This window comes from Peromyscus californicus, unplaced genomic scaffold, assembly GCF_007827085.1.
Source record: "Peromyscus californicus insignis strain IS unplaced genomic scaffold, ASM782708v3 Scaffold_17__1_contigs__length_78620276, whole genome shotgun sequence".
In the NCBI taxonomy this organism is placed as follows: Eukaryota; Metazoa; Chordata; class Mammalia; order Rodentia; family Cricetidae; genus Peromyscus; species Peromyscus californicus.
In genome coordinates this window covers 42327421-42471599 of record NW_026294469.1, presented here as the reverse complement: position 1 = coordinate 42471599, position 144179 = coordinate 42327421, and the positions used below count along the sequence as shown (strand labels likewise).

The 144179-nt window shown below is 43.2% G+C and overlaps 1 protein-coding gene across 1 annotated transcript; it reads left to right on the top strand.

Moving 5' to 3' along the window:
* Window positions 1–66700: 66700 nt before the first annotated feature.
* Window positions 66701–136202, top strand: Cep120 (centrosomal protein 120). The gene is made up of 21 exons (XM_052742195.1): window positions 66701–66885; window positions 67040–67105; window positions 71329–71485; window positions 72253–72367; window positions 75290–75431; window positions 80883–81031; window positions 85028–85225; window positions 87706–87933; window positions 88842–89058; window positions 90278–90455; window positions 93020–93169; window positions 93760–93942; window positions 97254–97350; window positions 97435–97587; window positions 98375–98464; window positions 103046–103138; window positions 104476–104637; window positions 107634–107756; window positions 114699–114797; window positions 128620–128765; window positions 134435–136202. The coding sequence occupies exons 2-21, from the start codon at window positions 67057–67059 to the stop codon at window positions 134667–134669; spliced, it is 2964 nt and encodes a 987-aa protein (XP_052598155.1). The 5' UTR covers window positions 66701–66885; window positions 67040–67056; the 3' UTR covers window positions 134670–136202.
* Window positions 136203–144179: the final 7977 nt, after the last annotated feature.

The following is a 144179-nucleotide window of genomic DNA, read 5'->3' as shown; positions in this document are numbered from 1 at the left end:
AGTCAGCTAAACACTACCTTTTCTGTTCTGTGTCCGAAGGAAATGTCATATCTAAAAACAAATACATTATCACACGAACAATACGTCTTTGACATGCTGAAGTGGAATGGAAATGTTGTGCACAAGTAATTAGATCAAAACAAGCATGACTACTGCATTAGTCATGTGACCAAGAAAATGACCTTTTCCTGGTTTGTGGGGAGGTGTTGCTGGAGAGCAGTTGAGAGGTTAAGTACACTTTATGTCTTTCCATAGGACTCCAGTTCAGTTCCCAGCACCCACATCAGACATCTCACAATCATTTTTAATTCCGGCTCTGACACCTCTGGCCTCCAAGGGCATCTGTACTCACAGGTACATAAATAACCAACACACACACACACACACACACACACACACACACACACACACACACCACAATTAAAAATAATGAAAACAACTCTTAAAAATATACAGAAGAAATTAAAACTACTTAAGTCAATGTTGAAAGAGTTTATTTAAGCACACTATTTAGATGCTTACAAACTTGAATAGACATTATTTTTCCTGGGATCCTTAACTCAAACTTAACATTTTCATTATAAAAACTCAGAGATCCATAAACGAGGAAGATAGAACAATGGTCCTTAAACTATGAAGAAATAACTGAGGTTATTCATAGCCATTTTCACAGGCAATCGATACAGTATTGATTTTCTATTCCTGCTTCTCTTGCAGTAATGTCCTTGGCTTGAAACCCAACCTAAGCTAGGGAATCTTAGCAAATAAAACAATTCCTGCCTAAAGATTTGGGAAGAGGAATAAGACAGTAGAAGTCTAGGTCTACTTCAGAGATAAAAGAAATCCCCACTATCTATGAAATCTGCCAGTCCTGGAATCATAGCACAGAGGCTCAGGACGAGTAGGCCCTACGGGAGGTTCCAGAGTTCGCTCTGTTCTAGGCCAGAAGCCAGGTCAGACTCTCTCCTAGTCAGGAGCATCTTTAGTCACATGGAGATCTGGGTGGGGGTGTCTGGGTTGGACTGACTCATGCAACCACGACTGCAAAATCCACTCAAAGTGCAGATCCCATGCCCTGAGTCAGTAGCATTACCGAGTTTGTAAGGAGGAGCAGAAGCTCATTCAAATTTAAAAGGAATCGATCAAATTGGAAAAGGATTTAAAGCTATCATGCATTAAAATGCAGGCCATTAAAGAAGCCTTGGGGAAATTCATTCCAGAATCCGGCACGGTCATTCCTTATAAACGCAAACATGTTGAGGCCTATGTTGAGTGATTCACAGGTAAAGATCAAAGTCCAGATTTTTCCACTGGGGAAAATGGATTCTAAATAAAGGAACACCAAATTATAGTTTTATTTGATAAGTATTATTTAATGTACCTTTGAGAGATTAAAAACGACTTTCAAAGAATAAACCTAGGCCTTCTTGGTCCTAATTTTTTTTTTAGATTTATTTAGTTTATGTTTATGAGTGTTTGCTTGCATGTATTTATGCATACCATGCGCATACCTGGTGGTGAGAATATGGTGGCATCGGATCCCCTGGAACTGGAGTAGTGGGTGGTTGTGAGCCACCGTGTGGGACTCAAGTTCAGGTGCTCTGTAAGAGCAACAAGTGTTCTTACCTGCTGAGCCGCCTCCCAAAGCTCATTTCTTGATATCATAGTGCTACTGTTCATTGTCATTACTTAAGTCCAAGAGTCACGTGTCCCCCACTCAAGCAATCATAGTCGGTGATCTGTGTCTACCTGTAAGTCACGCCATGGTTGGAGGACATCTGCTTCTAAAGCTTTCTTTCCCACATCATCTTTATGAAAGTGTATTTTCTAGGGAATATTTGCTGTCTCAAAGCCATCATTATTTCATACCGAAGGTACTAAAGAGGGGTCATTTAAGCAACGGCCAAGGACATTTCATTGTAGTAATATGAAAATATTACTTAATTTTCCAGAGCATAACATGTGGGGCAAGGGTCATATTCACTCTTCACAAAGCAAAACCTCTCGAACTCACACAGGAAATGTGTAGCTTGTTGCAAACTGTAAAGTTTTCCATAGTTGGCATAGTGATCTAAAATTTAACTGGGGGTATTACAGATAGAGTCCGTATCAAGAATGAGGGAGGGGACCAGCAAGATGGCTCACTTGGTAAAGACATCTGCCTCTAAGCCTGGTAACATGAGCTCCACCCTCAGAATCCATGGTGGAAGGAAGGAACCAATTTCTGTGTGTTCTTGCACCCCCACTAAATCAATCAATCAATAACTTGAAAAATGAGTGAGCCACCAACACCTATGCTGAAATTTATAATGCATACAAGAGCGGTTCTGTGTCCCAACATACTTCGTCCAGCTGCTTTTCAGTCCTTTTGGGCTAGGCATAGTGGCTCACACCTGTGATCCCAGCACTCAAAAGGCTGAAACAGAAGGATTGACATGAGTCTGAGGCCAGCCTGGGCTACATGATGAGTTCCAGGCCAGTCTGGACTACAGAGTGAAACACAGTCTCAAAAACAAAATCAAAAAGTCTTTCTGATATAACAATAATTTCTTAATTATACCTACATGAACTTCCAACAAAAGTATGGAATAAGCCCCATAGCCCTTCTGCCTGTCAATCACCCTCTCTAACAGGAAAGCAAAAACAAAAGCAAACTCCCTTTAGACTTTATAAGCATATGGATTTCAATTAACTGTCCTTTTTGCGTGGGCGGGGGGGGTGGGGTGGGGCTGAGACACAGTCTCAAGTAGCCTAGACTAGTTTCCAACTCACTATACAGCAAAGAATGACCTTTGAACTTCTAATCTCCATTACTCCATTTCCCAAGAGCTGGAACTATGGGCGCCTGTCACTAAGTTCACTTTCTGTGGTTCTAGGGACTGAGTCCAGCACTTCCTGCATGCCAGGCAAGACCTCTATCAAATTAAGATGCATCCCCAGCTGAACTGTGCTTTTCTAACATAGGTTAGAGGTCATTATTCAGGTATTTACATGCTGGTGTTCTGTGGACTCATAGAATAACAGATCTGAATGACATTTTGTAGTCCACCTAAAGTAATTCTTCGCTTATTGATGAGACGAAATTCTATCCTAGAGCTAGCAGATTAGTCCTGTTCCCCTTTCCCTCCAAATCGTGCATTGCTATTCTTGCCACACTTGACATTTTGTTAGCACTGTTAGAGTCTTTTCACATACACCAGAATTGCCCCTTTATTCTTAGTATTTAAAAAAAAAGGGCTTATCTCTAAATTACACAGGCCATACTGCAAATTACACAAATACTTTGCCGTGACTAAAATACCTATTTAAATGACTGAGTACTATGTAGTCATAGAAAATTAATACTTAGTGTAATCTTATAGCCCAGAGTCCATTTGAGCATACAATAATAATAATACGTCAAAATATAACTGAAAGAGCCTGTTGTGTTATCTTTCTGGTTCATCTTTTATTGGTATTAAATACCACTGAATGAGGCAATTCCTGCAGTTGGTTGATTTTGTTCTTTGAGGGGAGGGCTACCACAGAGCTCTCAAATAAATCACACATGGAGGCTTATTCTTAATTATAAATGCCTGGCCTTAGCTTGGCTTGTTTCTAGCCAGCTTTTCTTAACTTAAATTATCCCATCTATCTTTGGCCTCTGAGCTTTTATCTTTCTCTATTTTTATATACCTTTTCTTTCCTTCTTACTCCATGTCTGGCTGTGTAGCTGGGTGGTTGGCCCCTTGTGCCCTCCTCCTTCTCTCGATCCTTTATCTCTCTTCTTTTTCTCTTCCCAGATTTCTCCTATGTATTCTCTCTGCCTGCCAACCCCGCCTATCCTTTCTCCTGCCTCACTATTGGCCATTAAGTTCTCTATTAGACCATCAGGAGTTTTAGACAGGCACAGTAACACAGCTTCACGGAGTTAAACAAATGTAACATAAAAGAATGCAACACATCTTTACATCCTTAAACAAATGCTTCAGAGCATAAACAAATGTAACACATCTTAAAATAATACAATAATAATTCCCCCTAGGTTTTCCTGACATTCTAGAAAACACCATCCTGTCCAGTAAATGCTTACCAATTGGGAACCCAAGTTGCCCAATACGTCATCAAGAATGAGCCAACACAAAGAACTATATGACTGTTAATACATCAGCAAGATGAATAAGGAATGGAAATTTCTGGAAACAGACTTTTAGAGTAATGTCAGAAAAAAATCAAGCTATTGTTAAAGTCAGCTACTTTGACAACATAGCCATTCAAACTGAAGTCAGTTACCATCTCTGGTCACCCACAATGAATACTGACTGAAGAAAGGACTTTGGGCAGCCGTGGTTAATGCCATGAAAGACCATAGTTTCCTGATGTTTCTTATCCCAGCATAATTTTCACAAGTACCCTCTCAAGTACTCTAGTTTTCTGGTGTGGACAATAGATCTCAGGAAGGGAAGAGCAAGAAAAAGCAAGGTGCAGTACTGCTTCATTTGTGTTAGATATCTTGAACATAGCAAATAAAAACTGACTTGCTTTAAAACAAGAAAACAAACCCAGAACATTTTATCACTTAAGTAACTCAGGCAAAATGACCGAAAACAAAATCAAGAACTTGGTGCAGTGGGGTGATAAATAACATCAGTTGAATCCTTAGCTGTCTGGGGTCTCCTGGGAGAGAGATGAAGCCATTATTTAGAAAGGATGACTCTGTAATAACTGAGACAGGGATATTTGTAAGGGTTGGATTTGAAGACCTTTCTTTCCCTATCACTAAGGTTGTTTCCCTTCCTTGAAGATCTTGTAGTGACCCAAGAAAGATATCAAACAGGGGAACTGAATCCATATGAAGACCCTACTGGCACTGATTGTCTTCAGGACTCTGGATAGAGTACCCAGAGAACCTACAACAAATGTCCTATTTCATTAACAGAACAGCAGCCCTCTGAATTGGAGAGTCTGCCTCGAATGCCTGTCCTTCACCTAACTCAGATCGAGTCTACACAGACATTCGCAGAGCACTGAGATGCGGCTTGATGTACGTGGGTCACTCCTGTAATAACAAGTGTGTCCTGTAGTTTGCTTTAGAAAGCTCCACAAAAGAAGCTTAATTATTCACCAGAGTTACTGAGCCATGGGGGATGTGAAACCCCCAGGCTGTTCAGAGATTACTCAGTTTGGCCTGTGGCTACGCTATCTAGGAGGTGAAGATGGATAGTTGGTATGGTTCAGTGGTTAGAACACAGACTTTAAAGAGATCAGTCAGTGAATAGGCTTGCCCCCACAGAGGCTCAGGAGCATTCCTAAATCCATATAATGGTATTTTCTTTGTTTTCTAATGTAGTGTCACTGTAGACAGCACCACCAAATGCTCAAATTTCCACACGTTTTGCTTACCCTTGAAGTAAGTTACCATTTCCCTGCATAATTATTGGGAAGTACAACAACCCTCACTTCATAACAAGAGCACCCTTCTTTCACAATAAAAGCACTGGAGATGGCGGTGGTAGTGGTGGTGGTGGTGGCGGTGGCGCATGCCTTTAATCCCAGCAGAGGCAGAGGCAGGCGGATCTCTGTGAGTTCGAGGCCAGCCTGATCTACAGAGCAAGATCCAGGAAAGGTGCAAAGCTACACAGAGAAACCCTGTCTCGAAAAACCAAACAGCAACAACAACAACAACAAAAAGCACCGGAGACAGCATTTGTGAAATTGAGGCCGTTTATCTTGTGAACTTGCAAGTTCCAGTGTCAGCCGAGAATGGTGGAGCACTGATTGAGAACAGTTTATAAATGGGGAACACGCAAGCCTTCCTGCTTTTTCTGAATAATCAGGAAGGTACAGTCTTATAGGTCATCTAGGTAGTTGAGGTCATATCGTTCCCTTCGTAGTCTGCATCTGTCTTTTTCTCAACAGGAACTATGAATGGTCCATGGTTTCATCTACACATTTTACATCCCACTTCTTTTTTTTTTTTTTCTGAGACAGGGTTTCTCTGTGTAGCTTTGTGCTTTTCCTGGGTCTCGCTCTGTAGACCAGGCTGGCCTCAAACTCACAAAGATCCTCCTGCCTCTGCCTCCTGAGTGCTGGGATTAAAGGTGTGGGCCACCACCACCCGGCTTTACCATTTCTTGAAGGCAGCTAGCTTTCAAGTGATCAGATTTTTTTTGAGCTGAGGATCGAACCCAGGGCCTTGTGCTTGCTAGGCAAGCGCTCTACCACTGAGCTAAATCTCCAACCCCCTACTTCTTTTAAAACTTATCAGGCACATGACCTTGCAGACAAGTTTAGCTGTTAGTCATTTTCTACTCTGAACTTCTCATTTGGGGGTGGGTGCTTATCCTGGCAGAATTTGGTGGGGATGGGGTAATAGCAAGAGTAGCAGTTGTTATGGGAATCTAGTGTTTTCTGTTCACCTGTACAGCTGGACCCTAGGTGGACACAGGCACCTTTGAAAATGATCTATCGGGTTTTATTCCTAACAATTCTTACTGGTATTCCTTTTTCCTATATAAAAAAAAATTAGCCTGGAGTGATGGTGCATGACTTTAATCCCAATACTCAAAAGGCAGTGGTAGGTGGATCTCTGTTAGAACTGAAGCCAACTTGGTCTATCCAGGACACCACGGACTACAAAGAAAGACCCTGTCTCAAACCAAATAATATTCTTGGTTTTAATGATAAATCATATGCTCGCCACACTTATTAAGGTAGAAAGGACAAAGAGAAAACCTTTGACCGCCTCCTCTGTGTAGATCAGTAAAAGAAGAGCTGTAGCATATGCTATGGTTTGAATAGAAAATGCTCCTTATCATAGGCTTATAGAAACTTGGTCCCCTGCTAGTGGCTGCTAGAGGAGGTTGTGAATTATTGGGAAAGTGGGGCTTGTGGAAGCAGGTGAATTAGAGTGGGCCTTGAACTTTGTATGAAGGTGATGCCTGTGATGTCCAGTTCTTTCTGTGCCTGATTCACTGGCATGCAAGCTTCTCCAACATCTCCTTCCTGCTGCTGTAGGCAGAGCTTCTCCATTGCCATGCTGTTCCTACAGGGATGGACTGAAATTCCTCCAAGATCATGGACCCAGATAAACCTTTCTTCGCTGAAGTTGTTTGTGCAGTGGGTAGCCATTCTAGCTTTGACCTGGAAGTGCCACCCCCATTGGGGCTTCGGTAACTGTCACGCCTAAAAGGCGGAGCTAAGAGAGGACCCTGAAGACCGGAGATCCAGATGAGCGGGTTCACTTTGTTTCTGGACCCTGGACGCTGGAGGCAGACCGAGTAGAGTTCTCCAGAGAACACCGCCGGACTGTGCCACACCTTTCCCAGACCCTGTAAACTATCCCTTCTTTTGTAAGTTACCCCACAAAATAAACCTCCCTTTTAACTACGTGGAGTTGCCTTAATATTTAAACCAATATGTTTGTGTCTGGCATTTTGTCACAACACGGCAGAGAGGAAAGAATATGTCATGGACTGAGGAGGGGACCAAGAAGTAAGGCACCGAGGGAAAGGTGATGCCACCGTGGGAGACGAAAGGATACAGAAGAACCTTGTTTAACCAGTGTGGATTTCACCGAATGCTCGGAAAATGCTCCATAGACGTTCCTGTCCAGTTGGTTATCACAAAGTTAATCTGTTCCCAAATCATCACGGCCAATCCAGATCAACTTTCTTTATTGGAGCAGGTAAGAACAATTTGGGGTTTATATTTCTCCGGCCTGGCAAATGTTATTTCAAAAATTAGAGAATCAGGGCTGGAGAGATCACTCCGTGGCTGAGACCATGTATCACTCTTGCAGAGGACAGAGGTTGGTTCCCAGCATAACCATTTTAACTCCATCTCCTGGGATCTGACAGCCTCTTCTGGGCTTCTTTGGGCATCTGCATTCATGAATGCACATGTGTGCATGCGCACATGTTCACAGACACACACTTCATTTTTTTTAAAGTAGGAAATCTCAGAAGCAGTCCCCTTGCACTTGGCAGGAACATCAACATAGTTATTTCTCACGATTACAAAGCTTACATTCTGACCACAACTTAGTCCATAGGGTGCTTAATTGTCTCACTATTCTATAGGGATTTCTGCTAGTCAACTACATTATTTGACCAAGCTGGTAATATCCAGAAACAGAAACTAGCAATGACTTTGTATGGGCTTTGTGTCTGTCTGAAGCAGATTAACTTCTTAATATGAAGGGCAAGCCTCTATACCTTACATACAAAATAATTAAAGAAAAATACACAGTGCTTGATATACCTCGTTGGATTTTGAAATCAACAGATGATATGTGTACTTCCTTGATTTCTTTCCAAGGTGACATGAATGGCCTCAAGCTTGGAATGCTGCCTAAGATTTAAAAAAATAAAAAACAAAAAAACAAAAATTGGCCATGTTTGCTTGCTTTCTGTTGCTGACCAAAACTAACTTAAGGGGAAAGGGGTTTAATTGCCATGTCCTGCGGGCATGTCTGTGCCGGCATTTTCTTGATTTCTGATTGATGTAGGAGAGCTCAACCCAATTGGTGGTACCATCCCTTAGTAAGTGGGTCTGACCTGTATAAGAAAGGCAGCTGCATGTGAGAGGGAGCAAGCTAGTAAGCAGCATTTTTTTCCCATGGTCTCTGCTTCACTTCCTATCTCCAGATTCCTGCCTTGAGTTCCTGTCCTGGCTTTTCCTAGAGACATGCCCGCAGGACAATCTGATGAGAGCAACTCTTCAGGTTCCCTCTTCTTAGTGTGTCAAATTATAAATAAGATTAGCTATCACAGTAGTGTAGCCTTTCCTGCAGGCAGCTTCTGCTACTAGGTGTACAATAGGACCCAACATTTCTGCAGCCTGTTGGAACGTACCCTAAACCCTGTGAAAATTCCAATACAGGAATCACAGCAGAGGCCACCAGGGTATTCGAGCATAAGCATATCCTCTTTGCCAAGTAATAATTCTTCTGACAACTAGATTTTAGTTGCTATTGGCTCCTGATAAAGAATGAATGAGCGAGATCTGCACTGAAACAAAATATTCTTGGAAACACTCTTGTGCGTGCTCGATAAGCTCGTGAAAATAATGGCCACACTGAGATAAATATAGCTGTGCAGGGTCTCCAAATGTGGATATTTCCTGACTAAAGCTGGCCCAGTAATGCCATTGATGAGTATCTAATTGAACATCTGCAATAATTAGACCTGAGGTTCCAATGTGGTACCCAATATGAGTGGAAACAAGAGTTACATAGGATTACTGTGATTACCAGCCATCACGCATAGGCAGTTTTTGTCTTTATTGGAACAGACATTTCATTTAAATTTGAATTTACTTGTCTCACCATATAGCGGCAAGCATCACCATCTGTGGACTTAATGAACATTTTATTCACTGGAAATCTCTTTAAAATATTTCTTGATCCATTTTCTTTTTAGTAAAATTAGGCAGCATGTTAATGTTCGTGAAACCACAGACATCACACTCTCTGATCACTTGAAAGCTAGCTGCCTTCAAGAAATGGTAAAGCCGGGTAGTGGTGGCGCACACCTTTAATCCCAGCACTTGGGAGGCAGAGGCAGGCGGATCTCTGTAAGTTCGAGGCCAGCCTGGGCTACAGAGTGAGTTCCAGGACAGGCTCCAAAGCTACACAGAGAAACCCTGTCTCGGGGAAAAAAAAAAAAAAAGAAATGGTAGAATACTGAGTGTTGTTATGTTACTTTTCCTGGGAAGACATGAACAAACATCTATTCCTCACAGACAGAGCATTGAAAGAGCAAAGAAACAATTCTACCCAAGTGTAGTTAGGGAACCATTTCCTTTTCTTGCTGGGGTTACTTGCTTACAGGATCATGGATGACTCAAAGGCAGCTATATCAAAAGCCTGTCCCAGGGTGAGTGATGATCCACAAAGCTGCATCCCTGGAACTCCTTACACAGCCTGCAGATAGCCAGGCAGGTTAGAGAGTCTCCTTTCCAAAGCAACTGTTACTGCTTCTTGGAGAAGGGCCTTGTAAATCATGTAAGTTTTAGAGACTTTCTGAGACTTGTGAAGGTTGTTTACACAAGGAGCTTCCCTAACAGAGGAAATGTTTTATTTTGGAAAAAATAGCTATACAAGTATTCAGTTCTATAGCTTAAGAAATATCTGGACTATTTGGGGTGCTATTTTATAGATGCAGTCTTGGCAATCTGGGATGCAATTCTATAGATGCAGTATTTGTCTCTAAATTCTTGCCACTGTAACAAAATGACTGAGACAAGCTAACCTCATAAAGAAAAGAAGTTTATTAAGTCAAAATTCTAGACATTTAAGGTGAAAGCAAACAGAATTAGCTTGACTCTGGTGAGGAGAGGATCTCATTACTGACTCATTACAATGGTAGGTCTCAGGTAGGAGGAAGAAATCATATTACAAAACATAAAACCATAGCAAGGAGAAGGTCAAGCAATGACCCTCCCCTTCTGTGTCCTCCCTCCCAAAAATTTCACAGTAATGACAAACTTTTCATTCAGACCATAGCCAAAAATCATGGCACTGTATCCACAAGTTCCAAAGTTCATGCACACCTCACAATGGAAAAAAAAAAAAAACAACTTATCTCTGGTAGTTGATTTGTTTCACTGTCTCTCAAAAGTTCAAGTTGAAAGTCTCCGCTGATCTGAAGAAGAACTCTTTCAGCTGCTAGTCCCTGTAAAATAAAAACACAACAAGTTGCATGATTTCAAGACAGAGTGGGGTACGCGTAGGATAAAATTCTGTTTCAAAAGGGAGAAATCAGGAAGTAGATTGGAGAGAGCAGTACAAAGCCAAACCAAAACCCGGGAGAGATAATAAATTCTTATTTCATCAGCTTCCTGTTGCTGTCACAGAATATGCCTGAGATAATTACCTTACACAGAGGAAGGATTTATGTTGGCTGACAGCTCCGCAAGTTCTGGTCTAGGATCAATTTGTGCTGTTAGTGTAAGCCTGTGTTGAGGCAGCCCATCACGGCATAAGCATTGTGGCGATCAGGGAGAAAATGGACAGAGTAAGGGGCCGGGGTCCACATGCCTTCCAGGGCTGTCTTAGTTTCTTTTCTTGTTGGTCTGACCAAAGATCATGACACGAACCGCTCAAGGGAGAAAGGGGTTATCTGACTGAGTGTCAGGGGGAACGTCCATCATCATTCTAGGAACTCGAAGCAGCAGTCACACGACACCCACAGCTAGAAAATAATGAGCTAATTAATGTGTGCTTGCTAATGCTCGGGCTTGCCTTTTCACTCTTAGGCAGCCCAGAGCTTCCTGGCATGAAATAATGCCGCAGGTTGGGAGTGCGGGGATCTTTGCCTCAATTGACATAATCAAGATAACCCTTCACAGACATTTCCAGAAGCCCCTTTCCAGGTGATGCTAGATGTGTCAAGGTGATAACGCTGTCACAGGGCCATGTCTCCAGTGAACCACCGGCTCCCACCCGGCTCTGGCCCTTATTGGCCTTACTAACACAGTGAAGAACCAGATTCAACACCTAATCTCTGGGATACAAACTTAATTATAACCAAAGAGCCTGGCAGCTTTGAACCAGAAACAAATATTTTCTGTTCTTCCACCCAAAATGTCTTGGTTGAGACAACTGTGTAACAAAATAACTTAGAATGGTTACTCATAAACAACCCAAGGCTTTTCTTTCCCTCCCAGTTTTGGAGGCTGGAGCAGTCCAATGTCAGGGTGCGAGCAGATTTAGTGCCCAGTGGGTCCATCTATCTATGTCCTCACAGAGGACAGAGGAGTGTCCAGTACGTCCCCAAGAGCCCCATCTCTTAATACCATTATTCTGGGGGCTAGGTTTGAACACGTGAATTTGGGAGAGACACAACACTGAGACCCTTTAATATGGAGTCTAAGGGCCAAATGTTTAGAATTGGATGTAGCACCTCTTCCTATTAGTACTAATGATCCAGCTGTGTGATGGTGGATGTCTGCACGCTCACCATGTGGGAGTCAGACGTAAGATCTCTGCAAGTTCAAGGATAACCATGTCCACATAGTGTGTTCCAAGCCAGTTAAGGCTACACAGTGAGAGCCTGTCTTTAAAGAAAGAAAGAGCAGGGAGGGAGGAAGGAAGGAAGGGAGGGAGGGAGGGAGGGAGGGAAAGAAAATAAGCCTAATGATCCTCTTGTCCTTTTTTTCTAAAGATTTTAAAAATTACACTTTGTGTATGTGTGTGTGTGTGTGTGTGTGTGTGTGTGTGAGAGAGAGAGAGAGAGAGAGAGAGAGAGAGAGAGAGAGAAAGCATAAATTCACACATAGAGTTTAGAGGACAAATTCGTTCTCTCCTTCCACCACGGAGATTCCAGAGATTGAACTCAGGACATCAGGCTCGGCAGCAAAATGCCTTTACTCACTGAGCCAACAAAGGCCTCACTTGTCCATCTTGATGCTCTACAGCATTGGAATTCTTGATAGTCTAAGATGTCCTCCACCCCATAGAATAACTGTGGCTCCACTGAATTGGAAGCAGCAACCTCGAGCTAGCAGTTCATTGCCCAGGCCTTTGGAAAGCAGGCTAAGAAGAGGGCTATGTTCTTCTCCGGCACAATAAGATAATGCTGCTTACTTTGGGAACTCTTACGTCAAGATACTGTGGTGAATTTTTTAGTGACGTGTCTTGTGATTGGCATATTACAGCCATTTTTCTGACAGATACCTGAAGAGATTCTTGAGGAGCATCATCCATTTCTGGTTTACGTGAAGACATAGACCAGAGGAATCCCTGGCTGTGCAAGGGCTACGCACTGGCAGGCAGTGACAATGTAGGTGTGACATTAGGATGCCTCCTTGTCACACCAATCTGTGGAGATGCTGGATGTCTTCTTCCATAGCATGCACCCTTACAGTCTCCCTCATAGCATTCTGGGATGCAATTCTCCAGACACTCTAGATCAGTGGTTCTCAACCTTCCTAATGCTGCGATCCTTTAATACAGTTCCTCATGCTGCGGTGACCCCCAACCAGACAATTATTTTTATTGCTTTCATAACTAGAATTTTGCTACTGTTAAGAATCATAATGTGGGGCTGGAGAGATGGCTCAGAGGTTAAGAGCACTAACTGTTCTTCCAGAGGTCCTGAGTTCAATTCCCAGCACCCACATGGTGGCTCACAACCATCCGTAATGAGATCTGGTGCCCTCTTCTGTGTACATAATAAATAAATAAGTATTTTTTTTAAAAAGAATCATAATGTAAATATCTATATTTTCTGATGGTCTTAGACTTCTATGAAAGGGTCATTTGACCCCCAAAGTGGTCTTGACCCACAAATTGAGAACTGCTGGTCCAATGGATGACACTTGGAAGGAATTTTCTTCCTCTCTGAAGTTAAATTTCTAAAGTAAAGCATCATGAACGATTCTTCAGTGTCTGTTTCTTAGAGACAATTCTGATGCATGAAGATTTGATCACACATCTGAGTGAGAGTGTCTATGAGTGTGAAGGTGAGACATTCAGCCCCTGTGGCTTCTGTTACAGGATGGATTATGCAATTGGGAGTTCTACTCCACCCTCTGACTGACATACTGGAAGTCTTCTTCCACCTACAGCACAGCAATGCAAAGCAAAACAAAACAAAAACAACAACTAAGATTGAATCAATTCTCCAATGTCAGTAAAACTAGCATGTGGTCTGGTTCATAAACTGCACACGTATGAAATGTAAAATGAAAAGAATCTTTTTTTTTTTGGTTTTTCTAGACAGGGTTTCTTTCCTGGAACTCGCTTTGTAGCCCAGGCTGGCCTCGAACTCACAGAGATTCACCTGCCTCTGCCTCCGAGTGCTGGGATTAAAGGCGTGCGCCACCAATGCCCAGCTGAAAAGAATAATCTTTTAAAAATATCTATGACCCATGGAAGTTGTGTGTACTTAAAGCAACCTTGTTCCAACACAACAGAATTACAGCATTATGAACATATTTGACAAACCCTTGCAGTATATTAAAATTCGGATTAGCTTGCCTGCCTTCCCCCTTCTCTTCCATCCCCTCCCCTCCCCTCCCCTCCCCTCCCCTCCCCTCCCCTCCCCTCCCCTTCTCTCTTCTCTTCTCTTCTCTTCTCTTCTCTTCTCTTCTCTTCTCTTCTCTTCTTCTCTTCTCTTCTCTTCTCTTTGGGACAGGTTCTCATCTAGCCCAGGCAGGCCTTAAACTCACTTTGCAGTCCAACTTGACACTGAACTTCCTGCCTCTGCTCCCTGAGTGTTGGGATTACAGGTATGCATCACTGTAGTCTTATTTTTCATGTTGTTGGATGTGGTAACACACCCTGACAAAAGCAACTTATGGGTTTATTTTGTCTTTCAGTTCCAGATGGATACAGTCCTTCATGGCAGGGGAGACATGGTATCAGGCAGAGAAGGCATTGTGGCAGGAAACCAGTGTGTAAACAGGAAGTGAGGTCTGGCTATAAAGCCTCAAGGATCTGTCCCCAGTGACCAACTTCTTCCACAAGGCTCCACTTCCTAAAGGGTCCACTACCTTCCTACACAGCATCACCTGCTGAGGACCACATGTTAAATACATGAACTCATGGGGGACATTTCACACCAAAGCACGGCATGCCTGGTTTTGAGTGTGGGTGTTGAGGATCAAACTCAGATCCTCATATTTGCCAGCAAGGGCTTTGTGGACCATAGTATCCCCCTGACCCCAAGATTGGGGTTTGGAGGGCAGAATTTCATACAATACAGACAACTTCAATAACGAGTCATCATCCTTCCTTACCGTATTGCTGATGACTACTAATTCTATAACTTCCTAGGTAGGTTCGTCCTCTCTAAACGACCCCCTTATTCCCTTGTTTAGATTCCCCCCAAGAATGAGATGTCCTGCAAGATGTTCCTGTGGAATATTGGAAAGTACCATGACCAAAGGATGAGTATCTGTTATGATGGGAGAGGGATAGCAAAAGCTAAGAACAAGCTGTGAATGATGTTGTATACTCGGGAAGCAGGATTAAGTAAGTAAGTGCAAGTTCGGGAGAGAAGCTTTTTAGCATAGAATCTAGAAAGGATGCCAATGTGCAACAGTCTAGAAAAATGATGAGAGCATACAGGACCAGAAAAAAAAAGTCAGAAGTCATCCGGATTGAAGAGGGAAGGCTGAGTTACAGTCATCAGCTTGGAGGGTTAAAGCCTTTGTATTAAAGGGTTAAAGGTTTTACAGTAACAAGCCTAATCATCTGTAAGTCAGTTCTGCTTTGCCTGTGTCTATTTGCATAGTATAGTTACTGGGAAGCAAAGCTCTGGGACTGGAGGAGTCCTCCCATCTCTTTCTGGGTCACTGGGCTACTTTTGCCTGTGAGAAAGAAAGGTGATTCCCTCCATCTCTTCAGGTTACCTGTGTACTCTCCACACCTCTTCAACTTTCATTTACAGGTAGAACTTGGCTCCTTTGGTTTTAAGTCCCCCGCACCTCAGCGTACACCCCAACCAGTCTGCTCTCTTCCCTGTTTGGGAAATTGGAAGTCATTCAATGACACACAGGAGAATTAGTACCATTGGTTTACATGGTTGAAAAGTCTTTCTCTTTGGTATTCTCAAGGGGAAAGATGGATGGCATTCCTGTGAGGAATGCTGTTTATATCAGTGCAAAATTCCAACATACCAAGAGAGAAGAGGAAGGGTCAAAGCAGATGCTGGGAAGATACATGGTATGGAATAAATGAGTACTATTACCTGGATGCTTCAGAACTGTGGTGGCTTGAATGAGAATGCCCTCCCCCACCTGAGGCTCATATTCTTGACGATTGGTTCCCAGTCTGAGGACTGTCTAAGAATGATTAGGAGGTGTGGTCTTGTTGGAGGAAGTATGTCACTAGGGGTGGCGTTTGCTTTCAAAAGCCCATGCTGGTCTTTGTCCTCTCTGCCTCTATCTTGCAGATACGATGCAAGCTGTCAGCAACTGCTCCAGCACCATCCCTGCCTGTCTGCCGCCATGCTTCCTGTCGTGTTGATCACGGACTAACCCTCTGAAACTGTAAGCCAGCCCCTAACTAAATGCTTTTTTCTATAAGTTGCCTTGGTCATGATGTCTCATCACAGTAACAGAACAGCAACTAAGACACGGACATAATACTCTAAACAAAGTTCAAGAATCATGTTATGTAAGTGCTATCGTAACAATGCCAAAATTATTTCCAATAAGGGGATTTTGAAAAAAAAAACATTTATTATTGTGTGTATATGAGTGTGAGTGTGGATGCAGCTGTGTTATAGCACATGACAGGAAGCCAGAGGACAACTTCATGGAGTAAATTCTGTCCTTCTAGTTTTCATGGGTTCTGGGTATTGAACTTGCATCATTAGGCTTGAACAACAGGCACCTTTACCCTCTGATCCATCTCACCTACCCAGATCACATTATTACCAATACATAAAGACATTTAATTTCCAATCTATTATTCCTGGTAGATTCCAAATCATTAGGTTTCACTCAATATTTCTATGATCTGATTTTACCTTAAAAAAAAAAACTCATTTCATTATTGCCTTAAGAGAGTACTCTCATTTGAAAAATCTAACCTTAAACTCATGAGCCCCTGCATTCCAGCTGCTGGGAATACAGGCAAGTACCACCATATCAGGCTTTCATTATCACTTTTAAGTTTATATATTCATTCCTTCATTTTCATATAGCTCATGCACGTAATTGGGGGTGGAGAGAAAACAGTGGAAAAGGCCTCAGACCCACATCTTTCAGAACTCCAGAATGGCCACTCCTACCAGAGTTCTGTGCATCTGGATGCATATTCAATGCATGGGTATTTAATTGTGTTTTACACAAATGATAACATGCTATCCACCATATTCTGCACCTTACTCTTCGGAGGATTTTTCTAACTCGGCTTCATTCATGTTAGTAGAAGTACGTTTAATGACTATGTGTCAGCCAACAGCTTACTTAACTATTTCACTATTATGCTAGTAAGGATGGGCTAGATTATATCACGGAAACAACTCCACGAATCTTAGCTGTTTACTTCTTGCTTTGTATTTCTTGCAAAATATCAGTTGAAGTTCTGGGCATCTCTCCAGGGCAAATGCCTTCCATGTGTCTGCTTTGTGACCATTTGTTAGCAGTTCAGTCATCCTCCAGATGTGCCATCTGGAGCAAGGGGCCTCCTTAGTTGATGCGCAGAAGAAGAGAGAGCTTTGACAGAGAAATAAACTAACATCACTTCAGCCTCAAAGAGGTGCATATGTTCTTTTTCTTGCAATCCACCCATCAGAACTAGCCTCATAGACTCTTCTAACTGCAGGGATCATAGAAAAGTAAAGTTCTATTATGCGTGTGAAGGTGGGGGAGAGTTTAAAATTTTTTCAGAATTCATTATCTGAGGGGATGGTGAGATTCATTGGGTAAGGTCTATGCTGTGCAGGCATGAAAACCTGAGTTCAGATCCCACATCACAAGATCTATATCTGTATCTATATCTAAATGTAGATATGGATAAAGAGAGAGAGATAGGGAAAGAGAGATAGAAATAGATAGGTAGATAGATAGACAGACAGACAGATAGATAGATAGATAGATAGACAGACAGATAGATAGCCTAGTGCCATTGCACATTTGTATTACTATATTACTAGCTCTGGAGAAACAGAAACAGGTAGATCCCTGGAACTCACACCAGAGTTAGTGAGAGAGATGATATCAAAAACAGGGCAGAGAGTAACTGAGGCAGATGCTTATCCTGGCTAGTTTTATGTCAACAAGCCAAAATCATCTGAGAGGAAGGAACCTCAATTAAAAAAAAAAATGCCTCCATAAGTTTGAGCTGTAAGCAAGCCAGCAAGGCATTCTCTTAATTAGTGATTGATGGATGAGGGCCCAGCCTGTTATGGTGGTCCTAGGTTCCATAAGAAAGCAGGTTGAGCAAGCCATGTTGAGGAAGCCAGTAAGCAGCACCCCTCTGTGGCCTCTGCCTCAGTTCTTGCTTCCAGGTTCCAACCCTGTTTAAGTTTCTGTCCCGACTTTCTTTGATGATGAACAGTGATATGGAAGCATAAGCCAAATAAAGTCTTTCCTCTCTAACTTGTTTTTGGTCATTGTGTTTCAACATAGCAATAATAACCCTAACTAGGACAATGCTTAATGCTAACTTCTGGTCTCAACCTGTACACACATGTACATGTACACACACACACACACACACACACACACACACACACACACACACACACACTATATTTGAAAGCCATATTTAGTCTGAATCTTCTTTAGGTACTACATCACACATCTTTGGGAATTCAATGAAATCAGGCTAGCTAGCCAGCTATAATAGAATACTTATACCTATGGAAAGTATACTCAGTCAGCAAACACTACTTTATAACTATAAAATAACTTGGTTGAAAAGCACCTCTGGGGCTAGAGGTCTAGTTCCCTTGCTAGAGTGTATCTATCGTGCACAAAAACTTGGGTTCAATTCCCAGAAGTACATTAAACTTGTTTTGTGGTACATGCCTATAAATCCAATGTCAAGGAGGTGGAGACAGAAAAATCTGAAACTCAAGGTTATCCGCTGAGTCCTCAAAGGACTGCCTGGCATACATGAGACCCTGGATCAAAAAATAAAATAAAATAAATTAGTACATCTATGTTCATAGCAGCATTGTCCACAATAACCAAAAGGGAAAACGCCCTGTGACAATTTGTGACAATTTGAATGAGAATGGCTCCCATAGGCTCATACATGTGAAAACGTGATGCCCTGTTGGTGGAACTGTTTGGGAAAGACTAGGAGGTGTGGTCTTGTTGGAGGGGGTATGTCACCGGGCCAGGCTTTAAGGCTTCAAAAGCCTCCCATTATTGCCAACATGATCCCTCTCTCCCTCTTATTTGTGGATCAAGATGTGAGCTCTCAGCTGGTCCTGCTGCCACACTTTAGCTCTGCCATCATGGACTCTGACTATCTGAAACTGTCAGATCAATTAAGTGCTTTCTTTCTTTCTTTTTTTTTTTTTTTTTTTTTTTTTTGGTTTTTCAAGACAGGGTTTCTCTGTGTAGTTTTATGCCTTTCCTGGATTTCATTCTGCAGCCCAGGTTGGTTTCAAACTCACAGAGATCCACCTGGCTCTGCCTCCCGAGTGCTGAGATTAAAGGTATGTACCACCACCACCCGGCTGGGCTTTCTTTTATAAGTTTCCCCAGTCATGGTGTTTTGTCACAGCAATAGAAAAGTAACTAAGACACATCCTAAATGTCCATCAAGGGTTCAGAAAATTATATACAAAATAGGACATCTACATGCAGAGGAATATGCTCATGGAGGCACGAAGATCATGGAAATACTAACACACACTACAACATGGCTAAACCCTGAGGGCACTGTGCCAAATGAAATAAGTCAGTCGCAAAAGGACAGATACGATGTGGTCCCGTCCCACTTACATGAGGTACCAAAAGTATTAAAGTTCACAGAAACAGAAGGGAGAGTGTGGTTGCCACGGGGTGTGGAGAGGGAGGAAACTGAGGTATTGTTTAATGGATATGGCGCTTAAGTTTGGGACATGAAGAAAGGTCTGTAGATAGATGATTGCACGTTGCAAATACACTCAATGCTACTGAAAAATGGCACTTTATGTTTTGAAAAGGGGACTGGAGAGATGGTTCAGTGATAAAGAGCATTTGTTGTTCTTGCTAAGGACCTCGGTCTGATTCCTAGCACCCACATCAGGTAGTTCACAAAAGCCTCTAGAGACAAGCAGGCACACACACACAGACACACACACACACACAGACACACACACAAATAAGATTTTTATTTTGATATGAAAATAGTAAATATTGTGTTAGCACATTTTAACACCAAAAAAACAATGAATAAGTGAAAGTCTTCAGTAAAGGACATTTAAAATCACATAGAAGAACTCTGCATTGTTCTGATTCCTTAAACTTATGAAGTACTTGACAGGCAAGAAATGAGCTAGCCCTAGAAAGAGACAGGTTGTACTCATAAAAGGTAACCAAGCTAATGATTTGCAGGGCCAAGCAGTTTTAGATGGTACCAATGTGCAAGATATGATTGCAGGAGCAGGTAACTGAGGTGAAGAGAAGAGAAAGCCAAGAGAAGGCTCACTTGTCAAACAGCCAAGAGGCTGGAATGCAGGGCGGGGCAGACCCCTGCGTGTTTAAACCACTGGGGGTCGGAGATTGCGAGGAAGAATGCTGAGAAAGGAGTGAAATTCTGTGAATGAGTGAAAAAGAGAATTCTACGCTCTTTGGTTAGCATCCCTAGACTAGATTTAGCTTCTGGATATCCAGCATATGCCAGGCGAGCTCAGAAAGAGATGGCTTATATAAATGGAAATGACAGATCGCCAGCTAAGAAAAGAAATGCAGCGATCCCGTGGACTGTCCAAGCTGCAAGTGCAGCACATTCTTTCCCTGTGGGAAATGTGCGTGGGAAAGCACATTACAATCAGAATCTGTTTAGTGAAGAATGTAGAACGAGAGAGAGAGAGAGAGAGAGAGAGAGAGAGAGAGAGAGAGAGAGAGAGAGAGGGTGGTGATGGCTTACAGGGGGAGTGAGAGGGGGAAATACAGTCTTTAAATACCTAATGACACCATCCTATAATAATTGGATGTTTTGACCTCCAAAGTAAGGTCGTGCGCTCCAGGGACCCAAAGTGCAGTCTTGGGGTTCAAGCATCTTCTATTTTCCTTTCCCTACCTCTCACATTCTCTCTCTCTCTCTCTCTCTCTCTCTCTCTCTCCTTCCCTCCCTCCGTCCCTCCTCCCTCCTTCCCATGCCTCTACTCCCCCCACTTCCCAGACAGGATGAACTCTCTTAGTAACTCAGGTAGGCCTTGACCTTGAAATGTTCCTGCCTCAGCCTCCCAAGCAGCTGGGATTACAGGTATGTGCTACCATGCCTGGCTGGTGTCTCTTTCTCAACACTCATGATTCCAACTCCCTTTTAGTTGTCCCATTTATTTCTTTATGAAAAGCGACATCACCTAGCTGTGGGCCTTTATAATGTAACTAAGGGGTCTCTGGCTTTGTAAACTATGCTGTCGTTTGCTATGGAGTAAATGTGCCTTGATTCCCTCCTCCCAAATTTCCGGGCTGAAGCTCTAGCTCCCAGAACAATGCCATTCTCAGATGAGGTCTTAGGGAAGCTGGTAGATTCAGATTAAGTCATGAAAATAGAGCCTCTGAGATGGGATGAATGTCCTCATGAAAAGAAGAAATAGAAAATCTCTCTGAAGACACACGTCAAGAAAACCCTTTGAGGACGTAATCAAGAAGATACACACCCCTCTCCAAGAACCTAACTCTCTTGGTATCTTGACTTTCAGACTCAGAAACTTGGAAGAGTTCTCCATCGTTTCAACTCCTCAGTCTGCAGCATGTATTATATAGCAGCCCACACTAAGACAGTATTTTTAGCTTGCTTTTGTTAACACAGGGTCTCCGGTAACCCAGGACAGCTTCTGGGTTTCTGGTCTCTACCTCTGAAAATCCAGCTTTTTCTTTTTCCTGATATTATTCCTTCTGTTAATTTTAGTAGCTCGTGAAGAGCTATGTATTTGGTTTACTCTGGGACAGCTGTCATTTTCCTTTTCCAGCTGTTTTTGCTATTGTTACTTCATCATGTCCACCTTTTGAACGTGTCTTTAGGAGTTGCTGTAACAAAATGCCTGAGGAAAGTAACTTAGAGAGGAAAGGTGGTGTTGGTTATTTTTCTGCTCTTTTACTCTTTGGTCTTTGGCCTTTTGGGGGGGCCTACCACCAAGCTCCCAAATAAACCAAACATGGAGGCTTTTTCTTAATTATAAATGCTGAGCCTTAGCTTGGCTTGTTTCTTGCTGGCTTTTCTTAACTTTAAATTATCCCAACTACCTTTTGCCTCTGGGCTTTTCTTTTTCTACTTCATTAATCTTACTTTCACTCTTACACCATGGCTGGCTGTGTGGCTGGTTGGATGGTTGGATGGTTGGCTGGTTGGCTGGGTGGCTGGGTGGCTGGGTGGCTGGGTGGCTGGCCCCTAGCAGCCTCCTCTCCCTGTTATCTTGCTCTTTCTTCCTTCTTCTCAGATTTCTCCTTCTATTTATTCTCTCTGCCTGCCAGCCCTGCTTATCCTTTCTCCTGCCTCGCTATTGGCCATTCAACTCTTTATTAGACCATCAGGTGTTTTAGACAGGCAAAGTAACACAGCTTTGCAGAGTTAAACAAATGCAACATAAAAGAATGCAATGCATCTTTGCACCATTAAACCAATATTCCACAGCACAAACAAATATAACACATCTTAAAAATAATTTCTATAACAGAAAGGTTTGATTTGGATCCCAGTTTCAGTTCAGGGTCAGTTGGCTCTGTTGGGGCTGTGGTGAGGCAGGTCATCATGGTGGGAGCCCTTGGTTGAGCAAGCCTTTCACTTTGTGCTTACTTGGGAGCTGAATGTTGGAGGGGGCAGGGGGAAGAGAAAGAGAGATGCGTGTGTGTGTGTGTGTGTGTGTGTGTGTGTGTGTGTGTGTGTGTGTGGTTTTTTGAGACAGGGTTTCTCCGTGTTGTTTTGGTGCCTATCCTGGATCTTGCTCTGTAGACCAGGCTGGCCTTGAGCTCACAGAGATCCACCTGGCTCTGCCTCCTGAGTGCTGGGATTAAAGGCATGCGCCACCGCCACCCGGGTGAGAGATGCTTTTGAGGGATGTCTACAGTTACCTACTTCCTCCAAGTAGATCTTAAGTCCTAAAGTTTCTACCACTTCAAATGATGCCATCAAACTATGACTTCATGAATGTTAGAACCTTTGTGATCCAATCAGCTTCCCGAAGCCAAACCTCTGAGCCCTGATGCATTGTGGTGAAGCCCTTAACACATGAGCCTTGGTGGTGGGAGGTGGGGGTGAGGGGTGAGGGTTAGGATGTAGTATTGTATTTCAGGTCCAAATCATAGCAATGTCTGCTGTTCAGACATTCATCGAAAGGTGCTTTATTATGCACAGACATCCCAGAAGCCCTAAACTAAGCTGAGTCCATTGTAGAGTCCCTGCACCTTCTCCAGCACTGAGTGTTACTACTCTCTTGTCTTTCTGTGAACTCAGACAGATATGGGCAACTTTCAGTTTACACTTCAAAGTGCATGTACGTGATAATCTGAGAAACAAAGTAAGCCACAAAATGGAGGTGGCAGCTTGTGTATCTGGGCCTTGGTGAGCCTCCCCTTTGCAGCCTTCCATTGCCCTGTGTCTCCTCAGCTTTGTTTCCGGCTTTACTGAACAAGACAGAGTTCATCTCTGAGACTGAACCAGAGCCAGGGCACCAGCCCTTCCCTTTCCAAATACAGTGGCATCGACTCACACACACCTAGATTTGAAACCAGGAATTAACCCCCAGTTTAGTTTCCTATGTTGGCTTAATCACACAGTATAATCATTTTTTTTTCCAAGACAAGGTCTTGTTATATAGCCCTGGTCCCTGGTATTACGTAGCAACTTCCTCTGAGATGAAACTTACCATTTTAGAGGGAAACTCTTGAAGAAACAGGATGTTCTAAAGCAATAGTTCTCAACCAGTGGGTCACGACCCCAACAGGGGTCACATATCATATCCTACATACTAGATATTTACATTACTATTCATAACAGTAGTGAAATTGCAGTTATGAAGTAGCAATGAAATGATTTTTGGTTGGGGGTCACAACAACATGAGGAACTGTGTGAAAAGGTCACAGCATTAGGAAGGTGCAGAACCACCACAGGGAGGTGAAACATTCCCTCCTTCAGGCAAGTGCCTTAAGGTCAGGTTGGAAAGAACTCAAAGTCCTGGATACCTAGCAGGTACTCTAACCCCCTCTCTCCCCGAGCATCCACATATAGTAAGGACTACTGGGAGACATTTTCAGACAAGCCGAGCTGCCTTGAAACAGTTCAAACTATCTTTGCTCCATGGAAAAGACAGTCTTCAACCATTTGGGCTGCTTGCAGGCTGTGTAGTGAGTTCCAGGTTCCCAGCTTTTTCGATCCATCACCCATGCTGGAGTGAACTCTGATGAAGTACCTGTCTTTGCGTCATCTCTGCTCCTGTAAGTTACCCCTCACTCAGATTCCTGTAAGAGCCCAGGAAAACTCATTTGTTCACCAAGCTGGACTTCCTTTGATCTGTCCTTTGTTCTCTTGAGTGAACAACAGATGCTTGCTCACATATTTCCCTAGGAATAATGTCATAGAACACTGGGTTGGTTTGGAATTCACTATGTAGACCAGGCTAGCCTCATATTAACGGGCCACTGTTCTGTCTGCATCCTGAATGTCAGGATTGCAGGGATTCGCCGTCACACTTGGCTTAAAATCTTCGATCAACAAAGCTCAGGACATTGTCATCAACTCAGTTGTCTGGTTTGTATAGACTACATCCTCCCCATCCCCCACTCAGCCTCTTCCTCAAGGTAAACCCTATGACGTTTGTGTCACTCTTGTGACAGGTCTCAGACTGGTCTAGGGAGGGATCTTCCATCAGCTTTATAACATAACAAATGCGTTCTTTATCTCTCTCTTTTGTAGTTTACTTGTTTATTTTTCTTTTAGTACTTCCACATTAAAGCACCCGGGCCTATTATAATTATGAATTGATTTTAAATTTTCTTAGGATACACCTTCTTCTCTGGACAGACTGGCAATTTGTTTTGTCCTAGTTTCTAAACGCCTTTAAAAATGGAGAAGCGGACAGAACATGAGAAGGGGGAGGAGGAAGAGTTGGTGGGAGGACAGGGAGGATGAGGGTGAATGGGGGGAGGAGGAAAGGGAGGGAGGAAGGGGTGTTCTCTGTTCTTGTAGAAGCATTGCAGTTCTACCATGTTCCTAGTGAGAAACTATCACACATTCGAAAGATGTTTTACCCCCTAGGGAAACACATTTCTGCCAATTCATTTGATGTGGGGTTTTTTTTTCCAGATTCTGAAATGACTATGTCCAAACACAAAAATTCCATTTAAATGAGAAAGAAGTAAATGCCTAGGGTAGAACGAGAGCTTTGCACACAGGATAATCCACCCAGGAAAAGATTGATAATAATGAGCAGCTACCATAGAACCCTGAACAGTAACACGGCACAGGCGTTGCAATTTGAAAAGCTTAGCCATCATGGTTCTAAGTCTACAGGAACTAGAGCAATGGTTCTCAACCTGTGGGTCATGACCCCCTGAGGGGTCAATGACCTTTTCCCAGGGGTTGCATATCAGATATTCTGCATGTCAGATATTTACATTATGATTCATACCAGTAGCAAAGTTACAGTTATGAAGTAGCAATGAAGGTAACTTTATGGTTGGGGGTCACCACAACACAAGGAATTGTATTAAAGGGTCGCAGCATGAGGAAGGTTATGAACCATTGGACTAGAGTAATAGGAATAGTAGTTAGCAATATAGACTATTATTACTACAATCTTCAGGATTTTGTGGCCTCCTCGAGTTTATCATCAAGAATATCATTTACCGCAGATGCTTGAAGTTGTCAGAGGATAAAATATTAGGCACCATACTCTTGTCACATATGCACTCTAAACATAAGGTACAAATTACAGATTATGTGGCCCTTCATTTTCCAAGGGCCAGTCAGTTATGACTAAAGCCTAGAAAATTCTGTACTTTGCAAACTAGTGTATTTTTAAAGCTTTGAAAGGAATGTCTAAAGCTACGTGCATGAGAATACACAGCGTATTTGGGATTCCTTGAAGCCAGCCACACTTCAGGCTTTTCATACGCTGAGTCAAAGTGGCACTGTGAATCGAGCACAGTGGAGAGTCCTGCAGGCCATTTGCTCTTTAGAAGGCCAGGGATGAATGAAGGGTGGGCCAAATAGCAAGTGTCTAAGTGGGAAGCAGCCTGACGGAGATCATGGCAAGGGTCCAGCACTGGCAATTAGCTAATGTCAATGATACACTTAAGAAACACTGTGCAAGACAGATAATAAATCACAGCCAGCCGTCATTAATAATCCATGACAAAAAGGCAAAGAAGGAGAGAGCAGTCAGTAACAAGATCCACAGTGAAGCAGAAGTGTCCTATAATTAGAATTATTTCTAATACTGTAGGACTTGGGAAAGGCTTTGGAGTGAACAGCACGATAAATGGCTATGGGGTAAACAGGCACATTGTCCGGTTCTAAGTTTCTCGCCTATTCTACTCCACTCTAATCATATACAGGGATGCTCTTAAAGGTATATGGTGCTGTATTGGGCAAGTATAATGGGGTTATACACTCCTAAGAACAAAGTAGTTCCAAATAAAAAAATGTATTGACAGTCTAGCCCCTGTTGGAAGCTTTTAACTAGACAATTTCCCCCACGACAGCCGGTAATGCCAGGCACCATTTCCAGATTTCTCCTCATACAGAGAACTGAACACCCTCCCAATATCCAGCTGACGTTTCTGTCCAGTGTTACTAACCTTATCTTATCGACGGTGCCAAAGTTCATCATAGTAAGTGCACTGTGCTAATTTTTAAGCGTGGATTGGGTCATTAAACTGGGAGTATGATATGGAGTAAAATATGTAAAACATTAGAGAAAGGAAGAGGCGGCGTTGCCAAGGTGACAAGACTTGGAAGGCCGAGGAGAACTTCCCGCAGAAAATGTCACGTAGGAGACCTACAGGATTTGTAAGAGACACCCAGGCAAAGAGACCGGAGGAGTGAGGATGACTTAAAGGGAGACACACATAAACCCTGAAAGCAGGGAGCAGCATGGCAATGTAGAAAACAAGAAGCGATCGACTCTCTGCTGCGCAGGTTCTGAGGTCTGGGCTGTGATACGGGTCTAATTAGCCAGAGAGATCTAAGCTGGTGTGCCGAGCCTGGAGCAATAACAACAATCCAGGTGAGACCTGATACAGAGTCTAGGCAAGAGTCACAGTGGTACTAAATGACAATTACCAATGGTTTTTGAAGGAACTTGGAAAGAAGTTGGAGGTAGAATAACAATATTTAGTGTTGATTACTGAATTATAAATTCCTAACTATTCTTTTATTACTACTTCATGGAACACAGATTATTCAATGGATATTTGATGAATGAATAAAGATACAAACCAAAATCAGCCCAATTTGCTTTTCTTTGCAACCTAACTTGGGTGGGGAGTTCTTGCCTCCGTTTTACTATATTGGATTTTAACAATGTTTCTAGGATTGTTTCTCATTGCGGTCTATAACATGGGGAAAGGGAGACTATTTTCCCAAATTTTCATTTTAGGAATTCCCAAAAATAAAAAAAGAGAATATCCAATCTCTCTCTCTCTCTCTCTCTCTCTCTCTCTCTCTCTCTCTCTCTGTATCTGTCTGCCTGCCTGCTTGCCTGTCTGTCTGTCTGTCTGTCTGTGTCTGGGCTGAACATGGTGACTCACCTATACTCCCAGCACTGAAGAGGTAGAAAGATCGTAATTTTTGTGGCCAGCCTGGGACTAAAACTGTGTTGGAGGCCTGAGCTGTGTGGCCAGATCCTGTCTCACAAAACAGAACAAAGGCCTCTGCATTCATCCTACTGTGCTCGTGGCTTCTGAGAATATTTGCATTTAGGCTGTGTGTTATGACGAATTCCTGTAATACCAGAACTCAGGAAGCTGGGGCAGGAGGGCTGTCAAGAGATCGAGGCCAGCCTTGGCCGCATAGTGACACTCCCGCAAAATACCAAATAAAAATTCATGCATAACTATAATAGCATTATTGTCCCTAAAAGAATAACAGTCGAATATGGTTTTGAACTCTTCCAGTTAACCCCAAAATATCTTCCCAAGGTTCACAGTTCCATTTGGTTGCTTACTCCGTAGAAGTCGAGCTTTCTGAATAATGGATAGAAGTAATAGAATGATTGAATCTGGGACAAAGGTGCTGAGGATGATTTAATATTCCGCAGGCCGTGTTGAGAAAGCCTGCTTGTTTTCTGACTGAACATGCCGGCTTTCTCTTTGGCCAATTAGTTCAGTTGGCAGGGACCTTGTAATTTATGAGTCTTAGGTCAAGGGCTCACTCTCCATATGGGTCCCCTCTCAGTCCTAGGAGGATAATCCCTGTTAGCGTGATCAGACAGTGTACTCCGTGGCCTGGGTATTGATAGAAGATTGACCTTTGTTACTGGCAGGAACTGAATGAGCATATATAAATGGCTATGTAAAATTATAACTATTCATCTGGAGTGATGTCTTCATTTTCAAAGTGTTCCTACATATAAGCCCAGGCTTACATCATGGTGTGCTGTTTTTCTCTTTGAGATAGGGTCTCACTGTGTAGTCCTGGCTGCCCTTGAACTTGCTATGTAGGTCAGGCTGGCCTCAAACTCACAGACACCTGCCTCCTGAGTACTAGGATTAAAGGTATGCATCATCATGAAAGGCATGGTATGATTTTTGTGTGGTGTTTCCACAGGGATCTGGCTGGCAACAAAGAATAAGCTGAAAGAAATACCAAAGGTGGGTGGACACCAATCACTCCCATTGTACCTGTCAAGCCATCATAGCACAGAAAATATTAAGTGCAAATATCAGGGGCTAATATTTTATCTTTTAAAATATATTTATTATTATTTTTAGTCAGGGTCTCATATAGCTTAATCTGGCCTCAAACTCAGTATGTAACTGAGGCTGGCCTCGAACTCCTGACTTGCCTGCCTCAGGCTCTCAAGTGTTGGGCTCCAGGAGTGTAGCATACTGGCCTGCTGTCTGCTCTTTTCACTCTCTTTTCTCCCTCTGTCTTTGTGAATACACAAAGGGTGCGTTTGATTAGGTTTTGTTGCTGTAACAAAATGTGAAAGGCTAGGTACTTATAAAGAAGAGGGCACTGGCAAGAGGCTGAAGGGATAATGGTGCTTGCTGCCAAGCTGCAGGCCCTCTGTTTGTTCTCTGGGTGCTACATGGTGGGAAGGAAAGAACTGGCTCCTGAAAGCTGTCGTCTACCTTCACATGAGTACTCTGGCACATTCATACCCTCACCACACACACACACACACACACACACACACACACACACACACACACACACAGGTACATTCATAGCCCTCCCCCCACACGCATACTAAATAAATAAACAAAATGTTAAAACAAACCCCAAGAGGTTTATGTAGCTCTCAGTCTCAGAGGCTGCAAATCCCAACAGTATGATATTAACTCTGGCGAGGACCCCTTTAGCTCCATCACCCTGTGATAGGCACTTGCTGGGGCAGGTGTGATCACAGGGGGAGGCCAGAAGCCGGAGCAAGGGGGAGGTCATCTTGAAACTTTCCTCAAGGCCCTACCTACCCTGAAAAGGTCCCGGCACCTCCTACATTGTCACACTGGGAACCAACACTTAAACATTTGAGTGACAAAATGCATCTAACCATAACAACAGACAGTTGCTGCTTTTTTCCCCTTCCTTTCAAAATGTGGGTATAATCTACCTTCCTCTACCACACAGCCTACTTTTATGTGAACACAAGTGTCCCGTTTTCTTCCATGCAATATTTTTTATATATATATAAATGCTTGTATGGACCAGGATGATTGTGTGCACACAGTGGTTGTGAGGTTCAGGTATGAACCATAGTCCTCTCGGCCTGTATGTTCCCTTTTGGGGTTCAGGGGCTGCTGCTATTATGCCACAGAGCCTGATTTGGATGAGGAGGCATTTTCTTTCCCAAGGTCTCCACTCAGTGTTTGTTTTAAGCAGCTACCTCGTTTTGAATTGTTGTACACCAGGCTGTGCCATCTCTTCGGACAATGCGTGGTCTTGAGGCTGCTGTCGTGCAAACCTAGGGAATCCCTATTTAAAGTCATCTATCCGTGCTCCCTGCTCATGCAGCAGAATAAATGTATGCATTGTTGAAATGCAGAGGTCGAGCATTCCAGAACCGAGCTGTTAACCGACGCTTTCAAGCGTTTTCCTGGTCTATTAATGCCGACTCAGAGGTAAAACTCCCAATGGGGCGTAAGTGGAATCAGATTATACTTTAGGATATGCTAGTGATGCCAAACACGAATAGTATAGCTGTCCTCTCATTGTAGAAAAGATTAGTGAACGAGGGATTCCCAGTCAGGTAAATTAACAGGAAATCTGAAGTAAGATTCACAGATGGCCTTCAGATCATCATGTACGGCCATAGCCAGCCGCAGTCCTGATGAAGCTGTGGTGATGCAGATATGTGGTGATGGAGGCATGCTGGCCTGCGTGCATGCTCATCAAGAAAGCCCTGCAGAAAAACGCTTTGCCTGTCCCCTCACCCCAGTATTTGAAAGGTTCTCCAAATAGCCTCATACATATTCATTTCCATTTCTACTTGTCATCGTGTATCTCAAAGAAAATATTGCCTCCTAGGTAATATTAAATCAGTCCGTGGCCCAAGCTGGTATAACTTTGAATTAAGCATTTGATTTTTAAAAGTTAATTTAAAATCTTGTTAATAAGGTGCTATCATGGGGAAAAAATATGATGGGAACTGCCTTCAAGGAAGTATACACACTTGAAGCTATTTAACAAGACTGTACACACTTCAGGCTTTTCCTGCGCTCCCTTAGTGGCATGCCAAAAATATCACAAAAACATATGGAATTCTTACTTTGTTTAGGATATATATACATGGAAAATAGTACAGGAATGTTCCACAGCCCAAAATGGAACACGACACAGACATTCACCCCACTGCTTGCTCAAATGCGGTTTCAGCATTTCCTGACATCTCCGTGCAGCCAAGAAGGAGGGCATCAGAAACCGGGCCATCCAAGGTCTCCCATGAACTTCTGTTCAGGATTTTCCTGAGCACGTTTGCAAGGCATTTTCTCACTGAAGAGCAGGAAGGAGACAGAGAAGACAAGGAAATCTCTGCCTCACACATACCGTTGTTGGGGAGGTAGCGCCCCAAGCCTGGTGCTTAAAGACGAAGAGGGTGTGGTCATGGTGTTTAACAGTGAACGCTCTTAATACGCGGTAGCCAGAAGAAGGGAGAAGGGTGTTTCTCTCCTCTCTGCCTGGAAAGGTCTGTGGCTTCGGCGCAGTGAGACTCCTGGAGATCCAATTTTGGAAGCATCTGGGTATTGTAGGGCCAGCAGCAGGGGAGCCAAAGTACCTTGAGGCAGCATAGGCCCAAAGTGAGAGGACATGGGGGGGTGGATTGTGTAACTCACGAAAACCATAGTTGGAATCCCCGAAACAAACCGCTGCCGTTTTAAACAGAGCTAGAATCCCTGCAACAGCCATCGGGGAGCCAGCCAGTGTCGCCCCGTGACTGTTAGCCCACGTGCATTAATATTAAACCGTAAATAGCTTGATGGTCTTACTGTCCCGTGTCATCAGCCCGTGACATTTACTTTTTATGAGAAAACTGAGGCAGAGGGGAAGCGAATGATTTGCCTAAGGCCGTGGAATAAATAAACATAGACCTTCAAATCCCACCCACCTGGGGCGATTTGAGTCCAGACCCCGCTCCCGACTCCTCTACTGCACTGTCATCAATAGTGTGACATCAATAAACCTGGCTGAGATTTTTTTTCTATTTCACTTGAGTAACATCATCCAGCCCTCATAAATCTCGGTGAAAGACTATATAGTACCATATATTAATCATCATTGAAAGATTTCTAGATATAGCTTGATTCACAAGATATATAACTTTTTATGTGGTTATATATGTATTTATATTATGTATTTTATGTGGTTATATGTACATATATAAATAAAATGTGATATATATATTTATTTATCTGGTGTGTGTGTACGCGCGTGTGTATGCACGTGCACATGCTACAGCATGGATGTAGAGGACAGCTTGTAGGAGTCAGCTCTTTCCTTCCACCACATGAAATCCAGGCAGCACAATCAGGTCATCAGGCTTGGCAGCAAGCCCCTTTATGCCCTGAGCCATCTCAGTAGCTCAGAAATGTGGTTTTGCATTAATAGCCGTGATTATGATTATCGTGTATAAACGGTTTCTATACAAGTTGCAATAGAAGTAATTTCATAACATATGTTCTTAGGTCTCTTCAGGCTTTTGTTCTCTTTGCTTCTATTCCAGGCCAAGGTCTTTCTGTTTCTAGATTTTATTCTTTCCTCGCTTTAGAGTAACTTGATTTCAGGGAGTGTCGGGTTTCTCTTATTCGTTTATTTACTTATTTATTTAGGCGCTGAGGACTGAGCCCAGGACCCCAAACATGCCAGGCAAGCACTCCACCATGGATTTAAATAGTATTGTTAAGTTGTCCAGACTGGCCTTGAACTCACTCTGCAGGCCAGGCAGGCCTTAAACTTCCCATTCTCCTTCCTCGGCTTCGCTGGTAGCTGGGATTCCAGGCCTCTGACAGCAAGTATTGATGGACTTCTCATTATTCTTTTTTTTCCCCTTTGGTTTTTCGAGACAGGGTTTCTCTATGTAGCTTTGTGCCTGTCCTGAAACTCGCTCTGTAGACCAGGCTGGCCTCGAACTCATGAAGATCCGCCTGCCTCTGCCTCCCCAGTGCTAGGATTAAAGGTGTGCGCCACCACCATGCCTGGCTAGGACTTGTCATTGTTCTTAAGCCCCTGCCAGTGGATAAAAGGAAGGGATACAGAAGAATAAATATTCATTAATAGTCATCAAGGTGACTCTATGAAGAAAATATGAATTTTCAACAAGTGAAAAATGTAGATTCTTAAATAATTCTTAAATGGAAAACTAAGTTGTGGATTTTTTTTTTTTTTTTTTTTGGTTTTTCAAGACGGGGTTTCTCTGTGTAGCTTTGCGCCTTTCCTGGAATTCACTTGGTAGCCCAGGCTGGCCTCGAACTCACAGAGATCTGCCTGGCTTTCCCTCCCAAGTGCTGGGATTAAAGGCGTGCGCCACCACCGCCTGGCTGGATTTTTAATTACTATACCATATGTTCTCAGTTCTGGTTTAAGTTTACTTATTTATATTTTTATTCATTCATTCATTCATTCATTTAGTGTGTGTGTGTGTGTGTGTGTGTGTGTGTGTGTGTGTGTGTGTGTGTGTGGTTTTCAAACTCAGGTTGTCAGCCTTGGTGGCAAGCTTCTTTGCCTGATGAGTCATTTCCCTGGACCCTCAGTCCTAGTTAACATGCTTAAAGATATGTAAATTCCTTTGGGCTAGCAGAAGCCTTTTTAAGTTAAAATAAAAACTCTTACTAAATGGTACTCTGGTGACCTTTAAACATTAATAAAAGTGGTTCGACATATTCCTGAGGCTAGCTCATTTTTCCAGTGAGGTTCCACCCAGAACACAGACATAAATAGAAACAGGGTTTAGGTCATCCAAGGGGAAATGAGGCCTCTGCTCAGCCTGCCAGAGGACGATGCTGAAGAGTGTGGCTTAGTGAAGAGGTGTGCCCCAGAGTCCTGTCTACTGCCAGTTAGCTCCGTCACTTTAGCCAGTCCAGGTTGAAGCTAGCAGCCACCCTCAACCACAGCTCACCAGAAGCACTGGTCTAGCATAGGTGGTGTGCTAGAGTCCTCTGAACAAATTCTAAGACATCATATGGAAGGAAGCGCAAACCTCAGAGAAAATGTTGTGTTTGAGATTTTTGTTTTGTTTTGTTTTGTTTTGTTTTTTCAAGACAGGGTTTCTCTGTGTAGCTTTGCACCTTTCCTGGAACTCACTTGGTAGCCCAGGCTGGCCTCAAACTCACAGAGATCCGCCTGGCTCTGCCTCTCGAGTGCTGGGATTAAAGGCATGCACCACTACCGCCTGGCATGTTTGAGGTTTTAACGCTGTTATTGTCTACTGGTTTTCCAGTTATGGGGACCCCAGGAACCTGGGGGATCAGGACCACTTAAGAGATTTAAAATCAATGGAATGGCTAGGGATGTGGCTCAGTTGGTGTGTTAGTTTTTGTTACTGTGATAAACTACCATGAGCAGGTATCTTTTTCTTCCTGTGGTAGAAAGGTTTATTTGGCTTATAGTTCCAGGAGTGTCCGTTGTGGTAGATGTGGTATGGCAGTAGGTGGCGGTCCAAGAAACTGAGAGAAATCACACCTTCAGCTGCAAGCAAGAGGGAGAGAGAGAAGCGCAAGTGGGACAAGGCTATAAGATCTTAGAGCCCACCTGGCGGTGGTGGCGCAGGCCTTTAATCCCAGCACTTGGGAGGCAGAGGCAGGTGGATCTCTGTGAGTTCGAGGCTAGCCTGGTCTACAGAGCGAGATCCAGGACAGGCTCCAAAGCTACAGAGAAACCCTATCTTGAAAAACAAAAAAATCTTAGAGCCCACCCCTAGTGATGGAATTCCTCCAGCAAGGATCTGCCTCCTAAAGGTTCTACACACAGCGCCACCAACTGGGGACCAAGTGTTCAGATATATTCACCTATGGGAGACACAGGCTCATTAGGAGCATCATAGCTGTAGTTGTAAAGTGTTTGCCTAGTATTCGTGATGTTCTGGGTCTGACTCCCAGTACCACATACAATGGGTGTTGTGATTCACACCTAGAATACTAGCATTCTGGAGGTAGAGGCAGGAGGATCGAGAGTTCAAGGTCGTCATCCAATACACAGTGAGTTTAATGCCAAGTTGGGCTACAACCTTGAAGAGGGGGCAGGGAAGGAGAGAGAGAGAGAGAGAGAGAGAGAGAGAGAGAGAGAGAGAGAGAGATGGAGAGACAGAGACACAGAGAGAGTGACAGCCAATGAAACTGGATGATTCCTAACACATCTTTTTTTCTTTCTTCCTTTCTCCCTTCCTTCCTTCCTTCCTTCCTTCCTTCCTTCCTTCCTTCCTTCCTTCCTTCCTTCCTTCCTCTTTCTCTTTCTCTCTCTCTTTCTTTCTTTCCTTCTTTCCTTCTTTCTTTCTTTCTTTCTATCTTTCTTTCTTTCTTTCTTTCTTCCTTCCTTCCTTCCTTCCTTTCTTTCTTTCTTTCTTTTGGGGTTTTTCGAGACAGGGTTTCTCTGTGTCGCCCTGGCTGTCCGGGAACTCACTCTGTAGACCAGGCTGGCCTCAAACTCACAGAGATCCGCCTGCCTCTGCCTCCCAAGTGCTGGGATTAAAGGCGTCTGCCACCACCGCCCGGCTTCACATCTGCCATACTGAAGCTTTGGGCCTCCTCTGTCACCAACTATTTGTGTGGAAGGAGACAAAGCTGTCCATGAGCCAGAATTTGTTCTAGCTATGGAGCCAACACCAACCCCTCAAAATAATGAGCTTCTGAAGAGGCTAAGCAGTTTTTACATCTACAGTGAGCAGTCTGCCTGGAATAAAATGTTAGCTGACTCCAAGAAGCATGTTTCCAGTCTCTACAAATCTAATTTTCACATCAAATCAATCTGCCATAAACAATCACAGTTGCAAAAAAAAAAAATAGAAACGAAGTTTATACTTTCTCCTTATAGTCTAACTTGATGAGACATGGATTTTTTTCAATATTTTTAAAAAGATAACCATTTTTCTTATTCTGTATAAAATGCCAAGTCTTTTTTTTTTTTTAAATTGAACACAATACAATTATCGTGTCTGCATCTCATTGACAAAGGGTAACAACACAGTATGTTCCAATTAGCATAAGCAGACAATAGAGATTCCCTTTTCCCACTGCTGTCTTAGATCGCATAGGAGACATTGTGTCTGGTACACTTGATCAAGATAGGATCGGGAGTCTTTTGTAGCACGACATAAACAAAGTTACAGAAAGCAGAAGGACGCAGAAATTGTAACCACTGGAGAGCAAATGAAACAACAGCATCTTATTACTCTTTCGAAATGCTCACGTTCTGAGAGTGAGTCGAAATTGGGAACTGGCTGTGTTGTGGAAATAAAATCAGAATTTAATAAGACGGGAGAGGAGAAAATGGAAAGCATTATGATCAAAAGATCATTATGAAATTTGACAGTGGAAAAAATAGAACCTTGGGGAGGAGCAAGAGTCAGGATTGGCAAGGTTGGGGTCCCGGCACTGCGCCGGAAGTGAGGAGTCATGGGGGTGGGGGACTGCACCTGGAGCTCCCAGGGCCGCTGGCTGGTCACGGAGGTGACAGACACTGGAGAGGCTCCAGCTCGCAGTCACACAGCGTGGGTGGGGTGGGCACCAATACGATGAACAAGCACATGGCGGAGAGATGAGAAAGACAAGCAGAACAAGGTTTGTGCACTATGAACAGAGGTGGAACTGGGGATGCATGGGCGGAGAGAAACAGCTCAAGGTGAGGTAGCCTACACCCGAGGCCGTGGAAATGTCCCTGCCTTGCTGCTGAGGGCCCTGTCTGGGTCTGTGGCCCTACAACAGCAGGGGGTCAGGGTCAATATCGATGGCCCATGTCACCACCAAAGTCCATGCAATATCCCTAGTCTGGGCTGCCACCTAGCGCTATGTTGATGTCCGAGGGATGTGCAGAACTGGACCTCCCCATCACTGGCTGCAACACGTGGGAGAGCAGACCCCACACCTCCTCACGGCAGCACACTAGAGCTGGCTCTGGTGCCACTGTTGTGGGTGAGCTGGCCTGAGGGCGTGAGTACAGGACAGCTGGCCTCTGCAACACTCAAGAGAGTGGGCTCCTCACCTTGCCTGGACAAAGCTGGAGAGCTGGCCCCAAAGGAGTGAGTGAGGGTGAGCTTCCCCTGCACCTCCATCCACACAGTAGAGCTGGCCCTGGTGGCATGGGTGCAGGGGAGCCAGAGGGCGTGAGTTCGGGAGAGCTGGTCCTGCCCAATGACAGCTGCAACCCTTGGGAGAGTGGGCCCTGCACCTTGCCTGGGCAAAGCAGGAGAGCTGGCCCTGGTGACACCGGCGTATTAGATTGGGTGGACTGACCAACTCAGCTACCACCCAGGCCGGGATCCCAGATCGAGGGCTTTGAGTTGGACCACCCCAACACTTATCCCATCTAAAAACTGCTGGAGAGCATGAAGGCACCAACCCTGCAGAACCAAAGCTGCAGGATCTCCAAGACACAGGACAATAGGATATCCCAGAGGAGTCCCAGTGAGGACCCAGTATTGATAGCATAACAGAAGCCAGAGGCCTCGAACCAGACCAAAGACTCATTGCAAGGAAGATTTACAAGCAAAGCTATTTGGGCAAAAGGGTAGACTGGGTGACATACCATGACACACCACAACTTCCACTTGGAGATTTTTTTCCTTTGCTTTTCATTTTAATTTTTTTTTATTTGTTATTGTTTTAATTTTTTTTGTTTTCTTTTGGCGGGAGGTTGCAAGGGTGGAAGGCAGATAAGGAGAGATGAGGAGATGAGGGGGATTGGGGTGCATGATATGAAATTCACAAAGGTTCAATTAAAAAAAATTAAAAAATATTTGCAAGGGCATGAATTAAAACACATGTGCATACGTACATCCATGATGAATATGTATACACACATTCTTTTTTATGGACTGGACAGGGTCTCATATAGAGCAAGCTGGCTTTGAACTCCATATGTGGCTGAGAGTGTCCTTGAACTTCTGATCCTCCTGACTCCAATTTGGGAGTGCTGGGATTGCTGGGCTGGACCATAACTTCTGTGTTTTTTGTGGGAGTAGGAGTGGAACCCAGGATTTAGGATTGGGGCTGTAGCTCAGTGGTAGAGCACTTGCCTGGCATGCACAAGGCTCTAGGGTCACTCCCCAGAACTGTCAAGAATGCACAAAACAATAAACCCAGGGCTTCCTGCGTGCAAGGCAAGCTCTATACCAACTGAGCTACATCTTCAACTCCTGATTCACATACATGAACAAACCCGACTCTACCTCAAAGTGCACAAGTCTAGGCAATGGGCTTTTATGTAGCTCTAATTTATATGCACGAGACCATAAAGGAACGTAATTTCTAGATGCAAGCTTCTAACCCAGTGCTGATTTTATGACTGGGAGCTGTTGCAATACGCACAAAGCAGAGGCAACACTTCCTCCTTGATCTTTCACATTTCTACACTTGGTGCCACTTCTCTTTGTCCTGCACCTTTTGAAGGACATTTGTGGAAACATATGTGGAAAAGGAGAGAAAGGGTCCTCCGGAACAAAGGACGGTTTGGCTTATTGCTTTCGATGCTACAGTATTAGCCTCTGGAGCAATGAACAGGCATGCACACGAAACAACCAAGATAGAACCAACTGTTCCCCAGTGCAAAGGACAGCCATGCTCCCACTGTCCATTATAAAATAGTCTGGCTTGCCCAGTGGTGGTGGTGTACCAGAAACCAGAGGCCTTGAACCAGACCAATGACTCATTTTGTGGGTGGGGCAGATTGGACAAAAGGGGTGCTCTGTGTGACACAGGGCAGCTCCTGATGCTGCTGGGGTGAATGAAGAACTGGTGGGAAGACGGAGGAGCAAGGTGCGGGTTTTTTGGTTATTTCGTTTTTAATTAATTTTAGGGGTGCATACTGTAGGGGTGAGGAGTGGATATGGAGGGACTGGGATGTGAGCAGGATTAGGGTGCATGATGTAAAATTTCCAAAGACTCCATAAAGAATTATGTTTAAAATTAAAAAAAAAAAGATATTCTGGCTTGTTAGGTTCCGGTTCTTCTCCAGTAACAGATCATCAGCCTATTACAGCTACCTTCTGATGGCACTCGTGTTGTCCTGGGGCAGTCGACACTGGGAAAGCCGAAGGCAATACTTCACGCTCTGGCTATGGCTATTGGTGGCGTTCACTCCAAGGCCCGGGTCTGCCTTTCCAGCATCCGTTGTCCTTGTGAAGCATAGTTTGTGAACTAGAAAAGTCTCAGAAGCTCAGAGTTCTTGAGACTAGTGGGAACAGCACGGCCTCTTCTCTGAAGTTCTGGGAAATGATGATGGACTCCATAGCTCATCTGACGAATGAAGAGAAGAGACAGGGTTGCTCTGTTTGACCATGATGATAAACCCGCAGACCCATAGGCACGACATCTCCTGAGTCTCAGTGTGGACGCAGCTCGGGGGACTAACCAAACTCATATGAAATGGGTACAGAGTCCATATGTTCATTATGTTCATTTACATAAAAAAAAACTTCCAAGTCAATGAGAAGTTTGCCTAGAAAGACAGGTAGGCACCATGTCATTTATGCAAAGCCACGAGAACAAGTGAAGAGGTGATTATGTGATTAATATCATCAAGTCTGATGCCTGTGCAATGGTTTGAATGTAAAATGTCCCCCTTAGGTGTATGTTTGAACACTTGGTCCCCAGCTGGTGGCACTGTTTGGGAGGGTTGTAGGATTTTTAGGAAGTTGAGCCTCAACACAGGAAGTGAGTCATTGGATGTGGGCCTTGAGGTTTATAGTCTGTCCCCATTCCTGCTCACGTGATGCTTCCTCAAAGCAGATCCAAGGTCCGTCTAGTGCCTCCCTCTCCCGCCACCAGGCTTTCCCCTGGGTGGACTGTTTCCTCAAACTGTGCTGTGAGACAGAATGAGACTTGCCGCCTTCAGGTGCTTTTTGTGTTTCATCACAGCAATAAGAAGGGTGAGTCATCTGAGGTGCGTGGCAGACCACTTTCTGGTATATTCCAGGTTGACTGTTCACATTCATCTGTAAAGAAGTTCTTCCGGATAACGAAGACTAACCACACACTTCGCACTGGAGGGGTTTCTTGTCCAGAATCTCTACAGACGTATACAGAATGCTTTTATTTTCAGACAGGGTGCCGTTCGCCTGATGATGGTTTGCCTGTCTTAGTCATGACTGCTTTCCAGTGATTTAACTTCATTCTAGACATAATCTGGTTTTACCTTAGATGGAGTTGGCTCGGCCCAGGTCTTTCCTGTCACATGTTCAGAGATAATAAAATGATTAGTTTCACCAGCTGTGTTTCTGATTTCAAATGAGTTCAGAGTTATTTTTCCCTTGCATGCTAAATACATGAAAAGAGCCACAGGCCATGTGATTTTCATCTTTTGGTTCTTAAGGCATGTCTCCAGGCCCCATAATTAACATCACTCAGTCACTCCTAAGGCTCCAACTAAGTCCATTAAGTCTAAAATTCAAGGCGTGAAATCTACTAAGTGTTTTTGACATGCTCTGCATCCTAAAGATGTTGCATTAGATGAATCTCATTAGATGAATAAAACAAATTCCAAAGGACCATTAAATTATTAGAAAATTAGACTTGCTTAACTGGGAATAAATCCAGCACAGGCTAATGCCTAAAGCTTGAATACTTTGCTTTATATAAAAATCTATGTTAGTCTTTGTTGATATTGCTAGAAAGCTGAATGGAGCATACAAGGTGCCTCTGTACTATCTTTATAACTTCTTGTGAAGCTATAAATATTTCAAGATAAATGTTTTCTTTAAAAACAAACACAAAAACAAAAAACCTTTGGGCATGCCAGTCAACACCTCTGATGAGCACGGAAGTGTGGGACAGCAGCATGAGGATTATGATTTGGGGCCAGACTGAGAACACACAGAATTCCAGGCCAGCCAGGGCTCCACAATGAGACCCTGTCTTAACACACACACACACACACACACACACACACACACACACACACACACACACACACACCAACCCCCTTACCCAAATCCTACCTTTTTAAATGAGTTTGCTTTTTCATAATTAAATGTATTGACTTTTGTATGGAAGACTAATATGTTCTCAAGGTACTTAAAAGAGAAACCAGAGAGGTTTACTGGGAGCTGGTGTTACACTGAGACGTCTGTAGGGTGTCTGTTCTTCATACCGTGGAGAGGGAAACTGAGCCGTCTCTCTTATAAAGAGCCAATGTCCATTTGGGAACGATAATGACAAGACACAAACAATTAAGCCATTATTTCCAAAATGAAAATTTGCACAGGGTATATGACTACCGTCACAGAAGAGTTTTGCGACTCATGAAAATCAGGGTCTCATTCACAAAAGCACAGGTGTAACTCTGTAAATATTCATTGACACAATCACACCTCCAAGGATAAAAATGGCTATTCAATAAAAGGTGGGGAGCTGGAGATGAAATTTTTTTACTTCGTCCCCAGGTAAAAGTGGGACTACAACTTTCATGCATCTAATAACTCATGAGTCTGCCACTCATGTTCTGATTATTTCAAGACAGGAAAGGAAAAGAAAGAAAAGGCCATGAGTCTGCCAGTGCTTTTAAAAAATTTTTATTAGCATATATTAATTATACATAACAGTGGGTTTCCGTACGATATTTTCATACTTGTACGTAATGCATTTTGATGCTACTCACTGATCCTGGCTACCCTCTCATGTTCCCTAACACTTCCTTTCCTCCTGACAACTGTCTGAGCTTCCACTCTCATGTCATCAGCATCATTATTGTCGTCTTCTTCTTCTCCTTCTCCTCCTCTTCCCCCTCCTCCCCTTCTCCTTCTCCTCCTCCCCCTCCCCCTCCTCCCCTTCTCCTCCTCCTTTTCCTGTTTCTCCTCCTCCTCCCCCTTCTCCTCCTTCTCCCTCCTCCTCCTCCTCTTCTCTCCTTCTCCTCCTCCCCCTCCCCTCTTCCTCCTCCTTTTTCTTCTTCTTTTAACATGGCCCAATGAGTAGGGTTGTTTACAGGAGCATGGGTGCCTTTGCTAGCGGCTACGCCACTGAAGAAAATGTCTCTTCTTCTTCCATCAACCCTTAACTATCTATAAGTCCTCGGGAAGGTGGGGCCCCATGAGCCCCACTCTTTCCTTTAGCAGGATGCTGATGGGCCCAGTCCTTTGCTGGTCTTGTCTTGTATAGGAAATCACAGCTGCTGCATATCCTATAGCAGCTGCTAATGATTTTGTTTGTTTTCAACTGCTGGACTTGGGACTGGAGAGATAGCTCAAAGATTGAGGGCAGATGACCTGGGTTAGATTCCCAGCACCCATATGATGGCCCACAACTGTTATAGAGGATCCAGCACCCACTTCTGGCCTTCCTGTACACCAGGCATGCATGTACTGCACAGACATATGTGTAGGCAGAACACCCATATACATAAAATACAAATAATTTATCAGCTCAAAAGTATAGGATAGTTTGGGGGTTTATACAGAATATGAGCAAAAAAAATACCAAATTTCCATACACTCCCTTGCTCCTGCTCTCTCCTTCCACCTCCTGGAGTTTCTCCTATTTTTAAATGTCTGGCTTAGCCTGGTGTGTTTGATGAGTCAGTTCCAACGCATTGTTAGCTAAAAATCAGAGTTTCTATTCAGAAGTACAATTTGTGTGGTACATTCTATAGGTTTTGACAACTTCCTAATAACATGTGCCCACCATTACAGTCTCACACAGAACAGTTTCAAAGCCTGAAATATTTGGTGTGCCATTGTGCCCTTCCTCCCTTATCTGTGTTGTTCTGTCTATTGTTGCCATGACAGCATACCCAACAAAAACAGCTTACAGAGGGATGCTGTCCATCATGACAGGGAAGGCATGACGCCAGAAGTGGGAGGCAGATGGTCACATTGGGTCCCCAATCAGGACACAGAGGTGAAGTCTACTGCTCAGCTAGCTTTCTACTTTTTGGGGGTCGGGAGTCCCTGGCCCTGGGATGGTGCTGGTGACATGCAGAGTAAGTCTTTCCATCCTCTTAATCAACCCTTTCTAGAAATTTAGGCATACCCAGAGACGTAGTTCCACAGGGATTCTCGATCCAGGGAAGCTGACAATGAAGATCGAACCCTGGTAGCTACTGGCATTCTTACTGTAGTTGTTGCGGTCTGCAGAATCTCACGCAGTTGATATCATCCAGTCTGGAGCCTTCTCGAATGTGCAGTGAAGATACAAATTTAAGTGATAAGATTTCAAGTTCCCTCAAGTGTTTGCAAACTTGAGATCTCGTTTCCTGATCTCACTGGATGGCTACACCATAGTCGGCTTATGTATACACCTGCTGAGGGACCCTTTAGTGCCTCCAAATTTTAACAATTCTGAATAAAGCTGCTATCGCCATCATATGAAAGGTTTTGTCTGCATGTAAGTTTTCAATGCATCTTTTTTTTGGGGGGGGGGGTTTTCAAGACAGGGTTTCTCTGTGTAGCTTTGAGCCTTTCTTGGAACTCACTTGGTAGCCCAGGCTGGCCTCGAACTCACAGAGATCCGCCTGTCTCTGCCTCCCGAGTGCTGGTATTAAAGGCGTGCGCCACCACTGCCCGGCTCAATGCATCTTTTTAAGACCAAGCAGTATGGTAGATTCCAGCATCATAAACTAACTGTATTCAGCTTTGTAAGACAGTGCCAAGGTACCTTCAAAAGTGGATAGACCACACAAATGACCTTCCTTCCTTCATCTCCTTCCTCCCTTCCTTTTTTCCTTCCTCCCTTTCTTCCATCCTTCCTTCCTTCCTCCCTTCCTTCTCCCCTCCCTTCCTTCCTTTCTTTCTTTTGAGCTATTCTGACTTTAAAGAACAAAAATAATAGTTTTGGAAAATCTTATCAACTTAGAGACTCAAATATAAATTTCTCTTCATGCAGAAGTGAATAACAAATCACATAGTGCTGTGTGTGGTGGCCCAGGCCAATAATCCTAGCACTCAGAAGGTAGATGCAGGAATTCAAGGTCAGCTTGAGCTACAGGAGACCAGTAGCAAACAGATAAAGTAGGAAGAAACAAGAATGGTTTTTTTTTTTTTGACTCCAGACTCAAAAGAGTCCTAAAATTTTCTTCCACAAAACAAAGCTAAAATCAAAGTCAGAATTTCTGAACAGAATGCTTACAGCTGTTTCCACCTTAACCTCAAATACTAATTAACTTCCTTTGCAAAAGGATACTTCACACTTTGAAACTAGTCTGAGTCATGGCCTGGAATCCCAATGCTTTAGGCATAGTTGTCGGTAGTTTCTAAGGAGGCCACCGAAAATAACAACAGAAGGTGGTGCTAGATTGTAGGGCAGGTATTAATTTTCTTCTCCTGCTTTTCAGTCAGTGAGGGTAGGATTTTTAAATCCTTTGCCAGTCCCTTAAAAAACATCTCCAGAAAGAGAAACAGATGGTCCGCCCCACCCAGCACACCTGTTCATCTGGTGACTCTCCAGCCAAGCTTCAAACACAAACACTCATGCCAATTTGCTAAAAATACTTCATAATTATAATACATATGTTTTCTTTAGACTGTGAAGGAGCTCAGGTGTTCCCCGGTCTTTAAAGAGTTCCATTGTCAAGAAGAAAAAGGAGATTTACTTTAACACTGAGGGCTGATCAACAGCCTTCCATCCTTGCTGGAAGACATGCTCATTATCACTCTAAATAAGGAAAAAGAAATACTACAAATATTATCTTTAAACTACCCTCAAATTTTACCACAAAGAGAAAGTTTTATAAATAACTTGGTAACATATTTCCAGGCATCTCTTAATTCATAGATTTGGAGAATTATAATATTACGTGTGTTTTAGCATAAGCTGTGTTTTAAAACCTGTGTTATATTCTACACACACTCCTATGTCAAATACTAACTTTGAATATAACTTTTAATGGCAACATAGTATTCTATTGCATGGTTACATCCTACGCTATTTGTAAATCTTATAATGAGCAGCAATTAGATTATTCTAATTTCTTGGTTTGATGTACAAAGTCTATATACCTATAAAATATTATGGAGAATTTATTCTGCCAATTGTCCTCCAAAAGTTTGTACGAATCTACACTTCCCCTGGTGTTACAAACGAGTTTGCACTTTGTAGATAAACACAATACCAAACATACTTAGCTGTGTGGGGCAGGTAAGTGTCATGCCTGAAACTCCAGCATGTGGGTAGCTAAGGAAGGAGGATCACCCTGAATTCAAGGCCAGTCTAAGCCACATAGACCCCCCCACCCCCACCCCCCATTTCAAACAAATAAATGTTGGGTGAAAAATAGTATATGAGCTGTGTGTCTTTATAATTCTTTAAGTATGAAACATATTTTCATTGGCTTATTAACCGTTTTGTTCACGTTTCTATTAGACAACACTTTTCTTTCTATTTTTGTTTTAATTTTTTTTAAGACAGGGTCTCACTATGCAGCCCTAGGTGATCTGAAATTACCTATGTAGACGTTGATTCCTAAATGTTCTAGAAAGTTACAAAAGTTCTGTTGAGGAAAAAGATACATATTTCTAGGACAGAATGACTTTGCTTTTTAGTCCCAAAACATTTGGGATGAAAGTTATTTAAAAAAATGAATGAACAATTCATTTAGTTCTTATTTTATTTTTTTTTAGATAGGCTCTCACTATGCAGCCCCGACTGGCCTTGAACTCATCATGTTGACCAGGCTGGGCATGAACTTACAGAGACACCCTGCTCCCAATGCCCGGCAGACCTCTGTCACCTGAGGGTACCAGGCTCTGTTTAGTGATAATTTCTAATAGTCACTCTCTGATAGATGGAGTTATTACTGGTGGTGAGAATGAAGGCCGAGGACCACAGAACTGACTCATATGTGCACACATGTCATGATGGTCCTTGTGAACTTTTCTTCCCACAGTCTTTTCTTCTCTAGGATGGTAGAATACAGCTTCTTCTTTTTTTTTTTTTTTTTTTTTTTTGGTTTTTCGAGACAGGGTTTCTCTGTGTAGCTTTGCGCCTTTCCTGGAACTCACTTGGTAGCCCAGGCTGGCCTCAAACTCACAGAGATCCGCCTGCCTCTGCCTCCCGAGTGCTGGGATTAAAGGCGTGCGCCACCACCGCCTGGCGGATACAGCTTCTTGTCTGTTCCCCTTACAGAAAAGACCTGAAACTCAGAAGTAAATCAGCACAGCTTTACAGGTCTTCATGGAAACCACGGAGCTACCTGTATCCCACTTATACCTTAATTGGGTTCTCCCGGTTGTTCCGGGAGAGCCAGCCTCCCTAAAAGAACGCTTTCCCACTGTTTCCTGCAGAACTCGGTGGATTTAGATGCAGACTCACCTGGGTTTTGCTTTATCACTCCAGCTTGAAAGTATTTGGCAGACACGCAGAGGAAAACTCTACCAGTTGTCTCAGAACCTGGAAAACGAGTGGGTTCCTTTCTCCATATTTGGCTGAGAAGAATAAAAACATAGAAGATGAGACTCTGTGACAGATGCAGATTTATCATATATATGCATATATTTTTAGCTAGCTTTTATGTTATTTATTTCCAATACATAGAATTTTTTTAATCCTCCAAAGATGGACTAAATAAATGCGCATGACTTCCTTAAGGCGGGATTTGGGATTGAACCTATGGTCTCATTTGTAAAAAGCAAGTACTCTACCATCAAGTCACAGCCTCAGCCATAAATGCACAATTCTTGTTAGGAGAAACAATCACTAGAAACTCAGGCTTCCATTCTGAATCACCAAAAGCAGACCTGAAGCAGACACTTTTGGCCTTTATGAACTGTAGGAAAGAAACAAGCACCATGTTATTTCGTCTGGCTCTCCTCTGACTTCCTTTGTGACTTGGTGTGTTTATTGGTGAGCTAGCATTGTGTTCCTTTATTTATATTGCAACACTGGGAACTGAACCCAGAGCCCTGCGCATGCTAGGCAAGTGCTCAGCTGCTGAGCTAGAGTCCTAGTAAGTCCTGAAAGGCATGGGGTCATTAACCCAGATCAAGCTATCAGAAATGCATAATGAAAAAGAAAATTAAGAATTTCTTATTCTTTTAGCTCTTACAGAAAGATAGGAAGGTGTAAAACCTTTGCATAAGAACAGAATTATAATGTCATTTTTTTCTTTAGTGTATAAAACACTATTCTGCTCATACATTTACTACTTGTTTATGAAGATGTTTTATTTTCTAATTATAGTCACCTCCTTTGGGGCAGAGTCTTTGGTCATTTTCTTGTATTCCCTCAATGAAGACCTATTGCAAGGCTTCAGAAAAATGAGCTCACAATATCTACAAGCATGTGACATATTTTGTTAATAAAACAGATAGTACCTTGAAGAAATTTTACAAACTCTCTTAAATTCTGAAAGACATCACTTAATTGAAAAGAAAGATTCATTTGCTCATTTTCACAGACCATGGGGAATCTGCAGTCATAGAGTCCTGTTTATATGTACTGGGTACACATACATGAATGTGTGTATCCCCCTATATGACTGAATAAAACTTTTTACCCTAAACCTGATAAGGAACCTAAACTAGAAGCCACTCATGGAGACATATGCCTATAATTCTAGCAACCAGGAGGTTGAGGCAGGAGGGTGACAAGTTTGAGGTTAGTTGGGCCACCGAGTTAGAGTTTGCCTCAAATATTAAAATAAAATAAAAAATTAAAAAATGGCTCAATTCCTAGGTAATAGTGCATTATTTTTTAAAAAATCTTTATTTCTATAAAATAGCACTTATCATAGAAACATGGTTGCTATTACATATGTACAGAGCTGAACTCATGCCTCAGGTTTCATCAGTCCTGGTTTTTAATCACAACCTTGGACAGTGATTAAAAGGCACCTAGGTTTCTCTGCACTTACACAGATGCTTGCTTCCAGGTGACAGGTGACTAAAAGATTTACAACATGGCTGTTATAGTGGCCCACGCCTTTAATCCCAGCACCTGGAAGGCAAAGGAAGACAGAATACTGTGAGTTTGAGGCCAGCCTGCTCTAGACAGGGAGTTCCAGGTCAGCTAGTGCTATCTAGTGAGAGATCCTGTCTAGAACAACAACAAACAAGATTTACAGCATACACCTTCTTAATATTTTACATTTATTATTTTAATTTGTGGATATGTGTATATGAATAAAAGTGCCACAGCAACCCCAAGGTGTTGAATCTCTGGGTCAGAAGAGGGCATTGGATTCCCTGGATCTGGACTTACAGGAAGTTGTGAACCACCATATGGGTGCTGGAACCAAACCCCAGAGTCCTTTTAAAATTAAAATAAAACAAAACAAAAAAACTATTTTGTATTTTATATGTATCAGTCTTTTGCCTGCATGCATGTCTATGCACCAAGTGCATGCCTGGTGTCCATGAAATCCAAAAGAGCACATTGGATCCCCTGGAATTGGAGTTTCAGGTGGTTGTGAGCTGCCATGTGGATGCTGGGAATTGAATGCAGCCCCTCTGGAAGAGCAGCCAGTGCTCTTTACCACTGAGCCATGTCTCCAGCCCTGCATCATTTTTGAATAAGTTCCAAATGTCTCTTGTGACAAGGGCTCCCGCTGTGAGAACACTGTCTATGAGATCTGTGGTTCCATTTTTAACCTAGGGCTGTTTCTCACTGAGGGGCACACCTCACTACATCATTGATACAGAGGACAGGTAGCTTGTATCACTGAACCAGAGCACCTGCCTTTAATGTATCCAGGACATGTCTTTTCATTCATAATCTCCACTAGGAACCTGACCAATGTCCATCACCATGGAACCACACATGAACTATGTCTGCATGGGCTCTGGATTCCAGTTTCTCTGTAATATTTCAAGAATCAAGCTAAAGCGATTGGGGGAAAAAACAACAAAAACAAAACAAAACAAAACACCAAAAACAAACAAACAAACACACGCATCTTCTGAATTTGTTCCGTTCAGGAAATACCTTGGTTTGCCAGAGAGGCATTGACTGAGCAGTTTAAACAGAAATGTGTTTTCTCACAGTTCTCGAGGCTGGAGACCCAGGTGAAACTGTGAACTGGGCTGACCTGGTTTCTTCTTAGTCTATAGGTTGTATTTGTCTTCCCACGGCTTCACAGAGACTTCCTTCTCTCTGTGTGTCTGCAGCCTAATTTCAGACACCAGTCACACTGCGTTCGGGCTCACCCAAACACGTATGCCTCCTCTTCAAAGTCCCTTTCAATAGTTACCATCTCGGCTACTGGAGATCAGGACTGCAGGAGAAGCGATTTGTCTGGGCGTGGTGACTCATGTTTGAAATCACATGGGAAGTGGAGACAGGAAGATCAGGAATTCAAGTTCATCCTCCTCCGCCATGAAAAGACAAGACCACACAAGGCTGTCTCGATGCCCTTTCACCCCCCTGAGAAAACAAAACAAAATGAAACAAAAACAGTTTTGAACTACATGATCCAGCCCGTAGCAGGAGAGTTCATAAACGTGGGAGCATGCCCTGACCTACATGGCGTGCAGTTACAGAATATAACGTGTTGCCTCCGCTCCCCGATACTCTTAAGGCTGGCTTGGGGCCACACCAGAGGCGACTCTCTTACCGAGGACAGCTTCCTCTAGTACAGTGTTTGCTGGAGAGGGAGGTGGGCCGCTGGGCAGGACATTAGGTGATATAAATAACTTTGACTCACATAGAGAAAGCGATTGAATTTCCTTGCTGCTCTGGGGAAGTCCGTGGACCGACAGTCTGGGTTTATCAGTAATGATTTTTACTCCTGTTAATTCCTCCCTACCCGGTTAAGACCATTCTTTGCCTTTCTTAAACAAACAGAAATCTGTCTTCAGGCTCAGGAGTCACACAGCATCTAGATCTGGCGAAAACCTTTTAAAATTTATTTTCATTACTTTATATGTATAACGGTTTCACCGGCGTTTATGACTGTGCACCATGTACATGCAGTGCTCACAGAGGCCAGAAGAGGGCGTTGGGTCCCTAGAAACTGGAGTTACAGTGGCCTGTGAGCTGCCTTGTGAGTGCTGGGAGTTGAACCCAGTTCCTCTGCAAGAGCCGCTGGTGCTCTTAACTCTTCAGCCCCTAGTGTGTTTTCTGTTGTGTGCTTACTGTCACTGAATTCACAAGGTTCCCTTGCATTTCCATTTGTGGCACATGATACTGCTTTCCAATTGAAGCAGTGTAACAAAGCGATGATCTTTAAAAATAAAATCCGTTGGGCGATAGGGCAAAATCATGACCTGTGAGGATCTGCAGTCTTGCGAAGCTGCCCTCCTGTGTGGTATTAACAGGCAATCTCATCTCACTTAGATGAGCTTCTCTCTAAGGGACGCTCCTTAAAGTGATGACACTTGTGTGTCCCCCACCCCCACCCCCAGCCCAGTATTAAGTTCCTCACTCATCTCCAGGGGCCTCGGTCTCCATTAGGGCTAAGAGGAGCAGAGCGGGGAGGGGCCACCTTCTGCCTGAATGCTTCTAAATACTGCCACATGCACTACCTCATCAAGTAGTTCCCTGTGTACCTCCAGTTCTGATTTCAGTGTCAACCCTCACATTAGGAAGGCCCTTGTCTAGTAAAGGAGCATTGAACGCAGTTTGATACAACCTCTACACACAAGCAACATTTTTGTACTTGTACACCCCCTCCCCCCCCAAAAAAAACCCCAAAATCCGCTATCTTATTCATAATTTTTTACCATGTTTGTTTTCTTTTGTTTTACAAGTGGGTGTTTCCTTCCTTCCTTCTCTGGATTTCTGATTTGAGGCTGTGTGTAGAGCCCAGGCAGCGCCATTAGGATGCTAGGATTTATTTGTGCTGGAGAGTTTGGCTCATCCTTAAAATTGATGAGATGACCTATTTGTGTAGCTGTGAAGGTTCTAGCAGAATTATTAGTGCATGAAAAACTGCTCATGGTAATTTTGAAAAAGAAAACATCATTTCTGGAAAGAGCATTAAACTTTAAAAACATACCCAGAGTGGATTCATACATGATTTGAAAGCTATGCTGCCTGTATTAAATATTAGTTAACAGAAGTTGTTCAGTGGAAGAATGAGGGATTTAATCTTATATTCTTTTAAAAAGAGCTTTTAAGTGTAAAGTAGTGTTAGCACATTTAGTATATGATTGCATTCTTTTAGATATTTAAATGAACATCACAGTAAACAAAGTGCTTGGATTACAGGATTGCACCATCACAGGTAATTTATGGGGTCTGGGGATTGAACCCATAGCCTCAATGATGCTCGGCAAGCACTCCACTAACAGAGCAGTGTTCACAGTCACAAATGCATAGTACTACCCAAAATGCACAGTGCTACTCAGTCTGTATTCCTGCTTCTCCCTTCCTGATTATCCCCTAATTCTTCATTCTATAAGTTTCCATTAAATACAGCACACTATGGTTGGGTCAAGAATGAGGCTCTTAACCATCACAAAATGCCTATGACCTTAAAGCAAATCTCAGTGAGAGGATTTGTGCTTAGCATTTGTTTTACCTGTAATGTCCTTGGCACTGATATCAGTGCTGATAAGAAGTGATTAAAATACATCTCTCGGTGAATAATTCATGTATTGCATCATCAAGTTGAAGAATTACATTGAAGATAAAACTGCAGGAGCTCCTCAGAGGGGACCAGAAAAAAAAAAATTCCGTCTGCTTCTGAAGGCAGTCTGGTGTCAAATCGTTTGTTCTCTTACATGGATTGAGATAGTTAAACTGATGTTAATGCTATTTAAAAAAAACACACACACACACATTCAAGCAAGGGGATAAAGCTTTGAAATTAAAGATAACACATTGGGCCGCACCCAATTCCGACTCTCCCCCTACCAAAGAAAGGAAGAAAAACAAAAATGAGTTCCTGTCCTAGTTAGGGTTTCTATTGCTGTGAGGAGACACCATGATCATGACCAATCTTATAAAGGAAAACATTTAATTGGGGGTGGCTCACTTGCAGTTTCAGAGGCTCAGTCCACTGTTATCATGGCAGGGAGCATGGCAGCGTGCAGACAGACATGGTGCTGGAGAAGCAGCTGAGAGTCTCACATCTTGCAGGCAACAGGACGTTGACTGAAACACTAGGTTTCCTGAGCACAGGAAAAGTCAAAGCCTGCCCCCACGGTGATGCATTTCCTTCAACAAGACGATGTTTCCTATTAGTGCTACTCCCTATGAGCTTATGGGTCCAAATACATTCAAACTACCATAGTTCCTTCTAAAGAAGGTGTGAAACTATCCCTTTCTGAGGTGAAATTATTACATTATCTGTTTTGTGTCTAGATCAGTACTTTAAAGGAGGGGGAAGGATTTTTTTTTAAGTTACATCTAAATAGCTTAGTATCAAAGTAACCGTGGAAAAGCTTAGTGTCAAAATAACCCTGGAACACCTGAGCTATGGTTGTTAGAAAAATCTTGTGACTTTCACACACTCTTATGTGGAGTTCATACTTTTTGTTTGTTTTTTTTTTTTTTTCAAGACAGGGTTTCTCTGTGTAGCTGTCTACAGAACTGCCTCCATCTGCTTCTGCCTCCCAAGTGCTGGGATTAAAGGCATGCACCACCGCCGCCCGGTGCACTTGCTTTCCAAAAACAGGACAGTGTTTATTTTGTACCCTACAAAGCCTTATCCACTTGGCCCCCCATCTTCCATCACTTGTATTTAATTTTCCAGGCTTATCCATCTTTATACATTATGATAGTGTGTAAAGGCATAGGAAAGAGCACATTTAAGCTAGCTGAGTGACGATTGGCAAGAATTAAATTGATTTCTATGTTGTTAACACAGAACATGGGAAAAAGAAACAGCTACACCAAAAGAGAAAGCTCTTGAGTTAAGGAAAACTTCATTAAGTTAACTCCCTTCTTTTAAAGTAGACATTCACTGCGGAGGTTTCAGAACGAAAGGTAGCCATCTCATCAGGTCTACACAAACCATATGAGCCAATCCATTGAGAATGAAAATGTGCATTAAAATATCTCCATGAGTGAAATTTTGACTGAAATAAATAATGTATCTAGATGCTATTTTCTTTGAAAATAGCCACGGTTGACTTATTTAGGAATGGGGGGGGGGGAACACTGTGCTGAACGTCGTTACCTCATTACCAGGTATCAAATTAAACTATGCTTGTCTCAAATGGCTTTGAAGTTAATGAAAGAACAGACTCCTCAGCAGTTCTACCCTTTCATATCAAAACGATAGCGTTAGGGACCATCCTCCTGAGAAAAGGCTGGACAGGGGTAGAGTTAATTGATCTGCACAGAAACACTTCAAGAGAAAGGGCAAGGAAAGAAACCACGTGTGTAAAATGAGCGTCCCCTAAGCTCGACTCCCAGAAGTGGTAAATTATCGGGTGAGGCGATAACAGGGTCCACTGAGAGGCATTTGTTAAAGCATTTAATACTCTTAAATGGGAGCAGACTGGGGCCCTGAAAAATCTGCTCAGCTTTCCTAAAACTTAGAAGCTTATTTTAATTAAAAACAGAAATTACCGGCGAACACTACTGGAAATAGATATATGGCAAGTTGATTCAATTCCCTTGTGTTGGCTCAGAGGTTGATTTATCAAGATAGACAACTATGTGGATCTTAATATTTGAAATTTAAGAAACTGTTGGGAACATTACAGTGCCTGGTGCTTTAGAGAAGATGGAGAAAGTTCAAGAAAATTTTCTCCTTTCTAAATTGAAAACATTGAAATGAAAAAGCTAATAATAATAATAACGATAACCATAAACCTGCTACTCACCTGTAACAAACTGTTATCATGATCTTCTAGCTTGAAGAAATGAAAAGGCTACGACGTGGTTTATGATTTTGATAACTGTACACTAGAGGATAGCATTCAATACATTGCGTCAGGTTAGATTGGAATCCGTTTGTAGTCTCAAGTATAGTATTTTTATTTGTTAAATAAATATACTAAACATCTACTGCATTCCAAGAACTTTTCTAAGTCTTGGGGATAGAGAGGAAAGCAAACAAGATCACCATATCACAGAACCTATTGATGTTACATTTCATCTTCACCTGTGTTAACAGCACAATGACTTGTTAGTTTTCAACAAAAATGCACACGCAAACAGTGCTAAAATGTCTACAGCAAAATAACAAGCCATAAAATAGCCTCTTAACTTTGGCCCATTGATAAGACCTCATTCTGTTGTGTTCACATTTCTTCATCAAGTTAATAGAAAGCAGCTTGTTACCAAGCACTGTCTATGTGATGGAGAAACATCTCACACCCAAGATCTTTATTCAAAGCTACTGTTACATAGATACTAGACAAGAATTCATAAGAATGGCTGACAGACATGTGCTTAAAAATGAATTTATAAAGTTCTTCTTGTTGTAGCCACAGGTATTGGTTGAAGTTTTATAGATGCCTAGATCAGGGTTGTTTTTTTTTCTGTCTCTAATGCTTTTTTCTTTTTCTTTCTTTTTTCTTTTTTTTTAAATGTAAAACACAGTACTGAGGATTGAATCTAGGATTTAATATATTTTAGGCAAATGCTGTTCCACTTGTATCTGTATCTCCACTCCTTTTTACTGATACAACTTTCAAAATACTATTGATGTCTACATTGTTTTTTGAGAATTTCATACAACATATTTTGATCATATTCTTTCCTCTCCCCCAACTCCCCCCAGATCCTCCCCTCTCCCTCCACTCAACTTTGTTGTTTCTCTTAAAAAAGAAAAAGGACAAAAAGAAAAGGACACACACACACACACACACACACACACACACACACACACACACACACACACACCAAAACAAAAGAAAAACGCGTGCAGTCTGATTTGTATTGGCCGACCGCTCCTGAGCGCCTGGGACCTGTTCTGGAGAGTGTTTGACATGTCCAGTGTTACTTCATTGAAAAACAAAAACAAACCAACTGATTTCCCCTTTCCCAGCAGGTATCATTTCCAAATAGTGTCTTGGTTAGAGGTGGGATTTACCATCAACTTAATTTGGTTCTGTTTGAACCCGTGCACGTCTTGTGCATGCTGTCTCTGTTCAAGTGTGCATCAGTCTTCTTGTGTCTGGAAAATGCTGTTTCCTTGGAGTCTTCCATCCCCTCTGGCTTTTACGGCCTTTCCTTCCCCTCTTCCACACAGATCCCTGAGTCTTGACAGAGGGGTTTGATGGTGACCTCCCATTTAGGACTGGGTGCTCCAAAGCCTCTCACTCTGTACACTGTCTCTAATTTAATTACCAATCTAGCACCTTCCTTTGGCTTTTGACTTAAGGTCAGGGTCTTACTATGGTGCCTAGTCTGGCCTTGAATGTGCTCTGTAGCCCAGGCAGGCTTTGAACTCCTGACACCCCCCCCCAACTGTTAGAATCACACTGTGTCCCCACTATATGTTGTTGTTTCAATTCAGGCCTGGGTTTGTTGCTTCTATTCTTGCAGCCTCTCAATGAAGTCATCCTCTTGGTGGTCAGGGTCACATGACACTAGCATTGATATTAATGTAACTGGAGCTTAGCAGTATCTCTCCTCTTCAGTTTTTCCTTTCTCAACATAAAACAGACATACCATACGGTCTAAAGTCAACCTATTTGCTCTCCTTTCTGACATCCCTGCAAAATCATCTCTCTCTTTTTTTTATTTTGATGTTTTATGAGACAGGGTTTCTCTGTGTAGTCCTGGCTGTCCTGGAACTCACTCTGTAGACCAGGCTGGCCTTGAACTCACAGAGATCCCCCTGCCTCTGTCTCCTGAGTTTTGGGATTAAAGGCATTCGTCACCACCACCCGGCTCCAAATCATCTCTTTGCAGCCAGCTTTTGCGGGTTTTAATTTATTGCAACTTCATACACATATATAATGTACTTCGATCATAGTCTCATTATTCTTCCCCTCCCTCCAAGTTTCCTCTTCCCCAAAAGTGCCCCTCTGCCTTTCACATCTCCTTTGTGCATATGCTCTACTGCATTTAATTAGGCTTTGCGGCTTGGTGGGTGGTGTTTGCTTGAGGAAGGGCAGCTGACTCCTACCTATACCACTGAGACTCCCTCTATCCCAGGGAACGATAGGTCCCTATCTGTGCTGGAATACTGCTTGGCCAGGCCATGTGCAGGTCTACTGCAGGTGCCCATCACTGCTGCAAGTTCATGGGCACTATAGCCATGTCCAGAAGACAGCATTTTACAGGGCTCCTCCATCTGCTGGCTGTTCCATTCTTTCTTCTCCCTCTTCTATGGTCTGAGTCCTGAAGGAGTTGATGTAGATGCTTCATTTAGGTCTGAGCATTCAACCACTATTTAGTCTCAGCATTTGACCGGTTACGAGTCTCCCCGTTAAGGAGAGGAACATCCTTACTGCAAACAGGAGCTTCTCTGACCACCAATCAGGAGGTATAAGCATCAGTACTTAGGAGGTCTTGGGGCACCATGTCCATGTAGCAAAACAGCAGTGCTAGGCTCCCCCCAAGACCTATGTCTCCACCAGCAATAGGCTTTTCACCAGGTTTTCAGTGACTCAACTATTAAGTGTTTTCTAGAGCATCATCACAGGCCATTCTCCTCTAGTCCAGTAAATGACTTCTTTTCACATTATTTAAAAACAGTTCTGAAATCAAATAGATATAGCATTTTTTTCCTCAATGTATCAGAGATTGGATCGTGATTTTCTCACATGTAGACAATTTTATCTACAATGTTTCTTAGTCATGTATTCTTTTATATATGTACGGATTATGTAGCTAGCTGCATATGACAGTGCATATTTGTGATCCCAATACTTGGGAGGAATGCCTGGAGTCCCCAGCCTGAGCTACATAGCAAAAATCCCTGTCTCATTAAAAAACCAAGAAAAAAAATATGTTTACTACTGTGCATCACTGGTATAGATATGATTCTAGCATTGTAAGTTTAGCTTTTGAAAACCTTCTGAACAAGACTTTATTGGGTATTCCTTTTCTTCTTTATTCTTTTGGGGTGGGGCTGGGGCAAGGACTTGCCGTGTGCCCAACCTGGTCTCAAACAGTGACCCTCCTGGTTCAACTTCCTGAATATCCCAATTATAGGTGTGCACCATTATATCCAGCTTTACTGAGTCTTTAACTACAAATATTCTCAAGGTACTTTTATGCACTAGGTCGACAAGAGTAAGGAAAATAGGCAAATTTATAACCTACTCCAAATCATGTGCATCACTTTTTAGAGTATTATACGTTTGGCTAATATTAGAATCAGCAAGTCAGGGTTGACATTAAAAATTCTCAGCCAAAATCTTTTTTTAAAAAAACACTCTTTTTGCCTTAGTTTTCATTCTTACCTGGAATATTATTTTATGATTGAAAAAGCAATTCTTTTTTTTATTCCCGAGACAGGGTTTCTCTGTGTAATTTTGGTGCCTGTCCTGGATCTCGCTCTGCAGACCAAGCTGGCCTCGAACTCACAGAGATCCACCTGCCTTTGCCTCCCGAGTACTGGGATTAAAGGCGTGCACCACCACTGCCTGGTTAAAAAAGCAAATCTTAACTATAACAATTTAAGACATATACTAACATTTTATTACCACACTCAACAATTATAAGGGGAACTTTCAGGTTAATCCAAGTTGCTAAAATTCCTTCCCTTGGGGCTGGAGAGGCTTACTGGCTAAGAACACTGGCTGCTCTTCAAGAAGACCTAGGTTTAAGTCCCAACATTCCCATAACAACATACATTAACACCACTTTACTCCTGGGGAAAGATGTAAATAATGTCTACCCCTCTTCCTTCAGACAAGTCAAGGTATTCCTCCAAAGTTCACTCTGAGGAACCAGTTGATTTATTGGACTAACTTACAAAGCCATTGTTGAGGGTTATAGGCAGAACTCTGAATGACCTTAAAGTAGCCACCTTGGAAGTCTTGACCCAGCATAAACAATGACTCCCTCGTGGCTGTGTAAGTGGGGCCTCCTCCCTTAATTCTTTCTGACCTAGATCTTCTAGTTCTTCCCAGAGACCCTGGGGCCATGTGCAAAGAGGCAAGAACTGCATCCAGCTGGTTGGGGGAGAGGCTGGATGCTCAGGGGAGGTCCCATGAGCCAGCCTCCTTGTCCCTCCTTCCAAGAGGAAGGCAAACAGTCAACAAGCCTGCCTGTGATGATCTTCGGTGAGCAGGCCCGGCTAACTCCTGAAGATGGTGGCAGGTTCGCTTAAATGATAATTTTATGCAACAACCTCCAACTTCCGCACACCTGGAAAACCTGTGATTATCCAAGTGAACTCTCCTAAGGACTTCATTTACATGATGCATAAAACAATGGCTTCATCATATAATTAGAACAATAACTTTAATCTTAACCAGCCTCATGAGCGTTATGCAGAAGTAGGACACTACTTCCCCTTAGGTATAATCTTTTTCGCTTTCTCTATTGCAAAGAGCTTTTAGTGAGATCTTGGCTCTAGGGTGTAGGTGCTGAGCTTCCCAAAGGTCCACCACGTGGTTAATGTGGACAGTGCTGGAGTAGAATAAAGGCTGAAGATGAGGTCCAAACAAATTTTCTTAGCATAGTTTATGTTGCCTTTAAAACCATGCAAATGTTTATTGTATTCACATAGCTTTGCGTTTCTTTGAAGACAGCGTTTTGACTTCCTAGCTTTCATGAACTGTCTTTCTCCATTGTATGCTGTGCCAGATTTCTACTCCAGCATCTTGACCCAGCTCCATGCTCTCAGGGGCATATGTTGACTCCAGACTGAGACTCACTAGGTTAGTTCACAGCAGTGTTCAGAATCCCTGCACTCTGATTGTTACCAGGTGACCCAAGTCACCCACCTTCAGTGGTGTGTGCAAAGGTGGAGAGGTCCCTCTTCCCTGCCTAGGGTGTGGTTGCAAAGACAGGAAGCGGATCAATGTGTGCACTGGGTTTATTCATCTGAACTTGGGTCGGGCACAGACAGGAAACAGCTCCCTTCCTCCACTCCTGCTTGCTTTCAAGTGTGCACCTCTGTTTCTCACTCTGTCATCCGCGAAGGACAGCTGGCTAATGCCTGAGCTTTCTGCTCACTGTCCGCTAGTCACATGTCAGTTTAGCCCAACACAGGCCAACGCCAAATTCTAACTCATAATTTGGAATAGCATCTCCTCCCATCCCCCAGTGCTGGCCAAGTTTCCATCTAAGGGCTCAGATCGGGGGAAGGAATGGAACCCACTTCCTCTTCTCTTCTTTTTCGTAGCCTTTTCTTCCGAGAACTGGCATTAGATATGGAGGAAGACTAAGCATCCTTGACTTAGCAGCCTCCCCTGTTTGTTAATATTTCCCTGTTCAAGATCCATTCGTCTCTCATGCCTTCTGAGAGGCTAAATGCTGTCCCCCCCCCCCCCCCAGGACTCCTGAGTCAGTTACTCAAGGGATGACTTTAGGGGAGGGGCTTCCAAAACTATATATTCTGTCCTGGGAGACCCACCTCACTCACAGCAGACTCCTCCCACTAAACTGCTTCTGAAACTCTACCAGTTCCCATCTTGGGGTTCAGTCCTCAGCATCTTGCTTCTGCCGTCTCCCCGCCCTTGGCCCATCCCCTTGGACACCAAGATGGCTCAGTCGAGGTGGCCAGCCACTGTATTCTTTCGCAGGACTCTCACATATTTTTTTGCCAAAATAAAATGTAGATACAAGCTGTGAATCAATCCATCAGTTTTCTTTCTCCTTTCCCTCCCTTCCTCCTTCCCTCTTCCTTCTCTCCCTCTACACACACACACATGCACACGCACACGCACACGCACGCACGCACGCACGCACATGCACACACGCATGCTTATTTTTCTCTGTCCTTTCTACTCAAGTATGCAAGGTGATGGTCACCAAGTCCACTGATCTTCATGAGGCAGTCCCCTAAACCTACTCCTTTTGTTTGGTTAAGAGTAAGGAGGGGATGCCGGGCGGTGGTGGCGCACGCCTTTAATCCCAGCACTCGGGAGGCAGAGCCAGGCGGATCTCTGTGAGTTCGAGGCCAGCCTGGACTACCAAGTGAGTTCCAGGAAAGGCGCAAAGCTACACAGAGAAACCCTGTCTCGAAAAACCAAAAAAAAAAAAAGAGTAAGGAGGGGAAATCCTTTCATCTTATTGATTTCTTTTCTTTAGAAGGTGGGGCATGGCATTCTTGGCATCCTTTGGGTCATAGGTGGCAATACCAGCAAGGCCAGCAGTCCTGTTTCTACTCAACGTGCTGCAGGCTCTTAGCACCTGCTAAAATCTGTTTTGGAACTTTTGACAACATTTTGGGAGTCCAGCTCCTTCCTGTCAAGGGTTCTTGGTGGGGGGGAGAGGAATGAGGAAGTATTAGACAGAAAAATAGAAGGAGATGATAAGAAAGAGACACAGGATGGCTTCAGGAGGTCTCTGGGTCAATACCAAAGGGCTTTCTATACAATGGCAAGGGGCGAGGCAGAAGACTTCCTCCTTTCAAGATCAAAGTATAGCCAAGTGTAGACCCTTCCAAACACCTGGTAAATATGCCCATGGCCAAATCATCCATTATGCAGCCCTGCTGGGTAAAGCAAGCTCAGATTCTCTGATCCTAAGTAATTTGGGCCTCCACAATTGTGTGTGTTGGAAAGTGTAAGAGCACTGTATGTAGGAGGTGGCACATTAGCTGTGGCATGCGTCTGGAGGTCAGAGGTCAACTTCCCGTGTTGATTCTCTGCATCCACCTTTATGTGGGTTCTGAGGATGGGGCTCAGGTCATCAGGCTTGTATGACAACTGCCTTTGTGTAATGAGATGTCCTAAAGCAGAGGTTCTCAACCTGTGGGTCTTGACCCCCACAGAGGGTCGTATATCAGATCTCCTGCATATCAGATATTTGTATTATGATTCATAATAGTAGCAAAATTATAGTTATGAAGTAGCAATGAAAATAATTTTATGGTTGGGGGGTCACCACAACATGAAGAACTGTGTTAAAGGGTTGGAGCATTAGGAAGATTGAGAACCACTGCTCAAAGGCAAAACTAAGCAGTAGTTTTTCCCCACCTTCTTTCTTTCTTCCTTTCTTTCTTTTTTTCTTTCTTTCATTTTCTTTCCTTTTTGTCCTCTCTCTCTCTCTCTCTCTCTCTCTCTCTCTCTCTCTCTCTCTCTCTCTCTTTTTCTTTCTTTCTATAAGAGTCTCATGCTTCTCAGGCTGGCTCAAACTCACTCCATAACCAGGTTGGCCTTGAAACTTCTGGTCTTCCTGCCTCTGCCTCCTGAGTGTTGTGATTACGGGTGTTAACCACAGTGCCCATTTTTTTGCATGGCTAAGGATAGAACCTAGAGCTTCTTGCATGCTAGGGAAGTGTCTTAATTAGGGTTTCTATTGCACAGCAACTCATATATAGGAAAACATTTAATTGTGGTGGCTTACTTACAGTTCAGAGGTTCAGTCCATTATCATCATGGTGGGACATGGTGACGTGGAAGCTGACATGGTGTTGGAGAAGTAACTGAGAGCCCTACATCTTGCAAGCAACAGGAAGTGGTCTGTCTCATGGGGAGTGGCTTGAGCATATGAGACCTCAAAGCCCGCCTCCACAGTGACACACTTCCTCCAACAAGGCCACACCGACTTTAACAAAGCCACACCTTCCAATAGTGCCACTCCCTTTGGAGGGCCATTTTCTTTCAAACCACTACAGCAAGCATTCTACCAACTGAGCTGCATCCCTAACCCCGGAGGCTGCATTTTCTATCCCTTTGCCACAATTCCAGAAGTTTCCCTAGATCCGCCTTCCTCTGCAGAGTTAGAGACCTCTCACCCTCCACTCTATACCTGCCCTTGAAAGAGCCACTGTGACAAACAGGAGTTTTCAGAGCCCATTCACGCCTAACATCACCCATAAAGCTGACACCACAAGGACAAACATACAAAAACGTTGCTTTTATTTATGCCCTGAGGCTCAATCTAAGCTCCACATAAGCCAAAAGTTGGTCCCTGTCATCACTGACTCTCTGCGCTGGAAACAGCATATACCACTGATGTGCTGTGTTCTCATCGAGAGCCAAGCGCTGGGGGAAACTCTAGCCAGGTTTTGCCTACATGATCACTAATGAGATGTGAAACGTCTGAACCCACTTGGTTCCTAGAAGTCTAGGGAGTTTGTTGATTCTGTCTCACAGAGGTTTGGGAAACTGAGGCAAAAAATCTGTGTCTGTCTCCTTTTCTGTTCTGCCCTCGGGGGATCCACCAGGAAGTCGAATGTTAATCTCCACCACATCCACTCAGCCCTTTCCTTCCCAGTTTTAGGCAAGGATGACACTTTCCTTTGCCCACTGGAGACACTAGTTACAATAAGCCCTTCGGAAAATTTGGGCTAGCGGTAATGAGCCCGTGTGTAGCACATGTTGTTGTTGTTGTTGCTGCTGCTGTTTTACACTGAAGCTCATCCCTAGCATTTAAAAATTGGATGATTTCACAGCAGAATCTATAATTCTGGCTCCTCGTGAAAACTGGAAGATCTCGGTAAACAACTATGTGCCAACACTCAGCTGGAGTAGAGCCACCTCCCACACAGCTGTGGTGTTTGCCTGCACTCAGGCCCTGCCGCCTCCCACACAGCTGTGGGTGTCCTGCCTGAGCTCAGGCTCTGCCTGGCCGCCACTCATGTCCAGCTTCGACCTACCAAGATGTTCTGGCTTCGTAAAAGCCAGAGAGAAAGATTGTTTGGGGGGACATTACCCCGAGAACATAGGGCTAAGCCATTGTGAGAAAATATAAAGAATTAGGTTATCTCTGCAGTAATAGAAAAAAGGATCAATCTGACGATAACGCTGTAATGAATGATCTTTTAATAGTAAAACAGAAGCCCGCCACATTCAGAGATTTTGATTATGTCTGGGCCCCTCCCAGAAGGGATGCTGTCATGTGAGGCTTAGGGGGATGGTGCTGTGTGTGGATAAAGCACTTGCTTCAAAGATAAGACTGATGTTCAGATCCCCAGAGCACACATAAAAGCCAGGCAAGCTAGACTAGCCAAAACTGGTAAGCTCAGGTTCAGTGAGAGACCCTAGCTCAACAAATAAAGTGGCCAGCAATTAATTGAGCAATATGCCTTTTCCTGGAGCCCGATCACAGTCTAACATAAACCATGCACATATGCATTTGCACTTGTGTACATGTACCCTCACACATGTGACTATGCACACACTGGCACACACCACCCACTCATACAAAAGCCAAACAGTTAAGAACAGTAAACTTTGCTTTACTGGTAGAAGAGCTGAGCCTCAGAGCAAAATTCCTTGATAGAGTCGCGAAGATAGTAAGTCATGGAACTCGGAGCTCAGTATGCCTGATTCTCCAGTGTTTTGCTATACAGTCTCAGATGGGTATGAGTGACCCTTTCTCAAGGGACTAAAGACCTTCTAATCAATTATGGCATTTAGTTATAGAGGCTCTTGCTTTAAAGGACCATTTACCTTGGCACTAAATGAGATGTGTTTTCGTCCTTCCTCTCCTCCTCTCCCTACTCTTCGTCTTCTTGCCCGTTTCCTTTTTTTCTTTTTTCCTTTGGTTTTTTGAGACGGGGTTTCTCTGTGTAGCTTTGGAGCCTGTCCTGGATCTCGCTCTGTAGACCAGGCTGGTCTCGAACTCACAGAGATCCGCCTGCCTCTGCCTCCCGAGTGCTGGGATTAGAGGCGTGTGCCACCGCCACCTGTCCTTTTTTTTTTTTTCTTGAATATCCATCATTTATTCTTGGACAATTTCATACACGTAAATGATGTATTTGATTGCATGCCGAACTCTTTTCTCTCACCCCTCCCAACATCCTCCAATATGTTTGCCTCCCTCCCTTCATGCCCGTTGTCTGTCTGTCTATCTGTAGTCTTTTACCTGTAACCACTGAGTTCAGTTAGTGTTGCCTGCCAGAATGCTGGCTAATCTTGTCTCCTTGACCCTGTGCTGGTCCCCTGCAGGTAGCTAGAACTGCAGTAAGTTCATGGGTACAATGGCCACACCAGCGTGTCACAGCACTGTCCACCTGATTCTCCAGCTCTCTTCTCTTCAGTGACATTCCCTGAGCCTTAGAAAGGCTGTCTTTCTGTTTCCGAGTCAGGGTCTCACTCTGTGGCCCAGGTTGGCCTAGAATTTCTAGAAATCCTCCTGCCTCAGCCTCTTGAGTACTAGGATTAAAAAGGTATATGCCTCCATACCCCTGTTCATTCCTTTTAAACGGAGGCTGCTTTTCTAAGCAGTTCTTGAAGGTCAAGTCTTGGTACCATGTTTTTACAAATAGCAGCTATTCAATAGGTGTGCTGATTTTAATAGTCCTAGGAGCTTGTTTTAATTTTATTAAATATATATCTGGGCGTGTCGATATACAGGGGGATAGGCTGACTAAGGGAAATATTAATAAAATTTGCAATCTCTTCTTAAGTGGGCCATTGAAATTGTTGAAAATGAAACATAAAAATACTACAAAGTAGGGTTTCTCCAAAATGTGAAACAGATATAGAAAAAGAAAGGTTTGATGTGAGCCAAGATGCCCTTTTGCTTGCAGGAATTTATAGAAATCGAAAGCTACATAATATGATTAGCAAACTAATGAATCCAGTACCTGTCAGTTTGAATTTGCATACTTACATGTTCATAGTGTGATGAATCTTCCATTGTCTAATAGATATGATTTACATATGCTATAAACATTTTCTTATATATTTGGAGACAGTAATTGGTACTTCATAAACATATAATAAAATTTCCTCTCATGAGTTTAAACTAACACGTGATGCTTTATGCTGGAACTGAAGCTGCTGCCGTCTAATAGAGCACAAGAAGGGAATTCGATTACGGAATCATGGGTTTAGATGATGATTAAATTACAGTCCATTTCTAGATGGCAACTTTCATATCATCAATTTTATACAGACTGTGAAAATAAAGGCACCATGCAAATGATACTGATGACTCTTCAGCAACTCCAGTGAGGTGATTTTACAAATGATAGTGTTGTTCAGGGAAGAAATCCAGATGCAGAGAGCCAAAGCAGGGGCAGGGATGTCTCAGTGAGTAAAAGCACCTGCCTCACGACCCGGGTTTGGTCCCCAGGACCCACATAGTGGAAGGAGAGAAATGACTTTTGTCCTCTGACCTCTAAGTATGACCCCACAACTCTCTCTCTCTCTCTCTCTCTCTCTCTCTCTCTCTCTCTCTCTCTCTCTCTCTCTCTCTCTCACATACACACACAAATAAATAAATGTAATAAAATAGTTTTTGAAAACAGAGCTATATCAAAAATTTTACTATAAGAAATAAGTTTTAAGTGTGTGTGTGTGTGTGTGTGTGTGTGTGTGTGTGTGTGTGTGTGTGTGTATTCCACACGTGTTCAGGTGCCTGAGGAGGTCACTGGATCCCCATGCTGCTGGAATTACAGATACTGCGAGTTGCCGGCTTGGGTGCCAAGAACTGAACTCAGGTCCTCTGAAGAGCAGCAAATACTTTTAACTGCTGAGCCATCTGTAGTTGGTTGTTTTTATTATTTTACTCTTTGGGGTCTTTGCTCTTTTTTTGGGGGGGGTACCACCCAACTCCCAAATAAATAGACACAAAGATTTATTATTACTTATAAGAGCCTGGCCTTAGCTTGGCTTGTTTTTTAGCCAGCTTTTCTTAACAAATCATCTCATTTATCTTTTCCCTCTGGACTTTTACCTTTTTCTATTTCTGTACATCTTTCTTTCTCTTACTCCATTGCTGGCCAGCTGGGTAGCTGGCCCCTGACGTCCTCCTCTCCTTGTTCTTGCTCCCTCATCCTCCAAGATTTCTCCTATTTATTCTTTCTGCCTGCCAGCCCCGCCGATCCTTTCTCCTGCCTCGCTATTGTCTGTTCAGCTCTTTATTAGACCATCAGGTGTTTTAGATAGACACAGTCACACAGCTTCACAGAGTTAAACAAATGCAACATAAAAGAATGCAACACATCTTTTTGCATCATTAAACAAATGTTCCACAGCTTAAACAAATGTAATACATCTTAAAATTATATTCTACCACAGCCATCTCTCCATCCCCTTATTTTAGTTCATTTGATTAATTTTACAGATTTTTTTTAGATGAGACTATTCTGGCATGTAGTGATAACCTAATCTGGGTTTTCAGTTTTGTTGGATAGCCTAAAGGAACATAAGTGTATTTTAAAATAAAAACAAATTATAAAAACAGTTTTTATAGCTATTAAGTTATGAGATTATTCATGTGAAAAGATAACTATATAGTGTTTAACATCACACCTTTACTAGATAAAAACTATCACATGGCCACCATATGATTCTGCCTATTTTTAATACTACTTTTTGAAATCCTCAAAAGAATACAGTGCTTAACAATGCACATGAAGTTTAGTTTTATATGAATACCACATTTCAGGAAAACCTCTCAAGAGTCCTAAAGGGGCTCTAGAGATAATCTAGCCTAGCCTCCCCATCCTTTTCTTTTGGGGACAAAGAAGAGAAAGACCACAGTGTAGAAGAGAGCAACAGGGCTTAGAGGTTCTAGCATACTGGTTCTCAAAACGTCTTCTAGGTTTACAGCAAGAAATCAGCAGGAGCCCGCACACTGAGACCCGCTGCTTTGTGACATTTCCCTCACTTCAGCCGTTTTACTTTTTACCCTATCATCCGTTTCGTGTTTTACTTCTGATTTTCCAAGAGAAAGTCTTAACAGATTTTAACGCTGAAAGTGTCCACGAAGGCTCCAACCGATTCAGTTTTCTAGGTTTTAAGCTAGATAATCTTCAAAATATCTAATCTTTCCTTTAAAAAAAAAAAGTTTGAAATTGGAAGGGAAAACGTGGGTTCACATTTCCACACCTTAACTTTCAGCTTTGATTTTGCTATTTACGAATTTACCTACACCTTTAAATAGTCTCGCCCCACGTGACTTTTTTTTTTTTTTTTTTTTAAGAGGTATTTCTAAGGTACAGCTATTCTGGGAGAGGTTACGTCAGCGCCAGCAGTTACAGTAACTACCGTATTGACACTGCTTGTTTTCACAGGACAAATATTTTGAAGTGATGCGCAAGCACCGTTCACACCCAGGTCATGAGTCTTCTGTGACTTAATACATTCCGTGCGGTCGATGCCAGGTGCCTGAGAACTAGCATTTAAAAAAAAAAAAAACTATCGTTTTATTTCTCAGATAAAAACAGAGCCTAACGCTTAAAATACGCGACCTTCCCACTCCTTAAAGAGCCTATGATGCAGGACCAGGAAGCGTCTAGGGTAGTAGTGCGGCTGCGCAGCCTGCGCGGGGGTGGTGGTGGTGGGGGGGTTCAAATCGCCTGCCTTCCCGCGGGCGACCAGCAGGCGGCGCTGCGGGCTAATGCAGTCGCGTCTCCCTAGGGCTCTGGGAAAGAGCGTCCAAGGGCGGGAGGTGAAGCGGGCTGGTGGACGTTCTAGCCCCGACTGCCCTGGTCTCTATCGCCCTTTGTCCTCCAGCCTCCCCCGGGCTCTGGGCCTGCGGGCCTGGTTGCTAGGCGGAAGCGGGGCGCGGCGGCGTCCGCTGCGGCTGCCCGGGCGTTTGAAAAGCAGCTTAGCAGGCGGCCAAAGGTGCCGGGGGCTGCGGGTTGGTGGGGCGCGTTCGTCGAGCCGGGGTAGGGTTAGGGCCTGGTCGGCGGCCCCGGGGAGAGGGGCCGGGCGCTGGGGAGCCTTCTAGGCCTGCGGGGGTCCGGCCTGCGAGCTTCACGGCGTCTCTTCCCTGCAGACCCCGCCGCCGCGACCATGGTCTCCAAGTCCGACCAGCTGCTCATCGTCGTATCCATCCTAGAAGGTGAGCGGCCTCCGTTGTTTCTTTCTTTTCTTTTTTCTTTCTTTGCAACTGCTGTTTCCCCAACCTCAGCCGAGTAATGTGTGACCGCGGCTTTGTTAACCTTACGAACCCTGTCATCTCTGCTTTTGTGGTCCCCGAAGACTTGTTCAGTTGCATGGAGCGAGGGCTGTTAGGCAATTGATTTAAACATCTCTCCGGGGAACGTGAGTGCTATTAGGGATAAGTGATATTTAGCGTGACTAGCCGTAGCCCCAGAGAATGTAGAAAAAAAAACGATTTCCATCAGAAGCAGCCTGTCGATGGCTTTTATATATGAGCTAAAAGTGTCTGCAGAGCACGTTCTGTGCAGCAATTCCCGCTAATGCCATTTGTAAGAACTTTGCCATTGACTTTAATACACGCTTCGTACCATTTCAGATGTCTTGCCGAGGCTATTCCCTTTACGTGCCTTGATGGAGTACCTAGGGGACTGCGGTCGTTAAGGTGTATTAAATGATCCTTACATGTGTGTTGAGTGAGTGACATTTGTTTATCGGGGACTTCCTGAATGTCAGGTGCTGTGCTGGTAATGCAGGTGGCTCTAGGTCTAGAAGCTGAGAGAGTAAAGTGAGGAGTGTGTCGAGCTGGCATGACCTCCTCTGGGGAACGTTTTCCTGAGATGACATTTATTTGGTTCTGAAAGCTAGTGAGGAATGGGTCACATGACAGAAAGCTGGACAGATAGCTGGTCTGGCTGCAAAGAGCACTTGAGGTGTGGGGAAAGGCAGCATGCTCTGCTCTCAAACTCTTTCCACAAATGTTTCTTCTAGTCAGCGTAGTTAGCAAAGTGGAGGACCCAGGAGTTGTTTGGTAAATGGGAACAGGTTATCAGTATGCGGAGTCATCTTGAGAGCTTAGCCACCCGTGGTATTGGTTAGACCCCTGTCCCCCCAGGAGAGAGGTCTGGTACGATTTGAGAAGGAGGAAGAAAAGCAGGGTAAAAATAGTTTCTGAGTTTTGGAATAAGAAATTGAACAGAAGCTATTAAATAGGAGGGACAGTATTAACTGTTGTTCCCTTTACTGCTTAAAACCACAAGATCGGGCAAGGTGTGGTGGCGCATGCCTTTAGTCCCAGCACTCGGTAGCTGAGGCAGGCAGATCTCTGTGAGATTGAGGTCAACCTGGTCTACTGGTGAGTTCCTGTCACAAAACTAACCAACCAACCAAACAAACAAACAAAAAAACAAAACCCCAAAATCCTCTTACAAATAAACCCTTCACAAGACTGAAATACTTTTCTAATTGGTTGAAAGAGGCTTTTAAATTTAGAACTGGGCCTTCCCTATGGGGAAAAAAAAATGTAGTGATTTCCTGCCTTCCATGATATAGGGGTCTGTTTATTTGGAATGGACACATTGGTGTGCAAGACACCGTATGTTGGACTGCACTATAATAAAAACCTGATGCAGACCGTAAATGTGGTTTTGGCAGTAGAATAAGAGTAGTGATTGACGTGCCTTCCATCCCAAGCTTCAGACAGACAGACATAGAAGAAGGTCACGTCTGGTGACCGGATAAGCCGGGGTAACAGGAACGAACGTGGTGGGTGGAGCACGGCTGAAAGATGACCGTGGTATTGAAAGGTGGAGAGTTAGGAATGTTGTGCTGGGTCGGAAATAACTAGAAAGAGTCGGCCTTGGAGGACCTTGAAAGCCAAGGAGTTGAGAGCTATTCTAAGAAAAGGGTTAGTGGCTGTAGTCCTAACTAGAAGATGAACTTAACTCACGTTCAGCTTAGGAGTTGTATTCAGGAGAGCGAACCTGGAGTCAGGGATGTCGGTTAGCTTGCTACCACAAACATCCCTAAAACTGGCATGTGGTCCTCTCCCCAGCTCTGGTGGTGTTTACACTTAAGCTGGGAACCTGGGATTCATCACCCTCCTTGATTCCCTTTCCATCACCATCTTCTAAAGGATCACCAAGAGTTGGTGATTTATTGTAGGTGCTGCATATGCTCAGATGAGTCTCCACTCACCTCACCTGCAGTGATGATCTCAGTCTGTTTTCCAAGCATTTGCTTCCCTTCCAGAATCAACTGCTGTCCTGAGCTACTTTGCGATAATCTTTCTGATATGTAGATCTTTCAGAGTTCCCATAACGTCTGCACTCTTAGAGCAGCAAGCATGGCCCCTGTGGTAATTCTGCCCACCCTTTAGGTTTCATAGGTCCCCAGAACTCCAGTTATATCAAGCTACTTATAATTTCTTAGCTGCGTTTCTAGAAATGCCTCTTATTACAAGGAACTGAATTTCTCCATCAGGCCATATCCTGGTGTGCTCGGTTCCAGGATAAAAAAACAGTACTTCTGTTGTCTGCCTCTTACTGTGAGAAAGACTGGCCAAGGGCAGCTGGGAGGTAGGAAAGGCTTATCTCATCTTACATGTTCTAGTCCCAGTTCCTCATTGAGGGAATCAGAGCAGGAACTCAAGCAGAGTCCCTGGAGAAAGATGTTTACTCCCCATGGCTTCTTCAGCCTGCTTTTATACCATCCAGGACCACCTGCTCAGGGGTGGCACAGTCCACATCACAACTGTCATTAGGCAAGAAAATGTCCCATGGATTTAGCTATAGGCCAGTCTGACAGAGGCATTTTCTCAGTTGAGGGTCCCTCTTCCCAGATTCTGTCAAGTTGGCAAAAAACTAGCCAGCACATAGTTTAAAGTAAGTGCCTCTGACTGACATGTTTTTTTGTTTGTTTGTTTTTTGGTTTTGGTTTTGGTTTTTTGAGACAGGGTTTCTCTGTGTAGCTTTGCGCCCTAGCTTTGCACCTTTCCTGGAACTCACTTTGTAGACCAGACTGGCCTCGAACTTACAGAGATCCTCCTGGCTCTGCCTCCCCAGTGCTGGGATTAAAGGCATGAGCCACCAACGCCCGACTGGCTGACGTTTTTTAAAGGTCAGTTTCAGATTCTTTATTTACGTTTGTTTCTGTGTGAGTGTGTGTGCACATGTCCACACCTGTTTGTGCCTCTAGAGACTAGAAGCCAGCTTTGGGTCACCTCAACTGCTCTACCTGTTCTCTAGGAAGCTGGGGGCCGGCAAGCCTCAGTGATCCTGTTGTCTTGGAGCTGATGTTATAGGAGCTGTGATGACCCCAAACTCCAGACCTCACGACTGAGCAGCAAATATATGATCTCTCTGTCCTTCAGCTGACAATCTTAAGACTGCAGTCAGGTCTTTGTTTTTTAAACCAGAGCTTTTATTTTGTGACTGACTGTTGAAATTCTCAAGATGAACTGGGTGCTGCAGCAGTTTCCCCTCTTGGTTTGGGTGGTGGTCTTCGTGGAATCCGTCCTTGGGCAGTCTTTCAGGCGGCTCATTGGTGCAGTCCTGGTAATATTTTGTCTCTTAGCCTGGGCACTCCAGTTTTACTTTCTCTTGCGTGGGTAGCCCATGTTGGTCACAGGTTGACTTCTGAAGACCTTTGGGTCACAGCGTGGCACAGTGTGTGTCTTGCTGAAGTGCTTTCTAAACAATGCAGTTCCTTTTCAGCAGCTGCTGCTGGGGCCAGAGAGCCCCTGGTTTGGGTTTTGGGGTCTCATGTCATCCGGGCTTTTTGCTTCCACTTCCCAAGTGGTGGGGTTATCTATATGTGCCACCATCTCGTCAAATCCAGGTCTTTCCTGCCCATTTAACTCCTAACCAAGTAGCTTTAATTTATTTATTGGGGTGAATAGCATGGGGAGGGAATTATTTCTTTAGTAGTGGTAAAAATTCCCCTCCCTATGATCCCCCTCACCAGACTGAAAAACCAAAATAATTGCCTCAGTGCAGGATTGTTAGGAATACTTATTTGCTGTTTACTTTCTTCCAGTTTTGAAATTTTTCTTTCCATTAGACCCTTGGTTTTCTTTTTAGGGCACGTACCTATTTTATTCTTTTTGAAGCCATTTATTTTACCATTTGTTTTTCTTTTTTAAATGCACTTACTTGTGAGGCTTTCAGGCCCACCTAGACCTACCGATTGTAGGTTTGTACATTTGTGTAGGGTCCCCAGGTGACTCATATGCACATTTACTGTTGGAGAAGCAATAATGGCTAAATCACAGCTTTCAGGTTATGAAAGTAGGTGCAGGTGCATTTGTGAGGCAGTTTATGCAGTGTGCAAACCAGCTACCTGACATACACCAGTATTTAAAATGATCCTGTTCGATTTCCGTATGTACGTGTATTCTTTCTTCAGGTCGCCATTTCCCCAAACGTCCGAAGCATATGCTTGTGGTGGAAGCCAAGTTTGATGGAGAGCAGCTGGCTACTGATCCTGTCGACCACACTGACCAGCCTGAGTTTGCTACCGAGTTAGCCTGGGAAATCGACAGGAAAGTGCTTCATCAACACAGGTGAGGCCGCTCTCCATTTGTGTCAACATCTTTGTCGTTTTCTAACGAACTGAGTGTGGTGATGATCACGTCTGTGGAGTGTTTAGTGTGGGTGTTTGTGGTTTTGCTTTTGAGACAGGGTCTCTCTTCGTTTCGTTTCTGGTTGCTGTGATAAAGCACCCTGATGAAAGCAACTGAGGGAAAAAGGGTAATTTAGCCCCTTTAACACCCCCCCCACCCCCCCCCACCCCCCACCCCCACCCCCCCCCCCACCCCCTCAGTCCCATGCTACAGCAGGACAGTCAGGTGGCAGGAACTCGAAGCAGCAGCTAGTCACATTACAACAGCAGTTAAGAGCAGACAGCAGTGCAGCAGTGCTTGCAGGCATCAGTGCATCAATGCTTGCATGCTTGTGCTCAGCTCACCCGCTCCACCTTTAAACAGTTCAGGATAGATGCCCTGTCTGAGGAATGGTGCTACCCACAGTGGACGAGTCTTCCCATCTCAAGTGGACTTCAAGTCTAACATTGGGTTTTCTTTTATGAATTTCATGACTAGAAATCGTCAAGAACAGCAGTACTTTTATTTATTAAATGACTGAAATGTATTTCTTTTTTTTAATGAGTTTTTGTTTTCATTTGGTTTGGTTTGGTGTGGTCTAGTTTTTCAAGACAGGAATTCTTTATGCAGCTCTAGCTGTCCTGGAACTAGCTCTGTAGACCAGGCTGGCCTTGACTTAGCACAATATAAGAAAGACTCACTCATTGCTCACGCACGTCCTTGTGCAGGTTACAGCGCACGCCTATCAAACTCCAGTGCTTCGCCTTGGATCCTCTGTCTTCTGCCAAGGAAACCATAGGCTACATTGTGTTGGACTTAAGAACCGCTCAGGAAACAAAGCAGGTATTGTCCTTTCGGTTTCGTTCATTATTATGATGGATAGTTGATTAAGTAAATACCAGCTGAAAGGGAAGAACGGAATACTGGGCCAGTTGCAGATCGTGGCCTCAGGGTGATACAGAGATGCGAATGCTTTAGTTTTCGAGTTGGATTTGAGAATTCCAGCCTTTCACTTGTTCCTGTGAGTTCTTTCTCAAAGAAGCTTGTCCGGAAGCGCAAACCCGCGTGGAAGTGACTGCCCCTGTGGCGGCGGCGTGCTGAGCTTCTCTTTTGAGGCTGTCCTCCTCGGGTACCTCAGTTCAGCGAACATTCGTCTGGCTCTGTTCTTGCAAGTTCTAAATCCAGAAGTCCTCTGGACACTTCTGCTCCCTCCTTCATAGCCATCCAGTCCAGAGGATTTGGTCCCCGTGGGATCTAGTCTGCATTTTTACAGCTGCTGCCCTAATTTAAGCTCCCATTGTTTCGTACCTTGGCTATCAGAACTTCCCACTAGGCCTCCTTGCTTCCTAGCTCTATACCCTTGGAGTCGCATTACTCAGCGTGTCTAGTAAATCCCAGCTCAGGACACTCTGCTCTTCCTAACCTTCCTCAGGAAACTGGATACTTTCCAGAACTTTCGAGACTCAGGCAGGAGAATTACAAGTTTGAGGTCAGCTGGACTACATACTAAGACCTCACCTTCTCCAAAATAGTCCTAAACTCTGATGATTAAAAGTTTGGGTCAAGCCAAACAAAGTAAATGGTTTTTAGAGACCGTTTGAAGTAGCAATACCTGACCACAGTGCTCTCACCGAGGGCACTGAGATGTGCATGGGCTCACACTTAGGACTGCATCCTAACTCCTCAAAACAGCAACAGCAGCCACCTGTAATCCCAGTTCTGGGAGGCAGAGGCAGGCAGATATCTGTGAATTTGAGGACAGCCTGGTCTACAGAGCCAGTTCCAGGACAGCTGGGCTATACAGAGAAACCCTGTCTTGAAAAAACAAAAAAAAAAAACCCAGCAATAACAAAAATTGTACCAAAATAGACATTTGTTGTTGTTGTTCTAATAAAAACATTTACTTATGTTTCACTTGACATTGCTTCCAGCTCTGCCCTAGGTCTCGGGATTGAACCCAGGGTCTCTTTCACGCTAGACTTGCATCCTCCCACTGGGCTGTGTCGTTAGCTCCTCATTTTGAGACCAGTCACACCGTTAACCCCTGCTGGCCTCAGACTCCTTCCCAAGTGGCTGAGATCCAGGCTGTGCCGCCAGGCACATCTTGTTCTCCTTTTTCCTGACTCTCTCTTTCAGGCCTGTATACGTCTTATGTTTCTTCTGTTATTATAATAATCATCACAGTACTTTTCAACAGTAACTCACTTGAAGATAGGCATGTGGGTCAAGGCTGGCCTTGGACTCCTAGTAGTCCTTTCTCTGCTTCTCGGAGTACTGCAATCATACGAATGCTCCACAGTGCCCGGCTACATTAAAAACATTTTTTGAACTGTAAAATTACTACTTTTTTTTTCAGTCTCCATCATTTTTGTTTTTCCTTTTCCATTGTTTTTTGAATTATTTGTTTGTGTCTGTGTGCTCACATGTGTGCACCTGTGTGAATGGCACCCCTGCTGACTACAGTGCCTGCACCTGGGTGCACTTGGTTGTGGCTTGAGCCACGTCTTCTGGCTGGTGTGGTCACTGGGGTAGTTTTGACCTACTGCATCCTCTGAGAAGGTCTTTGTTGTCAGTATCTGCCAAGTAAGTGGCTCATGATGCAAACCTCACTGGGCCTTTTCCTTAACATTTTATGCTGTTTCTTAGTAGTGTCTTAGTCACTGATCTGTTGCTGTGAAGAGACACTGTGACAACTCTTACAAAGGAAGGTGTTTAATTTGAGGGCGTGCTGTCGGTTTCAGAGGTTCAGTCCATTGTTGCCGTGGTGGGGAGCTTGGCACCAGCCAAGGGGTGCCGGAGAAGTAATCGAGAGCTACTTCCTGATCTACAGGCTGAGAGAAAGACTGGGCCTGGTGTGAGCTTTCCAAACCTCAAAGGCCACTCCCAGTGACACGCTTCCTCCAACAAGGCCATACCTCCTCCAATAGTGTCACCTCCTAATCCTTCTAATCCCCTCAAACAGCTCAACTCCCTGGTGATGAAGCATTCAAATAGATGAGCCTATGGGGGCCATTCTTGTTCAAACCACAATTAGTAATATTTTCTTTTTCTTTTTTTTTTTTTTTTTTTTGGTTTTTCGAGACAGGGTTTCTCTGTGTAGTTTTGCACCTTTCCTGGAACTCGCTTTGGAGACCAGGCTGGCCTCGAACTCACTGAGATCCGCCTGCCTCTGCCTCCCGAGTGCTGGGATTAAAGGCGTGCGCCACCACCGCCCGGTCTATTTTCTTTTTTTAATTGAGATGAACAAGAAGAAGACATCTAATAGCAGCGCTGAGCAGTGGAGTTAAGGGGACAGATGATTAAGTTAGGCTTTTGTTTCTGAAGGATGTCGTGAGATTGGAGACAGAAGATAGACGTGTGTTGTTTTCTCCCCTGTGAAAGTGTTGGAATGGAGGCCAAGAAGACAGTCTGAGTGCTTGGGGTATTTCTCAGAGGGAAGTTTAGTTGCTGGCTTCCTAATTAGGATTACTTTCCTTTGAAGACAATGTGGAAAGAAATTTTGTTGTGTTTTGAGACAGGATGTCACTGTGCAGCCTTGGCCGGCCTGGGACTCACTGTATAGTCCAGGTTGACATGGAACTCAGAGATGGGCTTGCCTCGGTCCCCTGAGTGCTGGCATTAAAAGCTGCACCTCCCTATGCCTGGCCTGTGTTTTTTAAGAGGTGAAAGCTACTGAAGAGGCTGTAGGGAAAGAGTGGAAACCGTAATAAACGTTCTGACCCTTGTCCCTGTAAGTTTCACCCTGTTTTCTGTTTTGTTATCTAGGCACCTAAGTGGTACCAGTTGCTGAGTAACAAATACACCAAGTTCAAGTCTGAGATACAGATCAGTATCACTTTGGAAACAGATGCAAAGGCACAGGTGGATAGTTTTAAAGCCAAAGGAGCCCCTCCTCGGGATGGAAAAGGTTTGTCATCCTCTGTCTCTTGTGGGCTTTGGTTGGTTGGTTTTTGTTTTGTTTTGAGACAGGGTCTCAGTTAGACCAGGCAGGTCTGGACCTCACATGTAGCCGAGGCTGGCCTTGTACTCCTCTTCCTCCTACCTCCGCCTCTCGGTTGTTTGGGTTATGGGTGTGTGTGCACTGGCACATTAGGAAGGGTGATGTCATGGAGCTGTGCGCAGGAATAGAAGCTGGTTTACCCCGTGCATCAGCAAACATGATCTTATGAACACATGTAACGTGTGCAGACTTGTTTACAGAGCTCTTGTTTACAAATCTTAGAATCTGGAAAGGCTTTTGTTTCTTAAGCTGATAAATACTTGAACTGAGAATTTTATATTTTAAAAAATATTACTAAGAAAATTTTCTTTCCAGGATGAGCATAGAAAAGCTCTCAAATGTAATGTTTATTATTTGACTGTAGTTTAACAAAGTACATCTTCTAAATTAAATTTTATTTGCCTATGTATTATGTATGTATGTATGTATGTGCCTATCTATCTCTCTATCTATCTATCTATCTATCTATCTATCTATCTATCTATCTATCTATCATCAGAATCTCACTGTGTAGCCCTGGCTGGATGGAACTTGCTATGTAGACCAGGCTGGCCTCAAAGCCACTGAGATCTGCCTGTCTTTGCCTCTGCCCTTGCCTCCTGGGGGCTGAGATTAGAGACATGCACCAGCACACCGGCCACACTTACAGAGCACTTTTAACATCTTAGTGAAATTGGAGAGTGCGGAACGTTCCCTATACCCTCTGTGTGTACTGACAGGGTAACTCGTCCATTGCAGCTCAGTACCCCAGTGTGGGTGCAACTGTTGAAATGTCATTGATGACATTCTCACCAGAAGTCCAGTTTGATTAGATTCTGTGTGTGTGTGTGTGTGTGTGTGTGTTTGCATATTCCGTGTGCCCCTGGTGCTAGTGGAGGTTAGAAGGTGTTAGGTCCCCTGGAACTGGAGTTAGAGATAGTCGTGAGTGGCCATGTGGGTGCTGGGCACTGAACCCTGTCCTCTTCAGGAGCAGCCAGTGCTCTTAACTGCTGAGCCATCTCTCCGGTCTGGATTTCACTTTTGGCGCTGTCTATTCTTTAGGTTTTAGTAACTGCATGCTGAGTCAGTGGGTTTGAGTCGGGTGATGCCACATACATACCCCATGTCATTGCACTCAGAAGAGATTCACTGTTATTGGTATCCTTTGTGCTCTGCCTGGTCAACGTTCCCTGCCCTCGGGTCCCTGGTTGTAGTTGAGTTACGTCCAGAGAACTCATGTGATGGACACTTCATCTCCAAAGTCCCGATGGAATTTGGAGTTGGGACCTCTGAAGACTGACTGGGCTGCGGGGCTCCACCTTTATAAACGGACTAATTCTGTTCATGGACTAATGGATTCCTGTGTTACCAGGGGAGTGGGTTGGTGAGAATTAACGTGGGGCTGTCTCTGAAATCCCTTTTGCTGTCATGAACTTCCTCCCAGTGCCATGCCCTGCACACCTTAGGAATCCCCATTAATAAAGATCTTACTGAAAAAAGGCTCCTCAGCTGGGCAGTGGTGGCACACGCCTTTAATCCCAGCACTCAGGAGGCAGAGACAGGTGGATCTCTGTGAGTTCAAGGCCAGCCTGGTCTACAGAGCAAGTTCCAGGACAGGCACCAGAACTACACAGAGAAACCCTGTCTCGAATAAAAGGGCTCCTCATGGCTTCCCTGCTGTGAGAACTGTAAGAAATTTTCTTTATGACTTAACTAGTCTCAACTATTGTGATACAGTACAGAAGATGTGTGAAGACAGCTACTGATCTTTCTTGCTGTCTGTGTGGCTCTGCCTCTCATGTCATACTGTTGGAATCATCTTTTCTGGCACAGGAAGATATTCTGGTTTTATCTTATATTGTCTGTTTCAGCTCTCAGTTCAGTCATTTCTCTAAGGCTCGCCACTTCCTTTTACTAAAAATTGTTCAAAGGTAAAAGCCCAGGGGTTAGGCATGCTGATTCCTATTTTGTTGTTATTTTGTGTACCAAGTTATGTAATATGTGTACATGTATTTACATACACATACATGCATATGTTTAAATACATAAATAGTCTTAGTCTGTGCTGCTGTAACAGAATATGGACTGGGTAATTTCTCACAGTTCTGGAGGCTTGGAAGCCTGAGGACACCAGCATCTGATGGGGGTCTTATTGATGTTCTTCATATGACAGAAAGCCACAGGCAAGAAATGCGTGCCCTCTGTCAAGCCCCTTTATGAGCACAGCTAGTCCCGTTCTTGAAGGAGCTGTATGACTTCTCCATCTCATCTGCTTTTTTCCCTCTGTGTGTGTTTGCCTGCATGTATGTGTGTGAGTGCTTGCCTGCATGCATGTGTGTGAGTGTTTGCCTGCATGCATGTGTGTGAGTGTTTGCCTGCATGCATGTGTGTGAGTGCTTGCCTGCATGCATGTGTGTGAGTGTTTGCCTGCATGCATGTGTGAGTGTTTGCCTGCATGCATGTGTGTGAGTGTTTGCCTGCATGCATGTGTGTGAGCGCTTGCCTGCATGTGAGCGTTTGCCTGCATGCATGTGTGTGAGTGTTTGCCTGTATGCATGTGTGTGTGTTTGCCTGTATGCATGTGTGTGAGTGTTTGCCTGCATGCATGTGTGTGAGTGTTTGCCTGTATGAATGTGTGAGTGTTTGCCTGCATGCATGTGTGTGAGTGTTTGCCTGTATGAATGTGTGAGTGTTTGCCTGCATGCATGTGTGTGAGCGTTTGCCTGTATGAATGTGTGAGTGTTTGCCTGCATGCATGTGTGTGTTTGCATGCATGTGTGTGTGTTTGCATGCATGTGTGTGTTTGCATGAATGAATGTGTGTGTTTGCATGCATGCGTGCGTGTGTTTGCCTGTATGCATGTGTGTGAGCATTTGCCTGCGTGCATGTGTGTGAGCGTTTGCCTGCGTGCATGTGTGTGAGTGTTTGCCCGCATGCATGTGTGTGAGTGTTTGCCTGTATGCATGTGTGTGAGTGTTTGCCTGTATGCATGTGTGTGAGTGTTTGCCTGTATGCATGTGTGTGAGTGTTTGCCTGTATGCATGCGTGTGAGTGTTTGCCTGCATGCATGTGTGTGAGTGTTTGCCTGCATGCATGTGTGGGAGCGTTTGCCTACATGCATGTGTGTGAATGCTTGCCTGTATGTGTGTGTAGTGTCCTCAGTTTTCAGAAGAGGGCATTGGATCCCCGGAAGTAGAGTTACAGACAGTCATGATGTGGCTGCTAGGAGCTGAACCCAGGTCCTCTGCAAGAACAGCCAGTGTTCTTTTTTTTTTATTTTTGTTTTTGTTTTTTTCGAGACAGGGTTTCTCTGTGTTGTTTTGGTGCCTGTCCTGGATCTCGCTCTGTAGACCAGGCTGGCCTCGAACTCACAGAAATCTACCTGGCTTTGCCTCCCAAGTGCTGGGATTAAAGGTGTGTGCCACCACCGCCCGGCTCAGCCAGTGTTCTTAACCAACGAGCTGTTTCTTCAGCCTGATACTCTGATCTTAATATATCATCACAGTCGCCATTAAGTTTCAGCTCCTGAATTTTGGAAGAGACACACATGAACTATAGCATATATACACCTACTTGTTTATATTTATCCATGTTTTTAATATTGCATACTATGTATTCATATCGACACTTTTAATTCCTTTCTGTGTCACAAGATTTATCCTTATTTTTCTTTATTTCCAAACTTAGAGCTTGTCTCCTTGGTCGTAAGAAACCTTGTGCTTTCTGTTTATTTTTCTTTTGTTGTTTTGAGATAGTCTTGCCGTGTAGTACTCACCATGTAGATCATGTTGGCCACAAATTTATAGCAATTCTTCTGCTTCAATGTCTGACTGTTGGGGTTATAGCATCAGCCACAGTGCCCAGCTGGAGGAGCCTGTGATAGATACTATTTTTAACTCCTGAGCTCTGTTGACCTTACCTCACAGTGGCTACCTGGGTAAAGTGAGTCATGTGTCCAGTACCGTGCTCAGTGCTCTGCTTTCCGAGTTTCATCTGGTCTTCAACAACCACATAGAAGCTCTGTGGAAGGGAAATGGAGACCGAGGAACATACAGTTTTCTGATACAACTGTGTGACCCTGGGATTGGGGCTTCAGCCTTTGGTTATGTGTCCATGCTCTTCACTGTAGACTGTTCTCAGCCAGTGCTACAGTAAATATTCCTTTGGGGTGGACCCCTAGAGGAGAGGGCCTGCTTGCTGATGGCCTGAGTCCGTAGATTTTCATAAGCCCTGAGACATCCCCACCTGTAGTTTATGCTAGTGAGCCACTAAGAGTGCCCACTTCCTGCATTCCCCCAGCACTGTTAATCTAGTTTTCGTTGTGTATGTCCTGTTCTTTTCCTTTGTTAACCACTTTGAAAACTCTCAGCCCTATCTGATCTTTTCACACTGACGTTCATTTGACTGTGTGGTCTCTTCTCACAAGTTTTTGATGGTTTTCCCATACTCTTAGAAAACAAAACCATAAAAATCATGGGAGAAAACTCATTGTGCTGAGGCCTGTCCTTGTGTCTCCAGGCTCAGCTCTTCCTGTAGCCCTCACTCATGATCTGTCACTCCTCTCTCAGTTCTCTGTCCTTGTATTTACTAGTGGACACTGAACACCGGTCTCAGACATGCTCGGCAGGTGTCCCGGTGAGCTGGGTCGCCAGCCCTCGTTTTGTGGTCTTGGTTTTGAAACAGTGTCTAGGTTGTCCAGGCTGACTTTAAACTAGCTCTGGCTCAGGCAGGAGGACCTTTTGCTCCCTCTGTTTCTAGGATTATAAGACTGCTTCATGAGGCTTCCTCAGTCTTCATTCCTCTGGTTCTGTTAGCTGGCCCTTGCTCCTGGCTCTGTTGCATACTGCCCTCTGTCTGGAACATGTCTTATAGTCCCCTGGTCTCTGTTTGTCTACCTCTCTCTCAGCCAAGTCTAGCATATTCCAGAGCACAGTCACGCCAGAGTACATAGGTTCATAAAGAAACGTGTATTACATTCCTTTTCTGTGTGGCCTGTTAAGTGATTTTAAAAATACTTCACTTCAGAATATTGTTTTTATGTACAGAAAAATAAAGTTAAAGCTACCTAGAAGAAATTAGAAGAAGCCTTTTGAGATACTGTGTCCATGAAAATGGCTAATTTCTTAATTAAATAAATGTAACAAGCTTTTAAATGTTTATGATGGGCCAGGCATTGTGAGATGAACCTGTAGTCCTAGCACACAAGAGGTTGAAACAGAATGATTGTGAATTCAAGGCCACCATGATAAGTTCCAGGCCAGATTGGATAACAGTAAAATTTCAACCAAACTGGACTATATAGCAAGATCCTATCTAAAAATAATAAAATCATTTATGGGAAATTACAGTCTAATGCGATTTTGTTTTTCGTCTGTGAAGTTCCTGCTAGCCTGTCTGGAGTTGACCCGAAGGACATTGTTGCAGTGTTGAATGAGGAGGGAGGCTACCATCAGATTGGTCCGGCAGAGCATTGTACTGACCCCTTTATTCTGTCAGTCACCATAGCATTTGCCACCCAGTTGGAACAGGTAAGGTATTCCCTCAGATAAATGACTTCATCAAGAGTTTGAAATCATGTGAGCAGTTGTGAAATCTGAGCAGTTGTAGTCACATGCACATACCCACACAGACTCACACTTCCCATACACGTTTAAAAATAAGTACAAAAACCTTTAAAATGTTTTCATGCTAGTAAACATTTTTTACTGTAATTTCTATATCTTGGCAACAACAGAAGAAGTTAATTTCAGGATTACAGAGACGGACCATCAGTAAACAGTGTTTGTGCACGTGGTATTGTAAGGATGAATGAAAGGGACTACATTTGCTTTTTTGAACAATAACTTTTTGAAGAAATTAGCAATGTCAAGAACATATAGGGCGGGGACTATATTTGACTTTGTTTATATGTTTACAGACATTAACCTATTGTTGAGGGTGCTAGCAGAAGATAGAATGTTCTGTGTCAGTCCGAGGACTTCGTTACACTCAGCATAGTGAACAGCATAAAAACTGGTCTATTTTCTTCAGCTTCTCCTACCCTATCCTTAGTTATTTTCTATTCTGTATAAAACTGTGAGCAAGGCACCTCACAGAAGAGAAGGTTTATTTGGGATAAATAAGTATTTGAGTTCCAGACGGGTAAGAGGCGATCGTGGCAGGGAGCCATGAGAGCGGATGGCAGGTATGGTGGTAGGAAGCAGATTGGTGATTTTTCTGTACCTGGGACAGGAAAAAGGTGGTTGTGACTGCTCCCTGCTTACATTTTGCATCTAGACAAACAAGCATCTCTTTGCAGAGGCCAGACAATGCTGAGCAGGGTTCCTACAAGAGTCCACGGGCCAGAGAGGGTCCTTCAGTGCTGGATGGCTAATCTTCCTTTTTAAAGTCTTGAAAGCTTTGAACAAACCTCAGTGTCTGTAAATTCTAGGATGCTAATGAATTTCTAAAAAATTCTCTGCCCGTAGTAGGAATCACTTGGAAATTAAATGTGCTATGAAATATATAAAAGCCGCCGTAATACATTTTTATCATCCTTTTTCGTCTTTACCTAACTAAACTCCTTTGAGGTGGTCATTGTTAAGAGCAGTCCCTGTTGTCCATTCTTACTGTCGGCCAGCTCCCATAGGCACTGGCATGGCATGTTAGCCTCTCCACATTACTAGTCATTTTCTCAAGGTTTCAGAGCTAGACTGAGATGTGGGTATTAGAGTCTGCCTCCAGAATTTGTGTTCTTTATAGTTATATATCTCAGTTCATGTGACTAAAATCTTCTCAATTAAACATAACTTATAAGGCATACATGTAGGCAGAACACTATATACATCAAAAAAAATAAAATTCCTAAACATAAATTATATTAAAATATAGGCTAAAATAATCAGTGTACATTTATAGGATGTTCTATGTCCAATGCTGTGTTGTTATAAGTGACTGTCATTTTTAGATTTTTTTTAAAGTATGAACTATATTATAACCTTGAAAAATTTTTATTAGGTTTATTTATTTTATACAAAAGGGTGTTTTTCCTGCATGCATGTCTGTGTACCGTTTATGTGCTTGCTACCTACAGAGGCCAGAATAGGGCTTCAGATTCCCTGGAATTGGAGTTATGGATAATGGTGAGCCATCATGTGGGTGCTGGGAATTGAACCCAGGTCCTCTGAAAAGCAACAAGTGCTCTAAATTAGTGAGCCATCTCTCTAGCCCTATATTATAACTTTTTTAGCCTAATACATTTTACTTAAATTTCATTTCATGGCAGTGTGTAATTATCCTCTGTGATCCGTATCTGACTGTATTTAAGACATTTCCTGTTGAGACTTGAATGTTCATAGCTTAATGCTTAGTAGTGTCTTAGTGAACTTCAGAATCTGTTAGAAAGTGTTTCATAGCTTGCTCAGTGTGCTGGCTCATTCCTGTGATCCCAGCACTTGAGAGGCTGAGGCAGAAGAATCCGTTTGAGGCCAGCCTTGGCTATAGCTAAGTTGAGACCAGCCTGGGCTACATGAGAACCTTGAAGGGACTCTAGGCAGCTGAAGCATGGCAAACATGACCCCAGCAAGCCTTGCTCTTCTCCCCCATTCCCTCTGCCTTGCTAAAAACCATTAGATTACATTCCTAAAGCTAGTCTCCAAGGTCCATTTCCTTATTTGGCCACTTCCTCCTCCTGAGGCTGATAACCAAGGTCCAGCTACCAAAGTATTGAATCAAAAGTCCCCCTTGGCTCACCTAATTAACATGCCAGGTTAAAATTCAACCCCTCATCCTAACACAGGGTTTCCCCCTTTACTTTTATAAACTGCCATCTGCCTCTGTGCTGTGTCTGTCTCCTCTCTATGCAGAGGCAGCCCTTTGTCCGTCCCTCAAGGACAAATACCGCTGCCCCCTCCCTTGTCCCCTTCCCCTTCTCCCTCATCCTCTCTCTCCTTTGTCTCTTATTCCCTGCCCTTTGTCTCTCTGGGGCAAATAAATCTCCTTTGTGCTGAGAACTTGGTTTTGGGTATCTGGAGCTGATACTGATCCCTTCAACCTTGACCCAGAAAATTAAAATAAAACACAAAAAAAGATGATGTTTTCACTTATAAACAAAAATAACCATCTTTTAGGCATAGATTCTCACAAAGCTAGCAGCTGAGAAGTGACATTCCTAGTATATTATTTAGCCACTAATGCTGTGGTCTTAAAGCTGATTTTTGTTTGTTAGCTTGTTTTGTTTTTAGATAAAAGGTGTGAACTAAGATGCTAATCTGTTAAGTAGCTTGGATTAAGACTTTTAACATTTTCTTATTTATAAAGTGGAGCCTTTTGGTAGAATAAGGATCAGATAAAAAGTATATAAGAGAAGCTTAATTTAAAATACTTGGTTCCTTCCAAAAAAAACTTTCACAAATTCATGTTGAATGAAGTGAGAGCCTCCAAACAACAAAGTCTTTGGTCTCTTTGGACTTTTCTTTTGTTAAATTAGTTAATCGATTATTTAGTGTCTCTTGTAGCCCAGGATGGCCTCAAACTCAGTGTACAGTTGAGCATGTCCTTGAACTCTTGATCCTCCTGCCTTCACCACCTAAGGACTGGAATTATAGGCTTGCATCACAACTTCTTTGTGCATTTAAAAAATTTAACTGAGTTAGGTAACTGGGTGTGGTGGCACTTGTCTTTAATCCTAACAGTAGGGAGGCAGGGCCAGGCACATCTCTAGAGTTTAAGGCCAGCCTGGTCTACATAGCAAGTTTCAGACCAGCCAGCACTGCATAGTGAGACTCTGCTTGCCCGTCTTCCCAAAATATTAGGGGCTGGAGAAGTGGGTCAGTTGTTAAGGAGGCTCACAACTGCCTATAATTCCAGTCCAGGGAATCCATTGCCTCCCTGGGCATTGACTACAAATGGTACGTTACATACATGCAGGTAAAACACTCACATAAAGTGAAAATAAAGAAATCGTTTAAAAATTAACGAAATTAGTTATTTAGGAGCAAGTAGAGAAGTAAGCCGTATGGACATGCCTAAATCCCACCACTCAGGAAGCTAAGGCAGGAGGATTATGAGTTTTAGACTAGCACTACATAATGAGACCATATCTCACAAAGTACCAAACCTGGGGATGTAGCTCAACTGTAGAGCATTTGCCTAGCATTTGTAAGACTTTCAGTTTGGCTCCTAGCAGCACCACCAAAAGAAACCGCTAACCAGATAGAAAGAAGGAAAAAAGGTAACTTGGCAGAGATTTAAAAATTCTGTGTGGGGCCGGGCGGTAGTGGCACATGCCTTTAATCCCAGCACTTGGGAGGCAGAGGCAGGAAGATCTCTGTGAGTTCGAGGCCAGCCTGGGCTACAGAGCGAGTTCCAGGACAGGCACCAAAACTACACAGAGAAACCCTGTCTCGAAAAAAAAAAAAAAAAAAAAATTCTGTATGGTTAATTTTAAGACTTGAAAGTAATGAATGTTCTAGGAAGATTTTAACTTGCAACAGACACATGTGGAGTGCCTTAGATTCTAATTTTTTTTTTCTTTACATGTTTAGTTAATTCCCTGTACCATGAAGCTTCCAGAAAGGCAGCCCGAGTTTTTCTTTTACTATTCTCTACTGGGAAATGATGTTACAAATGAGCCTTTCAATGATTTGATCAACCCAAACTTTGAGCCCGAGAGAGCGTCTGTTCGCATACGTAGCAGTGTGGAGGTTCTGCGTGTGTACCTGGCTTTCCATTCTAAACTGCAGGTAAGTAATACCAGCACATTGTTCTCTACTGGAGACATAAAGTTGAGTTTAGCTGCAACCTGTATTGTGTTTCAGTACTAGAGATGGTCTTGCCTTTTTAATTTTTTAGGTATTTAAGTCGTGAAGTCATTGGAATCACAGTTGCTTCAGAATTTTTGGAGTTAACACATTACCACCCAGTCACTAAGAAAAGAGATAGATTGGTTATTGGCGTTACATAGTAAGAGGTAGTCCTTAAAGCTAGTTGATCCTGTGTCTACAGGCAAGGTGTTGTATTACTAGTGTAGGTGGTAGCTGCCAGTACACGGATTGATTCTTGGTGGCAGAATTTACATTCTATAAAATCTGCCCACAAGTATTTTTTTGTAAATACATTTCAGTTGGATTCTGTGTAAATACAGAGCTTGAGACCAGTAGAAGTCATTCTGCTATATTTTATGGATCTAACAGGTAAGTAGGGTAATGAGACATGATAGTTATATAGCATTCATAAAGCAGTCTCAGTTGTTAGACTGCATTTTGAGTGGCTCATGAGAAGAGGCATTAAATGTGAGAGGTACTAACCCTTAAAGGTGGTTCTGCTAAACCCAAGATTTTAGAAAACTAGAGACTATCAAATATTAACTTTTGAGAAGAAGCACTTTCAGTTTTATTCTGAGTCATATTCTTACCAAGAGTATTGACTTACCAGCTTCTCATGCACATTAAAGTTAGGGAGATACTTTAGGAGCTGGAGACAGCTCAGTGGTTAAGAGTGTATACTGCCCTCACCAAGGACTAGAGTTCTCTGATGTCAGGCGGCTCACGGCTGCCTGTAACTCCAACTCCAGGAGATCCCATGTCTTCTTCTAGATGCTGGGCTCACGTGCGTGCATAACCACACACATATACACACACTCGTATACACATAATTTAGAATATAAAATTAAATTTAAAAGTGAATGTTTTGTTCTAGCCTGAAAAACGTTGTGCATAAGAGCTGGTGAGATTGCTCGGTGGGAAAGGCATCGCCTCTAAAGCCTGGCAGCCAGTTCAATCTCCAGAACCACATGACGGTAGAAGGGGGGAAGTGACTCCACAGAACTGCCCCCTGACTTCAACACTCAGTCCCACATAGGTATTGCACATGGGTGTGCGGACACACCCACGATAAATAAAAGTTTAAAAAATACTTCACTCAGCACCATTAAGGCTCCATAGTAGTTTAGTAGTGACTTTACTTCTAGTCTTCTGAAGACGCTAGCCTAGGGCTGGAGACATGGCTTGTGGTAAGAAGCATTTGCTTTGCCACACAACCATGAGGACCCACATTTGGGTCTCAGCTCCCATATAATACGTGGCAGGTGGTTTCACACCCTGTAATCTTGCACCTTGGGGGCGGAGACAGACTGATCACCAGGGCCTGCTGGCTGCTAGCCTCACCAAAAACATGAGCTCCAGGTTCAAGGAGAGACCTTGTTTCAAAAGAATATGGTGGGAAGTGATGAAAGTGGATACTTGATGCTCTCTTCTGACTGTTGGACTTGTGTACCCACACAAAGGTATGCTTCTACCCCCTTGTGTACACACACACACACACACACACACACACACACACACACTAAAAACTAGAAGTTTCACAAAAGAAGTTACACCCACTAACATTAAGCCTGAGCTATAGGCCAGTTCTGGTTGCATACATCTGTAGTACCGGCACTCAGGAGCCAGAAGCAAGAGGAGTATAGTTCAAGGCCAGCTTTGTATGTATAGAGAGACACTGCCTCAAAGAGTTATCATACGTCTCTTCATTCTGTCACTATTAATATAGAAGGAAAGTAAGATAGCGATTGTTCTCCAGTGTGCAATCTCCAAGGCTTGAACATCGTAAACAATAGTTAGAGGTGTGGGTGTGGTGTCTGTAAGGGGTGGGGACGTCGAACTCTCGCTTGGTTGTCATTGGCTAGCGTAGTCTTCCGTCCCGTGGTTTTCTGTCACCTTTTACTGTTTAACATTCTGTTTCATAAACAAATGCGAAAGCAAGATGAAAAGAAAAAGGAACCCTCAATATGTTTGATGAGTTTTATTTGTGGTTTAAAATGCCCAAACTTGTTGAACCACTGACACTTTTTTAAGAACTCTGCTTAATTAAGGTGACGATGGAAGAAAATGCTTGAGGTATTTGATTCCTATTAAGTTTATACCCATTTATTACATAATTTGTATATTCAAAGTATATAGTAAAATTAGAGTAAGCACAGCTCACTAATGAGCATAAACATGGCTGATAACACCTGACTATTCCTTGGTGATTGAAGAAGTGAAAAGGCTACTGAGTGACTGAGTTACCAGTACCCAGTGTTAACAGTCACTTGAGAAGGCATTTGGTGAAGGTCAGTGAGTTAGCCCACTTCGTCCCTGCATTCTGTGGCCTGTTTTCAAGTTGATGGTATTAAGGGAAAAGGGGGATGTAAAGCCCTGTTTTGATTTTTCCTTCACATTAGATCCATCTCTGCTGTGGAGACCAGTCACTTGGCAGCACAGAAATCCCTTTAAATGGATTGCTGAAGAAGGGCAGTACAGAAATTAACCAGCATCCGGTCACAGTTGAGGGTGCTTTCACCCTTGATCCTCCCAACCGAGCCAAGCAGAAGCTGGCCCCTGTCCCTCTGGAGCTGGCCCCCACCGTGGGAGTGTCAGTGGCTCTGCAGAGAGAAGGCATCGATTCCCAGGCAGGTGGTGACTCTGCGTTCATTTATCATTTTCCCCAATGTCACTCAGGGTTACAGAAGTTGAACCTTGGTAGAATTCCTTGGCATACATGTATTTTATTCTTCTTCACTGGGGCCCTGCATTTTACGTACCTTATTTCTGAATAAACTTTTCAGTTAGTGACTGTACCTAGGGCCTTGGCCTTAGGGACAGACTTCTGTAGTGGAAACCATGTCTTCCTGTTCCCAGCTTGTAGCTCTTTACTGTGCCACAAGGCAGCTGGCGAGGGAGGAGGTGTGGGTTGGAGTCTGCAGTAGTGCTTTTTTGCTGGACACAGCCTCAGCTAAAGCATGGTCCTTGATGCATTAGTTCTGTTCTCTCCTTGGCCATTCCTTTCTTTATTGTTTTTAATTTACCCGAATGCACTTTACTGTGTCTATCTGTACAAACAACCTAACTATCTTGTTCTTTCAGATAATTGATATGTAGGTTACAAACTAAAGCTAAGAAAATTGAAATGAGGGTTTAAAAAGTGTGCACCTGTAGAGAGAAGGGCAGAGGGGGAATGGACAAAGGAGTGGAAGACGTCACACCCGACATCTGGGTTTCTACCATTGCACTGTCTTGGTGGGAATAACTGTTCTCAGGGTCACATGGCAGGCCTCTTTTCTCAAGTAACCCTTCTTAGCCATTAGGATGCATTTTGGTACTCAGCTCTGGATATTATGTTTCCTTCCTGTTCATCTTCCTTTTTCTGGTCCTAGATGCTTTAAGGAAATTTGCAAATTATGAAGAAAAATAGACTAGGAATGTCCAGACTGGGAAAGGAAGCATGTACTTGCTAAAAAGCAACGCCAAGTTTTTTTTTGCTTAATTATGAAGGAAAGTATTTTGCAAATTACACTTTATTTTTAAAAATTGTTTTTAGTCTTTAATTGAATTAAAGACCCAGAATGGACATGAGCCTGAGCATTCAAAGAAGAGAGTTTTAACCCCCATAAAGGAGAAGACACTCACTGGAGCAAAGTCACCAAGTGTGTCCCCTGTCCAACCTCAAAACCAGACACCGCCAACCAAAGATGATGCAACAGAAAGTGAAGTGGAGAGCCTACAGTACGACAAGGATCCAAAACAAAATGTGAAGGGTGAGATGTTCTGTTCATACGTACTGACGCTGTTGGGATGCAGTGATTTCATAGACATCTGAGAAAATTCAGGGACAGCTTAATGAAAACTGCAGAACTTTATTTGGGAGTCAAAAGTGTGTGGGGTTATAAAATTTCCAATTTAATGTCACTTCAGCCTACTAAACTTTTAAATAAGGGTTTGCTAAATCTCTACTTTTATATTGTTAATAGTCTGTTCAAAAGAAATGAAAGAATATATATCTTTCAAACAGACTTTTTATACTGAAATTTTAGCGAATAGAGCCATTAATGGCTTCTTATAGTAGATTTTCTAGTAAGAGTTTGAGAATGTATCTAGTTTTCTTTGTTTAGATTTATTTTATTTCTAATTATGTGTAGTTGTTTTGTGTATGTGTCTGTACATGAGTGCAGGTGCTCATAGAGGTCAGAGGTATCACATCCTCCAAGAGTTGCAGGCACTTGTCAGTGGGTACTGGGAATCGAACTTTGATCTGCAAAAGCACTATGTGCTCTTAATCACTGAGCTGTCTCTCCAGCCCCATCACAAAGATGTTCCATCTACTGCTGAGGCTCTACAGCTGTTACCAGTGGTGTACGTAGGCAGTGTGGACTAGGAGTTAAAGGACTGGAGAGCAAGTTCACCTCCATCACTGAGTGAGTGTATGACTTGGTCACTCATTAAGCATCTCTGGTCCACAATAGGGTTGGCCTACATACCTCTTGTCTTTCTAAGATGTAACTTTTGTTGACCTATTTTATATATGCAAATATCCAATTAGTTTATAAAAAGTGTTAATTTATATCGACAGTAATCTTAAGTCTAGCTCTTCAAGTGATCGTCCGTGCACAGGTGCCTCTTAGAATCAAGTCACTGCCTGACAGGTTTTGGTTAGACATTGTTGCCTCAGGTCTGTTGGTTTTGAGGTTTTGCAGTGTGTGGTGAGAGTAACTTTGCTCCCACTGTGTAGCCCAAGTTAACTTTAAACTTGTGATCCTCCTGCCTCAGCTCTTAAGGTTGGAATTCCAGGAGTGTCCTACCATGCCTCACCAAATTTTTCATGTAGTTCTAGAATAGGAATTAGGCAGTGTAGAACAAACCACTTTTTAAAATGCTCATGATAGACTCATTTCATATGTTCACTAAGCAGACCTGTCAACTTCTTGATTGAAGGTATGTAAGATGACAGCTTTAATTTTTTTTCAATGTTTACTTTAGGTATTAGTTCCATACCTGCTTCACTGGTGCAGCCAGTGGCCCCCTCCAATGCGTCAGAAGTGGTGACCTCAGGACAGAAGATCGCCGTTCCAGCAACATCACATCACTTTTGCTTTTCAATAGACTTAAGAAGCATCCATGGCTTGGAAATTAGTTTTCCAGTCAATTGCATATTGAGGTGTGGTTTGATTTTATTCTGGAAAAATGCCTTTGTCTGTAAGGTGGTGCAGAGAAATGTTACCAAAGAAAATGTAACTGTTGTGAAACCATTGGCCTAAAAGGCAGTAAAGTATCCTAATGACTAGATTTGAACCAGAGTGGCTCTGGGAATGGGGGACTAACAGACTTACCTATTCTGGTGTAATAGTTATAGGCATTTATAATCATTTATTGATGCTGCCATTTAAGATGTAATTTTGGTTGCTTGTTTTCTGGAACGAGAGGCACTACAGGTCAAAATCATGGTTTTGTATCTGATTTTTTGTAAGACTGTATTGCAATGGATGCTGTATTCCTAACACCTACATCTTATAGCTGTGAGTATAAAAGCCATACTTAATGAACTTGAAATGAGATGTGTCCCATTCAGTAGAAAGAATTACTTCGTATAATCAGTTAAATGGCTTTATACAACAGTCTATTTTAAGGCTGCGTGTTTGTAGACATTGCAGATTGTGATATAGGTTAAATGCATACAGGAGGCATGCCTGAGTTCAACTGCAGAAATCAAGTTCTACTTGAGTGTGATTTTTCATTTGACTCTTCAGAATTATTTCTGCATCTCCCATCCTTGGGTATGAATGATGCACAGAAGCAGACCTAGGACAGGGTATGTTCATGAGCTCATTGAATGAAAGTCTTCCCACCTCTGCTCAGTTCTACAGTTGACATACAGAATGCTTGGGATTATTACTAAGATAAGCATGCTGAGACACAGAAGACTGGCAGAAGATTGTCTCACGAATGCAGCTTTTCTCAAAGGGTTTGTTTCCTCTATTTGAGAAATAGAATTACTATTTGCAGGTTTTCTTTACTGGTTTTTGTCTTTTTATCCCCTTTGTTGCCTTAGGATCTTTGCTGCTGCAGCAGAGTATGTCTTAGTACACCCAGAGAGGGTGCTGGCCAGGAGTGTGGAGATAGGTACAGCCTCAGGTTAGATGCTGTGAGAGGGAGCCTTTAACAGTCCCATTTAGAAAGCACTAATAGTAATTTTTCTGTTTTGCATTTTGCTATCAGGTCCATTTGTTTAATGGTTAACTGCCCACTGGCATTAGGGTACATAACAGAAATTAATCAATTTAGAAGGATGACAAATTTAGAAATGAGCCAATACATGAAGGAGAATACTAATTCATTTGGCAAAGAGAGAGAAATAATATTCTAAACAGGAAACACTTGGTCATGATGTATATGGTACTCGACATGGAGTTACCGGATGCTAGATTGGTGGTTGATTCATTGAAAGCACTTTTTAGAGTTGTGACCATTTAATTTGTTCAGTTTGACAAGTTTATATCATTATGCTCCACATATGCAGCTGTGTAATAGAATTTGTGAGGTAAGACTCGCATTTGAAAATAAGTGGAACCTGCAGGTCTGTTTGGATATTTTTCTTGTAATTACTAAATACTGTAGTGGGATGATAGGAGTTGAAATAGTAGGCCATGAACTTTCAGATAACTTGCTTCAGTGGCTCAGTAATTATATAGGATTGGGGTGATAATACAGGATATAGTTTTTGTAGGAAAAGCAGTTTTTACTAGTCGAGTTTAAATTTGATTATAGTTTCATATATGAATAACAAGATGAAATAAAGAATAGCAGGATGAAATTTAAGCAAGCATTACAATATCTGTAATTTTTTTTTGGGGGGGGGGGCCGGTTTCGAGACAGGGTTTCTCTGTGTAGTTTTGATGCCTGTCCTGGATCTCACTTTGTAAACCAGGCTGGCCTTGAACTCACAGAGATCCACCTGGCTCTGCCTCCTGAGTGCTGGGATTAAAGGCGTGCGCCACCACCACCCGGCTGATACCTGTAAAGTTGTGGTTAAGTTCAGAGTCAGTTCTGAAGCAGTTGGGCTTCTTATATTTAATCCCATATGGTATCTATGATGAAAAGAAGAGACTGTGTGTTTTATTCAAGTGGTGTCTATATTGTAGATTTGATCTGTCTTGATTCTCTGTTCAAAGACAGAGTACTATGACTGTGTCTTTTTGGCATTGCCTAAGGGCAGCAGTTTTCAACCTGTAGGTCACAACCCCGCTGTGGGTTGAAGGCCTCTTTCATGGGAGTCGCATATCAGATATCCTGCATATCAGATATTTGCATTGGAGTTCATAACAGTAGCAAAATTACAGTTATGAAGTCGCAATGGAAATAATTTTATGGTTGAGGGGTCACCACAACATGACGAACTGTGTTAAAAGGGTCACAGCATTAGGAAGGTTGAGAACCAATGGCCTAAGGGCTTTTTAGCCCATAAATAACAGGACATTATTATATAAAGGAAAGTAGGCCTATAATTCAGTATATTAGGCATTTCTTGAGTGCCTACTGTATGGCAGAACTTGCTTGTTCCTGTGAATGCCAAGATAAAAAGGAAATGCTTGAAACAAGTCACAGTCCAGTATTCCTGTTTTATCTTAAAACTTGTATTTGCTCATAATGTATACTTTTAAAAACACCTGGCCTTCTATGTCATCTGTAGCCTGTACCATAAGACTTGTGTTCCCTATGTTTTAGGTACTCCTACCCATTCTTTGGTAGTGCGGCTCCTATTATGACTAACCCTCCTGTAGAAGTTCGGAAAAACATGGAAGTTTTTCTTCCCCAGTCTTACTGTGCATTTGATTTTGCAACCATGCCTCACCAGCTGCAAGACACTTTCCTAAGGTAACGTACAGACTCTTGCAAATGAGATGCCTTCAGGGTGTGAATTTATACAGACCAAAACCTACAGTAGCGCCTGCACTTGAGAATCACGAAATTAGTTTTCTGATGTCTGCAACATCTGTCCTGTTGCAAGGCTTAACCTGGTTTATTGTAAATCCCAGCCTAGGTGTTGGAGTGTTAAGGTAATCTGAGGAACGAGAGCGCCTCAAAGGGAGTAAGAATATTTAGGTTTGCTCATGAGCCACCAAACATAGTACATTTTCTTGATTTTCATTTTAGTTATGGGAAATAGATTTTTCAAGGAAAATTAGGCCTATGAAATCTGCTTTCCTCAGAGTATCATAGCCCAGATTTACATGTTCTTATAGAATGAAGGTTCCCTCCAGATTCTATAATGACTTATGAGACTTAACAATGTTCGAAGAGTTTTCTTTATTGCTTAGAGGTACAAAGACAAATATTTGTTCTCTGGGGAGCTGAGCTTTTAACCATTGTGTTAAATAACTTCCCAGGTAGCAAACATCTAACTATATGTCGTTTGGAAAGCAGTGCTTCAGAGGAATAATTGTGGACGTGGTTTCTCTTTTTAGGATCCCACTGCTGGTTGAATTATGGCACAAGGATAAAATGAGTAAAGACTTACTCCTTGGGATTGCAAGAATCCAGCTTTCTAACATCTTGTCTGCAGAAAAGACCCGGTTTTTGGGTGCTAATGGTGAACAGTGTTGGCGGCAGACTTACAGTGAGAGCGTGCCTGTCATGGCAGCACAGGGGTGAGTCTCCCACAGCAGTGGCTCACGTTATCTCTCCTCCTTGTGAGGAGTCTGCTGAGAACCACACCCTCAGGCCCTCGTGACCTCTTTCTGGCTGTTTTTCTTTGACGTGCGGGTGACTTTATTGTGGTTTGCGTGTTAGCTTTTTGATGCCCATTTACTTAGAAGAGTATAAGAATTTTTGTGGCTATAATACCATGATTCGTATTCAGACTGCTAAGTGTTTATCCTTTCTGCCTTAGCCTGATCATTGCAAATTTTATGTGTTTATTTATATTTTTGTGAGAGAAAGGGAGCGTGTGTGTGTGTGTGTGTGTGTGTGTGTGTGTGTGTGTGTGTGTGTGTGTGTGAGAGAGAGAGAGAGAGAGAGAGAGAGAGAGAGAGAGAGAGAGAGAGAGAGATGGGGTTGGGGTGCCTGTTCTTTCCTGCCACCTGAGAGATACAGAGATTGAGCTCAGGTTGTCAGGCCTATGTATAGAGCCTCTCTGAACCATCTCAGTGCCCCTAACCTGACAGTTTTTTCTGTGTATGTGTGTGGGCCTGATTATACATGTATGTGTACCACATGTGGAGACCAGAGAGGGCATCAGATTCCTTGGCTCTGGAGTTACAGGCCCTTGTGAGCTACCTGATCTGGGTGCTAGGAACCAAACTTGGGTCTTGCAGGAGTAGCAAGTTCTGACAGTTGGGCCGTCTCTCCAGCCCCTTAATTGGATAATTTCAAAGGAGCTGTTTGCTGTCTGTCGGTTTTCCTTGTATTTGTGATGCTGGGGTCTTGTCCAGGGCTTTGTGCACACTGAGCAGGTGCTCTGCTGCTGGTCTCAGTTAGGAAGCTCTGCTGTTTGATCTCATTATCTGGAGTTTCTGTTTTGTGTTCTTTTCATTAGGAATGCTGTCATGTTTTTGTTGTTGCTATATAACCAGGTTTATTGCACTTTGAGGAAATTAACTGTAAAAAACAACAACAGAAAAGGTCCAAATTCACATAAGGTTTTTAATATCCTCTAGATAAAAACAATGCAGCAAGTCTACTCCTCAGCTGTGATTTTTTTTTTCCACTTGAAAAATATTTTGAAATTTGCCTGAAATTTAAAGACTGAGAATGATATAAATGCTAGCGCTCAGTGACAGTTTTTAAATTATATTATCACCAAGGGCTTGGGATATAGCAGTGATAAAACACTTGTCTGGCATGTGCCAATCCCTGGGTTCAGTCACCAGCACCTACAAAAGAGTAACAATAATGCTCTGGTTAGTTTTTGTCAACATAACGAGAGTCATCTTGGAAGAAGGACTCTGAAATGAAGAATTGTCTTGACCAGATAGGTCTGGGGCATATCTGTGTGGCATTGTCATAATTGCTAACTAATATGAGGGCCCAGCCCACTGTGAGTGGTACCATCTCTTAAGATGATGGGCCTAGAGTATATAAGAAAGCTAGCTGAGCATGAGACAGAAAGGTCCAGGAAGCAGCATTCCACCATGGTATTTTCTTCAGTTCCTGCCCTGACTTCCATGATAGACTATGATCTGTCAGCCAGTAAACCTTTCCCTCCTCAAGTATCTCCGGGTTATTGTTTTATCATAGAAACAGAAAGCAAATGAGAATAATGTTTCTTTTACTTGAACTTTATTGCTGCAGTGAAAACATGTTTTCATATTTTCATCATTGGAATTTGTCAAATTACCTTTTTTGAATTAACAATAGAAGTTGAGGTTCAAATTAATATTATTTACCACATTTCCTTTAAATAAAAACCTAGTGAGAATGTAGAGAGAAAAAGTAAGATTCAGCAAAAATTTGAGATCTAAAAGTACCACTAAAAATTTCCCCTTTACTCTTACTTCCTGGAGTCACATCCAGAGCCTGGAAGGTTTGTGAGATGCCTTCTCCCTCTGTGGGGATGGACCAGTGCCTGGAGAATTAGTTATCTGGCTAAGAACGTTCATTTTACTTTCGTTCTTGTTACAGAAAAATTCTCGAGACTCAGCATTCTCCTCTGTTGTCACAGAAGAATTTTAACAAGTCATTAGTAGTTGGAGCTGTTTTAATGCTGCTCTAGCCATTTTTTATTGCTCTGCCTTGGACACAGAGCGTTTTAGATTCACCTGAGAACTTCAGTTGTGTTCAGGCTTTTTTTCTCCAACATAGTAGGGCTTTGCTTGAACATTTTTCTTTTACTTTGTGTATGCTGTGGCATACACGTGGGAGTCAGAAGACCACTTTGTGGAGTTGGTTTTCTTCTGGATTCCAGGGATTCAGTTCAGGTCATCAGACTGGGTAGCAAGTGCCTGTACCTGCTGGGCCATCTTGCTGGCCCAAGTACTTCATTTTACTTCATTCATTTAAAAAAAAAGTAAAACTGGAAAAAAAAATGGGGATTTGGTTAACTAAAGAGCCATTCATTATATGAGATCTGTTTATTAAAGTTTTGTTTTTAGACAATATTATATTTTTTAGTTGCTAAAATTTTCCTTTCCTTGAATGTTTTTTTGGTTATTTAATAAATAATACAGTTCTGTGATACAGAAGATGCTAATTATGACTAAAATAATACATAATTGTCTTACTTTCATGGATTATCTCAAAGCACTGCTTACATTCAGAAAAAGAGTAACGTGTGTGTATTCATTCTGGAAAGGAGGCAAGTTTTGAATAACTTCCATAACCAAGAGTAGGGGGCTGCTGAGGGTATCCACTGTGTAAATTCATTAAGTATGCTTTAGAGGCAGTAAAAAGCACATCATCGTGCTGGGTGTAGTTCAGTGGAAGAGGTGTTGCCTAGCGTGCATAAAGTCCTAGCTCCCCCAAGAAAACAAAAGAAAAACATTTAAATGAATGTGGGACATGAGAACTCCAATCCCAATTCAAACAAGGAGAGGTGGAGCCGTCACTGTGCATCCTTGTACATCTGCAGAGGGACAGAATAGGAAAGAGTGCCGCATGGCTGCTCACTCCTTTAATCCCGGGACTCAGCAGGCAGAGGCAGGTGGATCTCTGGGAGTTCGAGGCCAGCCCGGGCTAGTAAATATTTAGGAATTAACTATGTGGGGGCTGTTCTACTTGTTGCTGCGCCTTTTCATGTTTAGAACAAGTACACAGCTGTAGGTAGGTTTTGGTAAATGCAGGTATTAAGATGTCCTGTTGGTCAGGTAAAAGCACACACTTGGGAGGTCAAAGGCCATGGAGGCTGCCCAGTTAGAGCAGCAAGAGTGGGGTGCAAGACATGTTCCTCCTGCGTACTGCAGACTAGGGGAGTGGAAAGAAAAAGGTTTCTGTGAACTTGCAGGTAATTCTGTTTCATTTGTAGGTCGAATAACCGGATAGTAGATCTTTCTTACACGATGACTCTGGAAGACTATGGACTAGTGAAAATGCGTGAGATCTTTGTGTCTGACTCATCTCAGGTAAACACGGTGCTTCAGATTCCCTCACCAGGATCCGAGGTGGTATAGATGGACATGTCACTGTGCTTTTCTTTCCCACTGTAGGGTCTGTCTGCTGTGCAGCAAAAGCCATCTTCTCCTCCTCCGGCTCCTTGTCCATCTGAGGTCCAGATGGAGCCTCGTGAGACCTTAGAGTACAAGGCTGCGCTTGAGCTGGAGATGTGGAAAGAGATGCAGGAAGACATATTTGAAAGTCAGGTGGATTAAAATCATATAGAATCTCTATTTCATCTACCTTCTTGTTTTTTCCTTCTCTACAACTGGGTTTTCTCTCCATACTCTTGTCTAGCTTTCCTTGACTATCAACAAAATCTCTTTAAGATTTATTTTTAGTTTTTAGCCACATGTATGCATGTGTGTTGGTGTGAGTATGTGCACACAAGTACAGTTGCTGACAGATGAGAAGAGGGCATTGGATCCCCTGGAGCTGCAGTTGTGGGTAGTTGTGAGCTGCCTGCTGTGGCTGCTCGGAACCAAAGTTGGGTCCATTATAAGAGCAGTCTGAGCTCTTAATGGCAGGCCCTCTCCAGCCCCACAGAGAGATGCTGCTTACTGGCTTGCTCCACACGGCATGCTCAGCTTGCTTTTTTTTTATAGAACCTGAGACCACCAGCCCAGGGATGACATCTTCCAGATCATTCACTAATTAAGAAAATGTTCTACAGGTTCGTGTACAGCCCGATCTTCTGGAGGCATTTTCTTAACTGAGGTTTCTTCCTCTCAGATGACTTCAGCTTATGTCAAGTTGACATCAAACTGTCCAGCCCAGAGGCCCTGATGCCCTCTCTGGCTTCGTTAGGCACCAGGCGTGCATGTGGTGGTGCTCAGGCAGACATGCAGGCAGAACATGCAAACACATAAAAGATAAATAAATAAAACAGCAGGTTTAAGTGACATTGGTGATCAGTATTAGTTCTGAAATGAAGCTTCTTTTGCTCATTTGAATATTTGTCGTTTTCAAGTGACTGTTGTCTTCCTTTTGCAGCTGAAGCAGAAAGAATTGGCTCACATGCAAGCTCTTGCAGAAGAATGGAAAAAAAGGGACCGGGAAAGAGAGTCACTAGTGAAGAAAAAGGTAAAGAAAGCGTGTGTGAAAACAGAGAGGAAAGGGAGAGCGTGTGTGATAGTCACTTTAGTTCCCAGCACGAGACAGACAGACAGACAGTAACTAACGAGCCCTGAGCAAAGCCAAAGGATACTTTAAAGTCTCTATTCCTAAGAAATGCTCTTTAACTGGGCCTGCACATGTCTTAAATATTGTCCTTGTTTACTTTTGAGCTTTATATAACAAGAATGGTGGATAGAGCTCATGTATTACATATTCTTGAATTTAAGAGAGCTGGACGGTAGGTTAATGTTTTGAAGTTTTTACTTTAAGACAAGCTAAGTTACTCCTTGGACCATTTCCTTTTATGCAAATGAGTTTTTAAATATTAAAGTTTGCAGAATTCAAAAGATGAACTAATTTGAGAAGTTAATTAATACTGTAGTACTTTTGTGTACAGAATGTCTGAGCCCTTTCTGTCCATTTGTTGTTTTTTTATGTGGAACTCTTTTTAACAATATGTAACTTCTTTAATACTTTTATAGTTTATCTGAATGAATGATGTACACCCAGTTGCTGTCTGCATTCCGGAATAGCTGATAAAATTTTCATCTGCCTTACACATGATTGTCCATCATGTAGCCATCTTGTCTCCCCAAAGCAGGCTGCATCAGCCATACACAGGGAGTTTGAGGAAGCTCTTCACAGGTCAAGTCATGTCTGCATTTCTGGAATTTAGTAGACACTGTCCGGTGTGTCCTGAAGGCATTCCAAACAAAGAAAGCTTGGAGACCCTCGAAAATAGGCTCCACAATAAGATCTGGATGCTATGGAGGAGGAGACATCTCAGCACATTCTAGTTTACAGCATCCTTTCAACCACAGGGCACTTGAAGACAAAATGCTTAGTTAACAAAAGTCCTTAGGATGAAAGGAAGGTACCTCAGAACTGAAGTGACAGGTGGAGGGGGATGGTCTAAAAGAGCTGGTAGATGTAGGAGGTCACAGTGGAGTGAGGGCTCTTTTCTATCTGTGTAGCTTAAGAGCATGGCATCCTCATGGCCAGAGCTGCCACTGTTAACTTCTTCTGCACATCCAGACTGTAACACACCATTTTAAGAGAAGACAGTAACTGCGTTTTCTGTGTTCTGACATTTGGGTAATGACTTCGATTGAGAAAAAGGGGTTTTAGAGGACCTTTTTATTTTGTTTTTTTTCAAGACAGGGTTTCCTGTGTAGTTTTGGTGCCTGTCCTGGATCTCACTCTGTAGACCAGGCTGGCCTTGAACTCACAAAGATCCGCCTGCCTTGCCTCCCAAGTGCTGGGATTAAAGGTGTACACCACCGCTGCCTGGCGGGTTTTAGAAGACCTTTAAGTGAAGATTTTTAAAAATATGTATAAGGATATAGGTGATACAATATTTTATTTAAGGAAATAGTCATTCTGATAGATGTCTAGTAGAGGGAATAAAGGAATGTAAAAGTCACAGAGATCAGGAAAGCTATATTTACACATGAAGATGAATGTGGTATACCACATCCTACATGGCTGGGTCCTGGAAACCTGACTGGGACAATGTGGGAAAGAGGAAATGACAGAGACAGACGTCCAAACAAAAACTGGGGTTGGGTGGGCTGTGCTTGTTCTGATGAAGGACACCGGCTACTTAGTGCTTTTGTGTGCAGCACGGGAAGAAGGGTGAGCTTGTCTGGGTGAGAGGTCTCTGTAGGGGAGCAGCCTCAGGCTGTAGTCTCCAGCAGGAGGAGGCTGGGGTTGCTGGTTTCTGTGTACACTGGCCAATCATTAGTAAACGGGGCATTGGAGTCCTTGACATGGCTGTGCCCATGTCAGCGATACACATCCCAGGGCTTCCTCCACTCCTTACACGTTCACCCAGGGCGTCCTCTGCCCCCAGAGCAGTAAACGAAGAGGATTATGGAGAAGGGAAGAGGGAATGGGCTTTTTAAGAGCTGCTGGGGTCCTCAGTGCTGCCCTCCAGACCCAGTGCTTCCTCCATTCAGTCCACTCTCTGACTCCCACAATAGCTGTGGTCACGGCTCTTCTCTTCCTAGACAATGCCTGTCCGTCCTTTCCCTTCTGTGGAGACACCCGGCCTCCTTCTCTTGTCTTGTTCCCGGTTTTTGTGCTAGATTCAACATCCCAGTACTGAGTTGACTGTCTTGTTTCGGGGCCTGTCCTTGCGTGTGTCCTTTGTTCTGTCCACCCTCACCTGTTTGGTGAGCTCATCCACTTTCTTGGCATTGGATGTATCAGAATACATACATTATACACACATGTGTGAGCTCCACCTTTTCTGCTTTCACCCCGACCCCTGCCCCCTGCCCTGGATGCTTGGCCACTCAGCTGCCGTGCTGCACTGCAGGCTGAGTGTCTAAGGTGCATCTCAGGTCCAGCCTACCTAAAGCCACAGTTCCCATCAGCCTTCTCTGTGGAGTTGTCCACTTGATTCCCATGTAAATAAAGACATGACCTTTTCCTTAGTTGTTGAGACTTCAAGCAAGTCAGTCATCTTTAGTTCTCTTTTGAGCCTAGTCCATTAGCATGTACTTAGGCTTCACATTCAGAAAATGTTTTAGAAAGCAACCACTTTGCATCACATCCAACATCCATCACTATATCCTTGGGTAAAGCTTTTTTTTTTTTTCTTTTTTTTTTTTTTTTGGTTTTTTGGGACAGGGTTTCTCTGTGTAGTGCTGGCTGGCCTGAAACTCAATCCATAGACCAGGCTGGCCTCGAACTCACAGAGATCCGCCTGGCTCTGCCTCCTGAGTGCTGGGATTAAAGGCGTGCAGCACAACCACCCAGCTGCATTTTACCGTTTACTTAGTGTCCATCTTTCCTTCCTGACCTCTTTACCTTGTTCTATCCTTGTCAACCCAAGACCACACCTTCTCGATGTAGGACAGAAGTAAGTACTCTCCTCTGGTGAAAACTCAGCATAGGATAAAGTGGAGTTCTTAGCAGAACATAGAGGGTGTTAGGTGATCTGTGCCCTGGCTTCCTCTTCTACCTCATGCCCTTTCTGTCTGTTCCCACCACACTGGCTTCCTGTAACTCCACACATGCTGAGCCTCCCTCTTTTAGGGATATGTGGGACACTTTCCCCTGGAAATGCTCAGAATCACGTCAATGAGGCTTCTCTGACTGCCATACCCCAAATAGTGCCCCTTCCTGCCCCTGGCACCAAGTCTCCTGACACTGACTGACATTAGAGCTGCACTGGCTTATTGTATTCTTTCTCCCCCAGAATACAGGTTCCACTTGCCCAGAATATGCTAGGTATATAATAAATATTCATTAAAATAAAAGATTGTGATTTGAAGTTTTTATACATTTTTGAATTTGATATGTTTAAGGTAGATCTGTCTGTCTGAAACTACAGGGAAGTTTAACCTCATGATGCAGTTGGGGAGTCCTTGGTGTATGGGTCGGTAGAGGCTAAGTTCCTTGAGGGGTTATTGCCCGAGAGGGACAAGCATCCCGAGATGCTGCTGGTACAAACAGAGATGTTTGGGTACTTTTCCATTATGGTTTGGTTAAATTGTGCTTACCATAGATTTCATAGATCAAGGTAAACGTTGAGTTGGGAGATTGGTTGGTGTGCTGAGCCTGAGAAATCAAAATGGGGTTATCAGATTTTGCAACCAAATTAACATGGATGGTTGGCATAGTCATGCTGGGTTTACAAACAGACTGTGGGAATTGTTTTTGCCACCAGTGTGGTGACCAGCGTTTCAAGTAGCAAAGGAGATCATATTCGCTTGCCTGCCCTAGGCTTTGGCAGTGCTGTTATTGGTGTCTGAGCCAGTGAGGCTGCATCTGGATATCATTGTTGTGAACCTAGATGTCTGTCTCCACTAAATTCAAGGCATTCGAGAATGTAGAAATCACAGTATGTGAAGTAGTTGCATTGTGTTGACCTTGGAGAAGAGCAGCCAAGAAGGGATGGTGAGGCTGTCATGGCATCAGATAGGTGGAGACACAGTGTTCTTTTCTCTGTCCAAGTGTGGAGTCCTTCTAACTTCTAGAACCCCACAGCAGGCTCTCACCAGCCTTAGGGAAGAGAAGGTCTGGGGTAGGGGCTGGGTCCTAGATGCTGGGTGATGCCGAAAGCTTTGGAAAGTCCCAGGGACAGATGGTCACCTGAGGGAATAGTAAGTCCTCCACCCTGAGCAAGCTGAGCTGGTGGCTTCTTATCCCGAATAATATCCATTCTTAAAAACAGACCTTGGGATGGGTGTGGTGGTGTATGCCTTTAATCCCAGCACTTGGGGAACTGGAACCCAGAGTTCATGGCCATCCTGGTGTACATAGCGAGTTCCAAGACAGTCAAAGAGATCTGTCTCAGCAAAACAAACAGGTCTTGGGTGTAATGAACTTGGGCCCTAGTGTCGTCGGTGACTTCTCAGTAGGAGAATGCCTGGTGCAGATGTCCATGCAGAAGATTGCTTCTTTGGAAGATGGAAGAATTTCCGCTTTGAATTGGTCCATGTCATACGTCTCTTTCTCATTCTCAGATACTATTTTACCGGAAGGACCTGCTGTCTTGAAATGAGGAAGATCATTTTTCTTTGTGTGTGTGTGTTTTAGGTAGCTGAATACAGTATTCTAGAAGGCAGACTTCAGAAAGCCCTAACTGAACTCGAGACCCGAGAGCAGCAGCTTGCCAGTGCGGAAGTGGAGGTATCACATCTCTCTGACCTTGGTTCCTGGGCTGTGGAGTCCATACCCTTCTCCCACTTGTTCTCTGTATAATGTGACAGGCACTGCATGGATATTGCGTTTCAGACATGGGACACCCGCTGTTGAGCTGGGTAAAGCGTGTTAGGATGCCAGGATGCAGCAGAAGAGCCACCGTCACTGACTCCCTTCTGCTCACCTCTGCAGTAGTGGTTCTGTGTTAACGTTCCCATTCTGTGTAGGAATTAGTATTTCACTCCTTGGAGGAGAGAAGTTGGGCATGCTCAGAGGTATATAAACCTGAATGGGTCTCAGAGAGAAAAGAATATCCCTCTTACTCATTAAAGGTTTGACCCCATGTTCTCAAGAGGTAGAGGCAGAAGTACAGCCTGGGATGCACATTAAAAAAAAATGGATCCCAAGACACATGGAAATTTGTTGTAGCATGATACATAGTCAACTGTACATTAGGTCTTAACTAAGTTATACCCTAGGACTTTTCTATAAACTATAAATGTGTAATATACATAAATTATATTAAATTTATAAGCATATAAAACATATAAGTAGCTACAATTTTCCCATATTGTATATATGTCCCTTCTCTAACTAATGTTTAAGGTTTCATCAGTAAATACTCTGACTTTGTTGTTTACATTTCTGGAGTTTTTAGGTGTATTGGCCTAACTAAATTCATCTTCTAAATGGTTAGGCAGAAATTAGAAACTTCTAGTTGAAGAAAGAAACTCAGTCACATTTTTATATAATAAAAATGAGAGTTTTAAGTGGTTAGGACCTTTTCAACTGGATTTATATAAGTTGTGTGTGGCTTGTATATTATTAGCATCAAGTGATTGAAAATCAGTATATATAAACATTTAAGTCCAATAACTATAACTAAAGAGGACATGAAGTAAGTATTCTTTGTTATGTATGCATCTGCACATGCATTTTGGCATGCATATGCTCTTGTGTGTGCATGCACATTTGTGTGTGCATGCTGGCAGAGGCCAGAGGACAGCCTTGAGTTGTTCTTAGGGATGAATTCCACAGACTGTTTGAGACCCGGAGCTCACTAGGCAGGCTGGGCTTGCTGGAGAGCTCCAGGATCTGCCAGTCTCCTCCCCAGCTGGGACACACTGTTCACCACTGTGCTTTCATATGTGGGTTCTGGGGGTCATGCTCAGGTCATTGTACTCATGAGGCAACTACTTGTGGACTGAGCCATCTCCCCAGCTTAGTTTTTAAGTGTTTTGAACATTGACTAACCTAAGGCCAGTGGACAAGAGCGTCATGCAGGTAGTGGGGAGCTAGCCTCCTAACGGTGCTTTTCTCTTCAGCTTCAAAGAGAGAGAAAGGAACTGCAGTCAGAACGGGAGCGGAACCTGCAGGAACTTCAGGACTCTGTCCGCAGGGCCAGAGACGACTGTGTTCACCAGGTGGAGCTGGAGAGGCTGAAGTTGAAGCAGCTGGAAGAGGACAAGCACCGGATCCAGCAGCAGGTGCTGAGTTCGCTGGTTCTAGAACCGCTGCGCCGCAGGGGTGACTGCGCCGCAGGGGTGACGCCACTGTGATGTGGACTGTTGTATTCACTGCGGAGATTCCGGTTGAAGGGGTTTTTTCTTTCTAAGTTAAAGCTAAGGACTGTATTAGTATAATTTTCGTGCTCTTAGAACCATTTGTGTGAAACTGGAGGATTCCAGGTAACTTACAGTGTAAAAGCTTTCTGTAAATCTTTTTAGCAACATAGATATTCATTAGGACCTTAATGTTAGAAGTATACTAAAATAATCCAGTGCTTTCTAGACCCTACATTTTGGAAGACAAGTGTCTACCTTCTTGCAGCCTCAGTTTACAGTCCCTCCGTGTGCCCATCCCTGCAGGCAATTGCTGGACTCCCCCACCCCCCAGCCAGGTCACTTAGGTGGAATGAGTATCCTCATGTCCACATCATTTGCTGAACTGTACCCACGTCAACACTGTTGTTCTTAGTTTTGAATATCTTCTTCTTCCCTCCACGCGTGCGCAGACGCACGCACACAACTTCCTCCACCCCCGCCTCCTCCTGTGCTGCCTGCAGCCTCTCTTTTCCCTTGTCTAGCCATTAAGCTTCCAACTTGCTCCAAGCTCAGGGCTTACTTCTACTCTTCCACGTTTGCAGTCAAGACCTTTTCTCTGCACTCTAGACCGCTTCACACTGCTTTTTTGATATCCTTAATGTGGACATTTTAAAGACATTGAAACCAACATCTTCCCATTACATTCCCCTTGCTCCTCGAGTGTCGTGTGTGTTGACGATGGCCGTCTGAGCTTATGTTGCAGCTGGGTGGTTCTGAACATTGGGAAGCATGGCACTCTGGAACCTTCCACTGCCTCCTCACCGTTCATAGGGTGGGGATCAGTACCACTAGCCCATAGCCTGCACAGTTTCCCCCATGCCCCTGTCTGACGTCACCCCCGACCCTTCACCTCTGCTGTGGACTTTGTCGCCACACTGGTCTCCTGTGAGCACCCTGCTTGCTTCCCCCACAAGATCTCATAGCGTTCTGTTTTCCATGGGTCCTTCCTTTACTTTCAGCAAAATGTCACTTACCCCAACTATGTCCAAATCCACGTCAAGCTTATGTTAAATGTACTTCTGTAATATTGCTTTCTTTTTCTTTACAATGTACCAGTTTTTATTTTCATTTAATGATCATTTAATCAGTTTCAGATTGTTGCTCCATAAAAACTGTTTGGTTTATAGCTCTGTCCTGGAGCCCAGCCCCGTGTCGGCAGTGATAGGGACTCAATAAATATTTGTAGAAAAGGGAGGGAAAGATCAGGCTGTTAAAAATCCAGCTTATCTTTCTTGAAAAATGTCAGTGTAGATTAGATGTGTATGATGAATGCTTTGGGGCCTTCTGTCATGAATAGTTTCCATAGTGGCTCAGGGTTCTCTCAGCCACATTGTTTACATGGTTGTAAATGGGAATTTGGTTGTTACTGTGGGTCTCACTTAATTCAAAAGTAGGTATTTGTCATGGGTTCACCGGTAGTAGTGCTTTCCTTCTAGCTCAAGAAGGTTTAGTCATCTAGAACAAAGGCATCACAGAGTCAGGGGAGTGCTTGGAACACACACCTCCATCCCCTGTCACCTCCATCCCCTGTCACCTCCATCCCCTGTCAGATCCACACCATCCCAACTCACAGTTCTGTAGCAAGAGCCTTGGTGAGAATTGGTATTTTGGAAAAATTATCCAAGGCACATCTTTATTCTTGATGCACAGTTTTCATCAGGAGAGAGACAGGTGAATTTTCCAATTTGCTCAAGGAGCAAAGTCCTTGACCTGTGCATGTCACATTTTATGCATAAGAGAAATTTGAGGCCATTACACTGACATGGTTTTGTATATTAAATATGCCACTCTAATTAGACTGGTAGAAGAGACAGTTAAACACAAAGAGAGCTGATGAAGACAAAAGTATCTGTATTCAAATAGGTAAAAGCGATAGATGACTTCCCAAGGACAGAGTCCACCATGCCCTAACAGCTTTTACCTTCACAACTGGATTGTAACAGCAATAACTGCTTATGACAGTGTCCCTGAGTGGTGAAGAACCAAATATACTATTAGTATATTTCTCGCTTAAAATATAAAAGTGGGGGCTAGGAGGATGGCTTGGAGAGAAGGTGCATGCCGAGCAAACATCTGGACTTGAGTTGGGGTCCCAAGCACCGGTGTCGAAGCTGGGAATGGTGGTGTGCGCCTGTAATCCCAGCACTGGGCAGAGGCAGAGACAGGAGGCTTCCTGGGGCTTGCCGCCCCGCCATCTAGTCAGTCTGTGAGAGCTCCGGGTTCAGTGAGACACAGAGACCTCCTTTCAGAGTCTAAGGTGGAGAGTGGCAGTGAGAGATACTGATGTTGACTTCTGCATCCACACACGTGTGTGTATGGACACATACATCCAGAACACAAAGCACAAGCATTTTTAAAAGCATGATACTTCAGAGTGGTTTCTGCTGATTTTGGAAAACTGAATTATATGGAAACTTGTAGAGAGCAGCAGTTTCTTCTAAAGATGACAAGTGTCCAAAGCTTATGGAGCTGCCATGCTCAGCCAAACGAGCATCTGTCCGCCCTTAGTTAATTAAGCCCCACCCCCAACTTACCAAGTGTTGGGAGCGTGCGTAGGCGCCAGTTCTGCAGCATGAGAAGTCTCTGCTGGAGCCCGTGGGTCTCTGCATTCCTTCAGGTGTTTAGCCTTTTGGTCCTTAATTTTCTTTACCTAGTTGAAAACAGAAAAGGCTTTTCTGCTAATTAGTTAATTTGTTGAATTCTTACATACTGACCATTTTCTTTTTCCTCCTTCTATGTGTTTTCCAAATGTTCTACCGTAACATGTTTTAGAATATTAATGACACTGTTAATCAGGTTGTACAGTGTCAAGACTTGCAGATGATTGCTTTCAAACAGCTACGTAGAACAGCTCTAAGATGCTTTCTTTTTACATACAGCTTAATGATGCTGAGAACAAGTATAAGGTGTTAGAAAAAGAGTTCCACCAGTTCAAGGATCAACAAAGCAACAAACCGGAAATACGGCTGCAGTCGGAAATAAGTCTCCTCACCTTGGAAAAGGTACCTGTGTCAACGCCTGTCAGGGTAACTGGCTCCGGTGACCAACTTAAAAAGTCACTAATACGTGTGTATGCATTGCTGTGCTGCACTGGTCTAGTACTAACACATCAGAGAGTGCGAGGTGTGTGTGACGTCGGCTGATGCTTGCGTAAATAGAATGTTGAGTTGTGAACAGAACTGACTACTATAGGAATAAAGGAATTAAAAAAAAAAACTGTCAGGGCTGGGCAGTGGTGGCACATGCCTTTAATCCCAGCCCTTGGGAGGCAGAGACAGGTGATCTCTCTGAGTTCGAGGCCAGCCTGGTCTACAGAGCAAGTTGCAGGACAGCCAGAGCGACACAGAGAAACTCTCAAAAAACCAAACAAACAGAAGGTTAAAGGAACCAGATTTAAAATTGGAGTAGGTGTGTTTAGAAGCAAGGTACAGCCAGTGTCCTGTCTCAGTTCACTCAAGTGCCCCTGCAGCTTCCATATCTGGGACCTCAGGTCCTCAGGTTCTAGTGCTAAGCTTTCAGTGTGGTGCTCTCCGTGACAGTTCTGTTTGTCTGCATTCTGGATTCGATGTCCTGCACAGGAGCACTCACTTAGAGCAGAGACCCCCATTCCCTAGCCCTTAGCTTAGAAGGAGAAATATTCATTCTGCTTTGTTTTCTGTGGTTCAGATGCAGTCATGCCTGCCATCTATGTTGGAATTCCCCCATGAACAGAATGTGCAGTGGTCAGGCATTACAAAGAATGAATTCAGGACACCAAGATGAGCAGTGGGAGAAAGTGCCTGTTACCCAGCTTAATGAGCAGAGTACAAGCTCTAGGGAGGACAGGAATGACTACTGCAAGCTTTCCTTTGGCTTCCACATGTGGGTTCTGGTACACACACACACACACATGAGTGAATGCCATGAAGGTGCAGGTACCCACAGAAGTCATAGAGGGCATTTGATCCCTTAGAGCTGGAGTCACAGGTGCTAGGAACTGAATTTAAGTCCTCTGGAAGAGCCTCAAGTGCTCTTAACTACCGAGCCATTGCTCCAGCCCCATAAAATATTTTTTAAAAATGTGTGAATATCAAACAGCCATCCAAAGGTGGGCATATGCATTGAGATCTGAGAAGAGGAGGAAGCAGCAATGTAGAGCTGTGAGAAGTTGTCCAGGGAGCTCCTTCAGAGGCCCTGAGACGAGAGCTAGAACTCAGAAAGATGGCCAGCCTAGAGTAGAGCGTGTACCAGGTAGGTTTAAAACACTGGCTTCTAAAGCCGTGGCAAGGGAGTTAGGTTTTGTTCTGAGCCGTGCATAGTGGCAGTTACCATCGTAGACACACAACCACGTGACTGTCTCCCATTCTGACTCAGCCACTTATGTCACAGTAGATAGCTGCTTCTGTTTCATGTTTTTTAAACAGGGTTAATAAAATGAACAAAATGCTTAGCGTAGAACCTGGGGCATTTTCTACTTTTATTTTAAATATTTGTCTTTTAACATTGTTGTTACTTTTTAATGTTATATCTTATGTTTATAAGTAAAATTGACAAGTTCAAATTTGATGAGGGATGGAATGCAAGCAGAAGGATGCGTGGGCCATGAAATGGGTAGAAAGCTAATTTTTTCTTCTAGTTTGCGTGTCCTCATCGTTTTTTTTCCTTTTTCTTTCTTTGTGGCTGATAAGTGAATAAAACTTTAATTGATGGTGAAGGAGTAAACCCCCCAGTGAAGCTCCATTGCTTTAGAATAGCCGTTTAACTGCAGAGCAGTTCACTGAGAATTTGTGACTAGGCGGGTGTTTGAGTGGCTTCCTGAAACTAGCTTTGTGTTTTTGTGAGTTAAGTAGAATAAATGATTTTATTTAAAATGAAAAAAAGTTAAATAATTTTTTTAAAACAACAAACATAAAAGTAAATGATAGGATACTATTCAAGGGTTTTAAATAGAAGAGCAACGGATCTTCACATTTTGAAAAGAAATCCAACTAGTGTTTAAGAGGCTATGAACAGGCCTGACATGATGGCACATGCCTTTAATCCTAGTCTTCGGAGGCAGAGGCAGGGGGATCTCTGTGAGTTCAAGGCCAGCTTGGTCGACAGAGTGAGTTCCAGGACAGCCAGAGTTACGTAGCTGAGCCAGAGTTACATTTTCTTTATTTTAAAAAAAGGAAAGATATGACCTGCCTCTTTAGAGAAAGACCCAAGTATAATGACCTACTAAAAGTTTTGTGCTGATTGCCTTTGAGTAGTGGTTCTAAACTGTTCACTCTCATAGCCCTTCATACATCCCAGGAAAAAGATACATTTCTTATCTATAGATAAAGTGTTATTAAGTAGATAACTGTAGGCTTAAATTATAAACTGGAAGTGTTTAAAATATAAACCTGAGGCAGGCAAGATGGTTCAGGAGGTTAGAGTGCATGCTCTCCAGCTCTCCAGCCTGAGCTGGGTCCTTGGACATGTGCAAGGAGAGAACCAAGTCCCAAAAGTTGCCTTCTGACCTTCACGTGTACATCCCCCCCTCCCCTCCCCTCCCCTCCCCAAAACACACTCATCAAGGAGTGAAGCAGAGACAGCGATGTCTTAGCAGAATTGTGAAAGTAATCTTGACCTCCTGAAACCTGAGTCCAAACTCTCATTTTGAAGATTCTCATACCTCAGTTATCTCAAAAAACAAAACTCAGTTACTTCCAGTGACAGCTACTTTCATGCAGTGTTTCTCTTTTTCTCTTTAAAAATAATTTTGTACTTACTTATTTTTATGTGTATGGATGTTACAAGATCCACCATAGAAATAAAACTCAAGTCACTTTTAAACTTCATTTTGCCGGTTTTGCTTAATGGAAAGAATGAGACTCATTAACCACTAAGTCTTAAGAATACCAGGAATGAAGGTGTTGCGAGAAATGGCGCCGTGAACCGTCTCTAGTAGAACCAAGGCATGCTTCCTGCATGTTTTCAGTGTACAGGAGAACAACTTTTTAGCTTTTCTGGAAATTCCTTGTAAGTCTTTTGAGAACCAGAAGAGGGCACAGTCTATTCTGAAATCGTAGGGGATAAGAGCATAGAAATGCCAGCCTGTGAACCAGGGTCTGAACTGGCTCAACCGTCCTCACCAGAGTCTGAGGAAGAGCTTCACTTCTTTTCTTTCTTTTTTTTTTTCCTTCTTCTTCTTTTTTTCTTTTTTAAGACAGAGTCACTGTTGTAGCTGTGGCTGGCCTTGAACTCAGAGCTCTGCCTGCCTTTGCCCTGTTAGTGCTGGGTTTAAAGGTGTGTGACATCATGCCTGCCTACCTATTCTTAATATAACATATCCATTTTCATCAAAAGAGTCCAAAATGAACACAAAGGTAGAGTCTTACCAAATAACTCATGCTTTCTTTTATTATGACAAACGTAAATAGTTTGTCGTTTTTTTCAATTGAATTTTGCCATTGTACATGTACCTGTGTGAGTGCAGGCCACTTGAATGCCACGGGGCACGTGTGCACATCAGAGGACAGCTTTGGGAGTCGGTTCTCTCCTCCACTGGGGGTTCCAAGGGGTTGCTCTCAACTTTCTCCCTCTGAGCCCTCTCGCCGCACCCCACCCCAGCCACCCTTTCCATTGTTTGGAAATCGGGTCTTATACTTTATCTCAAGATGGTCTAGCACCCACTTCGTAGCCTCAGCTGGCCCAAAATTGGTGTGATCATCCTGGCTGCTAAAATTACAGATGTGAACCATTGCACCCGAGTTTGTGAGTTTTCCTTCACCTGGAAAGAAAATATTCTTTACATAGTTTGTAAATTATTGGGACTTTGAAAACTAAAATATAGAAAGCATATATTTTAGTAGGGCATATAGAGTTTGAAAAATGAACATATTTAGAGAATGCCAGCCTTTTTAGTCATGCTAAAATTTGGGTAGTATTTAAGAACATCGTGGTATCTAGTGTGTCACCACTCTTAGACCAAATAGGAAAGACGCAAGAGAGTGAAAGCATATTATCCTTTGGGTGCTTTACTTTCAAACCCTGTTGCGTGCTTACAGAGATGACTCAGTAGTAAGTGACCGTGACTAACCTAATCCAAAGGAAACCGTTTGTGTTTCCTATGTAACAGATTGAAGACAGCCTCACCCAGAGGTGAAATCTGAGGTGAACTTTAAGATTTAGGCAAGCAGAAGAGACAAAAGAGAAGAAGAATTGGTAGGCCAGGCAGTGGGGGGAGGAGGGTTGCAGGACACAGGGACACAAACATGTGGGGCAGTGGGGTTTCCTGTTGAAGAAGCCTGAAGAAGTAGGTTGAGCAAAAAGTACAGAAATTATATTTTGGATCTAGGCAAATAGCTGTAGTGAATTTTTCAGCAGAGAGTGAACTGATAATCGCAGTTTGCAGGACTTGCAGACATGTTTAAAACTGGGATGAGACGAGACACTTTCATAGTCCAAGTGAGACTAGAAGAGCTTGGGCCGCTCAGGCGGCATTAGAAATGGAAAGGGAAGTCTGGAAGTGTCTCAAGGGACAAATGGTAGCTCCTTGTGGAGGTTAGACCTGGGAATGGACTAAAGACAAAAAAGAATGCTGTGCCTTTGATAGGGGATTCAGGGCATTTGTCTCCTGCAGTCTGGGTTGACTTAGGTCCTGAGCTGTCTCGTCTCAGGGGTATTTAACTTAGCTCGTGGTGTGTCACTTCAGTCATGAAACCGCAAAACCCTGAATAAAATTACCACCAGTGCAAACCAGGGGTGGTGGTGCACTCCTGTAGTGCCAGCGCTGTTAGTGCAAGAGGGCAAGAAGTCAAGGTCAGTTGATACACATGGCGAAATCCTGCCTCAAAAAAAGAGGCTCCAGAAATCACTAACACTGAGGGCTTTTAAGTTGGCTTTTGAATACCCTGAAATTATATTAACAATTTGGAAATCTTCTAAGAATGTATTCTAGAAATGAGATAGATGCTCCCCCAACCACACACACACACACACACACCCCTCAACACTATGGCTGCCTAACAAAGACCTGAACAAAGGCAGCATAAATAGACATGTTAACTTGGAAGGGGACTCTCACTGGGTCCCACCCCTAAGCAAAGAACTATCGGCACAAAGACTGATGAGAAATGGAGAGACAGCTTTTCCCATGGATGATCCCCCAAATTGATATCCAAGTAGTCAGCCATAGAACATATACATACAAGCAACATTAAATGGATTCAGCTGATTGTTTTATATATTTATGTATACATACCTATATATATATATATATATATATATATATAAACAATAATAGAAAAAGAGGTCATGAATTTGAGAGTGAGTAGAGGGGACATGGGAACAGTTAGAGGGAGGAAAGGGAAGAGAGAAGTATTGTGATTATAGTTTAGTTTTAGTAAATAATAAAATAAAAACCACAAATATTTGGCTATATGTACTATTCTAGGAATCTGGTCCATATAATTCTTTAGAATCACAGGCACCATATCCTTAAAAAAAAAAAAAAGTTAGGAATTTTCCAGTAAGTTTTTAGGAATAAAAATACTATATGCAGAATGACACATGTGTTTTAAATTAGTGTATATAACTATAAAAGTATGAATTATTTTTGTATTTATGCAAAACTGATAGAACTGCCTAGTTTTTACTGTTGGAGCAGGTCCATTAGGCCTCATCCTTAGTCTGGTCCAGGATACAGACCTTGTCCAGGACCCATATGCATGCTCTCAAAGACTGTCTCTACTCCTCTGAGGTACAGCTTGTTGTTAAATTACCAAGTGAAGTATATGAATCACTGGACATAAGTGGAGGGATTATCTTCAGTAATCTCAGCAATATCATTCAGCTCAAGATGCTTGAGTCTAGTTGGGAAATGTCAACACATCTGAATCCAAGCACTAGGGATTTGTAAAGCAGAGAGACCTCCACTCCAAGGAGTCATATATAACTGCAGAGAATGTTCTGGTCTTTTGTGACAGGGACTTGGCAGTCTGCTTTTCCTGTCATTTTACTTTGCTCTGAATTTTCTAACATTAGAATTTTTATAGTATCTTCATTTTTGTTTTCTCCTAAAACATTAGGAGTTATATGTATGGGAAAAACTAAACTTGAGTTTAAAAAAATGAGCTAGTTCAAAGTAACAGTGTTTTCCTGTAATTCAAGCAGATTATTACATTATCACTTAATAGTAAAACTGTCTGCTGGCTGCATGAATTTGTTTGGTACATGGTTTTAAGCACTGAGTGAGTACATTCCAGAACATAGCCAAGTTGGCTTTAGTTCATGCACAACAGATTGCCTGCTGCAAGCATAAATAACCAGATTTTTAATTGAATCACTTTAGTGTTTTTCTTTATATATTTCAGGAAAGATAGAAAATAAAAGTGAGATGTGTGTTATTAAGGAACATTATTTTTCCTTCTCGGGTTTATTTTAACATTCTTAAAATATTTTTACATTTTTGACTTTGCATCTCTTAGTAATTTGCTTTCTGATAAAACACTGCACTGTTTCCAGTGTTCTGTGGTTTTGCCAAAAGTTAAGAAAGTATCTCCCCAGCTCTCCTTCTTACAAGACAGAATCCCACCTAATCATAGGCCTTCATAAGGAAAATCAGCCTACTGAGATTAGAGTGCCAGCTGAAGCGGAATGTTAACAGTTAGAGCTGTCTTTTGTTAAAAAAATGAATGTATTTTTCACTCTGTTTAATATACACATTTAAATACATTTATAGTAACTGTCTGGAGGTTAAGACTAATTCAGTTCTTTTTAGTCTAGCCTGCAAGGCAATAAAAATAATACTATATTTTAAACAAGAAAATGTTCATGTGCCATAATATTTATAGTAAATTATATAACAGCTTTAGACTGTGTCATATGTCACGCTGTATAAACTCTTTTCTTAAGCCCGACTCTTTGTATATATTATCTTTCAGTGATTGCACACAGTGGTATAGTGTTTCACTTGATATGATTTTAATCACTGTTAGGTTGAACTTGAAAGAAAGTTGGAATCTGCAACCAAGTCTAAACTACATTACAAGCAACAGTGGGGACGAGCTTTGAAAGAACTTGCCAGACTCAAGCAGGTATGTGGTTGGGAGCGGACTCTGTCTCTGTAAGTTTCCTGTGTGACATGGCCTGTGTTAGAAGTCTGCAGTGGGATCGCTGGTGCTGTGGGATTGCTGGTGCTGTGGTCTAAGAGCACGGCTGTTTGGGTTTGTTTGTTAATGTGTTATATGCAGAATCCTCTTCATAATTAAAAGCTGAAACTTTGATATTTTTTATTTTTAGTTGTCAGCTACCTTGTTGGAAATAATCAACTTAATTTCACTTTTAAACAACTGCTTCTTCCCTTAGAACTCATTTTTTATTAGGACTTCACTGAAGGGGACAATTTTGGGAGAAACTAAATTTACCATTTAACATTTCAGAGCATATTTTAAAATGATTTTCGTAGGAAGACACAATTACTCAACCATGAAAGTTGTCACAGGGAGTTTTACATCATTTTAGGTGTAAAAGACTTGATACTTTTCTGAAAATCCTTGTTGACATTTTCCCTTCCTGGACAAGAAAGTTATTTTCATGAGAAATTTATCTTAAAGTGGGCCATAGTTTTTTCAAATTCTTAAGATCCAAGAAAATATGAATGGAGACTTACTTGAATATAATTTATTGGGCCTATTAAAAGATCATGAATGGTTAATTTACTCTTAACTTAAAAGAAATCAGCTTCATTTCTGAATGAAATTGTTATATAATGTCTTTCAGATTTATATATGTTTTTAGTACGTTTCCATAGCATTATATCAAATACTATTCAATATCTTTGTGGTATTATGCTAATACTTAGGATCTTTTTAGAGTACTACCAGACTGTATGGGAATTAAAAGTAATAGACCATGTATGCCAGTGTAGCTCATAGCTGTTTTCAGATTATATGCATTACAGGTAGATATCAAAGTACTAGATAGTACACAGAGTGGATATACTCAAGTTGTGTATCCTTTATTTGAAATTGTTTGGACCAGAAATATTTTGGATTTCAGTATTTTTTCATATTTTATAATATTCGTATATGTGTAATGAGATATCTTGAATGTTATACTCAAATATAAACACAAAATCTACTTGTGTTTCAGTTGTACATTAATTATATAGCCAGAAGGTAATTTTTTTCTTTTTACAGTGTTTTTAAGTATGCCTGTCTCCTGACCACGGTAGTCCCATCATGCATGCTTTAGCGTAAAAAGTTTTGAATTTTAGAGCCTTTTACATTTTGCATTTTCAAATTAGCAGTGTATTATTTTAATGCTGGTGGGACTAGCATGGGCATGTTGCACAGTAATAAGATCCTCCTAAACTCAAGACACTATGTTCAGTGTCTATACATAGGTAAGACATGGGCCTCGCCCTCAGGGAGCTGAGAATTCGGTAATAAGGAAGAAACAGTTGTAACCGTTGCCTGAGCACCATACAGAAAAAAAAAAAAAATTACCTGTTATGACTTAGGGATGGTGTCTGGCGTCAGAAGGGCAGGGTTTCCGATGGACCTCTGGAGAAGAGTCATTAGGATATTAATAGTAAAACTGGTTGTGACACAGCAAAGTAGTAGTTGCTATAGTGACTACAGTGGTTATTGCAAAGATATAAAGAGAGCCTTTTAAAAAGGAGAGGAGGGCCGATTTAAAGGGCATTTCTAATAACAAAGCTTGGAACTTCAATTGTAGTGATAGAGATGTACCAAGAAGATTCTGTGGAAGATGATGCTCAGCCATAGATTCTGGAAAGGTTTTCCAATTTGGGAAATATAACTCAAGAAGCTAATTGGAGCCAAGTATGCAGTGCATACCTGTAATCCCAGCCTTCTGGGGGTTGAGGCTGGAGGACTGCTGAGTAGAAGGCTGGTCTGGATTACACAGTGAGTTCCAGGCCAGCCAGGGTGTCACAACATGACTCTTTCCTAATTGGAGCAGAGGAAGGACATGAGGTTTGTAAACGTGAGTGGGCACTTTAGTTTTTTGATTTAGAAATATGCAAGCAGCCAGAAATATACATCTTTTTGAAATCTGACTGAACTCAAGCGAGGGGGTCCTTGGCAAGGGAGCGATCTGATGATGATATGTTGGGGTTTTCTGAGGGCCTAGTACTGCCCTGTGCTAACTAAATCTCAGATTGTTCTCATTTTCAATTCTAAACTCCCTGCATAGCAGATCATATTCCCGTTTTACAGATGAAGAAATGAGAGTTAGTGTTGTCATGGATGCTCACAGAGACAATACGTGGAAAACTAAGACTGAAGTCCAGGCTCTTTCCTGTTACATTTCAGTGCGTAGATGACAAGCGTTTCCCACAAAAGCCCTGGAGCAGAAGTGATGAGTTGGCACATCTGGTTGAGGAAGAAGCAGTTAGGCTTCAGAAAGTCATGATGCCGGTACTCACTTAGAAGTGTGGGGAGGAGACCTTGTGGGACAGGGGACAGGGGACAGGGGACAGGGGACAGGGAGGGTGATGAGAGAAGTAGTTAAAGTAACCACTACTTCTGAAAGGGCCTCTCCCTACATTGCCCCAGGCTGGCCTTGAATTTACAATGCTCCTGCCTCAGCCTCCCAAACCAAGTAGTTGGAATTATGGGCAGAAGCCAGCACATCAGGCTGAAGTAGTTTTTTTGTTTGTTTTGTTTTTGTTTTGTAACCTTGGCTGTCCTGGAACTCCCTCTGTAGACCAGGCTGGCCTCGAACTCTGAGATCTCCCTGCCTACTAAGTGCTGGGATTAAAGGTGTGCACCACCACCACCCAGCTAACTGAAGTAGTTTTTAAAAATGTGAGTTATGCTTTAACATCTAAATTCCTGGTTCTTCGTTCCTTTTACACTGGGATGTTGAGGTAGCTCCGTTGAAAAGGATGTTGAGTATGTGAGCAGTGTGGCGGCCCTTGCCATCTTCCCAGCACTAGAGAGGTAAAGGCAAGAATTCAGGCTTTTTCCTTGACTCTATAGCAAGTCCAAGGTCAGCCCGGACGATGAGAAACCCTGTCTCAAAAGGAGAAGGTTGGGGAGGGGGGCCTGAGGAGCTGAGCCTGGACACCAGCACCCATCTGAAAAGGGCCAGGTGCTGCAAGCGCCTGTTACCCCGGCCCTGGAGAAGCTCCTATGAGAGTCACAGAGCTCTGGCCAGCTAGTCTAGCCAAATTGGCAAGCTCCAGGTTCATTCTGAGAGACTGTCCCAAAGAAGTAAGACAGAGAATGATTGAGGAAGACGCTGGTGTCCACCTCTGGCCTCCACAGAATGCATGCATGGAAACACACTCTAAAACAGGAACAAGAACAAAGCCAAGGATTATGAAATCTTCCCACTCCCCAAATTCCTCATTGCTAATCCTACATCCTCACATTTGTGTCTTCTAGATCTCCCATTTACTCTGTTTTCTAGTTATTTCTCCCTGGGCATTTTCACTCTCTGGCTTAAAATAAATTGGCAAAATAATTTTTATTATTTGTTCCTAATAAGAGAGGATATCACATTCAGTTTCTTTTTTTTTTTTTTCTTTTTACTTTTTTCTGTTTTTTCCGGGACTGAACCAAAGTGCTAGGCGAGCACTCTACCACAGAGCTAAATCCCCAACCCCACATTCAGTTTCTTTCTCTTGTGTTGTTGTAAATTTATTAAGGAAAGAAAACTGTTGAATTATTATTTCTCCAAAACTTAGTCCATTAAACTGAAAGCAACCGTCTCGGGGCTGGGGAGAGGACACACTGGGTAAGCACACTCGCTCTGCATGTGAGAACCTGAGTTTACATCCTCAGCACCATATAAAAAGCTGGGCATGGCCGTGTGTACCAGGAACCCTAGCTTTAGTGGGAGCAGACAAGCCCATCCTGGGAGCTTGCTGTCCAGCAAGCCTTAACCAAAACAGTGAATTCTGCTGGTTGAGCGAGATACCCTGTCTCATCGATCGCATAAGGCAGAGAGCACCAGAGGAAGACAGCCAGTGCTCTGCTCTGCCTTCCCCATGTGAGTGCATAGGCGTGGGTATCTACGCCCATGTATGCATCTCACACACACAGCAAATACATACATAATAAGTACTAATTTAAAAATAGCAGTCTCTGAGTGAGTGCAGTGTGTTTAGTACTTTCTCATTTTAGACTAATTTTATCCCTTATCCTGTAAACTTTCTGCTTTAGAAACAACATTATAAACAACTTTTGAGGTCACTAGGAACCTTTGATGTTTTGCAGACCATACTGAGATGCAATAATTTAAGAAAAGCAATAGCCCTTGGGGTCTTCATAGTGAATTATGCTGTGCCGCTAACTGTTTTTGCAAGATTAAAATTAATAACTTCATTAAATTGGCACATTTCACATGTGTGAAAATTCTAATTTTTTCCCCTAAAACTCTTTATTAGAAACATATTTATTTTGTGTTTGAATATAAAATTGGAAGTGTCTCTCTGCTTTTGTTCAGAGAATTGTTTGTGCAACTTTTTTGTTTAAATTGGATTAGTACCATGTTAATTTTACATTGCCTCTGGTGAATAGCCACGAGGCTATAATCTCTGCCAGTAATTTGTCATATCAAATCCCTCTGGAGGGCCATAGAAAACATTCGTATAGTGCGGATTAGACGGTGAAAGCCATATCTTAGATTGTTAATAAATGTTAATGACAAAACCCAGCTGGTAAGTCTTGGAAATAAGATCTAATGCTTGGTGCCCATTGCCAGAACAATGTTTAAAGAGAGATTTCCATTACTCAGAGGTGACCTGGTAGAGTCAATTTGTGAATTAAAAAATTGTAACCTTCTAATTGTTTAGAAGAAAACTTTCCTTCTCATTCTCAGCCTCAATCCAAGTTGGAAGTTTTCTAATTTTTTTTTTTGTAATTTATGGCAACAGCTGTAATAAGTAAATAAATTTGACATGAAGTGAGTCCCCATTTAAAAATAAGGAAACAATACTCTTTTATTCTGGTTTTGGTATCTTGGGACATTAGGAGTACTTGTTTGACATACAGGGGCGATTTAGTTTCTTTTTCCCTCTGTGAAAATGTGCTGCAGAACTATTTTTAAACTGGTATCTAAGTAAATGCTTGAATACCTAAGATTGCCTGCCACTGCCATAATGTCGATCTGTAAGCGGACTAAAAAACTACCATTGTTTAAAAATTAGTGAATCATTGTTATGAAATAGGAATTAGTCATAAAAATTTAACATTTTCACTCTGTTACATATTTAAAACTCCTGTATGTTTGTTCCCAGGACAGGAAACAGAGCTAAGACTTTATTTAGTAGCACGTGGGTCCCTTACCATATTTGTGCACAGTAGATGTGTTTAAAACTAAGCCAATATATTTAGTTAAAGCAACGCAGACTTCATCGGCTGACATCAGCACTATCTTGTCCAGCCTCCTGCGTATCCACTCAGAGTAATTAATTTGATTAATTTATAAGTAATTTAGCCAAGGATGGGGATGTAAATCTTTGTTTAAGAAAACAGTTGGAGGTCCAAGTCTTGGTTAAAAACTGTGTCTTGAAACCATCCAGGCCCTCCTACTGACTTGTCAGCTCTGGGTTATTTTCAGAAAACTTGACTTGAGCTCCTTAGCTTAGTTCTGCGTTTTTCCCACAGACTTGGATGGTATGTGTGAGTGGGAGAGTAAGTAGTGGCCACTTTGTAGCCGCTGTTTAGTCTAGTGTATGCATGTTTACATCTCCTTTCTGGATTTATAGGCAGCCAGGGCAAAATAAAGATTATACTCACTTGATTGAGGAGCCTTTAGCCCAGAGCACCTGGCAGTGGAAAGCATTGGCCAAAGCCCTTGTTTCTGCAGATTTTGCATGCATATGTAATTATTAACAATATGGCATGCTTGCTTTAAAAGGCAGGGTGTTTGAAAGATTTTTTGGTGTGTTGGGAGGTGTTGTTAAGTTCATTTTCTGAACAACTTCAGTAGCCTGAAGTTAAATAGTCAACTTCTGTTCTTTTTTTTCTCCCTGTAGTCATATTTTTTCTCAGTATTTAAAAACAGTGCAAATTTTGCCGGTTGGGGTGGTACATATTTGTAATCCCAGCATTCAGGAGGCAGAGGCAAGAGGATCAGTCACCACAAGTGCCAGGCTGGACAGGACTACACAGTGAAAACACGCAGTGAGAGCACGCAGTGAGAGCACACACACAGTGAGAGCACACCACAGTGAGAGCACGCAGTGAGAACACACAGAACACACACACAAAGAGAGCACAGTGAGAACACACCACAGTGAGAACACACCACAGTGAGAGCACACACAGTGAGAGCACACACACACAGTGAGAGCACACACACAGTGAGAGCACACACACAGTGAGAGCACACACACAGTGAGAGCACACACACAGTGAGGGCACACCACAGTGAGGGCACACCACAGTGAGGGCACACCACAGTGAGGGCACACCACAGTGAGGGCACACCACAGTGAGAGCACACAGTGAGAACACACAGAACACACACACAAAGAGAGCACAGTGAGAACACACCACAGTGAGAACACACCACAGTGAGAGCACACACAGTGAGAGCACACACACAGTGAGAGCACACACACAGTGAGAGCACACCACAGTGAGGGCACACCACAGTGAGGGCACACCACAGTGAGGGCACACCACAGTGAGGGCACACCACAGTGAGGGCACACCACAGTGAGAGCACACAGTGAGAGCACACAGTGAGAGCACACAGTGAGAACACACAGTGAGAGCACACAGTGAGAGCACACAGTGAGAGCACACAGTGAGAACACACAGTGAGAACACACAGTGAGAGCACACCACAGTGAGGGCACACCACAGTGAGGGCACACCACAGTGAGGGCACACCACAGTGAGGGCACACCACAGTGAGGGCACACCACAGTGAGGGCACACCACAGTGAGAGCACACAGTGAGAGCACACAGTGAGAGCACACAGTGAGAACACTGGCTCAAGCAACTGGAGATGTAGCACCCTATAACATAGAAGTGAAATCAACAATAATCTTATCTCCTCCTCATCTAGAGATTATCATTTACTGTATTTTTGCCCATGTATTTTTCCTTTCTTAAAATAATTTCTCTAAGGAATGTATTTATGAGTAGGCATGTACACCCATGCTTGCACCTATGAAAGCCCCATACAAAGGTCACACATCATCTTCTATTGTTCTCCATTTCTATTGAGACAGGGTCTCTCAGTAAACTTGGAGCTCACCAACTGGCTAGCCCAGTGGTCAGTGAACTCCTGGGATCCTCCTGTCTCCGACTTCCCAGCACCGTGGCACACAGCCGTGCTTAGCTTTTAATGTAGAGCCTTAGGCTTGTGCATTGAGCACTGTACACACTGAGCTTCTCCGTACACACCCAGCTTCTCTGTACACACCGAGCTTTTCCCCTGCTTATTTTTAAACTGTGCCTTTCTCAGCTCTGCCTTCCTGCTTTCTTGTGAGTACTGTTATCTTGAATTTTAACAATTATGATTGATCTGCTTTTCTTTTTAATTCCAGCACATAAAACGTTTTTAAAATATATCCAGGTAAGCCTAGTGGCATAGAGCTGTAACCTCTACTCCTTGCGAGGATGAGGCAGGAGGATGAATGCAAGGCCAGCCTGGGCAAGTTAGTGAGACCTTGCCTCAGTGAGTGGCCCTGTCTCAAGGCTGTAAGGAGGAGAGTGAAGGAGCGGCATAGCCAGCCTCTTCCGTCATCTCTGCATGGGCAGTCACACACAAAATGAGTAAAAGAACTGGGAATAAACTGGTATAAAGTGATTGCCCAGCACGGTGGGGCTTCCATGTTTAATGCCTAACACGGGGCAGTTTTGAAATTCTAAAACCCGTTGTAAACAGCATTATTTATCTTCATGAAATAGTTCCATGGAGTAGCCTTGCAGGAAGACACCACAATTGTGCAGGTTTTATACATAATCTTCAGCGAATCTCCTTTTACAGGTTTCCTTATGGTAAGGCAGTCCTCAGCAGTTCTCACACAAGTAACAGTTTTCAGATAGAATTTCAGACACCAGGAGAATGGGTTCACTTTTTCTTTAGACTTTACTAAGTGTTGCTCGGTTTCCTTCTGACATGGCTGTGCTAATTTTAAATTTCAAGCAGTTGTACTGGGCTGCAGATGTGGCTTGGGGAGAGCGCTTGCCTAGTATGTATGTGTAAGGCAAGCTCCAGCCCCAGTACCACAGACACCAGCAACAGCAGCAGAGACGATTCTCTTCACACGTTGCCAATACATGCCTACGGTTAGACAGCTGTAAACGTTCAGTTTGATAAAGTTGAAATAATGTTCTTTTGTGTCTTCGGTTTTACTCTCCTCCTCACTGATGACTTATTAGCGTCCTTTTGATGTGTTTCTTGGCCACAGCCCTAATCAGTGGAAACCTGACTGTCGTATGTTTGATAGAAATGTACCAGCTGACCTAGATTTTGGAGTCATTAGACAAGAAGTCTGAACTGCTCCAGTTGCTGTACTCTAGAAAACAGGTGACACAGTGGAGAGATCAGAACAAGAATCAAGAGCAGAGTATAAACGGGACAGAAGCGGGATATGGTCATTAGAAGACAGGGCGATAAACATTGTTCCGACCGAAATAGGGAGAACAAATAGTGATTACAGCCAAGAAAGAGCATCAAGTGTAGGTTAAGGGCCGGGGAGATGTCTTCATGTGTAAGCATAGCTATCTGTATGTACGTGCATATCTCTGTGTGTGTGTGTGTGTGTGTGTGTGTGTGTGTGTGTGTGTGTGTGTGTGTATAAAATCTCAAAAACCAAGGAGATCTTTAAATGCCAGACAGATGAATGCATAGGGAGCCATACCTATAAGCATCATAAGAAAACTGCCCCAAAGCAAAGCCACTTATTGAAGGCTGTCCTAGGGGTTGGGTAGGTAGGAGCACACTTCCACTGAGCAAGGATAAGAGCAGCAGGTGACCTTTTTGTGTGTTTTTTTGTTTTTAGAAACAGGGCTTCTCTATGTAACGGCCCTGGAAGTCCTAGAACTTGCTCTATAGACCAGGCTGGCCTTGAACTCACAGAGATTGTAGTTTAGAATGTGCCCTGCTCACAGGGATACTGAGCTGGAAACGTTAATAAAATTCAATAACATGGGACATTTCTTAAGTAGTTTACTTCTAATAACCCATTGTAAATTCAAGCCATGGTAAGATTAGAAAATATTTGAACTCAAAATAATTAAAATGCAATATAATAAAATGTAGTATATCGGAGCAGGAAATTTGTGAAGGGGGATGTGCTTAGAGAGAAATTTAACCATAGCTGCACTACAAAATAAGAAGAGTAATTACCCTCCATGCATGAGGACCTGCATTTGAACACCATCACTCATATAAAAAACCTGGCATGGTAGTATGTGCTTATAATCCCAGCACTGGGGAGGGAGGCAGAGACGGGCAGCTCCTTGTGCCACACCAACCAGATAGACCTACCTATCATTGAATCCCAAATATCAGTATCAGCTCAAAAACAAGGTGCCTAAACAACACCCCAGGTTTACGCCCGCATGCGGGTGGGTACGCATGCACTCCCACACACAAAGTCAAAAGTTGTTTCTTTGAGAGGAAGTCTTTAGAAAAGACAAGCTCCCTGTCGACAGCAAAGTGTTAGAAGGGAGAAAGGACTCCAGATCCGACCAGCATATGAAGAGATTAGGATGCTGTAAATAAGTGCAAGTGAATATGATGAACAACCTACAGAAATGACTCAAGAATTAAAAGTAATTGTATGGCTGGGCGGTGGTGGCGCAAGCCTTTAATCCCAGAACTCGGGAGGCAGAGGCAGGCGGATCTCTGTGAGTTCAAGGCCAGCCTGGTCTACAGAGTGAGATCCAGGACAGGCACCAAAACTATATGGAGAAACCCTGTCTCGAAAAATAAAAAAAATTAAAAAAATACTTGCCTCGAACATTTGAATTTAAGTGAACAGTGTAAGAATAACCATAACTCTGCAGACTATTTAAAAAAAAATCTTTTATAAGAGACCACAGCATAATGACCATGATCCTAAATCTTAAAATTAATCTATATGGGTTTAGAAATTACAAAAGCAAACCTAGCCAGTTAGTCCGAAATAGGTACAAGACCTGGAAGGGTCACACCCTGGGTTGCTCAGTAAACAAAGAGGTTATTTACTACTTAAAAACAATACAGAAGGGCAGAGCATGGTGCTGCCTGCCTTTAATCCTGGCACTCTGAAGGCAGAGGCAGGCCGATCTCTCTCTTTCAGTTCAAGACCAGCCAGGTCTACATAGGGAGTTCCAGGACAGCCAGGACTATGTTGAGAGACCCTGTCTTTAAAAATAAACAATGCAGGAGGTAAAGTCATAAGATCATGAGTAGCTGTAGAAAGAATCCACGGGCATTCACAATAATATGAAGTAAACTAAGAACAAAGGGACATTTCTTAATTTAATGTTCACATTAAACCTACAAAAAGCTTCTTAAAAATATGAATTTTTAGCCAGGCGGTGGTGGCGCACGCCTTTAATCCCAGCACTCAGGAGGCAGAGGCAGGTGGATCTCTGTGAGTTCGAGGCCAGCCTGGTCTCCAAAGCAAGTTTCAGAAAAGGTGCAAAGCTACACAGAGAAACCCTGTCTTAAAAAGAAAAAGAAAAAAAAATGAATTTCCCCTCTAGAACTCCATTTTCTACTGACAGTATGTTGGAAGTGTTCCAGTGTCATAAGAAAGAGAGCTGGGGGCGGGGGGGGGGGCGGTGGTGCTGGAGAGATGTCTCAGTGGTTAAGAGTACTTGGCTGCGCTTCCAGAGGTTCTGAGTTCAATTCCCAGCAACCACATGCCGGCTTGCAGCCATCTAAAATGAGATCAGATTCCTCCTCCTGGTGTGCATGGAGACAGAGCACTCATACATATAAAATACATGAATAAAAGAAAGAGAGCTAGGGATATAGAGGGGATGGTGCGTGCCATCCCTAGTGTGTACCGAGGAGAGGAAGGAAGGAGAGATGTACTAACTGAAGGGAAACTAAGATTGCTGCTGGTATTCATGGGGGGCACTGATGTACAAATGCCCTCGATGGACAGGCCATCACATGCGGAAAACACTGTAGGTCAGTGTGTTGTGCCCCTTCCCTGCTGACAGCACAGCTCTGCAACAGTGGAGTGTTGGTCATTTACCCTCCTGACCCTGAGACGGAGGCGAGTAGCCGTCCCCAAGTCCCAAGTACTGAGTGTGTCTCCTGTAGCCCTGTAAAGTCAAGGACTACTTCAGAAGTCACGTGTACTTAGGGTCTCTGAACACACTTTTTGGTTTTCTATCAGAAGTAGCCAAATTTACCAAGTGCTCTGGGGCTGTCTATGAAAAAACAGTTTCTCTACCAGAGGACATTAGTCAGCGAAAGAAGTATAAAACCTCTGGCTTCAGAAGCATTTATAGTCACATAGGAGTGCAGTGTAAAAGTCATTATCCTTAGCATACAGTGAACTAGAGAGAACCAGAATCACCAAACAGAAGTAGAAAGACCCAGGCTTAGTTGTAAACCACCGTCACGCCTGTCAGTGATGTGAAGACACACAGGGAGAGGACAGTTGACCTTAGCTTCCCTGTAACCATAAATCCAGCAGGCTTTTGTTCTTGATTTTTCTTTCTAGAAATAGATATTTGTGTGAAAATTTGGGAGCAGGAAGAGCTAAATTTTGAAGACCACCAAAGGTAGATTCCTTAGCCTGGTGGATGCTAAGATGAATTTTTGTCAGACCCTGTAGTCAAGCAGTGTAGAGTTAGTGCACAGAGAGGAAGCAGGTCAGTTCAGCACATCCACCAACACTGTCCTTAGAAGGAAGTCTCGATCTCACACTGTCCCCAAAGACAGTTGTATACATTCTGATCTAAATGACGCTTCCAGAAGGTACTATAAAAGAATAGCTCCAGGATGGGGAGATGGCTCAGTGGGTAGGAGCCCTTGCTGCTGTTCCAGAAGACCAAGTTTGGTTCCTAGCACCCATATCAGGTGCCTCACAATAGCCTGTAATTCCAGCTTCAGGAGATCCAACACCTTGGCCTGGCCTCCTTGGACACCTGCACTCAGGTGCATGTTTCTCTCTCTCTCTCTCACAGACATGCATAAATAAATAAATGTAAAAATAATATCTTCAAGACTCATACAAGTCAAAAAACAAAGACAGGGCCTGCTAGAAAGGATTTGATGGAACCATGTGGGCTATGTTGAGATGAAGGACTTCAGTTCATCCCAAATCCCTGTTGAAGGTGAAAAGGCAAAGTAGAGTCATGGGAAATCTTTGAAATGTAACACCAATAAGATAAACAGCTACAGAGAGAAAAACTCCAGAAGTTTTAGTAAGAACTTTATAGGTAAGCACAGCCAAATGCCATTAAAATGTGTTGAAACTTTTGCAAAATAAAATCAGGACAAACCACTATGTGATCTCTCAGAACTGTTAAAAAGAAGAGGAAAAAAAAAATCACTAAATGTTGGCCAAAAATCCAGGACCCAGGCGGGACTCTCATAGTGGCTCTTCAGTGGTGGACTACCTTACCCACAGTCAGGTGATCTTTCCTAATCCTGCAGTTGTTGTGCTTTCTGACCCAGGTATAGGGCCAGGTGAAATGCATCGTCATCTTAACATTGGCATTATTTATAGTATAAGATTAGAAGCTGCCCAAATGGCCCTCAGCAGTGCATAAACTGAGTAATGAACTGCATAGGGCAGTACAAATGACTCTCGGGTCAGTGTTAAGTGCAAGAAGCCCAAGACGGAGTAATCTGGACTTGACAATTCTACATAGAACTCAGAACAGTCAGCACGCACTTGTGCTGTGAGAGTCAGGGTAGTGATTACCTTTGGAAAGTGTTAGTGCCTGGGGGAGGAGAAGAGGGGAGTACGTGTCAAGGGGGGAGGGCAGACTCAGGAGTTATGGTAACCTTTTATGTGTGTGATCCATAAAGACCCGTAAGAACAACTTAGCAAAATATCCTTTGCATTTAGACAATTTTCCATTTGCTGTAATCAGAAAATAATTTAGTTAGGAAAAAAAAAATGAACTGGGCATGGCAGCACACACCTTTAATCCCAGGGCTCGGAAGGCAGAGGCAGGCAGATCTCTGAGTTCCAGGCCAGCCAGGGTTACATAGTGGTATCCTAACACACACAGTGAGGATGCCACCTGCTGACCCTGCTGTCTCTTTGAAGTTCTGCCCTAAGGAAAGAATAGACTCATCTATAGAGAAATACACAGGTGGGCTTAGAAGCTCCATATTACATTGTTCCGGGCCTTACTAAAGCACTCTAAAAACTTAATGATAGAGTCTGTCTTATAAATCATGGAATAACTTCCTCCCATCGAGTGCCATGTTTATTTTAAAATCTTTCATGTATTTCTTTGGAAGAATTGTTAATTTTTTAAATGAAAGTTAAGGTGTATCATTTGATCTCATTTTGTTTTAAAAAAGAAAAAGAATATGTGCTTAGATTTTCATATGAGCCTGGAGAAAAGAAAACAGTTAACTAAACTGGTTGGGCTTAGTGACCAGAGAGCATTGCTAAAGTTCTGTAGACACACCAGTGCATAGACACGGCTCCTAGATGCTCACAGATGCGGGTCCTTCTGCAATCCGTTATGCTGACAAGCAGCTGCTCTTGCCTCACAGTCTTACACACTACCTGTTCGGCAAAACCCATCCTCGTTGGCCATGAGTTAGGACGTCAGAAAGAGAGAGGGATAAAAAGATCTTCAGGAAGAAAGTGGGGCATCCTAAGTAGCATTTGGCCCAGAATTGGCAGTGTATTGTTCTGTCCCAAGTAGGGTCCTATAGTCATAAGTCCAAGTCATAGAAATGGGCGCATTCTGGTAATACACATGTCAACTTTTGTTTCTTTGAAGAGGGAGCAAGAAAGTCAAATGGCTCGCCTTAAAAAGCAGCAAGAGGAGTTGGAGCAGATGCGCCTGCGTTACCTGGCTGCCGAGGAGAAGGAGACGGTGAAAACCGAGCAACAGGAACTGCTGGACATACGGAACGAACTGAACAGGTACCGTCATCACAGATGAGTCCTTTGCCGCTAACGTGGTCTGATGAGACAGCCTTTCAGTTTGGTCTTCCCTGAACTAAGGAGGGCACTGTGTCAGATCAATCTAAGGGAAGAGAAAACAAATACATGCACATGTTTGTGTGGATATGATATAAGGCATGTTCAAAGAGTAAGATTCATTTTTGTATTATCTACAAATTTGATAGGCAAAAAATTTCTCATTTACCAGAACAGTGTTTAACACATAGCATAGCGCTTTTTAAATTGTTTTAAAGTTTTTATTACATTTATTTATTGTATATGTGTGTGTCTGTGCATGTTTCTGCCACATATGTGTGGGTGCCTGTGAAAGCCAGAAATGGATGTTGGTTTCCCTGGAGCTGGAGGAAGCTGGGTGCTGGGAAATGAACCCAGGTCCTCTGGAAGAGCAACAAGTGCACTTAACCAATGAGCCATCTCTCCAGTTACTTTAAGGTGTTTTGTATGACAGCACATTTTGGAAGGTATGGATCATGTTATTTCATAAATGGACAGCAACATCCAAGCTTTTAGCAAAAGTTGCCAAATTATGTTTGTTGAAGAAAATAATAGTGCATATTATTATTATGCACTGTTATGCCTTAAGCATGGCCTAGAGATGACTTTTGCAGTTGACATTATTCAGTGACCTTCTAAGTTCTCTTAACTCTGTCTGATTGAGCTCTGGGCCCACATTATGTTGTTAACTGCGAATTTTCATACATGGAGCTACCATAGACTATCAGGTAGATACAGATGTGCATACCTTGCTCCCCTGGGAGCCACCTGTTGAAGCCCAAACCTTCAATATGATAGTATTTGGAGAGGGAGCCTTTAGCAGACACTTGGGTGTAGATAAGGTGATGATCGCGGAGCCCTCACAGGGGATTAGTGCTCATCTGAGAGACACCAGGGAACAGGCTCACTTTCTTCCCCTTCTTGTGTGAGGATAGACAGAGCAAAAGAGTGGACTGTGCCATAACCCTGATCTTGGACATGCTCGAAGCATGAATAAATCAGTTTTTGAGCCACTCAGTCTGTCCTGTTTTGTTCTGGCAGCCCAAGCCTACCAAGTGGTGCTGTGCACTTAACAGAGATGTGCTTGTCCTTTGAATACATGAAGTCAGAGAAGTTTGTCTTCCAAGATCACCATCTTAAAAACACAGTGGACACTCAGATAGCAGGGCCTTAGACACTTCATTTACTGTTTTCCTATGTTTGCATCCATATGATGGGCTAACGAATGAGACACAGCAAGAGATTAATAATGACCAATAAGACTGAACAATTATAGCACTACACTGTAATAAAAGGTATGTGGACATCGGGCGTCCGTCAGAATACCTTGTGCTCACCCTTCTAATGATGTGGTAGCTGATAGACGGTGGGGATACCATGACCAGTTATTTGAACACGTGCCCTCCGACGCCATGCTAGTCCATCAGACAACTGAGACTAGCAGGCAGCTAGCAGATACAGCTGAACAGAAGGATGATTGATGGCCTGGGCAGATCTGCTGGAAACCTGAGATTCCAGCACACTGCTCAGAGGGCCATGTACTCTAAAACTTAGGAATTGCTTCTTTGGGGGCATTCCATCCAAGGCTTTTGGATCATAGTTCACTTGGTTAGTTGAAAGCACAGAAAGGGGAGCCGTGCACAGGGCAGGCTGTCGCTGCTGTGTTCATGGATGCTGCTTAGTGATTCCTAACATGAACTGCTGGACATCAGGGTCCACAGAAAGGAGAGCCGTGCACAGGGCAGGCTGTTGCTGCTGTGTTCATGGATGCTGCTTAGTGATTCCTAACATGAACTGCTGGACATCAGGGTCCAGGTGAGAACAGCACCACAGGTAAGCCAGGGGACACGGAAGTTACAGATAGTCTCTAGAAACTAGTGAGCTCAGGGTCCGTGATATTATCTGTGTGGCTTTCCAAAGGTGTTGAAGTCCTCGTTAATCTTGTCCTCATCTCTGATCTCATTTCCAAACTTTCTCAGTGAGTTCCTTTGAAATTTTTGAAAAGGTAAGCTAGGCATATAAACCATTTTTAAAAATCCCTGCTGCAGGAGGGCTCAGTCAGAGCTGTTGTGTTACTAATACGAATAACTAAGTTTGAAATTTCTTATACATTAATTCTAAGTTCCCTTTATCAGTGTTAACAGTTATCCTGGAACAGTCACACAGAAATACTGTCGAGTATTCAGTGCTGTCCCTGGAAGCACAGGCTCAGTGCAGCTACAGTGGCAGGAGAAACAAAACTTAGTCTTGAGGATCTTTGGCCGAGTTTTCAACAAACATTTGGTGTCTGCAACACTGTAGACTTGGCAACCAGGAACCTCTGAGTTAGAACATGATCCTTTTCCTCTGAAACGTTGCTGTCCCGTGTAGCCAAGAAACCAAGGGTGTGCTGTGTATTCATGTCTCTTTGGTTGCTTAAAAGGAGACTGAAGGTGCCTGTGAATCCTAGTGAGTCTTACTAATACTCTTCAGTACATCGTGACTCAGAACTGAAACTTTAGAGACAAATGCAGTGTCCTCTGTGTAAGTTAGAAGACAGTCAGTGTATGATGGAGAGACGTGCAGAACAGTTCACACAGAGAAGCCATGGCTGCTCTTACTTTTGTGACCCTGCTGCCAAAGAGCTGGTGCAGCTAAGGACGGTCACAGGCACCATGTTCTTATTCACTGCAGAAAATGTCACTGGGGTTCTTACCAGGGTGTTTCTTCCTTTAAGAGAAATCAGAAGCCAGGCGGCAGTGGCACACACCTTTAATCCCAGCACTCGGGAGGCAGAGGCAGACGGATCTCTGTGGGTTTGAGGCCAGCCTGGTCTACAGAGCAAGATCCAGGACAGGCACCAAAACTACACGGAGAAACCCTGTCTCAAAAAAAAAACCGAGAGAGAGAGAGAGAGAGAGAGAGAGAGAGAGAGAGAGAGAGAGAGAGAGAGAGAGGATACCAAGATATCTTCAGTGCAGTGGGACCATGCCAGCAAGATGCAATATATCATGGCATTAAATGGGTAGGAGAGAGTTGGGGATATTGAACCTGGAGAAGAGAGCCCTTGGGAGAAGGGATAACTAGCTGTCTGAAAATACCTGGAGGACTGCCATATTAGAAGGAAATAGGTTCTCCTCTTGGACAAACAAAAAGCATTAAGAGGATTAAGAGGTATACTGAGCTCACATGATGAGGAACTTTTTAACAGCAGCCCTGTAGGTTCCGAGGCAGGAAGCAAGTGAGTGGGACAGAGATAGCATTTGTCAGGCATATTATCAAAGTTTACTGTTGGAATTCTAAGGGCTTCCTTAGCTAGCAAGTTTAAATATTCTATTGTGATCGTGACAATGTCAGTAAATACTTGATAGGGGTTATTGCTTATATAAAAATTTACATTTTCCCTTCTATAACCAGGTAATTTTAAAGGGGACGTGATTAGACCTGTTGGTCTATAGTTTAGCACCATGGATCGTGAGTTTGTCTAGAAGGCCCCTTCCTCCTATGTGGCTGTAATAATTAGCACAGGAGATATGGCTCAGGACATAAAAAGTGTTTGCCGTGCAGGCATGAGACCCTGAGTTTGAATCCCAAGAACACAAGAAAAGGATGCACAGTAGTGCATATCACTAATCCCAATGCTCCTGCAGGGAAATGGGAGGAGGAGACAAGATTTCCCAGAAGCCTCCTAGGTTAGCTAGCCTGGCATCCAGCACAGAATAACAACAAAGAGGTTCTGTCTCAAAGTGGAAGGGAGGACTACTGAGGTTGGTCTCTGTCCTCTGCCCATGTACTGTGACATGCATGAATGTCCTCCCCCGTGTGTGTGTGTGTGTGTGTGTGTGTGTGTGTGTGTGTGTGTGTTACATACACATACATGAATTAGGGTAAAGGATGAGTTCTTACTCATCTGCATGCATTGTTCAAATTCAATGGGAAATTAGAAGTGTTGCTACAGTTCATTGGCACAGCATCCTCAGTATTGACATTTTTCTGAGAGCAGATGGAGGCACTTGACACCCTCCTTAAGCTGTAGACTTTAGTATAAGGATAAGCTGTATACTTTAGTATAAGTATAACTCCTTATAACTTTTATAAGGAGTTACAGTTTTGTATTTCAGAACCATCTGAACAAATGAAACTGTTTACTGCTAGTAACATGCACTGTCTGGGGCCAGGCCTCCTGATTCTGCTGCTTCCGCTCTCTCCCTGATCTGTACAAAATTAGATGCAGAATTATAACCAGCTCTTAAAGAACTGAAGTTAATCCTAAAATGGTCCATCACAAGGGTTCATATTCTTACTGCTGGGAACACCATTTTATATATATATACACACACACACACAAGTACAACTCCCTGTCCATCTTCAAGGCAGTAGTCCATCTGAAATATTGGAATACCCAAACAGCATCTGCTCCTACCTCCCTCTCCAGATGAGGACATCAGAACTGAGACCAGGAAATACACAGACCAGATCTTTGCACACCATGCCCTCTGACCCAGGCTTCTGTGTTCACGGAGTTGTACTTGTATAAGTAATCAGAGACATCGGCTCTTTCACACGCTGCTCTTTCCTTCTTGACTCACTACACGTGCCCCAAGATGCTTTGGTATAAGTAGCTATTTAATGAGTAAATTTAAAGAAAATTCTGTGTTGAAATAGCAAAGATTGATTTACAACTAAAGATAGACAATGAAGGATGCCTGCATATAGAGTATCACTAAAAAAGCTTAGGGCTGGAGAGGTGGCTCGGGGGTTTGTAGTGTGTACTGCTCTTTCAGAGGACCCGCGTTTGGTTCCCACGACTACCTGTAACTCCAGCTCCAGGCTGTCTGGCACCTTCTGATGGCAACTGAATTCATGTGTACATCCACACTTAGACACTTAATTATATGTTACATATAATTAAAAATAAATATTTTTTAAATTAAGTAGATCCATCTTAATTAAAAACAAAATATTTATTTTTATGTTCTGGATAAAATTGAAGATTATTATTATTTTCTTCTTTATATAGATGTATAATTTCTGTGGTGTCTACATTTGGGTTTTGTTTTAAGTGGCAGGAACTGGGGGCTGTGGTGGCGCACACCTTTAATCCCAGCACTAGGGAGGCAGAAGCAGGATTTCTGTTTGAGGCCAGCCTGGTCTACAGAGAGAGTTCCAGGACAGTCATGGTTGCACGAGAAACCCTGTTTTTTTGTTGTTGTTGTTGTTGTTGTTTTGTTTTGGTTTTTTTTTTGCAGGGTGGGAATTAAGTGTCAGGAACTGAACCAAGGGACTTGAAGTGGCAGACAAGTGCTGTCTCACTGACAGTGAGCTCTGTCCCAGTCCCTTGCTTTTGTGTTTGAAACTGTCTTGCTGTGCAGCCCAGGCTGGCCTGGAATTTGTGGTCTTTCTGCCTCTCCCTCCGGTGCTGGACTTAGGGCATGTCACATTGTGCCTTGCTGTTTTCGTGCATTCTGTAAGTACAAACACATACAAATGTCTTTATAAATGTACTTCTGACTAGTCAGGTGGTAATTATTAGTTTCTGTTTTCTTCCTAAAACACTAGTCACACTTGTGACTTACCTTGTTTTTAAATAGTGCTGTTAGGAAAACTAAAATGGTTTTCGTCAGCTAGCGTGGCGTTTGTTCTTGACCTTTCAGGTTAAGGCAGCAAGAACAGAAGCAGTACCAGGACTGCAGAGAGATAGCAGCTGGGCCGCTGGGCAGCCCGCGGGCCTCTGCGCTGGAGGAAGGCCTGGATGACTATCTGACCCGGCTGATAGAGGAAAGGGACACTCTGATGAGAACCGGCGTGTATAACCACGAAGACCGAATAATAAGTGAGCTAGACCGGCAGATCAGAGAGGTTTTGGCAAAAAACATTGCCAGTAATTAGTAACGTTTGGGAGATCTCTGCAGGTAGTCTAGATCTGGATTTTAACTTTTTTGTAAAATCCTCAAAAGCAAGAGAAATGACTATTTTGGAATGCTCTTTTTAATTTTTTATAAGCTGAATTTTGTATGTTACTGTATATAGTATTTATTTGATTTTACTTACGCTACCTCTCCTATGCTGGTTTCATTTGTAATGTATTTTATATGCTCATTTAAAATGACTTTTCAGTGTTCTTTGACTTCAAATCTGTTGTCTGACTATAAAAACAGCTTTTCACACCGTGTTCCGGGGGAGCTGGCCGCAGTCATTTTCAGCTACCTAATCCCTCCTGTTGAGCCCCAGAGTACGTGTGCACTTTAAAGATGCTGCCTGCCTCTCCTTTGACCGTGGATGTCTTCAGTTGAAGCCAGTTCTAAATGCAGCCATTTTTAAAAATCACTTCATAGGACCAGTTTTTTTCCCTTAACCTGTGGTATTTGCAGTCTCAGGCAGAGAAGCTGTGTGGTATATTGGGTGACAAGTTAATCATTTGTTTAAGTACAGTTCACGCAGATGTAGAACAATTGAATACCAAACTTCATCCTGCTCCACTCTAAGAATATAGGATAATAACTTGATCTGGTCTTCTCCAAGGGCCTCCTGCTCAAGACCGGATGAGGTCTGGTGGTGGTGGTAAAATTATCAGTTGCCTTTATTTCTCAGTGATGGCAGTAGTAAGCTCTTACCGCTTCAGAAACAGAATATGGAAACACACCTAAGGCTTAGCTGAACAAAACAAACAAAACTGAACTATTTTTTCACTCTCTCTACATTCAGTCTTTTTTCAAAGGCACCCAAGAGCAAGTGTGTACAGTGCCATGCCCTGTGAACATCCAGAGTTCCTCTAGATCGTGTTCTCCAGAGCCAGCTCTCTCCTCATGGCGGCACTCACCACTGTCTCCAATGACACAGAGCAGGTGAATCAGCAAACTCCCGGTTCAGGTCGGGTCTTAAAATACATAAAGTTTAAAAATTCTGATTCCCAAATATAACGAATGTAAGTGTATACTTTAGGGCATATGTACTAATTACCAGTAACTTCAACAAAGGCAGAGTAGGTTATATGGTAATTAATTGTTCATTAAGTATATTTCTTGTTTGTGAAATTGAAACCCCTATAGGCATCATATGCTGCTTTTCTTTAATTAACGAAGTCTTAGTCTTCTAAGAGTAACCCAGTAAATAACAGAGGGTTACTGGATGCGAGGGTGATGAGACTGATAATCATAGCAGGGATTTGAAATATGAATTATGGTTACATGTTCCTGATTTTTTTGGTGACACATGAATGGAGCAAAAGTATTTTTGTCTTGGAAGGTCCCGGCCCAACGCTGGTTCCTCCACCAGCATCCTGTGAAGCCTGGAGCTTTCCAAACACTAGAGGGGGCCTTAGGGTAAACAGAAAGGACTTTGTGAAGTGTACGTGTTCTTTGCCTTCCAGAAAGCCATCTCTGAGCTACTGTAATTTGACAAATAAAATCCTAACTGTGTGCATCCTTGAGGTCTGCAGTCTCTCTTTGTTTCTGAGCAGAGCATAGGTGCTGGCTTCTTCCTGTGTTTTTGTTTGTTCCAGGTGCTTCCGCTGCATATTTGACGTGTCTTACAGTGGGGAGAAGCTGAAATGTTAGCTTGTCACTCCGTTAGCAACAGCCAACACATTTGTAAGTGGTGCCTTACACATTCACACCCATCATTTGCTCAAGTCGTGGTCAGTGCGTGGGGGCCCCTGCAGCAGCTAGTGAGCATGTCTCTGTAAGGTCTGTAGTTTTCTAAAGATGCTACCTGAGAGGGGCGCATTGGGTTTGCAGGGTAGAGCTAGCACTGTGTCTGTGTACACTTTGAGAATTCCTCTACTGGGCTATCCCAGTGAAGCAGATCTGAGTGTGTACGGGTGGTCTGAAGATGTGCTGGGGCTCTGTACAAACGGAGGAGATGACAGTCATCTGACCATATGATTTTCTATACTGACTGGCCAGAGGAGTTCACAGGTTGTCCAGTATTTATTGTGTGTGTGAAGACACCCCAGATGTTGAACTGAGACTAGACTGACCTGGTTATTACAGCTTACAGGAAGGACTTTCTCTCTGATAGCTGTGTGTGGACTTTTAAAGTGTGGTCTCACTGCTACTGCATCTAGCTTACCTCACATGAGTTTTCAAAAACTTTTCAAATCTAATAGTGTGTATGTGTGCATGATGTGTGTGGGGTGCGGTACTCTGTGTGTGTGTTGTGAAATGTGTGCGGACAACTATATATGGTCGGTTCTTTCCCTGTGCCTTTACATGGGTACCAGGGGTTGAACTCAGGTGGCCAGGCTCGTACAGAAAGCACCTTTGTCCTCTGAGCCACCTTGCCAGTCTCCCTAACACGATATTTACTTGATAAAATTCGTATTCCACATAAAATAAAATTTATTAAAGTGTATAATTTCATGGCTTTGTGTGTTTACAAGGTTATGCGGCATCATCACTATTTAAAATACTTTTGTTACCCCCAAAGAAAACCTCTACACAATGTAATTGTTCTTCATTTTCCTCAGTGTTGAACCCCAGGTACCACTAATCTGCTTTCTGCCTCCTGTAGACATTTCACTTACAGGAACCCCAAACTTTCTATCTAAAGGATATTAACAAGCCTAAAGTGTAAATTTTCTATAAGAGGTCCTTTAGGATGAAACATTATCAGATGTCGAACTGATAGCCACATCCAGAAGGCTGGCATATGAGTAGACTCAACTATTATTTTATCCATCATCTTAGTATTGGCCATAACTAGTACAAAGTAGATAGCGTAGTTGAGCATCCTGCTGCTGGAACAAGGCATGTGTCAGCCATTGCTATGGACCAGAACTGCACACGTGCAATGTTCTATGGAGTCTGTGGGTTATTTGATGCACAGTCAGCCAGAACGTAAGTCATTGTCCATGGGAGATTGGTTCCAGGAGCCACGGGTAAGTAGCAGAGTCTGTGAAGACTCACGTTCCATGGATTCAATGGTATAGTGTTCACATACAACTGTCACACAGCCTTCCCTGTCCTTAACTCACCTGTAGAAGATATAGCCCCTAATACAATTAAGCACTGTGTAATTAGTTGGTATGCTGTATCATGAAGTCAACAATGAAAGAAAAATCCACACATGTTCAGTCCAGATGCAATGTTTCTCTGTTTTTGATGCACAGTGGGATCCATGGAGGCAGCCCTTAGAGACAGAAGCTGACTGCATTTGCCAAGTTCATGTGGGAGTGAATAAATATCAATTGTGCGTGTTTTGCCTGTTAAAGATTCAGGCTCCCTTGGCCTGACTGGTGGGCTTATGAATTTGTGGCATGACTGGCTGCCATTTTGTTGAAGTTAAGGAATTCTGTTTACCAGATTGGTAAAGACCAAAGTTTCAAAGTGATAGATATAGAGTATAGAAGAGGGGTCTCCAGAGGGTTGGGAGTTGCTGTTGATCAGTGGCAGAGTTGTTGTTCTTGGTACGGAAATAGGTATACTGTCAACATAGTACACATTAGCTGCAGGACAACCCAATGAAATGCTGGAAATGCCAAGCTCATGTTGTATGGTTTATACCAGTTGAAAAATACCTGCTTCGAGTTTTGCCTACGTTGGCATATCCTGCTCCCGGGCTGAATGGTCTCTACCCAAGATTCACCTGTCCAGCCAGCCCTTCACACGTGTTTATAGTACCTCAAGGAACAAAATCCTCGACACTGAGAATTATATCCTTTCTGTTGTGTAGCATTAAAGAGACTGCTGCTTTTTAAAGTTAGCAGGCAGTCCTGACCTTAGGTATAAATTTGAGAGAGAATTTTCCTATACATTACTAGTAGTCAGCCTCAGATGTAGTATTTTAGATATATATCTTAGATGTAGACCTCTTGGTTGGTGGTCTTAACTGACAGGGTGGTTGGGGTGGGAATGTTGAATAAAATCTGCAATGACTTTTATTTAGGATTTAAAAACTTAAACTCTGCTATCTGCCCCTTGGTAACTGTAGCCTTGGAGCCTACACTTTACAGTGTTTACTTTGTCTGCCACCCTGTCCAGAACAGTTGTGTCTTAACTGATGGGCCATCTGCATCCACGACTAGGGAGACAAAGATGGAACTCATCCATCTGGAGGTAAGTGGGAAAGTGACATGCTTGAGGACCCGATTTCTACTGGAACCCAAAGAGCAAGCAGGCTTCACACTCTATACACAGCAGTTCTCAACCTGTGGGCCAAGACCCCTGTGGGGGTCACACATCAGATATATATCCTGCATGCCAGATATTTATGCTAAGATTCAGAACAGTAGCAAAATTACGGTTATGGAGTAGCAACTAAATAGTTTTATACATGAGGGTCGCAGCATTGGGAAGGTTGAGAACGCTGCTCTTACGCAACCCTTGGCGTGGGGGTGGAACCCACGAGTGTCAGGAATGTAGCGGTGAGAAGGCCACCCTAGACTTGACACCTTTCTGTTTGCTTCTCGGGGGGTTGCCTTGGTGTTTTCATTAGAAATGTTTGTACAGATGTAGGCCCTTCAGATACAATGTTGCTGAAGTGGAGACTTGGAAGTGGAGCTTTCAGACGGAGAGGGCTGGAGATCTGTTTAGAGAGATTAATGTATAGATAAATAACTTAGGGACTCATTCCTAAATGTACAGTCGTCCCTAGAGGCTTTTAAAGATGTGGTCATTATATTCTCAAGACTGTAAGAATGTTGTTGAACCTGTCGTTCGTAATAGGGACCTAAAACGAGACCCATTTGTCATCTCTTCCTGGAAGCCCTTCACCCACAAATTCAAATAACTTACAAAAATTGGGCAGGCATGGCTCTTTTCCCAAGTAACTTGTTAGCTAGTCCGAAGCAGATTAAGAGTTGGCTAGAACAAAGAAAATACTCGGGCAAAATCGTGCTTTGCTGTGGTTATGCCAGTGTGGTAGTGAGTGCTGACGCAGTAGAAGCAGGCTGTGGGGCCCACTCTCCATCCAGCGCTTCCCCAGTCCTCATCCCAGCTGATAAGTAGGATTGAAAGCATTTCCAAAGCAATCTAAGGAGATGAGAAAGGGTTGGTTTCTAAAATTTCCATTTATTTTCTTGAAAGAAATTCTGACCCTCTCACATAGTAGTTCTCAACCTGTGGGTTGCAACCCCCTTTGGTGGGGGTGGTGTTGAACAACCCTTTCATAGGGATCCCCAAAGACCATCAGAAAACACAGATAATTTCGTTATGGTTCAAAGCAGTAGCAAAATGACAGTTATGAAGTAGCAACGAAAATAATTTTATGGTTGGGGAGTCATCACCACATGAACTGTATTAAGGGGTCGCAGTATTAGGAGGGTTGAGAACCACTGCTCTAACAAGATTATTCTTACATGACTTTAGGTCAGGTCGCACAAGATGCAGTGCCCCGGATGTGGCATGTCAAACCAAGACCTTGAGGCATTAGTATTCAGCACCTAGCTGGCCTCTCCCGGTTTAGATTGGAGGAGATAGTTGAGTGGCCTGCTTGCTATATCCACCTGATTGTTGCTTTGAGGAAGGACGTTTCAATTCCTAATTTAGAGTCCTTGTTGGCAGATGAGATTAATGGTCCTTTCTTGGCTTCTGGCAGAAGTTTGTTTAGGTAACTAACTGAAATAAAATTTGCACAAAGAAAATAAAAGTGCCAGATAAGAAATAGGTGTGTGGAATAGTTTTTAGAAGCGTTTTAGCCCACGGACGTTTTTTTCTTTTCGCCAATAAAAGTTGCATTTGCTGCCCCAATCAGATCTAATACCCGGTGTGCCAGCTTTAAAAAAAATTAAAAAATGCACCTGAAGGCAATTGAACTTGCAAGCCTGCATTGAGTTCACCATCGTTCCCTGTGCCGTCAAGCTCCCCTTCTTTCTCTGTGCCCTTCTGACTGTGTGATTATCTAACAAGCAAAAAATGGCCTTTGAGGGGCCTGAGGAGATGACTCAGCCAGTAAAGAACCTCCTTCATGAATATGGGGAGCTCCAGGACCCGCATACGGCCTGGCATAGCAGCACAGATCTGTAACTCCAATGCTGGGGGACAGGGACGGGCAGATCCCAGACACCCATTGGCTGGCCTAGCCAAGTAGATGAGTTGCAGGTTCAGGAAGGGATATTGTCGGAAAAATAAGTGAAGGTGACCTGGGACGCGGTGGCATATATCTTTAATCGTAGCACTCAAATGGCAGAGGATCTCCGTGGGTTCCAGGCCAGGCAGAGCTCCATGGTGAGACCCTAGCTCTAAGTAAATGAAGCTGGAGGGCCAGTGTGATGACTCGGCTGGTCGTGTGCCGCTTGCTGTGCAAATGTGGTTCTCTGAATCCTACCCCTGGAACCCATGTAAAGGTCGGAGGAGAGACCTGACCTCTACATGTGTGCCATGCCACATGTCCCCCCCTCAACATCATACACAGACATGCACATTTTAAAATTTGTTACATTTACAAAATAAAATTGAAGTTGGAAAAGATAATGGAGGTAGGCCTAGTGGAGGCTGAGGCAGGAGGATCACAGGTTCAAGGGCAACCTGCGTAACTTGGTGAAGCCTTGTCTCAAAAGTTAAAAGAGCTGGCAAGGGTATAGTGGTAAGGTATGTGTCAAGTATATGTCATCCCCAGATTTAGTCCCTAGTACCAAAATCAAACACAGAGTAAAAAGTGAATACAATAACATGCCACATCTTCCTCCTCACGCTGCCCACTTCCCAGGGGTGGCTGCAGGGCCAGCCAGGATGGAAGGGAGACAAAAGCTTCTGATTACAGCATTATTCTTAAAAGCTCTAATTATGTATGTTATCGTGTGAAAAGGGACCTGTGCAAATTTAGTACAAGCATTTGGATACTGACTTTAATAGTTACAGGGTTATCAAAGCTGTTTGAGCCAGAGAAGCAATTTATGTCATAAACATCAGGTGGTCTTCCTAGTCATGGGAAATCTCAGAGGGAGGCTATGAGATTTGTTTATTGGCCTGCGCTTTATGAAGAGGGTTCAGTGGGGGAGGGGAGAGGTACAGGCAAACCTTGCTGTAATCTGAGGTGCCCTTAAAAACTATAGGACCCAGTGTGATTCATAGATGACACATTTGCCATTTGGAAATCCAAGTACTGCTGTAGTCTGAACGGATCGTCAGGATTCCTACCTTGAAGCCTAATCACCAGACATGAGATCAGAAGACAGCCTTTGGGAGAGGAATGAACGCATCTTGGAGGTGAAGCCCTTGGGATTGGGACACATGGCCTATTGGAGACTCGGCATACTTCTCTACCAGCATACTTCTCTACCGCCACATGAGGTCCTGGATACAAGGTACCATGTATGAACAAAGGAACTGAAGCTATTTGGCTTCCAGTATTTTATCATAGCAGTCCAAATAGATTATTAAGACAAGTGATACTATTGTTCAGGTGAATAAAAGCTTTGGGGGAAAAAAAAAATCTAACATCCATTCTTTGTAAGAATTCCCCTGCAAAATAGATAAAAGAGAATTTCTTCCTAGCTTAAGCTGTTTATGTGAAAACCTACAGCTACCATGACATTATTGGTGACCCGGAGCTTTCCTCAGAGTTCAGGAAGAAAAGCAAGTGTCTGCTCTGCCTCCATTCAATATTTTATTGAAGTTCAGAACCACTGAAATAAGACACAAAGGGAGACTAATACATTTAGATTGGAAAGGTAAAAATAAAATGCTTTTTGCAGAGGATATGCTCAAGTGTCTAAATCAGATATCCAATGCAGTCCACAAAGCTACCAGAACCAGTAGGGAAATTTGGCAAGGTTGCAGAATAAAGATCAATATGAGAAACAGAAGGATTGGTCCCATCTCCACACTGTGGCATCAACCCTCTCAGCACAAAAGTGTGCAAGGCTTTAAAATAAGTGAAACATAAAGGTGAAATACACACTTGAAATGCTTTCCTGGGGGGAAGGAAAGGACAGCTGAGTAAGTCAAGGCCTGCCACATGTGTCTGTCAGAAGAATGGGTGTTTGGCTGGGATTAAAGCCTGTACAGGAAGAGGAAATGACATTCTGTACAGGAATAGGAAGAAAAAAAATCATAAAAATCCACATGGAACCATAAAAGACGCGGCGCCCGCACCACCCCCCCCCCGCCCCCCGCCGCCCCCAATAACCAAAGCAATCTTGAGTAAAATGAACAAAGCTTGAAGGCATCAAAATGCCTGATTTCAAACTATACTACAAATCTATAGTAAACAAAACACCATGGTACTGGCATAAGAACCAACTTGTGGACCAATGAAATAGAGAATCCGCAAATAAATACAGAAACAGGTACCATGATGCTTCAGCGTGATGGCCAAGTTGATGGAATGTAGGATCACCATGGAAACAAATCCCTGGATGTGTCTGAGGGAGTTTTCAGACTGGGTTAACTGAGGTGAGAAGACCCACCAAAGTTGGGGGAGCCCTTCTGATAGGCTGGAGTCCCAGACTGAATGAAAGAGGGCAAGCTGACGCCCTCAAGTTTCTCTTCTACCGTCCTGCCTTCCCCCACGCTGGACTGCACCCTTGTCTTCTTCCTTAACTTTTCCGTCACTCGGAGAAAACGCTATGACCAAAGCAACCTAGAGAAGAAAGGATTCCATTTGGGGGCTCACAGTTCTGGAGAGTTACAATCCATGATCGTCGTGGTGGGTGGCAGTAGGCAGGCAGGCATGGCTCTGGGTCTAGAACTGAATCAGAAAGAGAGAGCGAACAGCACAATGTGGGCTTTTTGAGACCTCCAAGCTCACCCCTGGTGACACACCTCCTCCTACAAAACCGCCCTTCTTAATCTTTCCAAAATAGTTCCGCCAACTGGGGACTGTCAGTTTCCAGAGAAACCTGGGACAAATCTCACTCGGTACCTGTGGCTCCTCCCAGCATTTCTCACCCCGCCCCCTACCCTAAACCTCACCAGCTGGGGGGCTGGACTTCCTCCCCTGCTTCTGATCCCTGGGCTAGGGCTCTCTTGGTTCCCATGCGCTCTCTTGGCCCCTGGTTCCTCTCTTGGCCTCTTGGTCCACAGCTCCTCTCTCGATCTGCTTGCCCTCGCTCCTCTTCGTCTCCTGCTCTCCCTGCCCCTTCCTCTCATGGCCTGGTTCAGTCTGGACCCTTCCAGATGACTCCGGCTGTTCTCTCCCTCATATTTACAATAAAACCAGTCTCTTCAACCATACCTAGGGTGATCGTGTCTTCATTTTCATTCAGGGACCAAGTCTTCAAACATGAGCCTATGGGGGTTCCTTCTCACTCAGACCATCACAGCGCTCACACTGGGAGATGAAGTGGAAACCTCCCTTCCTGAGTGGCTTTCGTCGGCTTAAGACACAGATACAAGCAGCAAAATGTGCGTCGGAGAAAAACAGTCTGTGCAGTAAACGGCGCTGGGAAAACGGGGCATCTGAGCGCGGGGGACCAACACTAGATCGCTATCCCACCACAGGCAAAAGCCAACTCAAACG

Coding starts and splice junctions, on each gene's coding strand:
- Cep120 (XM_052742195.1), top strand. CDS start 67,057: ATGGTCTCCAAGTCCGACCAGCTGCTCATCGTCGTATCCATCCTAGAA. Junction 93,170..93,759: donor CTGCAAGACACTTTCCTAAG/GTAACGTACAGA, acceptor TTCTCTTTTTAG/GATCCCACTGCTGGTTGAAT. Junction 98,465..103,045: donor AGTCACTAGTGAAGAAAAAG/GTAAAGAAAGCG, acceptor TGTGTGTTTTAG/GTAGCTGAATACAGTATTCT.